Source organism: Schistocerca americana, chromosome X, assembly GCF_021461395.2.
Source record: "Schistocerca americana isolate TAMUIC-IGC-003095 chromosome X, iqSchAmer2.1, whole genome shotgun sequence".
Classification (NCBI taxonomy): Eukaryota; Metazoa; Arthropoda; class Insecta; order Orthoptera; family Acrididae; genus Schistocerca; species Schistocerca americana.
Window position 1 is genome coordinate 859,688,611 of NC_060130.1, and position 144,179 is coordinate 859,832,789.

Below are 144,179 nucleotides of genomic sequence, written 5' to 3' on the forward strand. Positions count from 1 at the left end.
CATTCACTTTCCTTTCATAATCGATGTTCTTCAACTTTATCCAGGTATATTTTTCGTCATATTTGTTAAACTTCCTTTAAATGCGTGGTCCCTGTATATTCCTTTTCACCATTACAACACGCCTTTTCCTGACCACTGCACTTCAGTATTCATCATCAAAATTTCCTTTATTAACTGCAATTGTCACCTCATGTTTCTTTCATTTCCCTAGATTTCATTCAGCCTTCAATTTAATTTTATATATTCCAACAGGATATTGCTTCCTATCTGCCATTATTTTTAACTGATACATTAATGCTTTGTACACTTCCACATACCATGGGATAACTTCTCATATTACTAAAGTCAATCGTTACTGTCAACTTTCAGTAGGGTAATGCACCCTCTTCCTACCTTCCCTTCGTCCTATAATTATTTTCCTACATCAATATACTCATGTCATCACTTCACCCCATTACAATTTGATCACCATTTCTCTCACCATAAAACTTATTACGTCATAAGACACCATAATGCCCTCCGAGGCTGTCTTACACTTTACCTTCACTGGTAGAGAAGAAAATTAATGATAATAGATTCAGATCAGAATGACAGAAAAAGAAGATTGACAATACGGAAAGAAACTGAAATAGCATTGTCAATAAATCAAGCACCTGCATAGGTTGCAACGCCCTCTGAGGCCTCCCTATTTTTCTGTACCACTTTCATTTCCTCAGGATCCACTTCTACATCATCCCCATTCTCACTGTAGCCCTCTAAATCTTCCATCAATACCTAATTGGTATACTGGATACTTCTTCTTTGGTCAAATCATTTTTTCGTAAAATGGTACAATCACATCTTTCTTATTTATTTTAAAAATTACTACATTTCATTAAAATTTAATTTCCCTTTGTATTGGTTAAAGAAATCTACGCCAATTAGCATTCTTATTAATAGCTCAGGGATTATAAGGAAAGTATGGAGTATTTGCACACCATTTATTTTTCCTAGCAGCAGAAGTTCGTGTTTAACAGGTTTTTTAACTTTTCCCGTAGCTACAATTATCTGCACCCACATTACTGGCATTATTACTAGTTCATTTCCATTTGGCAGCGATTCTAACCAACTTTTACTCACAACACATTAATCACTGCCACTGTCTGTTAAATATTGCCCTTCTTCATTATACAACTGCAGGCTGATTACTAGCTGACTCAACACCTTCCATTGATTGCTAGTGTCAGAACCCTCGAATTGCAGAATTATCATCATCGCTTTTCTTCCCCAGACCAATTATTCTGTTCGCTAATGACAGCTCAAAAATTTTCCGCCGTTTCACCATTCTATCATTCCTCTGTCTCTTCCATTTTTCCACAATTAATTGACTGACCCCATTTTCGTCACCATTTTCCTGCCTCTCCCTTATAGCCTCACGAATGTCGCCATTTATAGACGCTAGTATTTCTTCTACACTGACGTAACTAATGTACCGTAATTCTGCAGCTTCTGTACGTCCTCCTTCTCCTGAACATGACTCGACATCAACTTGGTTGCTAAAGACTTTAAGGAAATCAGGTTCTGTCACATTTTCCGCTAATGCATCACCCATTTCGTCTGCAATACAGTGCTTATTTTGTTTACGTCTGTCCAAAAAAATCCCCTAAACTTCCGTTAAATGTAAAGGTTTTTACGTAGCTCGTTTCGTCTTTTGTAACTATCTCCTTCTCGTCCTCACTCATAATCCCTGTCTGTTTAGTGCTAACATGTACAAAGGGTTTTGCCAGCGGGTTCAAATTACTACTTCCCTTTCACAGATGGCATTTAGTTTAACGGATTCTGCGATTCTGTACCATTTCTTACGTTTACCCCCAATTTCTGTCACCTTGCCACAGGATCATCCTCTCGCACCTGAGAATACGATCGATCATTGTGCACCTGCTCCCCATTATTTCGTCTGTGATTTGCTGGATAGCGCCACCTCCCAGCACCTGTGCTCCTGCTATTTCCACGGTGCACGCCAATTCTGTTAACGTTTGCATTCTGCCGCGGTTCTGCATTACGTGGTGGACTGACATTACGATTTGCGCGCTCCTTTTCATGCAACATCTTCTCACCTCTCTCCAAATAACTAATGAATTTATGAACAGCAATAGTTTGGTTTCGCCGGTTCATGGACAGTTTACCTTCCAGGCCCATAACAATTTTTACAGGCTCAACTTTGTTGATTAAATATGATAAATTTGCCTTCTACTTTAACGCAAAATTTCTTACGCGTTCTTTTCTGAGATTGAACTTTTCACCAGCCCACAAGCTATTTAGTAATTACGTTTGTATTTGCTTGCCACAATATTCTTTAAAAACCGCTTTTTAAATTTATCTAGAGTATCGTACCGTTCTGTAGCGATAACCTCGAAGTTCTAGCCTCTCCCAAGAATTTAGACGTAGTAAACCCTATTTTTTGTCTGTCTGACCACAAACTAGGTAGATCATCTTCAAAGTCGTTCCAAAATTCCTTTACATGTCCATTTCCTGTTAACTCACAACGTGAAACTTGTCTGTTAGCGAATTATGACATTTCAGACGATTCTGCTACAAAACTACACCCACTACTGCTAGTTCCATGTCTGAGGTTAGTTTCAACTTGGCACAATCTACTGCCACGCTCATCCAACTTATTTTCAACCTCTTCTACGTGGTTAGTTAGCAGAAAAACATTTTCTTCGGACCCCCCCCCCCCCCACTCGGTCAGAGACACTTTTTACGGCCGGCCGAGGTGGCCGAGCGTTTCTAGACGCTACAGTATGGAGCCACGCGACCGCTACGGTCGCCGCTTCGAATCCTGCCTCGGGCATGGATGTGAGTGATGTCCTTAGGTTAGTTAGATTTAAGCAGTTCTAACTTCTAGGGGACTGATGACCTTACAAGTTAAGTCCCTTAGTGCTCAGAGCCATTTGAACACTTTTTACTTCATTCATACATTTGGCACATTCAGAACTGATTTTACTGTCTCACAATCTGTGATCATTTGCATATATAGACTCCACCGCCACTATTTTGACCTCAACTTTCTGTTCACTTTGTTTTATCAAATCTACCCTTTGTTTGTTTCTAATAGCAACTAATTTAAGTGCATTTGTTAATTCACTTTTTACAGTTGTAATGAAGTGTTGGCAGTTATTATCAACTGCTCCGAGTGTCTGGAACAGCAGCTGAGTAGCGACAGGTTATTACACAGTTTGTCACTAAAAACGTACACGAGGAAGTGATTTTGATTGTGTGATACGAAGTCTCATTGGAACTGTGATGAACTCTAGAAGAACGGTAGAACTACGTACCACAATCAAGATTCAGTCTCATCGTCATGGGTATGTGATTTTTTGCATGATTTGGCGCTTCAAAGAATCACGCAAGATGGCTGTAGAGTCGAGTGCAGCTAAGCGAATCTAAATTAATTTTATAATGTGGTAATGTTCAGGCGAGCGAGTATTTGTTGTAGTTGCTTCATTAGGAGTCACGTGTCGCAGTACAAAATTAATTTTTAACTCTGAGTGAAATTGGTATCTAAATTCTGTGTACATAAAGAGAAGACAGATTATTCTAGAAGGGGATAACGTATATTACATTGTTCTGAAGCATAGAGCCAGATTCATTGTGAAGATAATTTATCAGCATAAATGAGAGATGTGTCATCATAAGGCGTGTAAGGAAAGACGTTACACTGAAACTCTGTCATTTGTGAGCTCTCGGATTAAGTACAGGTGCCAAATATTACTGTAAAAGCAATCCCCTGGAGTTGTAACATGCGCCTCTGAGTTATATTTCATTTACCACGTTATGTCCATGTTCTTATTTGCTGCAACGCCCTTTTCAATTACAGTTATTTACTTGATTGATTTGTTGCTTCTCAATATTGCTTACAGTGAGTTGTATTGAGAGCAGGACTATCTTTGAGAGCCAAATATTTTCGAGAAATATAAATATCGTGGTCTGTGGTGCTTACGAAACATAACAAACGTTAGGTGGACGTTGGCCCGCTGCGCACCCGATTTAATACAATCTATATGGCTCCAAGGCTCTCTAGTGACTAACCACTGACAGCGATAAATTACTAATAGTATGCAACTCATGTTATATCACATTCCAGTATTCGGTTTACTCATAATGGTTAGTCAGATGGAATAAATCTCACAGTGATTAACTGATCCACCTACCCTGCTCACTTCCATACTGCATCGTACTTAAGTGTACTTATACTCAATTTCATGTGCTGTAGTATTCTTCGATGCACATATCCAGACGTTGGAAAAGAAACAGAGTATATGTGAAGATCTTATAAATATCTAAGTCGTCAGAGGGTGTAGTAGCACCATTCAAGGAAAAAAAACTGCCACACGCCGAAAAAAATAGTGAAACGCGTAAAAAGAGACACAAAACACCTGCAAGAATATTAGAGCCCTCTTCAGAGTGCTGATTTAGTCTTTTAGCTCCAACATCACCTCTATCATTAGTACTGAAAGCTAATAAACTGAAAGCTAGTACTGAAAGCTAATAAACTACTTTTAGAACATATCTTGACATTAGTTACGGTGCGGCGAATCATATTAGGGAACAATGGTTCATTAATTGTTTTATAAGGCAAATTATAACAAGGAAGTCTCACACCAGCAACTTGTTTCAGGTACAATTGAGGGAAGTGTTGCGATTAAAAGTCCTCAGTATTGTAGACTCAAGATTTAACAAACATTCGCATGGTACACTGATCGGAATCCGAAGCTGTGACATGTATTGTGTAAACTGAAGGTGGAGACGGGAGGAAGGAAATGAAAGGGAAGATATTATTGATGTCAGGCGCATCGACGCTTTATGCGAATTGAGCACACATGTTCAATTGTCGTCGTTGATTCCGCATAAAGTGCCGGATGCAGTTGACATCAGTAATTCCTTCCCTTTCCTTTCCTTTCTCACACCTCAACCATCAATTTACATAGTATTCCATCCTTTTGTCGAATGGTAGTGTTCCCTTCTTTCTTTGAGGTAAACAGAGTAGCAGTTGCTTCCAAGGAATAGAACAAATAGAACAAGCTGAAGACCTGATATTTCTAAATGTCCAGATTTACTAGCTTTCTGTGCTCAGTTTACCGCGGATCAGTTATTCATCAGTGTCGAAGTGAGTACAGTGGGAACCTACGAGGTTGTCTGGCTGAATGACGTGTTCATGTGATGTGTGATACGCTCGTGTTGGTATCAGCGATTATGGAAATGGAAAATGGCAGGGAATAAAATTCAATGGCTCTGCTATTATACAGGTAAATAAGTCCATATTTGTATTTTACTCATTTTATGATCATTCATGTTCGTAATAAAAGTTTGCAGTCATCTTGTTAAAAAGTTAATTTCTTTCCTATAAATCGAATGTGATGTTTTGGTATCTTTCCTTAGTATGTGTCATTTATTTTACTTACCTTAACAGTCACCACCGCTTATTTCTGTGAGATAAATGCGATATCCGTACACAGATTTAGCAAATATCTGTTGCTGTGCCACCTTTAATTTGGGTGACGCTGTGTCTCACTTTCTATTAATAAAGTTAGTCTTTCATCTGTGCACATAAGTTTATTACTTTAAAGGTCGAGGGCAGCAAGCGAAATTTAAGACCGATTGACGTACAACGCCGAGCAACTATCGATAACAGATACGCGTCCTTAAAAACGTGAAGTTTTCTAAAGTAATTCACTTATAATTTCATTGCTGACCGTACTATAACTCCAATGCGTCACTTCACGGGAAGAAAAAGTTGCCGGAAACATTGGAGAACTAGAAAGTATCTTTAAAATTGTACTAACATTTTTAAGTATGTATTGGGGATTTGAAGCAGAAAAGTGTTACTCTCAGATAACACAAACTGCATAACATGCTTTCTCAGAACGTTTATTGAGAAAATGTGATTTGTGGAGGTAATGTTGGTGAGTCAGTACATATCGTAACTGAAAGAACGATGAATCAGAGAAGAAGCGACAGAAGAACTAATCCAGTGACGAAGGCAGTATAATGTAGGTTAACGCGAACTTCAAACGTGGGTTAAGTCACAACAAATGTTTAGAAATTAGTGCTGCTGGACTAAATAAAATTGTCATAGGGAGACTTAGAGTTGATCCTTAGTTAGCTTACTTCTCCTAATGTCAGAACCTTCACAACTCATCTCTTTGTTCTTTCAACGGATCACGTGAAAAGATAAGCAGCATTTGAAACAAATCACAGTATTTACTTTTTTATTTTCTTTTACATTTACCTGGAGGCACTCAATTTGCAGACGTGCTTACCTATGATTGTATTCTTCCCAATGAGCTTCTCGCCGATGTATGGAGTTATTTATTTCTTTCATCACCTATTGAATAAACGTACGTCGCAAAATGTTAGTCGCTATACGACCGTTATAGTGTAGCAGTTTTGCCGATTGCTCTTATAAAAAGGCACAAAACTTTCAATTTCCTGTTTCTTTGATTTGCTTTTCTGTTCTAATTCAAGGGGAAAATCTTGTCTCGATATTTTGAACGTTAAAAATAATTTCATTCTAAAGTACATGAGGTTATGTAAATACGATATTAGATTGCTTGTGTTATTCCGAATTACGATGAGAAGTTCCTGCGACTATCGCGACCGAGCACAACTCACGGTCAGGCCCAAACTTCCATATGTCGTCAACGATGTGTCTACATGCATGCATGTATGGCTGTCCGAAGAAACTTTACATTGTAACTCGGAAGAACAGAGGCAATGTAATAACATATTTATCCGCCGACACACGGCAAGCGTCTGTCAAGTAAACTGTCTCCTCCGTATGGGAATGTACGTGATGGATGTACGAGTACAGGTTGCAGACACATAGTTGGGTCTGCTCGTGAGTCGATAAGAGGGAAATCCGGTTTCCAGCCGTGGTCCGGAACAAATTTTCGTTGTCGTCACTGCATTATACAGGAGATGATAGTCCATATTCGCAACTGCGAGTATGTTTAATGGGTTAAGTAAATGTTTAATCCGGTATTTTATTTATTCTGCGTAAACAATAAAGCAGGACAGTAGAAACAATACGTGATTATATTTGTAGGTGTTTGTGGGAACACAGAGTCCGGTATTAGTACCCAAGGTTGCTACCTCTGGCAGGAGCGATGGTTCTACCTCACCATAGCATAACCTTAAATGACGAAAACTGGTACATCATTCCACGTTGCTTCAACTCTATGTCACAGATCATCGACAGTGGTGTCTGGCGAGTGGTAGCGGTCAATTACTCGGCAATCCATGACCAGATGTTTTCAGTGTGTGAAGAAACTGGAGAACGTGCTGGTTTGGGCAACAGTAGAACGTTCTTTTGATTGAAGTAAGTCACGAAAGCATGAGCAACATACAGTCTTGAGTTATTTCGTTGAAAGATAACGTGAACGAGACCTTGAAGATAGGGCACAGCCACCAGTCCACACCCGTCATAAATGTAGGGGCAAATGACCACATTACTGGCTATGCGAAACGGAAGTGATTAATGTTGTGTACACAATAGTATCCCATACCATCATTCAAGGTGCTGAATCCGTACGTTAATGATGAATGCCTTTTGACTACACTCTTTCTCCTCGGAGCCTCCGTATACGAATACTTAACACTCCTAAATCGAATATTCCTTGTTACACTGGATGCTACTGGGGTCTCTAATGAACCCACTAGAATCAATTTTTTTTTTACTAAGGATAATTTTAACAAGTGTTGAATATTCCTTACAGTCATTTCACATTCTAAAACTCGATGGTAGTGGAATGTACATAAATGAAAATGCAAAGTATTTTTAACCATTTACTTCAGTAAAAAGTAGAAACGACTGTGATGAAACCAAAAATAGTTTTGATCAAATTTCAAAGTGACAATTGTTTGTCAAAGCACTTCAGGAAAGATATTTCCGAGTGGTTTTTACACACAGAACATCTACATATTGAATGCTTATCAGTGCAATCTCTATCCACAAATCTTTGACAGAATGGACACGTTCCTCAATAGTTCGTCTGTGGTGCTGGTAAAAGTACTGAAGAAATAATATTACTTAGTATTCTGCCAATGAGTTTTCTTCCTAGTTCTATGAGGAACGCTCACCTCTTATAGTAGTTACTCCTTTTTGCCCATCCTGGTGTAAGACGCAGCCATATTATAAACGCATTTGGTGCATTAATATCAATCATGTTATAAAATAGTATCATTGGCCACTTTCTGCTCATCTTCTTCGTAGTGTACGTTGTGACCAGTTTGTCCATTGTATGTACTCCTGACTTTGTTTTATTATAATCCAGAATCATTATGGGCCTGGATGCTTAACGGTCCTTCACTTCCTTACTTGAATGCGTTGTACTGAGCGAAGTTACAACTTTGCACTTTTGTTGACAGTGCGAAACGATTGTTACATGTTCTTGGAGCCCAGAAATGGATGAATATCTCCTCGGATCTGAGTGAAAGCTTCTGGTACTTCTTCTTTACTTCTAATTGTTCCTAAAGGTGCGAGATCTATTTTCAAAAGTGCTCTCGCCAAAGTATGCCTTGTGAAAAAATTGTCAGCCGTTATTACATTTCTGCCGTTGTTTTCTGAGGCTTTCATCACATCTTAAACAATTCTCTTGCCTTGGCCAACTTCACATGATTCATGTTTTGTTGATTAGTGTAAAGCTGCAGATTTAGACTGTAAAATGTTGCTCTATCATATACAGCGCGTCACTCCAACTCAGATTTCCCTAGATTTGAAGGAATATGTAGCAGAAAAGAATATCTACCACGAAATGTCAGAAGTTGTTCGTCAATTGTTACATTGTTGTGAGGAACATAAGTGTCTTGAAATGTCTCTACCCATATTTCAAACATCTCTCTGATTATAACCAGCTTGTCAGGTGCAAGATTGCGACATCTCTCATCCGCATCCTCAAATTGGATGCATCTTGAAATTTGAGTATAACAGTTTCTGTCATTGCTTCACTAAAAATGGGTCTACCATCCTCCTCAGTCTACTTTAGTATTTCATCAGTTATGTTCTTCCTAGGAAACAACTGAAAAGCTGATTCTATGATGTCCATATTTACTACTGCGAATTTTTTTGGGTCTGGCTTTACTCGCATTATATTGCATATTTCCTCTCTTCCATAAGTTGTTCTCAGCTGATGTTTGTTCCACTCTCCTTCTTTGTTTTTTGTTCCAGGCCAAAGGGGAAAATGTTACATTCGTGGCACTAGATGCTATCGAAAGTGTGAAGTAAATTAAAATACAATAATTAACCTATAGAAGTGAGATGTATGTCTCAGTCCCTTTACAGGCTAGACATTTTCGCTGTCCAAATCTTCTTCTGAACTTCCGTCTGATTCAGGAATATTCTTTTGTAAGACGTCTATGTCTCCATCACTACATGAGACATCAGAATCTGTATCACTCGTATCACTATTTGATTCTCTAGGTAGAGTATTATTTCGAGTACTTCCTTTTATGAAAGCTGACGAGCCATTCTCAACTAAATGCGACACGGAACAAGTCTCCACAAGCAGGCAACAAATAACTGACGGCATATGAAGTCCTGTCAACAATCACACTTTCCAATAACTTTCAAAGAATGTAACAAAGCAAATACAGCAACAATTGTAGAATTTGTAGCGATAGTAATGTATGATAAAATGGGTGTTCTACCATGATTTTCTGCAGAGCTATGGGAAATACATTTTCGCATAATTTTGAAAAATTTAGAACAAATTTATTTTAGAGAAAATTACGATCCGCTCTCACTGCTGACCCCACGGTATTAGGAGGGTTAAACGGCAAGAGCTGTTTCCCAGGATATCTTCGTTCTTTGAGATTCAGTTTCTATGCTGACAACTCACGATGAATGAGAAGGTGTGGATACTGATGTCTGGAGGGACACAGAGGGAATGCAGTTTGACCATCGTATTTCGTCTTTGGCTTGCAGTCGCAGCCGAAATCTGTGGCTCTATTGTGTAACCTCATGCCATCCAATAAACGGAACAGACAGGGGCGTAAACAATCCGCTGCTAACCTAATTGTTACGTCTCAGAAGCCGCTTAGGCTTAGAGGATTAGTAGATATCCTTGTTTGCTGGTGCATTTGTGTTGGTTGTCCATTACGGATCTGCGAGTCAACACGGGGCTCTCCTCCGTGTCACCGTGGATCGATCTACCGCCATTCATCAGGCCCGCTGCTTTGTTCCCTCGCTGTCCTCGGGGTAGCTTCGCAATAATAGCGGCCTGAAACCTTGTTCATTGTCCCGCCCTTTTCCTTTGCTGGGGGCCGCCAAAAGAAGTTTCACAAAATTAATTTTCTTTTGCCAAGCACTACAACTCTGCAATGTCGCTTTAACACAGTGCATTATCCGTCACTAATAAAGTCTGAGTTTACAGAGTGTATGGCACACAAGCATAAAACTGTGATGTTTTGCCGATTCACTTCAGCGCTACTCATAAATGGAGGAAGATATTTCATTTATAAATTGTGATTACTGCGACCAAACGATCCGTTCCTGTGCACATAAAGTTATAATCCTAACCACAACATCTTTGAAAGTTCATTATATACTGTATACGCTTGTTTTCTGGATATTTTCCGCTTTTGCACTTAAGTTTATGATTAAAGCGAGTATTAAATAATCTTGAATTTAAGAGCTTTCTGGAAGTTTCTCAGCCACAACCACCGCCACTAAGTACCATTTTTCATGAGTCCGTGATTGCCAACTTATTAAACGGGCTCTAAGGAATAACTGCAACCTGGTCCCCTTGATCTTCTGCTACTCAAGCACTTGCAGAATCCACCGTAGAGTTCTACTCAAACATTTCCCTTAGCCAGACTGTATTTCAGACAGCCTAATATTTGAATATAACTTGTAAATAATAGATTTCAGTTGTCAGTCGTTCTTTTTTAACTTTTTTATTGGCAGATCTAGATTTCAGGTAGAAACTAGCCATTCTCAATGCATTATCAATTTTGATCAATGCATGTAATACCTGTTGGTCGGGCTTCTTCCACAGTTCATTGAATATTGGTAGTATTCAATGAACTGTGGATGAAGCCCTACCAACAGGCATTACATGCATTGATCAAAAATGATAGTGCATTGAGAATGGCTAGTTTGTACCTGAAATCTAGATCTGCCAATAAAAAAGTTAAAAAGGACGACTGACAGCCAAAATCTATTATTTACAAGTCAATATAGCAGTCGCTAAGTGGAACAGCCTTCTGAATGGAAGGTAACATCAACTGAATATAAGTTGCGTCAACGGAAATGTCAGTATTTCATTGAGAGGAAGAAACTCCTTTGGAAAATGTTAGTGTACTGTTTCAGACAAATGTACTTATATTTCTCTACTTGTTAAAACAGGAAATAATAAATCTATGACAATGTCAACGACATTTACAGTTTCCTTAAACGTAAGAGATTTTTAGATATGTGGAAGGACATACGTTGCCGTTTGCATTTCACTACACTCCAAGGGATTCCTAGGAGAAATAGCATAAAACTTCTACAATTCTGCTATATCAGTTACGTAAGATACTGTAGCTAGATGAAAATCGGAGAGTATGTTCTATGTTCGACGGCACATGTTCACTTTATCATCGCTTCTGGTACTTCCATCACCATTTTGTCTGGAGAAAGCCCGTCATCTTAAAGACAAGATTCATTGCTTTGTTAACCTTATTTCGGAATGACTGACAGAAGACGTACATAGTTCCATTAAGAGCATTTCAAATCCGTCTGAGCGGTTAGTAAAAACGGTGTTTCGTTTTACTACACTCGTTTCGCTCTATTAATTTCAAATGTCGTCAGTGATGTTGGGTGAAACCTACTTAGACGTATGGAGTGCTTCTGGATCCCAAAACAGTTCGTTAAGAAACATGGTGAACCGTGATATCAGCTTCTTGAATTTTTGTGTGATTTCTGATTACATTTGGAAGTTTAATCTGCATGCACATTCTTCATATATTCCTGAGTCACAGATATCACTGTCTTACTACCTTCTTGCAGCAAAAAATTAAATTGTATGCGGTTAGGACCTCAAGCACATACTAAAATAAAGTAAAAGCTATAGGTTATCTCTTATGTTCTTAAGTTCAAATTTTCACGAATTAATAAACTTAACTTCTCAAATCTACGGTTCTACGTCATCCGCAATCTCAAGGTTATATGAACAGTACAAAAAGTGACAGGGCAGCTGATCATACACAAGCAAGTAACCTCTATATATATACCAAAATGTAAGGCCATTAACGTATTTCACAGTTGTTATTATTCTCTTTTGTAATACGTTGGCGAAGCACAATATTATTACTTGAAACTAAACATTATTTGCAGACTAACGAAACTAATAGTGGTCGATCGTCTGGTTTACCCACACTGTGTCGAATTTGATATTACTTCAACTGGAGCGACGTTCGTCCCTCCAGCCTTTACCACGGTTTCCAAATGGCGTACCGGTTACCGGTTTCTCTCACTATTGTCCTTTTCTTCCAGTTTCTTATACTCCACTATTAAACTTAAAGTTTGACTAAGAAATTGTGAATTCAGAATGTGTAACAACACGTAAAGAAATGAGGACACAAGATCAGGTCTTTCACAGTTCCATTACAATCAAAAGCGGCGGTTGCAAGGAGTGGTAGTTTGGATACCTTTACAAATTTGGAAATCCATAACTGTGTATGAATCGGTGTAACAAAGTTATTAGTTATTCATACAGAGTGAAATACTGAATCAAATGGGCATACCAATCGACATATCGTGTAGACTAAGAAAATTTCAAATCAGTGTACCTATTGTAAATAATCTTGTACGCAACGTACCACTACGAAAAAAGTTTTAGTAGGGATAAGGAATGGTCAGGAAACAATAGCACTGAGAAGAAGTAATACTGAAATAAGTTTAATAAAAAGGAGTCATCATATTTAAAGCAGAAATGCGATTGGCAAGCTGAGAAATTATATGAGGCTAACATAAGCACTGGTTGTTGATCTGAAGTACTGAAAGTCCGTAATGGTTCCCCGTTCTGTCACGTTCAATGTTTATCCAATGTAACATTCCAAAACAACAGTTGAAACATTAGCTTCAATCATACAAGCATTAACCTAAAAGTAGCAGGCATGTACAGTTAAAGCATTACACTATGTGGCCAGTGGGCCAGTACTGCGCATAGAAATAGTATTATAAGCCAGTTTCTATACGTGTAAACACACCTTCTACCAACTGCGACAAGTAAATGTTATAAATCGTCGCAGATAATGTTTATCTCCGTAAATCCGACGTCACAGGCGAAGTGGAACTGAACGCGCACATAAACGTGGACGCAGACGTGGTGGCCAACATGGTTTTTGGGCGCTAGATAACGTCATCTACGACCGCATGCTGTCCAGTGGCAGTTGTCGGTTGTATCTGTCGCGCCTGACCACATTGATTTCTATTTCCATGCAAATGGCTACGTGTGAAAAAACTGTGTTGACTTCGATTTTATCCATATTTCGCAGCTTCAAACGTGACTGTATTCAATACACTGAAGGTATGAATTATAAAACGCCCTCAGTCACAACTTTTCGTGCTTTATTGAGTACACAATACGTTTCGGACCCTGTGGGTCCATCATCAGGTGTAATTTATCTTAATATATGATTCATTTTTTCTCTTGAATGAGGTGAAAGGCATATTCCTGTCACGCACAGGTTTGATATTAAGTTATGGATTTCGAAGTCAATCGCGGAAAATATGTGCGAAATAGAGGAAAAGATGAACAGTGTCAACTTACCACATAATCCAAGAAAAGCGTTCTTAACGTTTTAGCACCAGCAAACATTCTTTTCTCTATCGTTTTCGTACATGTCACTTCATTCAAGAGGCACATTTTCGTACAATACACTTCAAAGTTGTTTTTCATGCTCAACCACTGCGAAAAATTAGTAATTGCACAATATAAGTTGGAAACGAAACATGTCATCAACAGTCTAGGAAGCAATTTGGTAGTACTACATAATGAAGCCAATGGTAAGACTCTAAATCAGTTAGAACAACTGGTGACATACCTCCACAAATTCAAAAAACCAGCATCTATGAACAAACAAATTTCGCAAGCCAAAGTTATTTCAGTAATTTTGAAGACCTATTTATTTATTTATTTATTGTTCCGTGGGACCAAACTAAGGAGAAATCTCCATGGTCATAGAACGAGTCAATACATGAAACAATAACACGATAGTAGAAACTGTTAAAAAGAAATATAAAAAACGTATTCAGGCGACAAGTCGTAAGTTTAAATAAAGAAAACCAACAACTTAGCACTGGAATTTGCTTAATTTTTTAGCTCTTCCAGGAGCTCCTCGACAGAATAGAAGGAGTGAGCCATGAGGAAACTCTTCAGTTTAGATTTAAAAGAGTTTGGGCTACTGCTAAGATTTTTGAGTTCTTGTGGTAGCTAATTGAAAATGGATGCAGCAGAATACTGTACTCCTTTCTGCACAAGAGTCAAGGAAGTGCATTCCACATGCAGATTTGATTTCTGCCTAGTATTAACTGAGTGAAAGCTGCTAACTCTTGGGAATAAGCTAATATTGCTAACAACAAACGACATTAAAGAAAATATATACTGTGAGGGCAATGTCAGAATTCCCAGACTATTGAATAGGGGTCGACAAGAGGTTCTCGAACTTACACCACATGTAGCTCGAACAGCCCGTTTTTGAGCCAAAAATACCCTTCTTGAATCAGAAGAATTACCCACAAAAATAATACCATACGACATAAGCGTTTGAAAATAAGCGAAGTAGACTACTTTTCGTGTTGAAGTGTTACTTATTTCAGAGACTGTTCTAATGGTAAATAAAGCAGCATTTAGCTTCTGAACAAGATCCTGGACATGAGCTTTCCACAACAGCTTACTATCTATCCGAACGCCTAGGAGCTTGAACTGTTCCGTCTCACTTATAATATGCCCATTCTGTCTGATCAAAATATTGGTTGTGTTGAATTGTGAGTTAGAAACTGTAAAAACTGAGTCTTACTGTGATTTAGCATAAAATTATTTTCCACAAGCCACGAACTTATTTCATGAACTACATTACTTGATACTGTTTCAATATTACACACATGATCCTTCACTACCGAGCTGGTGTCATCAGAAAACAGAAATATTTTTGAATCACCTGTAATACTAGAAGGCATATCATTTATATAAAATAAGAAACAGCAGTGGCCCCAACACCGACCCTTGGGGTACGCCCCACTTAACAGTGCCCCATTGGGACTGAACATCATTACCACTCGCAATATTGCGGAGAATTACCTTCTGCTTTCTGTTCTTAAATTCTTAAAGTAAGAGGCGAACCAACTGTAAGCTACTCCCCTTACTACATAATGGTCCAACTTCTGCAGTAATATTTTGTGGTCAACACAGTCAAAAGCCTTCGTTAAATCAAAGAAAACACCTAGCGTTCGCAACCTTTTATTTAATCCGTCTAAAACCTCACAGAGAAAAGAGAATATAGCATTTTCAGTTGTTAAACCATTTCTAAAACCAAACTGAACATTTGACAGCAAATTATGTGAATTTAAATGTTCCAGTAAACTTGTATATACAACCTTCTCGATAACTTTAGCGAACACCGATGGCCTAGAAATAGGTCTAAAATTGTCAACATTATCCCTGTATCCCTTTTTGTAAAGTGGCTTCACTACCGAGTACTTTAATCAGTCAGGAAACCGACCACTCCTAAAGGAAAAGTTACAGATATGGCTAATTACTGGGCTAACATACATAGAACAATACTTCAGTATTCTGCTAGATACCCCGTCATATCCATGAGAGTTCTTGGTCTTTAGTGATTTAATTATTTACACAATCTCCCTTTTGTCAGTATCATGGAGGAGCATTTCAGGTAACAGTCCCGGAACACTTTTTTCTAAGAGCGCTATTTGATTCCATGTCGGAACTAGGTTTCTATTTACACTCCTGGAAATGGAAAAAAGAACACATTGACACCGGTGTGTCAGACCCACCATACTTCCTCCGAACACTGCGAGAGGGCTGTACAAGCAATGATCACACGCACGGCACAGCGGACACACCAGGAACCGCGGTGTTGGCCGTCGAATGGCGCTAGCTGCGCAGCATTTGTGCACCGCCGCCGTCAGTGTCAGCCAGTTTGCCGTGGCATACGGAGCTCCATCGCAGTCTTTAACACTGGTAGCATGCCGCGACAGCGTGGACGTGAACCGTACGTGCAGTTGACGGACTTTGAGCGAGGACGTATAGTGGGCATGCGGGAGGCCGGGCGGACGTTCCGCCGAATTACTCAACACGTGGGGCGTGAGGTCTCAACAGTACATCGATGTTGTTGCCAGTGGTCGGCGGAAGGTGCACGTGCCCGTCGACCTGGGACCGGACCGCAGCGACGCACGGATGCACGCCAAGACCGTAGGATCCTACGCAGTGCCGTAGGGGACCGCACCGCCACTTCCCAGCAAATTAGGGACACTGTTGCTCCTGGGGTATCGGCGAGGACCATTCGCAACCGTCTCCATGAAGCTGGGCTACGGTCCCGCACACCGTTAGGCCGTCTTCCGCTCACGCCCCAACATCGTGCAGCCCGCCTCCAGTGGTGTCGCGACAGGCGTCAATGGAGGGACGAATGGAGACGTGTCGTCTTCAGCGATGAGAGTCGCTTCTGCATTGGTGCCAATGATGGTCGTATGCGTGTTTGGCGCCGTGCAGGTGAGCGCCACAATCAGGACTGCATACGACCGAGGCACACAGGGCCAACACCCGGCATCATGGTGTGGGGAGCGATCTCCTACACTGGCCGTACACCACTGGTGATCGTCGAGGGGACACTGAATAGTGCACGGTACATCCAAACCGTCATCGAACCCATCGTTCTACCATTCCTAGACCGGCAAGGGAACTTGCTGTTCCAACAGGACAATGCACGTCCGCATGTATCCCGTGCCACCCAACGTGCTCTAGAAGGTGTAAGTCAACTACCCTGGCCAGCAAGATCTCCGGATCTGTCCCCCATTGAGCATGTTTGGGACTGGATGAAGCGTCGTCTCACGCGGTCTGCACGTCCAGCACGAACGCTGGTCCAACTGAGGCGCCAGGTGGAAATGGCATGGCAAGCCGTTCCACAGGACTACATCCAGCACCTCTACGATCGTCTCCATGGGAGAATAGCAGCCTGCATTGCTGCGAAAGGTGGATATACACTGTACTAGTGCCGACATTGTGCATGCTCTGTTGCCTGTGTCTATGTGCCTGTGGTTCTGTCAGTGTGATCATGTGATGTATCTGACCCCAGGAATGTGTCAATAAAGTTTCCCCTTCCTGGGACAATGAATTCAGGGGGGTTCTTATTTCAATTTCCAGGAGTGTAGTTCACCTGCTATATTCAGAAAGAGAGTATTAAATGCTGTACATATATGCGATTTATCAGTAACACGGACATTCCCACTACGCACTGATTCTATATCCTCGACCTGTCTCTGCAGACCAGTCACTTCCTTTACGACTAACCATATGGTTTTAGTCCTGAGACTTAGCTATTCTATATGCATACTACATACCTTTTGCCTTCCTAATAACATTTTTAAGCACCTTACAATACTGTTTGTAATGGGCTGCTGCATTTAGATTTTGACTGTCTCTAACGTTTTGATATAATTGTCACTTTGTTCTACAAGATATTCTTATCCCTCTAGTCAGCCACCCAGGCTGCCTGTTTGTGCTAGTACCCTGTTTTGAACGTTCTAACGGAAAGCAACTTTCAAAGAGCACAAGAAAAGTCTTGAGAAAGGCATTATATTTATCGTCTACTGTATCAGCGCTATAAACATCTTGCCACTCTTGTTCCTTGATAAGGTTTACAAAGGTCTCTACAGCAACTGGATCAGCTTTCCTAAACAGTTGATGACTATATTTAACACGTGTTCCAGCACAAAAATCTTTTAGAGTTAAAATTTGTGCATCATGATCTGAAAGGCCATTCACCTTTTTGCTAACAGAATGCCCTTCTAGTAATGAGGAATGAACAAAAATGTTGTCTATGGTTGTTCTACTGTTCCCTTGCACTCTCGTTGGAAAGAATACGGTTTGCATAAGATTATATGAATTAAGGAGGTCTACCAGCATCATTTTCCTTGCACAATCACTTATACAATTAATATTGAAGTCACCACATATAACTAACTTCTTGTATTTCCTATAAAGTGAACCAAGTACCTCCTCTAGATTTAGCAAAAATATTGTGAAATCTGAGTCTGGGGATCTGTAAATAACAGCAGTTAGAAGTTTAGCATCATTAATTTTAACCACACCTGCACAACATTCAAACACCTTTTCAGTGCAGAACTTTGAAACATCAACTGACTCAAATGGGATGCCGATTTTCACATACATGGCTACTCCCCCACACCGCAAAGAGCTCCTAGAAAAGCTGCCAGCCAACCTGTATCCTGGTAAAGAAAGCTTCTGAATTATCTCTTTAATTAAGAAGTGTTCAGAAATACCAATAATTTCAGAGTCAATGTCTATAAGCAGTTCATCTACATCTACATCTACATTGATACTCCGCAAGCCACCCAACGGTGTGTGGCGGAGGGCACTTTACGTGCCACTGTCATTACCTCCCTTTCCTGTTCCAGTCGCGTATGGTTCGCGGGAAGAACGACTGTCTGAAAGCCTCCGTGCGCGCTCTAATCTCTCTAATTTTACATTCGTGATCTCCTCGGGAAGTATAGGTAGGGGGAAGCAATATATTCGATACCTCCTCCAGAAACGCACCCTCTCGAAACCTGGCGAGCAAGCTACACCGCGATGCAGAGCGCCTCTCTTGCAGAGTCTGCCACTTGAGTTTATTAAACATCTCCGTAACGCTATCACGGTTACCAAATAACCCAGTGACGAAACGCGCCGCTCTTCTTTGGATCTTCTCTATCTCCTCCGTCAACCCGACCTGGTACGGATCCCACACTGATGAGCAATACTCAAGTATAGGTCGAACGAGTGTTTTGTAAGCCACCTCCTTTGTTGATGGACTACATTTTCTAAGCACTCTCCCAATGAATCTCAACCTGGTACCCGCCTTACCAACAATTAGTTTTATATGATCATTCCACTTCAAATCGTTCCGTACGCATACTCCCAGATATTTTACAGAAGTAACTGCTACCAGTGTTTGTTCCGCTATCATATAATCATACAATAAAGGATCCTTCTTTCTATGTATTCGCAATACATTACATTTGTCTATGTTAAGGGTTAGTTGCCACTCCCTGCACCAAGTGCCTATCCGCTGCAGATCTTCCTGTATTTCGCTACAATTTTCTAATGCAGCAACTTCTCTGTATACTACAGCATCATCCGCGAAAAGCCGCATGGAACTTCCGACACTATCTACTACGTCATTTATATATATTGTGAAAAGCAATGGTCCCATAACACTCCCCTGTGGCACGCCAGAGGTTACTTTAACGTCTGTAGACGTCTCTCCATTGATAACAACATGTTGTGTTCTGTTTGCCAAAAACTCCTCAATCCAGCCACACAGCTGGTCTGATATTCCGTAGGCTCTTACTTTGTTTATCAGGCGACAGTGTGGAACTGTATCGAACGCCTTCCGGAAGTCAAGAAAAATAGCATCTACCTGGGAGCCTGTATCTAATATTTTCTGGGTCTCATGAACAAATAAGGCGAGTTGGGTCTCACACGATCGCTGTTTCCGGAATCCATGTTGATTCCTACATAGTAGATTCTGGGTTTCCAGAAATGACATGATACGCGAGCAAAAAACATGTTCTAAAATTCTACAAGAGATCGACGTTAGAGATATAGGTCTATAGTTTTGCGCATCTGCTCGACGACCCTTCTTGAAGACTGGGACTATCTGTGCTCTTTTCCACTCATTTGGAACCCTCCGTTCCTCTAGAGACTTGCGGTACACGGCTGTTAGAAGGGGGGTAAGTTCTTTCGCGTACTCTGTGTAGAATCGAATTGGTATCCCGTCAGGTCCAGTGGACTTTCCTCTATTGAGTGATTCTAGTTGCTTTTCTATTCCTTGGACACTTATTTCGATGTCAGCCATTTTTTCGTTCACTAACTTTATCTCTAATACCTTGTACATTTTGATGAAATATACTAATTCCTTCATTACTCGGATGCCTAAGCCTTGTCGAAAGTAGTTCCTTTGTTAGAGAGACTCCCCTTAAGCAGGAATACCTATCAGCTGACTTCAGTCTGAAAAAGGTGCAGCTCTAACACCCACTAGTGCAGGAATTTTCCCATGAGTGATCACACCACCCCTACCTATGCCGTCACCTATAAGCTTTGCCAACCTCCTCTTCCCATACCTGTTGAGGTGCAGGCCATGTCTAGTGAAACCCGTCCTGCTGATAGACTCTACCGACACCACTGAAATGTGACCCATGCATTCTGTCATCAGCGCACCCCCAAGTCTCATGTTATTGCGCCTGACGGCTGTATTAAGATGAGGCCGATCGTGACGCTGAAACAGTTCCACGAAATGCACATTCGTGTTGCCAGTCTGAGTGGCTATCTTTTCCAGGTCACCATCTATGTTATACTCCCCATCCCTATCAATACTATTACCAGCCCCACCCACAATCACTACCTGATCCTCTTTAGTATAATCCCTACATAACCCCCCCTATGTTAACAGTCACCTGAGCCAATCCTGCATTAGGCTTCACAATGCTGGTGACCTGGTACTCACTCCCCAACACCTCCTGCAACTGCTGGCCTACACCTCTGCCATGAGAACTACCTAACAGCAGAACCTTCTTCTTCCTCTTCGACTTTGCAACTGTCCTAGCCACCGTAACTGCTGAGGTCTGCTGCATACTTCCTACATCTACAGCGACTAGAAATTCCTCTCCACTAGACTCTCGCAGTTGGTCATATCTATTGCAAACACCAATAGTAAAACTGTCTTAAAATCTTCTTCTCCTAGCAGATCTCTTGCCAACCGCCAGCTCCTATTCCCCAACCCACTTCTCCCTCCTCATCCTATCTAGCTCCTCCTTTGCGTTTTCAACTGCACCTGAAGGGCACAGATCTTACGCTCCTGCTCCTCTATCAACTTACTCTTGCTACATAACCTGCAGTTCAAGGAGAGGATCTCACCAGAATGCCCACTGGCTTCCCCACTGCATTCCCCCCAGCGAAAATACTTCGAACAAGTCTCACACCGCAATCCACTACTCACGAACCTACGGCAAAGCCCACACTTCTCACTCATGGTAAAATGTTACAGTTAATTAAACAAGAAAACTATTTTATCTAAGTTACGCTACTACAATAAGAAGATGTTCAAAAAATGGTTCAAATGGCTCTGAGCACTATGGGACTCAACTGCTGAGGTCATTAGTCCCCTAGAACTTAGAACTAGTTAAACCTAACTAACCTAAGGACATCACAAACATCCATGCCCGAGGCAGGATTCGAACCTGCGACCGTAGCGGTCTTGCGGTTCCAGACTGCAGCGCCTTTAACCGCACGGCCACTTCGGCCGGCGAAGATGTTAAAAACCTAACTACAATAATCACAAACTTACTCTACAAGTGAAGTAACTACTATTATTACCAGTATTAATCAACAAGAAATGAGAATATAACAAAAGACTAGCACAGAAAGGGAATCAAACGTCTAAGGACACAGTAACGAAACTGAAAACAGTTCCCAAATGGTTTTTCTGAAATTATTTCACCAGAAAACACCAAAACACCGTTGAAGACTACTAAAGTTCCTAAATAAACCACTATACACAAACAATTAATTAGTACTTAGCTTTCGATGCGCCGCTACAGCTGCAACTGGTCAGCGCGGAATGTAAACACAGGCAAGAGGTTAAGTTGCTCGATACGAAACACTCACAAATATCAGGTCACAACACAATAAAGGCAGAGGTGAATGAAGAAACCACTAATAAGACATTTATAGAGTAAATATTATCACAAAAACCGTTAAATGATGTATCTGAAACCTAAAAATATATAAAAACTTAGAGAGCTATCTCACACGCAGCCACTCGCTTATGACGTCACACCAAAGATCAAATTCTAAAGTTATTTCCTGCTTATTGCGGTTGTTTAATAATTATTTCTTTAGCTCTACGAATAAATTCATCTTTGACCACACCATGTGCAAAAACATCTGTGAAGTGTTTACGAACATGTGTATGAAAATGTGCCTCTTGGATGAAGTTACATGTACGAAAACGATGAAGAAACGAATTTTTGCTGGTGCTAAAAAGTTAAAAACGTTTACACTGTTCATCTTTTCCACTATTCCGCACTTATTTTCCACGTTTTACTTACGGAATTGTTAACCTAATATCAAACCTTTTCGTGACAGGAATATGCATTTCACCTCATTCAAGAGAAAAAAATAAAAAAAGTATTAAGACAAAGTACACCTGATGATGCACCCACATGGTCCGAAATGCATCTTGTACTTAATAAAACACGAAAAGTTGCGAGTGAAGGAGTTTTTTAATTCATACCTCCAGTGTGTTGAATTTATCATCGACTGTCGAAGGTGAGCATAAGAAATGGCGAAGAACGCTGTGTAGACCTCAGTGGACCATATGGAGCATGACGTATTGAAAAACAAGCTTTAAAATTATATACAGTTTCCTTCTAGGCAAAATGTAAACTTCAACAAATTTATAAAAAAAATTTCTAATGTTTAATCGAAGTTAAAATTATACTGGGTGCACCAGAAGCAATAACGGAAACAGACACAGCTGAAGACATATGATAATACAAGAGCAAAATCGCTCCGGTAAACATGGCCCGATGAACGAGACTTTTCCGAGGTAAGTGCGAATGCGTGGTTAAGAACAGCTACTGAATTCACAGTGATACATTGTTCTAGTCAGAAAAATGTATTGGAAATACAGTTTGGTCATAAACAGTCTGACTGAAAATCTTGTAAGCTTGTAACGGTGTTGCTGGATATGATGTGCTGAGAAATAATTATTAAGAAAAAAACTTGGTACGTTGCTCCATTTCCGATTGAACTGGTACTTAAGCTAGCCAATCACATCGTTGCAGCCAAAATTAAAGCAGCCTACCAGAGACGGTGTCACCAAACGTGTTCATTGTTTGGTTTCCTCAAAAGGAAAAAACGTATCTTTTCTTACCTATCTTGTATTTATCACTTCCGAAAAAGGCACATTTCAACGGGTAATGAGCATCTGAATAAGTGGTAACTCATGGAACCACAGACGTCTGGGCATTACCGCATTTTAACCCCTGTAAGTGCTTGAAAATCGCCCGCAATGACCCGACTGGCTGGCGTCAACGGTAATAAAATCGGAAACAATAAAACGTATCGAATTTTTCCGTGACAAATATTTCTCGGCACAGCCTCTTCTGCAGTTCCCTTACAAACTTTTCACACTGCTTCTTCCCGATCTTTATAAATACGGGTAAAGTGTTCACAATTCCCAATATGAAATACCATCGTAATTCCGATAGTTGAAATTTGATCCGTACCAGAACTCGAAACCGGATTTCCAGCATTACACGAGCGGTCGCGTTAACAGCTTCGGCTATCCGTGCCCGAATCACGACCAGACACAAGCTTCCGCATTTCATCGTCCATGTGTCACAACCTAATCTTGTACTTTCCACGAAGGATACATTTATTGAGAGTCGAGGACCTAGCATTGGCGAATAAAAACCAAGTAACTGTGCCTGTGTTATTACAAAGGGACATTGCATCCTAATAATACAGGAACTGTCATTTCGTGCCTTCATAAACTTTTCGTTTAAGTCCCCGGTTGATTGGGCTCTAATTTCATCGACATGTAATGTTATTACAAATGTAATAGGCCCTCTGCACGTTACATGTTACCATTTAGTGTTCTCTATTTACCTGTTATAAAAGGTTTCCCACGTATCGTTCTCGCATTTCGACGCAATAATGAGCTCGGATCATCACCTAAATCTTCATAAGACTGTGCACTTTGCTGCTCCAAGTCTTGAAACATACCAGCGGGAGTACTATACATTTCAAGTTGTGTTTACAGTAGACTGCAAAATATAGGGGATTGAGGCCAGCGCACAAGTCCTGCTCGACCCATCCATGACGGGCTATATTGACGCCGTCGTTATCGTCTTACATAAGCAGCAAAGTGTGCCAACGCCCAACCATAAAATCTATCACATTCCCTAGCCATGAGTCGTGGGTGATATCTGAGCCCAATCTAGTCTATGCGGATAACACTGAAAATTTCGTATTGGAAACGCATTAGTACTAGACTGAATTGTCATTCCGCAGTGGAGTGTGCGCTGATGGGAAACTTCCTGGCAGATTAAAACTATGTACGTGATCAGAACTCTATCATTTTTACTAAACTGGACATTTGTAAAAAAAAAAAAAAAAAAAAAAAAAAAAAGAAAAGAAGAAGAATTATCTCTTAAGCGGCTCGTTTTCGGACTCATGTTTTGTGGTATGTTTCAATTTCTACTTTTGTACGGCGTGTTGAAAAGCATTGCCTCTGAATATTTTATATGAAAACTCTTAAAGTTTTTAAGTAAAACGAACGTTTTTGACATTTTACATGCTTATTCTTCATATCTGAACATTTAATTCTTAACATAGTCATCGTGGCGACTATCACATTTTTCCAAACGAGAGCAGTTTGTTGACACCATCCCTATAGAACGTTTGACTTTGTTGACGGAGCCACAAATTCCACTCTGCTTGCAGAACTACATTAGTATAAAGCCGAAGCTGTCTTAGGTGTTCTTGAAGTTCTGGAAGCAGATGAAAATCGGATAGGGCCAAGTCGGAATTGTATACGGGGTGATTTTTTCCAGCGTGTGCGAAATCTGGGGTTTGATCGATGAGAGGATGCGGAACAAAAAAGGTCTAATGAACTTGTATCCGCAAATGCATGGCTTCCGATCTATTATTTATTCAATCATACTTTGTCAGAGAGACTGCGGTCTAGTATGCGCTCTACCATGCAGCTACAGTTACAGTATGCTAGGTTTCCTCCTGGAGGGTGGTACCATTGCTCATACATCATGCACTAACGCCCTCTCCTACCACAGTAATTCGTAATGTTGTTTCCGATTCACTTCTCTTCATGACTCACCTTGTTGTGGATATGATGCAGCGTTATACACAACGGTTCCGTATTCGAATCGAGAGCTTGCCGACATGTTTTTTACTTACGGAAAGTGTGGTGTCACCGACAGACACCACACTTGCTAGGTGGTAGTTTTAGATCGGTCGCGGTCCATTAGTACATGTCGGACCCGCGTGTCGCCACTGTGTGATCGCAGACCGAGCGCCACCACAAGGCAGGTCTCGAGATACGGACTAGCAGTCGCCCCAATTGTACGGACGACTTTGCTAGCGACTACATGGACGAAGCATTGCTCATTAGCCGAGCCAATAGTTAGAATAGCCTTCAGCTAAGTCAATGGCTACGACCTAGCAAGGCGCCATTAGTAACATTGCATGTATCTAAAGAGTCTCACTTGTATCGCCACAATCTCCAGATGTACCAAAAGGATGGATTAAAGTTAAGTATTCCAGAAGCTACGTACTTTTCTTTATAGCATTCATTACGTATCCTGTTTCAGACCTCACGCCCATCTGCGTGAGCGTAGCGCGTGCCTTTCGGCTTCCTCTCATTGTGTCTAGGCTGTCTTGTCTAGACACAACAGAAAGGCGAATGGAACGAGCATCGGGCAACAAGATCGTATCAGGGGACCTATCCCAGCCGACAAAATCCACAGCATTCAATGTTTGCAACAGTGTTTCACCTTTTGTCTGAAAGAGGGTCGTTTCAGGAAGCAGTAAATCATGAAGGACGTACCCGAAATGTTTGGACACCAGACTTGGAGGAAAATGTGATTAACATTGTGGAAGGCGACCGCCATGTCAGTACCAGGCAGCTGGCTCGCCAGTACAGGGTAAGCCTGACAACCGTGTGGAACATTCTCCATGACAATTGTTACTACCGTTATCACTTACTTACAACGTGTCCGGCCCCGGTAGCTCAGTGGACAAGCTCCACTTTGGGACGCGACAGCGACCGGACCTGTCGCTACTTCCGCGTAGTCGTAGCGTCGCAAGCCGTGTTTATAGAAATTCTTGGATTGTGACCTGTGATATTCTCAGTGCTTCTTCACTACTGTCGTACACAAGCTTCTTCATTCACTCACAGCGGTCTCGTCCGCTCACATACTGCAGTTATGGCTCCCAGTGTACCCCGTAAGAATACCCTGTGTTCCGCATTTGAGAAATCTTCCAATAATGTGCAACCGAATTCTCTAGAAATCCATGACTGGATAGTAGATATTATTGGCATCACGTCCGACCAGGTCCCCACAGAACATTATGACATGGCGGAATACTGTTTCTTTGTGAAGTTTGTAGGCCAGATACTACTGGAGAAAATTTTGGTGAATACTGGTGGGAAAGCATGTAAATAGGCTGTCTAGTTTTTTTTATTGGCAACGCCACGTAGCACTCTTTATGAAAATCACTGGCTGTGCTGTGTGCAGTCTGTGGCTGGTTTGCATTGTTGTAATATTCGCCATTGTAGTGTTGGGCAGTTTGCTGTGAACAGCGCGTAGCGTTGCGCAGATGGAGGTGAGCCGCCACCAATGGGTGATGTGGGGAGAGAAAAGGGAGAGTTTTGAAATTTGTAAGACTGGATGTCATGAACTGCTATGTATATTATGATCTTTCAACGCTATTAAGGTAAATACATTGTTTGTTCTCTATTACAATCTTTCATTTGCTAACTATGCCTATCAGTAGTTAGTGCCTTCAGTAGTTTGAATCTTTTATTTAGCTGGTAGTAGTGGCGCTCGCTGCATTGCAGTAGCTTGAGTAACGAAGATTTTTGTGAGGTAAGTGATTTGTGAAAGGTATAGGTTACTGTTAGTCAGGGCAATTCTTTTGTAGGGAGTTTTGAAAGTCAGATTGCGTTGCGCTAAAAATATTGTGTGTCATTTTAAGCACAGTCATGTATAATTGTTCAAAAGGGGGCGTTTCAAGCAGAGTTCCGACATCGTGATCAGTAGGTGAGCACAGTTTCAATAACTAACGCTGACATTGACTACAAACAAGTACGAGTGTTCAATTTGCCATCTGAAGCTGAGAATTGTTTTCTTAGAGATATCCTCGCCAAATACGCTGACATCCGACAGATTAGAAACGAAAAATGGTCGAGCCGTCACAAACTCCAATGTTATAGAGGGGTTCGCTCAGTTGACATGGCCGTTAAAGTCGATATCCCATCCTATATAATGGTCTGTGGTTATAAGGCTCATGTCATTTACGATGGACAAGTAGGAACTTGTTTTATCTGTAACACGAGTGGTCATTTACGAGATGATTGCCCACGGCGCGTTGTCGTACTTCGAAACAATCTGCGACAACGACAGAGTTTAACATTGGTTTATGTCCTAACTCAAAATCAGACGCCATCTGTGATTGACTCCCAACCAAGTGCATCTGTGTCAGAGGACAACGATCTCGATAACGGCACCTTCCCACCTTTACCCCAGAAACACGTAGCCAGTCACCCCTTAGCTGCCGGTGTTGCATTATCTGTCGGTAACAAACGACGCCGTACTAGTGACGGTAGTGGTTCCGGTGACCAGCATTCGGGAGGACGACGGTTCAATCCCGTCTCCGGCAATCCTGATTTAGGTTTTCCGTGATTTCCCTAAATCGCTTCAGGCAAATGCCGGGATGGTTCCTTTGAAAGGGCACGGCCGATTTCCTTCCCTCACCCGAGCTAGCGCTCCGTCTCTAATGACCTCGTTGTCGACGGGACGTTAAACACTAATTTCCTCCTCCTCCTCCGGTGACCAGGTCGTACAAATTCAAACCCATGACGCGGAGTCACGGGGCTCCACACAGGACACGCATATGTCGGATGGCTCAGTTACGACCCGCCAAATTCACATTGAAACTCCCGACGCAGAAACTGTCAATACGACAGCAGTCAAGTGTTTACAGCAATCCGTTCCGATGCCGCTTCTTGACTCGCCACAGGTGGTCAACACACAAGAGGCGGCAGTCAGTCAACCGCAAATCGTACACACAGCGGATGATGCACGCGGTGTAGAGCATAACATAAACACCCGCCACCTCGGAACTGCTTCCAAACAACGCGAGGAACCGGAAAGCTGTATGCTAACAGCCAGTGCGGCTCCAAACAAACACGGTGAGCCTACTGAAGCCGCGTCTTCGGATTTGCCGTCACCAGTTCCGAAGCAAGGACTTTCACATACTGCTTACAGCCATGACTCTCCGACTCCGCCGTCTTCTATGACACTTCGAACGTCTGTGAGACGGCAAAATAAAGTTAAATCAAATGACTCCGTGGCTGGAAGTAAGTCAAAAAGTAAAGTCAGCGCAAAACCTGGTACAAAACCTGCGGATGTAGGTTCGAAGTCCGACGGTGAGATGGAATGGGCTTCCTACGCTTCCCAACACCCACACTTCTCTGACGACCATGAGTCCCTGAACATTAAAAGAGTTAGGACAGTTTTAAAATTAGCAATGCTACGGCAGTTTATCTATGTGTCCGAAGCTGATATAGTTCTATTACAGGAAGTGTCTATCTTAAGTGTTCATGTATCAGGATTTTCAACAATCGTAAACACCGCGGCGTACGTGTGAAAAAAAAGAAAAACTTTTGAGTTTACCACTACTACTACTAGGCTAACTACTGTTTAGCTCTACAGGGCCTTTATACTGAAATGTTTCCCCACACCACCTAGTATTGTCTTTCTATGTGTGTGAGTAACTGTATGTTCACTGTTGAGGGTAAATACATACAGCGTACACAGGGCGATGTGTGAAACTGATAGCGATTACGCGCTTCCGCTGTTGTAGAAATCTGCTCCAGATGCTGCAGGTACCGTGTTGAGCTGAAAGTGGTAACCAAAGTACGGAGAAATACAGGGTGATTCAAAAAGAATACCACAACTTTAGGAATTTAAAACTCTTCAACGACAAAAGGCAGAGCTAAGCACTATCTGTCGGCGAATTAAGGGAGCTATAAAGTTTCATTTAGTTGTACATTTGTTCGCTTGAGGCGCTGTTGACTAGGCGTGAACGTCAGTTAATGCTAAGATTGCGACCGCTCAAGAGAAAACTTTTTGTGTTATTGAGTACGGCAGAAGTGAATCGACGACAGTTGTTCAGCGTGCATTTCGAACGACGTATGGTGTTAAACCTGCTGACAGGTGGTGTATTAAACGTTGGTATAAACAGTTTACAGAGAATGGGTGTTTGTGCAAAGGGAAAAGTTCTGGACGGCCGAGAACGAGTGATGAAAATGTAGCACGCATCCAGCAAGCATTTGTTCGCAGCCCAGGAAAATCGACTCGCAGAGCTAGCAGAGAGCTGCAAATTCTACAATCAACTGTATGGAGAGTCCTACGAAAAAGGTTAGTTATAAAACCTGAACGTCAACTACCCGAGGCGATGGATCGGCCGCCAGGCAGCCCGTGACAGAGCACTTCATCACTGGCCTCCAAGAAGCTCTGATCATACCCCCTGCGATTTTTTCTTATGGGGGTATGTTAAGGATATGGGGTTTCGGCCACCTCTCCCAGCCACAATTGATGATTTGAAACGAGAAATAATAGCAGCTATCCAAACTGTTACGCCTGATATGCTACAGAGAGTGTGGAACGAGTTGGAGTATCGGGTTGATATTGCTCGTGTGTCTGGAGGGGGCCATATTGAACATCTCTGAACTTGTTTTTGAATGAAAAAAAACCTTTTTAAATACTCTTTGTAATGATGTATAACACAAGGTTATATTATGTTTCTTTCATTAAATACACATTTTTAAAGTTGTGGTATTCTTTTTGAATCACCCTGTATGCTTCGGGGCTCTGTTGCATAGCAATCAGATTGCTTTCAGTTCTGAGAAATATCCAGGTACTATTGTGGATTTGAATGATCCATGAAGTGACTTCTTGCCCGAAGGAAACATCGAACTATTTCACTAGCACCGAAAGCTCCCGTCGGAACTGTTCTCAAGCTGGTGTTTATTAGTAAATCACAATAGAAGTATATCGCTGGGTGTATAATAACACGTACCTTCTTGAAATGAACGATATTTTATTGTTCTGTTAACTGATTTCCTTCCATATACACTTATATTTTACAATGTGAATCAAAAACTCGCAATTGCGTCGATTTTTACATCACAAGAATGGCTCGCCATTCTATCACGAGACGGAATCCCAGTGAGCAATATGGAAATGTTGGACTCCGGTAGAGGCATAGCTTGCCAAATTTTTGACGTCACCCTCGTCAATATCTATGCTCCATCTGGAACGACCCTAAAATCAGAAAGATCTAACTTCATCTACATCTACATCTACATCTATACTCCGCAAGCCACACAACGGTGTGTGGCGGAGGGCAAAAACCTCCCTTTCCTGTTCCAGTCGCGTATGGTTCGCGGGAAGAACGACTGTCTGAAAGCCTCCGTGCGCGCTCTAATCTCTCTAATTTTACATTCGTGATCTCCTCGGGAGGTATAAGTAAGGGGAAGCAATATATTCGGTACCTCATCCAGAAACGCACCCTCTCGAAACCTGGCGAGCAAGCTACACCGCGATGCAGAGCGCCTCTCTTGCAGAGTCTGCCACTTGAGTTTGTTAAACATCTCCGTAACGCTATCACGGTTACCAAATAACCCTGTGACGAAACGCGCCGCTCTTCTTTGGATCTTCTCTATCTCCTCCGTCAGACCGATCTGGTACGGATCCCACACTGATGAGCAATACTCAAGTATGGGTCGAACGAGTGTTTTGTAAGCCACCTCCTTTGTTGATTGACTACATTTTCTAAGGACTCTCCCATGAATCTCAACCTGGTACCCGCCTTACCAACAATTAATTTAATATGATCATTCCACTTCAAATCGTTCCGCACGCATACTCCCAGATATTTTACAGAAGTAACTACTACCAGTGTTTGTTCCGCTATCATATAATCATACAATAAAGGATCCTTCTTTCTATGTATTCGCAATACTTTACATTTGTCTGTGTTAAGGGTCAGTTGCCACTCCCTGCACCAAGTGCCTATCCGCTGCAGATCTTTCTGCATTTCGCTACAATTTTCTAATGCTGCAACTTCTCTGTATACTACAGCATCATCCGCGAAAAGCCGCATGGGACTTCCGACACCATCAACTACGTCATTTATATATTTTGTGAAAAGCAATGGTCCCATAACACTCCCCTATGGCACGCCAGAGGTTACTTTAACGTCTGTAGACGTCTCTCCATTGATAACAACATGCTGTCTTCTGTTTGCTAAAAGCTCTTCAATCCAGCCACACAGCTGGTCTGATATTCCGTAGGCTCTTACTTTGTTTATCAGGCGACAGTGCGGAACTGTATCGAACGCCTTCCGGAATTCAAGGTAAATAGCATCTACCTGGGAGCCTGTATCTACTATTTTCTGGCTCTCACGAACAAATAAAGCGAGCTGGGTCTCACACGATCGCTGTTTCCGGAATCCATGTTGATTCCTACAGAGTAGATTCTGGGTTTCCAAAACGACATGATACTCGAGCAAAAAACATGTTCTAAAATTCTACAACAGATCGACGTCAGAGATATAGGTCTATAGTTTTGCGCATCTGCTCGACGACCCTTCTTGAAGACTGGGACTACCTGTGCTCTTTTCCAATCATTTGGAACCTTCCGTTCCTCTAGAGACTTGCGGTACACGGCTGTTAGAAGGGGGGCAAGTTCTTTCGCGTACTCTGTGTAGAATCGAATTGGTATCCCGTAAGGTCCAGTGGACTTTCCTCAGTTGAGTGATACCAGTTGCTTTTCTATTCCGTGGACACTTATTTCGATGTCAGCCATTTTTTCGTTTGTGCGAGGATTTAGAGAAGGAACTGCAGTGCGGTCTTCCTCTGTGAAACAGCTTTGGAAAAAGGTGTTTAGTATTTCAGCTTTACGCGTGTCATCCTCTGTTTCAATGCCATCATCATCCCGGAGTGTCTAGATATGCTGTTTTGAGTCACTTACTGATTTAACGTAAGACCAGAACTTCCTAGGATTTTATGTCAAGTCGGTACGTAGAATTTTACTTTCGAATTCACTGAACGCTTCACGCACAGCCCTCCTTACGCTAACTTTGACATCGTTTAGCTTCTGTTTGTCTGAGAGGTTTTGGCTGCGTTGAAACTTAGAGTGAAGCTCTCTTTGCTTTCGCAGTAGTTTCCTAACTTTGTTGTTGTACCACGGTGGGTTTTTCCCGTCCCTCACAGTTTTACTCGGCACGTACCTGTCTAAAACGCATTTTACGATTGCCTTGAACTTTTTCCATAAACACTCAACATTGTTAGTGTCGGAAAAGAAATTTTCGTTTTGATCTGTTAGGTAGTCTGAAATCTGACTTCTATTACTCTTGCTAAACAGATAAACCTTCATCCCTTTTTTTATATTCCTACTAACTTCCATATTCAGGGATGCTGCAACGGCCTTATGATCACTGATTCCCTGTTCAGTACATACAGAGTCGAAAAGTTCGGGTCTGTTTGTTATCAGTAGGTCCAAGATGTTATCTCCACGAGTCGGTTCTCTGTTTAATTGCTCGAGGTAATTTTCGGATAGTGCACTCAGTATAGTGTCACTCGATGCTCTGTCCCTACCACCCGTCCTAAACATCTGAGTGTCCCAGTCTATATCTGGTAAATTGAAATCTCCACCTAAGACTATAACATGCTGAGAAAATTTATGTGAAATGTATTCCAAATTATCTCTCAGTTGTTCTGCCACTAATGCTGCTGAGTCAGGAGGTCGGTAAAAGGAGCCAATTATTAACCTAGCTCGGTTGTTGAGTGTAACCTCCACCCATAATAATTCACAGGAACTATCCACTTCTAATTCACTACAGGATAAACTACTACTAACAGCGACGAACACTCCTCCACCGGTTGCATGCAATCTATCCTTTCTAAACACCGTCCGTACCTTTGTAAAAATTTCGGCAGAATTTATCTCTGGCTTCAACCAGCTTTCTCTACCTATAACGATTTCGGCTTCGGTGCTTTCTATCAGCGCTTGAAGATCCGGTACTTTACCAACGCAGCTTCGACAGTTTACAATTACAATACCGATTGCTGCTTGGTCCCCGCATGTCCTGACTTTGCCCTGCACCCGTTGAGGCTGCTGCCCTCTCTGTACTTGCCCAAGGCCATCTAACCTATAAAACCGCCCAGCCCACGCCACACAACCCTTGCTACCCGTGCAGCCGCTTGTTGCGTGCAGTGGACTCCTGACCTATTCAGCGGAACCCGAAACTCCACCACCCTATGGCGCAAGTCGAGGAATCTGCAGCCCACACGGTCGCAGAACCGTCTCAGCCTCTGATTCAGACTCTCCTCGGCTCTGTACCAAAGGTCCGCAGTCAGTCCTGTCGACGATGCTGCAGATGATGAGCTCTGCTTTCATCCCGCTAGCGAGACTGGCAGTGTTCACCAAATCAGATAGCCGCCGGAAGCCAGAGAGGATTTCGTCGGATCCATAGCGACACACATCATTGGTGCCGACATGAGCGACCACCTGCAGATGGGTGCACCCTGTACCCTTCATGGCATCCGGAAGGACCCTTTCCACATCTGGAATGACTCCCCCCGGTATGCACACGGAGTGCACATTGGTTTTCTTCCCCTCTCTTGCTGCCATATCCCTAAGGGGCCCCATTACTTCTTTAAACAAGACATCATCTACTTGTTACCCCGCAACCCAACCCAGTTGATAATTAGTGGTGATTTTAACTGTGTGAGCCACAGGAAAGATCAATCACCAAACTTTGATCTGTTGTGTCACCTGCAGCTGAAGGATGCGTGAGAACTAAAATTTCCTACCCTGGTGAAGTACACGTACCTGACCGCCACCGCATATAGCCATCTTGGCCGTTTGTACGTCTCTGAAAATATTTGCCAACATATTCTGGACACCGTTGTCAATCCGGCTGGTTTCTCCGTCCACTGCGCCCTCTGTGTTACTATAAATACGGCCAAACAGCACAGTACATGGCATAGGATTCCATGGAGCCTAAATGATTCCATTCTCGCCGATTGCTGCGCTACAAGATGTTATCTCCACGGCATGGGCGGATTGTCTCAAGCAATGCTGCAGGTATCCGAGCAAGATAGCGTGGTGGAATGTTGCGGTCAAATAGAAAATGCGATTATCCTTAAGAAACTACAGTTGGCAACGGGCCCAAGATGTCAAACGCACGATTTATTTTTAATAGACAGTTCTGCGAGAGCCGTATGCGACTACGTCACCAACCAACACGCAGCTGACGACCCCATCACGTTACACGCTACAATTTGGAGCCCTCTAGCAGCAGGGAGGTGCAGATAGTAACAATATACACTCCTGGAAATGGAAAAAAGAACACATTGACACCGGTGTGTCAGACCTACCATACTTGCTCCGGACACTGCGAGAGGGCTGTACAAGCAATGATCACACGCACGGCACAGCGGACACACCAGGAACCGCGGTGTTGGCCGTCGAATGGCGCTAGCTGCGCAGCATTTGTGCACCGCCGCCGTCAGTGTCAGCCAGTTTGCCGTGGCATACGGAGCTCCATCGCAGTCTTTAACACTGGTAGCATGCCGCGACAGTGTGGACGTGAACCGTATGTGCAGCTGACGGACTTTGAGCGAGGGCGTATAGTGGGCATGCGGGAGGCCGGGTGGACGTACCGCCGAATTGCTCAACACGTGGGGCGTGAGGTCTCCACAGTACATCGATGTTGTCGCCAGTGGTCGGCGGAAGGTGCACGTGCCCGTCGACCTGGGACCGGACCGCAGCGACGCACGGATGCACGCCAAGACCGTAGGATCCTACGCAGTGTCGTAGGGGACCGCACCGCCACTTCCCAGCAAATTAGGGACACTGTTGCTCCTGGGGTATCGGCGAGGACCATTCGCAACCGTCTCCATGAAGCTGGGCTACGGTCCCGCACACCGTTAGGCCGTCTTCCGCTCACGCCCCAACATCGTGCAGCCCGCCTCCAGTGGTGTCGCGACAGGCGTGAATGGAGGGACGAATGGAGACGAGTCGTCTTCAGCGATGAGAGTGCTTCTGCCTTGGTGCCAACGATGGTCGTATGCGTGTTTGGCGCCGTGCAGGTGAGCGCCACAATCAGGACTGCATACGACCGAGGCACACAGGGCCAACACCCGGCATCATGGTGTGGGAAGCGATCTCCTACACTGGCCGTACACCACTGGTGATCGTCGAGGGGACACTGAATAGTGCACGGTACATCCAAACCGTCATCGAACCCATCGTTCTACAATTCCTAGACCGGCAAGGGAACTTGGTGTTCCAACAGGACAATGCACGTCCGCATGTATCCCGTGCCACCCAACGTGCTCTAGAAGGTGTAAGTCAACTACCCTGGCCAGCAAGATCTCCGGATCTGTCCCCCATTGAGCATGTTTGGGACTGGATGAAGCGCCGTCTCACGCGGTCTGCACGTCCAGCACGAACGCTGGTCCAACTGAGGCGCCAGGTGGAAATGGCATGGCAAGCCGTTCCACAGGACTACATCCAGCATCTCTACGATCGTCTCCATGGGAGAGTAGTAGCCTGCATTGCTGCGAAAGGTGGATATACACTGTACTAGTGCCGACATTGTGCATGCTCTGTTGCCTGTGTCTCTGTGCCTGTGGTTCTGTCAGTGTGATCATGTGATGTATCTGACCCCAGGAATGTGTCAATAAAGTTTCCCCTTCCTGGGACAATGAATTCACGGTGTTCTTATTTCAATTTCCAGGAGTGTAGGTGTAAACTGTTAATAAAGTCTGTTTTATTTTAAAAAACCTTAAGAACATTCACGTATTTTTTAGCATGCCCCCGTGTTTTTCGCTGTTAATTATGATACAACCTGCATGATAAAATCTATGCTGAAGAGGAATGAAACACTTCAATTCCTAAGTTTCAAAATAGAACGCTACAAAATACACTTTTGAAATTAATTTACTTCACGCCTCCTTCCTCCCCTAGTTGCCTTTCCATGCTGTCACCCATTTTGATCTTTTCGGTTCTGGCCTAATGGGCCGTCCGTATCACCAGAGTATGGATTAATCATAAGTGACAAGTTCTTAGCAATCCATTTTCATGTTCCATCGCAGTCTCATCCTATTTCATCTCGAGTGGATTTTTCTGGAAGGACTCAGTCCTTTCTTTCTACACTCATTCCGTATTTAAGTATGGCGAAACATCTAGTAGGTAACATAGTTTTATTTCAGCTGTGGATATCTCACCTTTGGTGACTGATGAAAGGGTCTGTTCTGGTTCTAGATTCTCAAATAGACACTTAGTTATCAGATTTAGCGAACTTCGAAACAAATAGAAATCTCTTTTATGAACATAGTCGTACATAGAATTTGAGACTGACTTCCTGTACATCTAGATCACGCGGACTTTCTATCTTACTGACAGTAATCGTAGTACTTGCTAATACTGCAGCAATGATCGTAATTCCACTAAGCACGTATATATACCAGGGAAACTCAGAAATTGAGTATTACATTAAGAATGAATTCTCATTGCGTAGCCGCGTGTGCGCTGATTTGAATCTTGCTGGCAGATTAGAACTGTTTGCAGGGCCGGCACTAGATATTGGGTGCTTTTAAAGTCACACAAGTCGTTCCACTCTACAACAATTGACTAATAACAGCGATGCATTGTCAGGAGAGCGTACATCTTCTGATTTTCTAGCAGACACAGTTTCGCTGCGGTGCGGTTAATACAATGAAGAGCCAAACAAACTGGTTCACCTGCGTAATGTAGTGTAGGGCCCCGCGAGCATGTAGAAGTGCCGCAACAAGACCAGGCATGGACTCGCCTTATGTCTGAAGTAGTGCTGGAGGGAAGTGGCACCACAACCCTGCAGGACTGTCCATATATACGTAAGAGTACCGGGGTGTGGAGATCTCTTCCGAACTGCAAGTTGAAAGCGATCCCAGATGTGCTCAATAATGTTCATGTCTGGGGAATTTGGTGGGCAGCTGAAGTTTTTTAACTCAGAATAGTGTTCCCGGAGCCACTCCGTAGTAGCAATTCTGGACATGAGGAGTGTCGCATTGTCTTGCCGGAATTGCTCAAGTCCGTCGAATGGACATGAATGGATGTAGGTGATCAGACAAGATGCTTACGTGCGTGTCGAGGCGTGGTGCCTTATATCGCTCCTATCTTGAGCCTGTGTATCGGGAGAATGACACATGCTTGCACGGTGACAGATGTGCTGAAGCGGGTTGAATCGAGTATGTAGTTCTAATTTTCATGGCTCAGAGCACTATGGGACTTAACTTCTGAGTTCATCAGTCCCCTATAATTTAGAACTACTTAAACCTAACTAACCTAAGAACAACACACACATCCATGTCCGAGGCAGGATTCGAACCCGTAACCGTAGTGGCCGCGTGGTTCCAGACTGTAGCGCCTATAACCGCTCGGCCACCCCGGCCTGCCTAATTTTCATCTGCTAGAGGACAGTAGTGGACAGGACTAAACAGAAAAAACTATGCTGCAGTTAAGAATATTGAGCACCAGAGTCCAGTACTGCACCGAGACATTCAAGAGACAGGTCAAGAGAATGTTTTTCTGAATTGTTCAGTTCATTTCATGAATGCTTTTTTGCTGATTTATATTTGTACAGTTTTGTATATGCTTGTAGTAATGTGAATGATGCCTAAATGTGGTCTAAAGTAAATATGGAGATAGTTCTTCTACTGATGAACGCCGTATGAATTACTGTGAGAAAGTTTTAAGACAGAGTGAATGCAGACGATGGGGAATTTTGTGTTATAATATGTTAAGTAAGTTTATGGTAAAAGGGAAGCTAATTCGAGTGCAAATGAAAATAGGTGATAACGTGAAGTATAAACAAAATATCAAAATGTTAAATATTTCTGGAGAAAGTACACTTTAAAGGGTGTTATTTGTTAACTGGATAGCAATGAAAAGCGCGGACTAAAGCGGGAGAATAATGTTTTCTATAGGGCTTAAAGAAAACTCACCACTCAGAGCTTGGGATTCTTTGCACATCTTTTCTCTTGGAGATTTAAAATGCTTCATTAGTCTAAGGACTCGGACCCCAGCCTTTCGATGGTACGGTTGAGTGTAGGATGAGCTCCGAGGGAAGTTATAATTTGCTGGTTTTAATTGTGCTGCCTGTTTCGACAGTGTTTTAAAGTCAAGGCATATTTGTTCTGGATCTGTTTTCTAGAAAGTACAGATTTTTTAAGTAATTTTGTTTATGAGAAAACACAGTAATTCCACTTGGCATATTGAGCAGATTGGCGACTAAAATCTTGATTGCATTAGACACCGATAAACTTAATGGTATGGCGAGCATTTTCATTTAAGAACAATCCGTACTTAGTAGCTGTTCAGATTTTGGGAAATACGTTACCATAAACTTGCTAACATGAATGAAAGGCTTTGTGCATGACTGTGTTAAGATTAGCACTGGCTTGGCAGTGAACGTATACATATCAAGGTTCAGATTATACCGAAATTTAGCCAACATTTCTACCTTTCATTGAAAATTAAGACCCTTTCCCGAATCCTTTAATAGTTACGTTGTATGCAGCCTGGTGCGAGTTGCAGTAGTGTAAGTTTCTGTCGGCTTTCCTGCCAGCGATCTGCTGCAACGAGTTCACTGGTAGGTGTAGGTAATGGACGAAAGTAGCCGCGCCGACTCAATGTCACCAATAAGAGTCCTGCCTAGACGTATCAGGGGTCTCATACCACTCCGACAACACACGCCCCACTCCATTACAGAGCCTTCACTAGTTTGAAAAGTTCCCTACTGACATGCAGGGTCCACGAATTCATGGGGGTTGTCTCCATACCCGTTCACGTCCATCCGCTCGATATAATTTGAAACGACTATCGTCCAACCGGGCAACATGTTTCCACTCATCAACAGTCAAATGTTGGTGTCGACGAATCCAGGCGAGGCTTGCAGTCATCAAGGGTACACGAGTGGGCCTTCGGCTCCGAAAGCCCATATCGATGATGTTTCGGTGAATGCTTTGCACGCTGACACTTGCTGATTGACATCTGCAGCAATTTGCGGAAGGGTTGCACTTCTGTCACGTTGAACGATTCCCTTCAGTCATCGTAGGTCCCGTTATTCTACATCTACATCTACATCTACATTTACACTCCGCAAGCCACCCAACGGTGTGTGGCGGAGGGCACTTTACGTGCCACTGTCATTACCTCCCTTCTCTGTTCCAGTCGCGTATGGTTCGCGGGAAGAACGACTGTCTGAAAGCCTCCGTGCGCGCTCGAATCTCTCTAATTTTACATTCGTGATCTCCTCGGGAGGTATAAGTAGGGGGAAGCAATACATTCGATACCTGATCCAGAAACGCACCCTCTCGAAACCTGGCGAGCAAGCTACACTGCGATGCAGAGCGCATCTCTTGCAGAGTCTGCCTCTTGAGTTTGCTAAACATCTCCGTAACACTATCACGGTTGCCAAATAACCCTGTGACGAAACGCGCCGCTCTTCTTTGGATCTTCTCTATCTCCTCCGTCAACCCGATCTGGTACGGATCCCACACTGATGAGCAATACTCAAGTATAGGTCGAACGAGTGTTTTGTTAGCCACCTCCTTTGTTGATGGACTACATCTTCTAAGGATTCTTTCAATGAATCTCAACCTGGTACCCGCCTTACCAACAATTAATTTAATATGATCATTCCACTTCAAATCGTTCCGCACGCATACTCCCAGATATTTTACAGAGGTAACTGCTACCAGTGTTTGTTCCGCTATCATATAATCATACAATAAAGGATCCTTCTTTCTATGTATTCGCAATACATTACATTTGTCTATGTTAAGGGTCAGTTGCCACTCCCTGCACAAAGTGCCTATCCGCTACAGATCTTCCTGCATTTCCCTGCAATTTTCTAATGCTGCAACTTCTCTGTATACTACAGCATCATCCGCGAAAAGCAGCATGAACTTCCAATACTATCTACGAGGTCATTTATATATACTGTGAAAAACAATGATCCCATAACACCCCTGTGGCACGCCAGAGGTTACTTTAACATCTGTAGACGTCTCTCCATTGGGAACAACATGCTGTGTTCTGTTTGCTAAAAAATCTTCAATCCAGCCACACGGCTGGTCTGATATTCCATAGGCTCTTACTTTGTTTATCAGGCGACAGTGCGGAACTGTATCGAACGCCTTCCGGAAGTCAAGGAAAATAGCATCTACCTGGGAGCCTGTATCTAATATTTTCTGGGTCTCATTAACAAATAAAGAGAGCTGGGTCTCACACGATCGCTGTTTCCGGAATCCATGTTGATTCCTACAGAGTAGATTCTGGGTTTCCAAAAACGACATGATACTCGAGCAAAAAACATGTTCTAAAATTCTACAACAGATCGACGTCAGAGATATAGGTCTATAGTTTTGCGCATCTGCTCGACGACCCTCCTTGAAGACTGGGACTACTTGTGCTCTTTTCCAATCATTTGGAACCTTCCGTTCCACTAGAGACTTGCGGTACACGGCTGTTAGAAGGAGGGCAAGTTCTTTCGCGTACTCTGTGTAGAATCGAATTGGTATCCCGTCAGGTCCAGTGGACTTTCCTCTGTTGAGTGATTTCAGTTGCTTTTCTATTCCATTGACACTTATTTAGATGTCAGACATTTTTTCGTTTGTGCGAGGATTTAGAGAAGGAAGTGTAGTGCGGTCATCCTCTGTAAAACAGCTTTGGATAAAGGTATTTAGTATTTCAGCTTTAAGCGTGTCATCCTCTGTTTCAATGCCATCATCATCCCGGAGTGTCTTGATATGCTGTTTCGAGCCACATACTGATTTAACGTAAGACCAGAACTTCCTAGGATATTCTGTCAAGTCGGTACATTTTACTTTCGAATTCACTGAACGCTTCACGCATAGCCCTCCTTACGCTAACTTTGACATCGTTTAGCTTCTGTTTGTCTGAGAGGTTTTGCTGCGTTTAACCTTAGAGTGAAGCTCTCTTTGCTTTCGCAGTAGTTTCCTAACTTTGTTGTTGAACCACGGTGGGTTTTTCCCGTCCCTCACAGTTTTACTCGGCACGTACCTGTCTAAAACGCATTTTACGATTGCCCTGAACGTTTTCCATAAACACTCAACATTGTCAGTGTCGGAAAAGAAATTTTCGTTTTGATCTGTCAAGTAGTCTGAAATCTGACTTCTATTACTCTTGCTAAACAGATAAACCTTCATCCCTTTTTTTATATTCCTATTAACTTCCATATTCAAGGATGCTGCAACGGCCTTATGATCACTGATTCCCTGTTCTGCACTTACAGAGTCGAAAAGTTCAGGTCTGTTTGTTATCAGTAGGTCCAAGATGTTATCTCCACGAGTCGGTTCTCTGTTTAATTGCTCGAGGTAATTTTCGGATAGTGCACTCAGTATAGTGTCACTCGATGCTCTGTCCCTACCACCCGTCCTAAACATCTGAGTGCCCCAGTCTATATCTGGTAAATTGAAATCTCCACCTAAGACTATAACATGCTGAGAAAATTTATGTGAAATGTATTCCAAATTTTCTCTCAGTTGTTCTGCCACTAATGCTGCTGAGTCTTGCAGGATCTTTTTCCTGACGCAGCGAAGTCGGAGATTTGACGTTTCACCGGATTCCTGATATTCACGGTACACACGTGAAATGGTCGTACGGGAAAATCCCCACTTCATAGCTACCTCGGAGATGCTGCATTCCATCACTTGACCGTCAACTATAGCATCACGTTCAAACTCACTTAAATCTTGATAACCTTCCATTGTAGCAACAATAACGGAACTAAGAACTGTGCCAGACACGTGTTGTCTTATATCGGCGTTGCCAACCGCATCGCCGTATTCTTCCCGTTTACATGTCTCTGTATTTGAATACGAATGCCTATATCAGTTTCTTTGGCGCTTCAGTGTAGGTGTACAACAGTTTACGAGTGAAATGGCGCGGCAACTCGACACGTACTGCGAAGTTAAAGTACGCAGGACAGTATGATTCTTGTATCCGAAACATGTGAACTGCAAACATATTCACGATGAAATTCTGATATCATATGGAGCAAATGCAACATTGGGTCCGGCGGTAGTAAAATAGCGCCAAAAATTTGACCAAGGTCAGACAGACCGGGTGATAGTGATCGGGAAGGACGGTCATCGACATCGACCACAGGCGAAAATGCCTAGGCAATCGATGAGTTGATTTGCAGCAATTGCAGATTTTCGAAGTATGAAGGTGTTGACACAGCAATCCTTCACTGGCTCCGCGACCAAGGAGCCGATTTCTATCGTCGAGGGACTGAATTATTTGTATTATTGGTAGAAGGTTGAGACCATTTGTTACCATTAAAATTGTAACCTGTGCTAATAAAATTGTTTAACTCTCGGATTTTCTGAAATATAAAAGCTCCATTACACTATTTGGAGCAATCTCTGTCAAAGGTTGTCTGAAGCATTTAAGGTTTGTAACTTCTTTTCTAATTTACGATTTCTGATAGCCTACTCTTGTGCGTGAGGCCTAGCAATTTTTTAGTGCTAACTTTCCCGGTCTGTTTAACTTCACCATGGTGTTAGCAACGAAGTTTTCTTTCTTCTGTTTCTTTTATTTTTTTCTTGTCTTCTTGAACTGATTATTACATAACACTTAGCTCAAAATCTTTATGGAGAATATATTGCTTACTCATTATAATGTTTTGTAGATATAGATAAAAAGAAATGCATTTTTCATTTGACATATTAAAGTTAATGACATATTTTCCCCGTAACGCAATAAATTGCTTGAAATTTTCCTGGCTCACGTGAAAGTATGGCTAGGTCCTATCACTGTGCTGAGAATTAGTTTGCCGGCCGCTGCGGCCGAGTGATTCTAGGCGCTTCAGTCTGGAACCGCGTGACCGCTACGTTCGCAGGTTCGAATCCTGCCTCAGGCATGGATGTGTGTGATGTCCTTAGGTTAATTCGGTTTAAGTAGTTCTAAGTTCTAGGGGACTGATGACCATAGATGTTAAGTCCCATAGTGCTCAGAGCCATTTTTAGAATTAGTTTCATTTCATCATTCAGAAGCCTTGTAAAGATTAAGGTAGCTGTTTTGTGATCCTACAAAACTTTCGTCTCTTGCACTTAAGATATGACACCATACCCTGGGGCGAGGGCTTCCACACACCCCTAGCTCTAAGGGAAAGGGAAAATTTAGTGCAGTCACGTGTTTTTCTTTCTAAAAAAATGATTTAAAGTTGGCATAACGCAGGTTTTTAACGGGAATTGGAACTTTTTATGGCTACTTACAAGTCGCCATTCGTCTTCCAAAATATTAAAAATACTCCATACTACAGGTTTAAACGACCACCTCCCACCTCCCCCCCCCCCCCCCCCCCCCCGTTCGCCCCAGCAAACACCCACCGTATGGGCGCCCTTTCTGCAGATCATAGACATGTGAATTAATATTCCATCGTACATTTCTTATCCTTAGTATAGTCAAATATCTTTCTCACTTTTAACGGTTAATTGTATTTTAGCCACACGCGTAATCGTGTCAAATATCTCATTTAATAACAAAGGCAAACTATCCAGTGTTTGCTTTAGCGTCCCCTGTACAAAGGCCAAATCTTTTCTGGCCAAATTTGTTTGGTGTACGTTTTCTGGGTGACAGTTTTGTCCAAATATGCCAAACACAATGGTGTGATAAACTCAAGGGATGTAATTCTGCATCTCTTTGTTCATCACATATTACCTGTTACGTAAAATATAGCCAGTTGATGGGTACTAGATCATTCGTGGAAGTACATTCTTTTATGTTGACGCGCACCTTTCGAAACAAAACTTTTATTAAAATTGGCAGCTTCACACAGTAATTAAAACCGGAGTCTTGATCCTCTTTTGTGAGCTAATAGTTAAAGTATTAAGTGTGGGTGCTCCCTCGCTGATATAATTAGGATTTCTTCTCAGAAAAAGTTTCTTCTACACAATCTGTTGACTGTTCCAAAAAGCTCATAGATGTTAATTAAAAGGGCTCCTGCGTCTGCAGCGCAATATTTATTCCGATTTCCAGCAACACCATTGCGTTATAAGTATTACATCTAGAATCGGGCTCTACCAGAACTACGGTTCAGTAATTTTGGCCATTACATAAATGAAGTAGTCAGTAGTAGGATTCCTGGCAAAAATGAATGCGTAAGACAGAAACTGGAAGCCGAAGACTGCTCTTTGTTGTTTTGTTTGTGTGTACGGAACATCATTCACTGTTAATCCATTGTGCATTTCATATCCCTATATAACATAAAATGCATTTTATAGGTGATAGTAGTTAGTTGATCTCGTTACTTCTGCTCTTTAATGTAACCAAAGCAATTACTTTTGATACAAGTACGGTTTACATGAATAACCATAAAATATTTGTGTAATTATTGTTGTTATTTTGAATTTAATGGCATGTTCTTCATCATGATCAAAGGTGAGAGCTTCCTGTTATTATGGATTACTACGAAAACTGTTTATGAAGACCGGAAACATCTTTTTTATAAGTTCGACCAAGTACTGAAGCCGATGTTTGATATATTTTTGTTTTTACTATTTTTTCTTATTTTACCTGTTTAAAGAGGACATCGCGTTTTCTATCGCTCTGTGATATGTGTCTATTGTTGCCTTTATTTTTACAGCGACAACCCTCTGCGTGAAATTACAAATCAGCAATTATCGAATAAAACGTGAATTAAACATTAACAGCTTCAGTTTTTCTAAAAATTTTGTTTATTCTTTGCTTAAAATGCTGTTTATTCTATTGTACCAGACAGGAGAACAACTATGTACTTCAAATATATTCCATAGGTTACCCAGCTCTTTACATATCGTCACTCACTTTCTAGACAATTCACCCCTTTTGGCTTTTAGGGGAATCTAGTAAGACACTGATCACATACATTTTGACTTTTAATTACGCATCTGAGATCTCATCGTCTTTCTTTCTATTGGCCTCCATTCGTAATACTTTGACACACCATTTCACACTACCTTAATACTTGTTTCTCGTACTCATTGTTTTATTTCCTCCGTTCTTTTGTGAGTCTTCATTGTATTGTTCACGTTTTCGATGGTCCTGTTCTCTGGCCTGTGTGAAAGGCCTTTCTATGTGAGGTATTGTTTTAACAAGAATACTTTCAACCTGCACTAACACTGTGATTCAAGGCTTATCTTTCCGATAGAGTTACATGTACTTCTGACTTCTAGTTTTCTCGTTGTGGATGTCACGCAATGGAATCGTATACTGTTACGTTTAACGGTCACATTGCCGGCTTGTACGCATTTACTGTTGTTCTCTGTATGTACTCTGTATCAGCCTATCTGCGGCTTTTTTAAACTATATCTTTCCTCAGAAAATTTAACAGACGTTTCCATTTGCCCTTTTAGCTCTTTCCAGTATAATCGTGTGGTTATATTTGCGTACGAAAAGCAGCATTTTATGTCCTAAATTGCTAAAATTGTTTGGAACGTGACATTTAACGGGTTATCCTACGGACTTTTGAAGTAGCTATTACGTTGTCGAAAGATTCACAGTAAGGGCGGGATCTTGTCTGAAGGTCGCCGATAACGAGACTTCCAAATCAGTGCACCCTAAAATCAGAGGGTAAATGGCATTTACATTCAGTTGTTTTTTTAAGTACCTTCATCCATGTTAGAAAGTATATTATTAGCCCACTACTAGCGTTCTACGATACAGTGATTATTTCATTTGTTACTTTTCGTCCTAGAATATCAATTTACGGACTGACAGTGTTATCTCACAACGTCTGATGTTGTGTACTGTGCAGCAGTATGACCATTCAAATCCCAAAGCGGCCAGCATTGTTTAGGATTTCCTTGGTATTGCTAAAGCACCTGAAGTACATTCAACTTTGAAAAGTTTGAAAAGTACAGGGCCAATGTCCATTCTCATTCTTCCACAGTTCTAGCCTACTCTCCGTTTGTCGTGTCGTACTCAACGGGACGTTAAATCCTTTTCTTCCTTCCTTCTCTGTATCGAAAAGAAGACTGATCGATGAAAAAAATACCTGGAACGAAAAATGCTGTAAGAAGGAGCGGATGGAAGACAGAATGCCGAAAAATCGTCTTGGACAGCAATAACATACGTAAGTAGTAGCTTAGATTTTAATTTTCATTCGTGGGATTGATCTTTCCCTATTGTGTCATAATGTTGTAGCTGCATACCGTTTGCAGTGCTCATAAAGGGACAAAGAGCGGAACAATTAATTCTTGTAACATTCACACAGTGCAATTTACCACGAAATTCCGCTCTGTGCACAAAGTTGCACGACGTAGAGTGCTGGATTGGCACTGAAAAGGGCATTACTCAAGCCAGTGCGGAGATTACTGTTAGCTTAGGCGTAGGAAGCTTTGGAGGACCCCATAAACTTCGGTAAGTTTTTGAGGATACGCCGGAATGGCCATAAGGTTCTTATTTAAGTAGGAATTTTTCTGTGTAAATGTTTTAGAGTGATTAATAACGATAAGAGTAACACGTATATCAGTAATTAAAGGTAAGTACCACTTTAGATTTAAAGTCATGGCTACAGAGTCTAAGTCAAGACTATGAGGATATGTAACCAGGGAAAATGCGACCCCCCCCAAAAAAAATTGTTTACAGGTACTACTTAGTTTGATTAGTTTAGCCTGTGGTACAGGGCCAATGAATCCGAACAAGAATAAGAAGTCCCGAAGACAATAGTTGATCAGATTTTACTGTCTTCACGTCATGCGACATTGTCTCAAATCGGCAAAAGTCCTTAGGTACGAAAAGAACACTAGATACGTTACAATCCGTGACGTCGTTAATTAAATCGCTCCAGATTCCTCGAGAAGCAATGACCATGACAGCGGTAGATCTACCAACAACAGCCGAATAAGCGAAGGATATGACGAAGCAGGAAAATCTACCAAATATCAGGAATTTTTTTGGAATCAAACTAATAAAAAATTTTATTGCACAGGGTGGTCAGAAACAGTCTGAAAAACTTGTAAGGGTGTTGTAGGGTAGGTTGTGACGCGAAATATTTACTAAGAAAAAAATTGATACGTTAAGCCTTTTCCGAGTTAATTAGAGTTGTAGTTAGTCAATCAGGCCATTGCAACGCAAATCCAAGCAGCCCGTCAGAGACGGCCTCGCCCAATGTGTTCTTCATTTGGTTGCCTAAAACAATAAAGTGATACAAAAATTGGAAACGGGGCAGTAGTAAGGATCTAACCCGAGGCAGAGGCTGAGTAGTCCGTTACGCTGCCATACACGCTATGAGAACAACTGTCACTAATTGTATATGGCGGGCCGCTTCATTTTGGGCGCGTAACGCCTAATTAGCTAACTTCAGTGCTAATGAACTCGGCAATGGTGCAACCCGTCGAATATTTTTCTTAACAGCTATTTATCGGCACAACCTACCCAGAAACACCTTTACAGGCTTTTCAGACTGTTTCTGACTACCCTGTATACAGCACATTAGGGCCTGGTATACCCCTGTAGCCGGGGAAGAATTAAGGACATTTATAGAATTATTGAGCACCACACGTAACGCTGGTATAGCACCTGCAGCTGGGAAAATTACAGCATTACCGTACAGCACAGGTGGAGCTTAAGAGTTCGTTTAGTCGAGCCCGTGTTGTTTGACAGCCCTTGGAGTGATACTTATAGATAAATCTCGTATGGTGAGAGCAATTAAAATAGAATTACTGAGTGTGAAGGGTAATACGTTATGTAACTTGTGACAGATTTCCCAGTCATCATGTCTTGCAATCGCGAATAAAGTGAGGTTATCATGGATTTATTATTATTGTAAATAAATTTTCTGAATTGAGAAGGTACAAAAATACGGTGCAAAAGGATAGTGCGCCAACCGCAAAGTTTATTTATTACAGTTTTAATTAAATTTTCTAAATTGCGAAGGTTCAAAAATAATGTGAAAATGATAGTGAACAAACAGCAAAGATTTCACAGGCAAGCATCACCAATAGGGCAGTGCACGTACCATTTAGTTCACGTGGCACAGTTTTGTTCCCCATAAGGTAAGGAGAGGCTTAGCCCACCCTACGTCGTTAACGATAAACAGTAAATTCGTAGTGTAAACTTCTGGAGGAAGATATCGGTTGAGGAGATAAGAGCAAATCAGATCGAGGTGATATAGAGCTACCCTGCTACCCACGGCCTTCCTTGTACTGGATCCAAATGTTGCTAAATAACAGTGAAGTTAATGACAATGGATTGCACCAATCATGAACCAAAAACTTAGTGTGTGTGCCAAACGCTAGTGAAACAGCGAAGGAAGTGTAAATGATCAAGTAAGAAGCGGAGGACACAAAGCGTAAATAATTGTTAATATATCAGTGATTATGTTGCAGCCAGTTCACAGACAGGAATCCGGAGGACCGGATTTTTTCTGAGGGGAAGGAAGTGTAATGTCACGGACCACAGCCACAGGGCCGGCCGGAGTGGCCGAGTGGTTCTAGGCGCCACAGTATGGAACCACGCGACCGCTACGGTCGCAGGTTCGTATCCTTCCTCGGGCATGGATGTGTGTGATGTCCTTAGGTTAGTTAGGTTTAAGTAGTTCTAATTTCTAGGGGACTGATGATCTCAGAAGTTAAGTCCCATAGTGCTCAGAGCCATTTGAACCATTTTGAACCGACTCAGTATTTGCCACTCTCGCCAGGGATCGACAGTAGCAGCATCTAAAACTGAAAGAATGTAAATGAACAGCAATATAGGGCTTCTCGTATCGAGGAGCTGCCTTCTTCAGTTGCTCTCACACCCATCTCCAGGAGAGAATAACCTCGCACAGCAACCTACCCTAGACACTCTGTTAAGTGATTTAATCTGTCGTGAGGTCTTACTGGACCCAGCTGCTGGGGTCATCTGCCTATAAGCTTACGCACTACTTAATCTAACTTAAACTAACTTACGCTAAGGACAATACACACTCATGCCCGAGGGAGGACTCGAATCTCTAATGGTGGTGGAGGGGGGGGGGGAGCCACTCTGTAATACGTACTAACTTGGTTCGCACGCCTGGATCTACATACTTAGTATCCACGCTCAAATACAGCAATTAGTCCGTGCTTACCGTCGTTTACTTTAAACAAAGTACATCTGAATCACTCAATTTCATGTTTTGGTATTGCCAGTAATATCTATTCAACACTCTTTGTCGTTTTGGACAATGGAAAAGCAAACTTTAAGAAACCGAACTTACGTACAGCTAACGAAACGTGTGTCTGACTCACACATCTGCACACTTCCAGGAATAAGGCTAGACTATGATTCGTATGCATGTTACTAACGATCCCTTAGATTGTGTTTTCAATTTGTTTGGCTCTAACCATTCCAAGTTCATTTAACGAATCCTTCACTTTTACATAATTGTAACAGATACAGTCAGACGCCTGAAGAGGTTTGAATTCTCATTCCTACATGCCAGTTAGAGGAATAGAAATATTTTCAGTCTTTGGTTTACCAATGCCGGCACTTTTCAACACAAAATCGTACCTTCGATGATGGATTTGTAATACATTGTAGACGCCTACTATCTAAATCGATGTCTACAACTGTATATCGCAAGCTATTTTATGGTGTGTAGTGGAGGTTACTTCTGGTATCATTTTAATTTCCCACCTTCCCTGTTAGATTCGTGAATGGTTTATGGTAAGAATGAATGAGGATGTAATAGCATTATTTTCTTTGGTTTTTTCGTTGTGCTATTTTCGCGAGACATATGTGAGACGAAGTAACATGTTGTCCGCCTCTTCTTCGAACGCACGCTTTCCAAAGCTCACTGTGCTACACAACGCCTATCTTGCATGGTCTGCAACTGTTGGGCATTTGCGTTCTGATGTAACAAATCATGCCGCTCTTACTTAGATCTTCTCTATCTCTTCTACCAATTCGAACTGATAAATGTCCCAGGCTGTGTACTGATATTATAGAACCGATCCCACAAATGTTTTGTAAGCCACTTTCATTCTGACTGGGTTACTTTTCTATAACATTAATCGAACGAATCTCAGTCGAACATCTGCTTTTCCTTCAGTTTATTTCCTTTCGTAGTTCTAATTTATGTTGTTTCGGACTGTTGATCCTTCGTGTTGTTAAAGTTCTTACTTTTTTCATTTATTCTTCGTCTGTAGCGTAATCAAACAGTAAATGGTCTCTTCACCAGTTTACCTGCAAATGCTACATTTGTTTACGTTCATAGTCAACTGCCAGTCTCTGCACCCATTATATATCCTTCGCAGGTTTTTCTACATGTCACCATCGTTCTCTGTGGTTGTGAAGGAAGAAGAAAGGAAGATTGTGTTTAACGTCCCGTCCACATCGAGATCATTAGAGACGGCACACAAGCTCGGATTGGGTCAAGTACGGGGAAGGAAATCGGCCGCGCCTCTTCAAAGGAACTATATCGGCATTTGCCTGGAGCTATTTAGGGAAATCACGGGAAACCTAAATCTAGATGGCCGGACGCTGGTTTGAACAATCTTCCTCCCAAATACGATTCCAGTGTGCCAACCACTGCGTCACCTCGCTCGGTCTCTGGTTGTGAGCTCACAATAGACAGTATCCTTCCCTGCGAACAATCTCACAGATTCTCCAACGCTATCCACTAGATTCGTGCCTTTAGGAGCATGTTGAACTCTATTTTCGTGGAAATTCTGAGACCAGTCAGAAATCTCCTCTTATTCCAGGAAATCTCGTATTTTCTTTGCTAAACGACAATGTGGAACTGTAGAGAATGCCTTCGGAAAGTCAAGTTATATTGCATGGCATCAACCAGGTTACATTTGGCTACGGCAATCTGCACTTCATGGGCGAACACAGCGAGGTGTATTATGCGACATCTCTGTTTGCCGAAAAGACGTTCATTTTTATTGAGGAGATGTTTTTCTCTTCATAAATGCCACAATGTGTAAAAGAAACGCGTTCCATAATTTTATAGCAGATTGACGGTATCCAGATAGGTTCGTATTACGTGCATCTGTCTGATAATCTTTGAAACCAGGAAATACCTACACATTTTTACCATCGCTTAGTTCCTTTCGTCGCTCCTGTGACCTAAGACAAACTGCTGCAATAATGGGAGCACTTTCTTTCACATAATCTCTGTCGAATGTCCAGCCCGGATCTACGGTATTTCCGAACCGGGGCAAAAACTTGAAAGTGGTTGATCTAGAAGCGCACATGTTTCTGAAGAATTTGATACATAAACTTTATATATGTTTTAGGAATAGTAAGACATGTTATTTGGTCTTAAATTTGCCAAAGTGCAGTGCCACGCCTCTTCTCACAGCATTCTTCTATTGCACGTCACTGTATTTCGCTCTGTGGAATTCAAACGTGCATATTTTGTAATGGAATACATCAAACCTGCATTCAGAGCAGTGGAAATAAATATGTCCTGTGATGCCTCTCCTGCCCTCAGTCGACCGGTAGGCATCCTACAGCCGTGAAAAATGACAGTTACTACTGGGTGGGATTGCTTGTGACAGAGAGAATATAACTATTCATAAATTTGCACTCTCTATTGTCTTATAGCTAATAACCTTCTCTTCTGTGTGACACAAAATTATTTATAGGGAACATAAAAGCAAGGCAGTGCACATGTTCAGTCTTTAGGTCCTAGCACTTTTTCCCTTTAATCTTGCTTTACACGGCATGCTTTCCTTTCTGCGAAAGACTCTATTACCCCATCAAAGTGCGTCAAACGTTTTGCTACATGAAAAATCAAAATATCGTTGTCTAATACCGAAAACGCTGTTAACACGAATAGTACCTATGACTGGTGCGGTTTCTCGATAAAATTACGTCTACTTTGTCACTGTCTGCTAGATAAAATGAAATAGGCCTTTCTAATATAACATCAATTGTAACACACGCCAAATAAGCGAAGCTGTTTTGGCACTAATGGTCATTTTTATGTACCTCATTTACATAAATTACACGTCAGAGATTAATTCACGAAGTACCAATATCAAATGCCTTTTAGGCCTACTGCAAGCAAAATGTTTTGTGTTAGGATATAGTTTCTCATTTCATTCGTATTATCCAGTTTCTCAAGCTTGAGATCGAAAAGTATTAGGAAGAAATTTTTATATAAATTTGGACTCGTCATATTCTATGTATATAATTTATATAATGTCCCTGTTTCTTCTCCTTCCTCGTTCCAACAAACCATCTTATCTTCACTTATTCTGTAACTACTCCTGCCAATATTAAAACTTATTCTCCTGTTAACTTCGCTAACCCTGCCAGAATCACCGGTTCAGTTATCCCGCGTTTATTCTCCGTCCAGGCGTCATTATGTGTTCGTACAACGCGTTTTCCGCGCTATTCCGGGGATGGGATTAAGCGGCTGCTAACCGGAGACTGTACAACTGGCCCTTAGTAGTGTAGCGATCTGGCAAAAATTTTCTGGCAAAATTTAAATTTCTTGGGTACACCGAGAATATAATATGAAAGCTTTCGTACTTTATATTCCTGTTAGTCGTTTATTTCCACTCTGATACCCTGAATCTATGGGTATCGCCAATAATTGTAACATTGACCCACTCGGGTTTATTCAGCTCGGCTCAAATAGCCCCAGCCCCTTTTGTCTGCGGGAGAGTTATTTATTTCCAGATGCGGCAGGAATTCCCCTGGCAGACACATCACGTGCACTATGCACACATTCAATAACCAACTTATAATTCGTTCAGATGTCAACTTAGAATGTGTTCAAAAATGTTCAAAAAGCAACATGGATGCGTTTCAAAAGTATGCGTACAATCGAAACACTAACGTGGACTGCATGCCAGGCGCTTTGTGAAACAAGGTTTTTTTTCTTCCAGAATATGAATTTGGCGCTCCTTGGGGAAGACACCCTGAATTGCCCCCTGCTAGATCCGGACCTGCAAATTTCACCCGTATCTCATCTCATACAGATGTCCTTCCACTGTTGGGCACTTTTAGTTGATATTCAATTTCGCGATCACTTATCTCAATGTTCGCCATTTATACTTCCGTACTTTGACTGGAAGGAGGAAACGTATTACAATGTTCGACGGTGAAATAATTTCAGAAGACCGATTACAGTATTCGACATTATTTCTGTCTTCTTCCACATGGGTATCAGTATCGATCGCTGAAAGGCTGAACAAGTGATTTCGATCGGCTTACTGATTTTAAGAACGAGCAAATGTCTTACGATATTTAATGTTCGGTTTGCAAAACATTACTTGCAAATGTATTGAGCACTACTCTCTTCGTGCTCATTCTGGCTTTGTTCAGCTTTTGTTCATCAACTAGACTTCATTTCGCTTAAGTTAGGACAGATTAATATTACTGCTTCCTTGTTTCCATGACTGATTTACATTTGATTCAATTGTTTCCTTTAAATATATAACTGAATGTTCTTGATGCTTGTGTAGGCTATAGTTTTACTTCATGGATCCGCAAAATCTTCACGAACGTACCGGAATAAGATTTTCAAAATAAGCTACGACGATACCTGAATAACTGATGAAATACTGCAGGAATATAATTAAAAATGTTAGAGTGAAGATAAGTAATTAGCTTAAATAACTTCCCATTTTACTTATTGCTGAGTACTGTATCATCACTTCACATTTTCGTCCTGCCAGAATGAATAATGTTTTATTACTATTATTATTATTATTATCATCATGATGTTCTGCGATTTTCTGACCGCGTTCACGAACATACTGTTGTATGCTAACCATAAGATTGCTACATTTCTCGACACTGATGTGTCTTCCTTCCACTGTACCTCTCCTTACAGGACAACAACGATAAAACCAAGGATCTGTGCTGTCTCAGCTGCGCGCAGTGGATTACTTCGATTTTAGGGAACTGAGCTCAGAATTTATCACTTGTCTTTCTGTTACATGGATTACGACGACACTGGTAAGATATCGAAACTATTTACCATGAATCGTTCGCGTAGACATATATCACCTTAGCAGGGTGTCTCAGTCTGCTCCCGTGTTAATATCCGCTTTAGAGCCAACAGGAAGTTGGTAATACCGAGAAGTTGCTACGATGGCGGTGTTGAGCAGTGACAATAGTGACTCCGCCAGCCGGCCGTCTCACCAGCAGGGCTTCATCCCACATCCAAAGCTGATTTACCTCAAAGGGCTCCTTCAGTAATGCGCTTCATCATGAGCCATGATCGTCTTCGCTTCGCTCAGCTGCATTTACGAATACTGTCCCCCCTTAGCATGAAAGGTGCCCATCTGGAGTTGAAATAAGGGCGCCTTAGGCAACAAGGGAGTACGTGAGGTAGATAGAGACTCTTACAAAAGATTTTGGCGAGACGCAGGCAAACTCATTTCGATGCGCGCTTTTATTATAACTGAGGTTAATGAAAGACGCCTTGGAGATATGTCACTGTTAAGCTGATGAATTCTTAGATTCAAGTTGAAATGTGTATTTATGTATCGTGATTCGACAGTGAAGTAAATGATTTTCTCCACCCAGATAAGTAATTTTCTCTGTTGTGTCACAGGAAGTTCACTACCAGATAATATTCCGTTTTATGCTGTGGAGTGACATCAGTCGCTACTAATATGAAAGTTGTTAGTATTTAACATAGACGAGGTAACTTGTTCCCAATGTCAACATTAATTTCAACCACAGAGGAGTTGGCATTTTCCATGACAACAAATTTTCATGCCGTAAGATTAAGAAGTATTTATTTATTCCACTGTAGCCTGTTAACTATAATTTAAACACTGGTTATATTACTCACACAGAGTTCTACACAGATTATGCAGTATAAATTACACTGAAGTGCCAAAGAAACTGGTATAGGCATGCGTGTACATGTACGAAGATATGTAAACAGGCGGAACACGGCGCTGCGGTCGGCAACGCCTGTATAAGACGACAAGTGTATAGCGCAGCTGTTAGATCGGTTACTGCTGCTACAATGGTAGGTTATCAAGATTTAAGTGAGTTTGCAAGTGGTATCATAGTCAGCGCACGAGCCATGGGACACAGAATCTCCCAGGTAGCGATAAAGTGGGAATTTTCCCTTACGACAATTTCACGAGTGTACCGCGAATATCAGGAATCCGGTAAAACATCAAATCTCCGACACCGCTGCGGCCGAAAAAGACCCTACAAGAACAGGACCAACGGCGACTGAAGAGAATCGTTCAACGTGACAGAAGTGCAACCCTTCCATAAATTGCTGCAGATTTCAATGCTGGGCCATCAGAAAGTGTTAGCGTGCGAACCATTCAACGGAACATCATCGACAAGGGCTCTCGGCGCTGAAGGCCCACTCGTGTACCCTTGATGACAGCACGACACAAAGTTTTACGCCTCGCTTGGGCCCGCCAGCACCGACATTGGACGGTCGATGACTGGAAACATGTTGCCTCGTCAGACGAGTCTCGTATCAAATTGTATCGAGCAGATGGATGTGTACGAGTTTAGAGACAACCTCATTAATCCACTGACCCTGCATACCAGCAGAACTGTTCAAGCTGGTGGAGGCTCTGTAATAGTGCGGTGTGTGTGCAGTTAGAGTGATACAGGACCCCTGATACGTCCAGACACGACAATGACAGACGAAACGTACGTAAGTATCCTGCCCGATCATCTCCATCCATTTATGTCCATTGTTAATTACTACTTACTTGGGCAATTCCAGCAGGACAATGCGACACCTCACACGTCCGAAATTGTTACAGAGTGGCTCCAGAAGCTCTCCTCAGTGTTTAAACACTTTCGCTGCCCACGAAACTTCCCAGACATGAACATTATAAAGTACGTCTGGGATGCCTTGCAACGTGCTGTTCAGAAGAGATCTCCACCCTCTAGCATTCTTCAGGATTTATGGACACTACTGCAGGATTCATGGTGTCTATTCCCTCCAGCACTACTTCAGACATCAGTCGAGTCAATTCCACGTTGTGTTGCGGCACTTCTGCGTGCTCGCGGGGGCCCTACACGATATTTGGGAAGTGTACCAGTTTCTTTGGTTCTACAGTGTAGAATAGGGAGAGGTTCAAGTGTGGTATTAAAATTATGGGTGAAAAGATACGAATGAAAATATTTGCTGATGACTTCGCCTTCCTCAGTGAAACCAGTAAGAGGTACAGGACCTTTTGAAAGAAATGAATGGTCTAATGGCCACAGAATACCGACTGGGAGTATACCAAAGGTACAAGTAAGTAATGCGTAGTAGAAATGAAATTAGCAATGAACTTAACATGAAACCTGCGAGCTACGTTGTGGCATGGAAGCAACATTATGCCTGACGGACCAAGCAAAGAGGATGTACGATGAAGACTAGCAGGCTAGCAGACTAGCAAGGGAAAGGTTGCAAACAGGCTAAAAGAGACCACCTACCATCACATAAAGGGCTTAATATCAGAAAGAACATCTGAGAATATACATCTGGAGTACAACATGGTAGGTAAGTGAATCGTGAAGTGAGAGAAAAATGGAAAAGATGTGAATCGAAGCGTCTGTTATGCGGCGTTACAGAAGGACGACGATAACTTATTTGACTGATATATGAAATGAGGACGTCCTCCCCAACCCGGTGAAAAAAGGAAATTAGGGAAATAGTGACTAGAGGAAGGGACAGGAAGATACACCATGTGTTAAGACATCAGGGAATAACGTCCATGGTACGAGAAAGCCAAAGAGAACGAAGACTGTACAAGATGCCGGTGACTGGAACACAGACACCAAATAATCGAGGACGTTGGATGCAAGTGCTGCTTTGACATCATTAGTTTCGCGGCGAAGGGTAAGCCGTGACTGTCTGCACTAAACCAGTCTGAAGACTTATTTACCCACATTTCCAAGAAATTGCACCGTACCAGACCACAATGAAAGATGATTGCCAGTTGGTTAAACTTACAACCATCTGCCTCCCTATGACAGTATCAGCTGCACAACGAAAGTTTCACTTATCATTTTATCCAATCTGGTATCAATGAATAAAGACAGTGTAAAACATAATACAAATTAACTGTTGTACATGGAAGGGAATAATAAATTCGCATTGGCTCACTACGACAGTCGTTGCGAAACTGGTATAGTGTCACTGAAATGAAAATGACCCAGTATATGATTGTAAGTCTCACAGGAGAAGAGATACATCTGTTAATGAGCAGGAGAATTAGGTCACAACAAGTATTTTAAATGAGGACTTTTATCGTCGGTAGAGCACTGTACGTGACTTATAAATACGTTGTTACAATTGCTGAAAATACTTCTCGGGATACTCGTATTTTCGCCTCCCTGTGCATCATGTGGTTGATGGCAAAGCTGATGGAGGAAATATAGATCGCGCTAATGTGAAAGATGAAAAAGTAACTCATTTTTCATGCGGGTGTTTCTTTCCGTGAAGTTGTGAAGTTCGCCAATCATAGCCAAAGGTTGTTGGTTTAAGAAGACTGGAAATAAAGTTATGAAAAATTTAATCTCGCGTTTCCATCCAGCCCTGAAGTTTACCAAGGAAGCCAAAGGAAGTTACACGAACTTTGGAGACGGCGAAGTGTTGCTAAAATTAATTTAATTCTGCCACTTTGTGACCGAACGCAGTCCAGCTCAGGTCGATTAAAATCACGTAACTTAAACTTTTCCTCATTTGTGAAAGATTACATTTCATGATATTAACACGGAATCAATTTCGCAAATATCTGAATTTACGTGAACCAGCGATTTGTTTCTAATTAATGTCTGAAACATATAATGGTGCAATGGTGAGCGTTTTAGAAACAGGCTTAAACGTTAGAAGACACATGAAGCCTTCTAATTCATATAACATGAAGGCGTTTTAATTTATAATGCGTCTGTTATATATGCAACAAGGAACTCAGCAATGTGGGTTTTGTTCGATAAAGTATGAATTATTATCTCAGCTAAGTCAGTGTCAGTTCCTGACTCAACACTGCATTTACGGTTGATTTGTATTTCTCATTTGGCAGTAAGTGAATCACTCATCCATCTACCGTCGATGAATTACCTCTTTCCTCAATTATTATTTCGAACTGCTCGCAACTCCGTGTTTTCCAGTATACATTTCGAGGCAGAAGACGCTTGGACTATTCTGTTATGCTATGCACTACCTACAATAAAATAACTTTTTGAACATAGTCGCCGGCCGGTGTGCCCGTGCGGTTCTAGGCGCTTCAGTCCGGAACCGCGCTGCTGCTACGGTCGCAGGTTCGAATCCTGCCTCGGGCATGGCTGTGTGTGATGTCCTTAGGTTAGTTAGGTTTAAGTAGTTCTATGTCTAGGGGACTGATGACCTCAGATGTTAAGTCCCATAGTGCTCAGAGCCATTTGAACCATTTTGAACATAGTCATAATATATTACCTGCACGTACAGTACTGTAAATTCAATATTTAATGAATTTAATGAGAGAATTTCCAACATTATCGCCGTTTATCAAATCTGTTTTTCTTTCTCTATGCGTAGTCCATTTCTTCTATTCATTTCTGAAATAAATTACCCACCGAGCACTGAAGCTTCGGCACTCTTCATAATTCCAACTGTTCCTGTAATAAGTAAAATGTGATTTTTCGTGACATGAGCATACAGCACCTCAAGAAAGTTTTTCGCCAGATGTATTTCGTCGTTTTATGTCTTTAGTGAGTATTGTCAACATCGCGATTGCAGCGTTTATACAAAAGGCTTACAAATTAAACGTATAAACGCTGTACTCGTATTTTCGATGTGGTACATAGCCACTGAATTCTCGAAAAACAAAAGACACATAGTAATACAGGTCGAGTACAAAACAAATACAGCCACTACAAAATGGCTCTTAGCACTAAGGGACTTAACTTCTGAGGTCACCTGTCCCCTAGAACTGAGAACTATTTGAACCTAACTAACCTAAGGACAACACACACATCCATGGCTGAGGCAGGATTCGAACCTGCGACCGTAGCTGTCACGCTGTTCCAGACTGTTGCGCCTAGAACCGTTCGGTCAGCACGGCCAGCACAGCCACTACAGAATTTGTGTGAAGTTACCCGTGACCTTAAGTTTCACAAAATTAAAGCGAAGGACATATGGTAATCAAATGCAATTAAAGGAGTAGCAGACTGCCAAAAGCCAAAAATAACAAGTCGTTAAAGTGGTATCGAGTTCCTTTCGACAATACCCTCTACCGACAAAGAGGGAAGGAACCATCTGTCATCAAATATATTAAATGAGCCCTAAACGCTCTAATTAACGTATATAAATCATCACAACTATAAACAAACCCGTTGTCACTCTATGGCAATCTAATTGCCAAACACTATTACCTGTTCAAATTATTTTCAGGGTTAGCACTGATGACGTTTTCCCAGTTAAGCGAAACAGGTGGAAAAGTTTCTTAATTTTCAGTACGCCTAAGAGAGTAAAAGTAAAATAACAATTGTTGTAACAGTAGTTGCAGAAAACTATTGTATTACCGAAAAGAACTATTATTTTACTTGATGATTGAAGACAAGACATCTTAAGAATAACTTGATCACGGTAAGTATGAAAGGGTGCAGAAAAGTCATGCTTCCGAATTTGCCGTGTATAAGGAAACTATGTCTGTGCGAGAAACTGTGTGCTGCAATCGAGTTTCGAAGAGTCTACACACGGAACACCCTCTCCTTCAGCTAACAACACACACGAACGCTGTGACATCTGCAACAGTCCTACGCCTTGGGTTCACTGTCATCGATCATTCTCCATCCAGGCCCCGCTTGGCCCCATCCGATTTTCATTTCTTTCCAGTATTTAAAGAACATCTTTAAGGACTTCAGGCGGTGCAAGCAGAGGTGAGGTTGTGGCTCCGTCAACAAAGTCAAAAATACTGTAGTGACGGTATCAGCAACCTGGTGTCTCGATGGGAGAAATGTGATAGTCGTCTGGGTGACTATGTTCACAGTTACGTATGTCGATATTAAGGATAACCTATGCAGATGGATGAAATCACGAGGGAGGAGGTAGGCACTGCATTTATTCCATATACAGGCGCACTCTCAGGGAAAATCGCCCGCATTTTGAAGAAACACCGGGTCGGAACTGTGTTTTGTCCTCCGAATAAAACTCGTGCACTGGTGGGGAGCGCCAAAGATCACCTCGGTCTGAGGAAGGCCGGCGTGTACCAGACTCCGTGTCAATGTGGCAAGTCGTATATTGGTCAGACGATGCGTACTGTCAAGGATCGATGCCGTGAACACCAGAGGCACACTCGATTGATGTATCCGAGCAAGTCGGCGGTCGCTGAACATTGTTTGTCGGAAAATCACGCTATGGAGTATGAACGCACGAGGATTCTGGTACAGACGTCGAGATACTGGGACAGCGTTGTTAGAGAGGCCACGGAAATTCGCACCAATGACGACTTCATAAACCGTGACTGTGGCTGTAATCTTAGCAATGCTTGGGAACCAGCGATTGGGTTAATCAAGAGTAAATCGAGCAAACGTATAGTTGTGACGACCACGGCGGACAGAGCCACCACACCGACGTCATCTCAGACGCCGTCGCAATCTGTTCCACCGCGGGACGCGGACGGCGGAGGGAGTGCGCCGCTGGCGAAGGGTATTTAAATCGTCCGTCGCCGCGACCGAAGCCAGTTCCCCCTGAGCAGCCATAGCGTACGGATCTCCGTACCGGCACGTTCACAGGAGCTCAGTCCGTCAGTTCACCTGATGATGGCGACATGTATGATCGCTGAAATATTGTGCCCGTTGGACAATGTAGCCCGGCAGTACACCCGTGGATATTTTGATTATCAAATACGCCGGGAGAAACTTAAGAATCACATAATGAATATTGTCATAGCTAGTGTGCCAAACGAAATTTTTCCAGCAGAGTGAATACGTAGCTGTAAATTAGGGAACATTTGCAGGTGATGCTATACGGAGAGTTGTGTCGTCAGACACGTTGTAACATCTGCGTATGTCAGCGCACTCACATAAGGAAAAAAGACATTCCTGATGTGCGAAATTCTTTTAACTGAATTATAACTAAAAGAATATCGACTTAATGTATGACATTTACACATATGAAATATTATGAAGCTTTCTTATTATGTTATAATGGATATGTGCCAATATTAATACATTTAATAATTAATTTGTCTTCTGTGGTGTCACCGCCAAACATCACACTTGCTGGGTGGTAGCCTTTAAATCGGCCGCGGTCCGTTAATATACGTTGGACCCGCGTGTCGCCACTACCAGTGATTGCAGACGACAGTATAGCATAGCCTTCAGCTACGTCATTTGCTACGACCTAGCAAGGCGCCATATTCAGTAATTAGAATGAATTCTGAACAGATAATATTGTGAATCATGTACCGTCAAGAGCGACGTTCATCGTTAATAGATTAAAGTTAAGTATCAAACTAATTACGTCCGCTTTCTGAATTCTAATTCCTTGTCATGTTCCACACCTCACGTCAGTATAGTTCTTCCTTCCTCTAAACGCGTGCATTTCGGCCTCCTCTAGTAACACGTTGTTGGCTCTTCAGCCAACACAACATCTTTCTTCTTTTTTCGCAGTTTTATATGCGAAGATGAACTGTGCACCAGATCGAAACTAGTCGTCTAAATAAAATATAAGTGTTAATGTTTTTTCATTGTATTCTTTTTACAGGGTGACGGTAAGTGAACTATAAGAAACAAAATCGTTATAATTTCTGAAAGGTATGCGTTAGGATGTTCGGATTGCATGATTGTCAGCGGTGCATGATGGGAATTAGTGAGCGCATGAGCACGCGCCTTGTTGCTGTTGGCCATTTCCACGTGAAAATATCACGGTAAAGCATGCCCGAGCGTATAGTGCTTGTGAAGGCCTACAATGCGAGCAATAACAGCCCAACTGCGCCTCAAATGACGTTTGCGACCGAGTTCAAGCTGAAGACAACCAGTCCAAGTGTACTAACAATCAAGAATTTGATTTGCAAGTTTGAGAGAGCGGGCAGTGTTCGTGATGACAGTGTTGACAATGTCGGTGGTCCAGAAAGGGTGAAAACGACTGAAAACGCCGAGAAGAGACGCTCAGTGCTTCAAACCTGCCCCAGGAAATCGATAATCGATCAGACGAGCGGCACAACGTTTGGGAATCAACTGGGAGACATTGTGACAAATTTTTGTTGAAGACCAGTCTCTCTTCTCATAGAAAATTCGTACCTATCAGACATTAAGCCCCAGGGCCACAGAACAGCGGTTATGTTTAGACAATACTATTGTCCACAGAACTGACGAACAGGACTTTGACGTGAATACGGTTTGGTTTAGCGACGAAACCCTATTTTATTTGGATGGATTCGTCAATAAATTGGCGCATTTGGGGGACTGAGAATTCGCATTTCGCGACGCGAAGTCTCTTCACCCTGAACGGGTGATTGTGTGGTGTGCAATGTCCAGTCACGAAATAATCGCAGCGATATTCCTTGATAGCGCAGTGAGTGATACGCGAAGGTTTTGGAAGATGATTTCATCCCCATTATCCAAAGTGATCCTGATTTCGACAAGATGTGGTTCATGCAAGACGTAGCTTGACCCCATCGAAGCAGGAGAGCATTTGATGTTCTCGAGGAGCACTATGGGGACAGCATTCTGGCTCTGGGGTACCAGAGACCACTGGCATGGGGTTCGATTGGCCGCTGTATTCTCTGGATCTAAACATATACGACTCCTTTTTGCGGGGCTATATTAAAGACAAGAGGTACAGCAATAACCCTAAAACCATTGCTGAGCTGAAAACAGCCATTCAGGAAGTCATCAACGGCATAGATGTTCCGACACTTCAGCGGGTCATGCAGAATTTTGCTATTCGTCTCCGCCGTATCATCGCCGATGATCGCAGTCGTATCGAACATGTCATAACCGAAATCCGAATATCTTTAGTGACGTTTATATGTTGAATGAAGCGTGTGCTTGCCGTAGTTTGTATCTAATTTACAGTTTTTTTCGAATAGTTCAATAATTGTCACCCTCTAATTATTCACGTCTGTTATTTCAGTAGAGGAAATTTAGAATGGATACACAGTTGACCCTGTTATCTCTGCTGTTTCAGAACAAAGAGTGTGTTGTTTTTGGGGCTCCATCAATCATATCTAAAAAATCATACTGTGTTAACAGGCCATTGCCCAACAGGTATGCCACTCAGTCCTGGCGTTTCGGATGAAGCTGCAGTGGGCTTAATCAGACTTCAGGCATTCCTCTGACACTAGTCGTATTACTCTGTTACCCGTACATGTGTTACGTCTTCGTTTTCACCCCTCTCTGGCTATAAATATTGGAAGCTGTTACGTTTTCATTATGAGATTTTGACGGTAGGTCAACTGGAAAAGGTGAATTTTGTACAAGATGCTCATATTGAGCATCTGACCAACAAGTGATCAATACTTGTGAGACAGTGTTATTTAAAAATAATGGTGTTATTTAAAAATAACATATCCAGATATGTTACCTTACGCATGAAACCTAAACAGTTTATCAGATTCACTAGATAGTTCCTCAGTTCTACAACCCCATCAATGTAGAACGTTCTATTCAGTATAGTAATTCTGGTTTCCCCGAAAACTTTATTTTTCACACTTTCATTTTAAGCTTCTTTACTCCTCTTGACAGTATCACTTTTATAATCATCAGAAATAACTAATTCTTCCCTCCTTACGTATCAAATGGGAAATGATTTACATGGAATCAGCCACATGACAGAACACTGTGGAATTCCCATTCTGATATCTCTCCAAGCAGTATCAGTGACATTCCACTGGAGCGTCATCAGCAGACAGATATTCTCCAAATAATTTGGCTTTGAAAATTCTATTATTATTATTATTCATTTTTTACAATGATGAAATTACAGCGGGAGTTTGGAAGAAAGCACGATTAGTGTAGAATGCCCCATCACAAGAGTTATTCATAAAAACCTTAGACTATTTTTAGATGCTGTCTACGAGTAACTGCAGTAACTCTCAATTACATCTCGTCAAAATACCAACCTGGTGTAACGACTGGAAATTACCTGTCAGTGTAAAGAAGATGTAATGTGGTATTTGTAAACTCCAGGAGCATCCCTCTTAACATTAGTATTGCTTATCAAATATAGTAATACGTACTTAGTATTTGGAATAGAAATCTGACTGGAACCGGAAGTGAATAACAGCGAAATTCTAAATGTGGATTAGAACACATATCGCAAAGATATGAAAGAGACAAATGATGGCCGTAAAGAGCTCTGTAGTGTCTACTACGGTTATTTTATATTGCGAATGTGAAATAATTTCGGTCAGATTAAGCATAAAATGTGTGCGTTGCACAGGGTAACCAGATGTTTTTATAGACTACGTCGAGAGCAGTCCTGTCCAAGTGTTTCAGAAAGAAGGTGGATAACATAGAGAGCGAGTTCATTGACAATGCTAGTATAGCTGGGAGAGAATTCAACTTAATGGCTAAAGAATTCGTGAGTCGTGCGATTAAGCCGGCTTCCAGAGACTAGGATTTGTGTAAGACTGTTCAGAACGTACTGTATGAAAATTACTTCGAGCAGATGGTTGCAGAACCGAATCGGGAGGACGAAGTCGTAGACTTCCTAAAAACTGACTGACTAACTTTCTAGTTATTTACTGTATCTCCCAAGAAATGAAGAGAAATGTAGGACAATATTTTTGCTGGGGAAGAGCGTCATTTCACGAGTCTGGCACAATACTCGGTAAGATCGTATTGTCTTCAATATGGGATATTGCGGGAATGCACAGAATACCTTCTGAAAATAAAAGAACGTTGCCAAAGCATCGTTGCCTACAGCGCTCTGAATCTGAAGGAGCAACAAGGCGAGTTGAGTTCCGCCAAATCTCTCTTCGCGCATTTTATTTCGATTTTGGTAGAGGGAATCTTCGTTCTCCATAAAAGTCATAACACGTGAGTGTAAAACATGTTATGTAAATCTCACTGAAGGCAATGATTTTGGCTTATAATTATGAGCATTTGTCGGATAACCATTCTGGGAAACGACTATGACATGTGTTTTTTTCTTACCCCTACTTAAATTTCGTTGCCCCAGTGTCCTCACCGAGCGAGGTGGCGCAGTGGTTAGCACACTGGACTCGCATTCGGGAGGACGACGGTTCAATCCCGTCTCCGGCCATCCTGATTCAGGTTTTCCGTGATTTCCCTAAATCGCTTCAGGCAAGTGCCGGGATGGTTCCTTTGAAAGGGCACGGCCGACTTCCTTCCCCATCCTTCCCTCATCCGAGCTTGCGCTCCGTCTCTAATGACCTCGTTGTCGACGGGACGTTAAACACTAATCTCCTCCTCCTCCTCCAGTGTCTTCCGATAAATTACGGTTAGAAGTGGAGCAAGTTTTTTCGCATAGTCTCTGTGCAATCTTAGACTATGTATGCGGTGGTGCTCAGGCTGTTGCAGTGTTCTTTTATTTCCAGAAGATATTGTGTACATTCCTGCAGTGCCATTCAGTGAAGAGAATGCGATCTTTTTGAGTATTGGACCAGATTCTTGGTTGTATTCGAGGCTTTAATACAGACAGAACACAACAAAATCCAAATAGATTTAATGATAGTTTCGAGAGTACCCCAAGGCAGTGTAGCAGCGTAGTTACTGTTTATAATGGAAATTGCTGATTTAGTGCAGTGGTTCTATATCTTCTTCATGTAAGCAACCCCTTGTGGCCTTGAAATGGCGGTCATTGCACCATTCCTCTCCCATATCCCTCCCTTCCTCCGGAAAATCTACGATATTTGTCTATCTTTTTTACATGCAGCTGAAGCTTATTTTGAATAGGAACCATCCTACGCGCTAACTACTGCCATAATGACAGATGAAAAAATGAGAATGATTTTATTCATAATATCTTTATGTTAAGACAAATTAAGTTTACAAGGGTTCAGTTGAAGTGTACGTCTTATAAATCCTTGCTTTTTATTCATTTTATTAAAACCCGTATAATGTTTCTACTAGTCTGCTGCAGATAATATGGGTGATGTCACCGATTGCGAAAATCCAGCCGCTAACACACTTCGTAATTTCCCCCTGTCTCTGTAGTTAGTTGGAAGTTCAAAAATGGTTCAAATGGCTCTGAGCACTAAGGGACTTAACTTCTAAGGTCATCAGTCCCCTAGAACTTAGAACTACTTAAACTTAACTAACCAAGGACATCACACACACCCATACCCGAGGCAGGACTCGAACCTGCGACCGTAGCGGTCGCCCGGTTCAAGACTGTAGCGCCTAGAACCGCTCGGCCACCCCGACCGGCTAGTTGGAAGTCCTGCACTTCTTGTGCTGTACGAGTCTTGGGTGGGACCTCCATGAAGGAGGTAACAGGGGTCACTGCCGGAAAGTCCCAGAAGCCTCTGAAGAGTATAGGCCGCTTCATATAACCGGGACACTGGCAGCGTGAACAGTCACCTAAATAATGGATGTCACGTAAGCAGCTGTCGTACCCTGTATTTTCTGGACTTGCGTTAGCGTGGTTCGTGCTGTCTAGATTGTACCGGACACAGCCACGTGCTGGAGGGTCGCGCAGACCCTCTAAAAGGAGCCAATATAACTATCATGTTGCGCGTCTGGCCAGTGCGGCATAAATGATTTTCACGAGTCTGTCTACGTGCGCGAAGAACACACGGTTGGAATGTTGTTTTTCGCTGCAAACCCCTTTCGTAGAAAAACAGAGGTTGCCAGGCTGGTCGGGAGATTTTCATCCCTGCTTTCTCGTGGGAGGCTCGGTGGCTGTTTATTTTTAACATTATTTTCTTCTCCCTTTTATGGTGAATGCAGTGAAGACTTCTCTGTCTCGCAAGACCAGAAGGAAGCCCACTGAATATTCTAAAATAATGACTGAGAAGTGGGAGTTTGGAGCTCGGCTTTCACAGAACCGTATGCGCTGGAAGGAATCCCATTAGATAACTTATAAAACATTTGCTTAATGGAGCATGGGTCGCGGTTTTAAAAAATATCTCATTGTCCAATGTTTAAAGAGCCTTTCTGATTGGTGATGTATTATTTTGTGTAGGTGTTGTCAGAGTAGAGAGGAAAGGTAGAGAATGTAGAAGTGGACACTGACCGTGAAGACACAGAAGCAGAAGGTCGCACGTTGGAGACGTGAAGAAGAGAACATTCTGATTTTCAGGTGTGGCGGCGGTCGCACTTCGCCGTACGTAGGATTCGATGCTCCAACTCATCAACTATGATGCCATTGTAGACTGACCGGGAAGGAAAGTAGTTGGAGGCTTTTTCGGTCCGTTGCATTTAAATTTGATTGGGTTCCGTCACTCAACAACTAGTCAGGAATCCCAGGGATTGTATATGACGTTCAGGAGCGTTCGGGCATATCACTGAACACCCACCCATTGTTATGAATGTTCTAGAATGATCTAACACGATGGTCACTTCATACCCACTTGTTCCCTTCAGACATTGCCAAACCAATTTACTTCTGATGTGAGTGCGTTGAAATGATCAAAGTAGGTAATTACTCTCGCTTTGTAATTTATTGCTCACACTGTTGTATAGTTATTGCTTCCTCGATTATTTACGTGCTTGCAAACTATGATTGCAATAAATAGGGGTGTAATAGGCTAAGACTTTGAATGCAGTAGTTAGACGAAACACTTTCAGTTCTTAGAACTTTAATGCTTTATGTAAGAATCAACACCCAGGACTCATTTTCCATGGTAATATTCTTCAAATTGTTCAAATAGTTTTGTGACAGAACCAGTTACATACCTGAGTTCATGGGGAGCGATCTGTCTCTGGGTGGATCAGCCAGTGCTGATCACTTTTGCAGTCAAAAGGCTTCTAGCTTGGTTGGTGTCTCACATTAACTGGCAACCCTGTACAGGATTTAATCTATTGCAATATTCTGGTGAGTAGTAAGAAGTTCCAGCATTAAAGTGGGGGATCATTTGCAGATCCACGTTTAGTTATTTTTATTTGATTGTTTACATCTGGCACAAAAGATTAGTGATACTAATCAGAATTCGCTTGGATGGAGACTTTGGTAACACCTAGATCAGGAAAGATTAATTTACAAGTCTGCGGCATTCAGTTTTATCACATTTCCTCTCAGCATTTTTATTATATTGTTCTTGTGTGATTTGTTACACTTTGATTTCTTTACAGTCGTTTTTCAGCGTTGTAAAAGTTTGGTTTCTTTAGTCCGGGGAAGTTCGTCCGCCAAGTGCAAGTCTTATTTCAGTCGACGCCACATTGGGCGACTTGCGCTCTGGTAATGAGGATGAAACGATGATGAGGTCAGCACAACACCCAGATCACGAGCGGAGAAAATCTCCAACCCAGCCGGGAATCGAACCCGGGCCCACTTGCAACATTGTTTATTCATTAAATATTTTCGCCATTGAGAATATGGCCGTCCATCAGCTGTGGAATGGAATGACAGCATCGAAAATTTGTGTCGGACCGGGAATCCGTGTTTCCCACTTATCACGAGCGGTCGCCTTACCATTTGGCTACCTGTGCACGACTTACGGCGAGACCCAAACTTCCGTATGTCTTCAATCACGCGTTTAAAACATATTACATCACGTCCGCTGCGTATATTCCTGTACAGGTGAGACATCTTACTTGGACGTCGCTTGTACGGCGTCGGCGGATAAATACACTGGTATCCTAAATTAAAGCAACAAACTGCTATTTCCCCGTCCTGTGTCTGATTCACGATATACAAAATGACAACAAATGTCGTTACAATCATGTTCTGCACGGAAGACGGCATTCCGATCAACGGCCAGCCACGCCAACAATGACGGCAGGGCTACTTTCAAGCGTAGTAGTGATTGCAGGGTAGTCCCACATCAACAATCGCTCTGTACACAGCCACAGATGGTGTATTTTAACACAGGGAAGACACCCACAGTTTCTCGGCTGAGGAGGGACGTAGGAAGAAAGGGAGCAGGAAGTCGCAAACTGATGTGGCCCGACGGCTTAATGTGCATCGTTCTGTTGTTTCTCCAATGAGGTGACAGTTTATAGAAACCGAAACTGTATCCTGGAGGCCAGGACAGGGCCGACCACGCGTGACATCAGAAAGGGAGAACCGTTATTTCGCTGTAAGGGTACGAGGGTTCCGCCTTAGTACTTCACGGCAACTGGCATCTGAACTCGCAAGATCCTCTGGACTTTATTGTCAGAGACCTGCCGTGTGTGCACCTCCGACGCGTCTTCACATAAGGGAACGTCTGAAGTGGGGCCGTCAACATGCCACCTGGACGGTCGCACGGTGGGCCAATGTTCTTTTCACAGAGGAAACCCGATTCCATCTGGAGAGTGATTATCGTCGGATTCGTATCTGGAGGGCACGTGGGAAACGATTTCGGGACACAAACATTGTGGAAAGTGGCAAATATCGAGGAGGATCCCTAATGGTGTGGGCAGGGATTATGTTGACCGCTTTAACACCTCTTCATGAAATTGTACGGATGAATCAGGAAGATTTCATAATTGTCAGGGACAGTGACTAGATCTTGAGATCTCATGCGCGGTTGTTGCGAGGCGTTGTGGGTCCAGACTTCGCAATAACGGACGATAATGCTGGACCTCATACAGCACAGACGGTTAATTTTTTTTTTTTTTGGAAATCCCATAGAGCACATCTGGAATAAACTAGGGGGACGGGTTGCCTCATGTTAATATACACCAACCTCTCTCCGAGACTTGTGAGCAGCTATGCAGGAAGAATGAGCGTTATTGCCCCAACATGAGATTGATGACATCATCATGTCAGCATGTCCCGTCGATACCAGGCCTGTATCGGTGCCAAAAGTGGCCACGCCCCATACTGACAACATTAAAAATTTGTCAGAATATTGTGCAAATCCGTTAACTTGAAAAAAAAACCAAAAACATTTTTCTTATAGTTATGCACGTTGTAGTTGATACGTTCTGTATTTTTTGCTTTGTTTATACTTCACTATCACCTGTTTATACTGTTTTGTAGCAAAATAGACGCAACCTTGCAACCGTTCGTTGCTTCAATTTTGGACGCCAGTCTACGATACTGCAGTGCCTGTCGCTGCACTGCTAGTCAACGCACCACCTAAAAGCACTGTATGATATTGCAGTGAATGTGTTATTCTGAATTACGATGCAAAATTTCTTTGGACGTACATGGATGTCCAAAGCAACTTTGCATCGTAATTCAGAAGAACACATTCACTGCATTATCATACAGTGCTTTTAGGTGGTGCGTTGACTAGCAGTGCAGCGACAGGATTTTGATTTTACACTCAAATATAAACGAATGTGCACAAGGAGACTGTGTAGGGTAAACGGAATATTAGAAAGTGATGTAAATCAGGTAACACGGACGCAGCACATAGTGGAGAGAAAACGGCAGTAGCTGTAGAGCAGGTGTCGTTCCCAGTAGGAAGCATAGATGTGAGTGAGCAATGGGGTGCTCCTGACGCATATGACAGAGTGAGAATCGCGTAACGACATGACGGTGTAGGCAAGAAATAATCGTCGTAGCGTCAGAAAATGAAGACGATACAGAAACACACAAAATTTTCCGATGCAGAATGTGTGGTATCACCGCCAGACACCACACTTGCTAGGTGGTAGCCTTTAAATCGGCCGCGGTCCGTTAGTATACGTCGGATCCGCGTGTCGCCACTATCAGTGATTGCAGACCGAGCGCCGCCACACGGCAGGTCTAGAGACACTTCCTAGCACTCGCCCCAGTTGTACAACCGACTTTGCTAGCGATGGTTCACTGACAAAGTACGCTTTCATTTGCCGAGACGATAGTTAGCATAGCCTTCAGCTATGTCATTTGCTACGACCTAGCAAAGCGCCATGTTCAGTTACTATTGATATTGTGAATAATGTACAGTCAAGAGCGACGCTCATCATTAATGGATTAAAGTTAAGTATTCCACCAGCTACGTCCGTTTTTCTAAATTCTAATTTCCTTGTCCTGTTCCAGACCTCACGCCAGCCTGCGTGAGCTAAAACGCGTGCCTTTCGGCTTCCTCTAATAACACGGTGTTGGCTCTCCTGCCAACCCACAACAGAAAGCAGCGCTAGAACAAATTTTCATGCAACTGGAAATGTTCAATTGAATCAGCATAGAAAATCATCGGCAAAACTCTTTGGGAAAAGGGGAAGTTCTAAATATTAATCAAATTTGTGTATGAAATGCATTAGAACAAAAAGAAGATGTTGACTAAGCATAATGAAGATACAAAAGAACTACCGACAGACAGAGTAAAGAAACAAAGTAGAGATTGGTAAGCAGTGTGAAGGAGCAAATAAGACTCAGAAAGAGACGAGACATATGTTGAATAGGCAGGAGGTATGTTTGCTTGAAGCTTGGGCCTAATTTGGAGCAGCCCAGTAACAGATTATCTGAGTAGAACAGTGATTAGAGGAGAAAGGAGGAGTAGAAGGCTTGATAAATTAAGAGGAAGAAGAAATAGGTTAGAAACAAGTGGAGATCAAAATTTATTGTATGAAACAATAGAATAGCTCAAGATCAGCAGCCAAGAGACGTGACTGCTGATGATAATTGCGCATAGCTCTCAGATAGCCATGTGTGTGACCCAGTACATGCTAGTCCAGGAACATGCTATGGATTGGAATGTTCTCCTTCCTCAGGTGAGTATGACGGAGAACATGATCTGGAAACAATCTGTCAGACAAGGTCACAAGAGAATGAACACTTTGACTACAAGTAGTTCTGATGGGTATGGATATTCCAAGTCTTAATGGACAATGGTAATGCTTTCCATCCGAAGACTTGGACTGAACAGTTTGATCAAGCTTTGTCTCGTTCATGGCTACTACGGTACTGCCTGGAATTTCTGTGTAGATATTTCAAGGGTGAAACACCGACGACAACACGACAAATGGTGCTGTAGAGCACTTCATACAGGGAGTTTAGGATGCTTCTTAGGCAGTTACAGGTCCAGGGTAGTGCAGGAGAGAGTCAACCAGCAGATAACATCAAGTCGGAACCTAGGGGGAAGTGGTTTCTGAATACCAGTGAAATTCTTGGAAGCCATTCTAATGGAGATTCAGTTCCTTGATACACCATTCAGCTCTTCCAAACTTATGTGGTTTTGTTACTTGCAGCAACCAGCTAGTTACAAACAGGTTCTTGCCAGGAGTTGTGGAGAGGATAATGAAACCTTCAGAAGTCTCTTCAGATGTTAGAGTATCCCCAGGGAGGGGATAATGCTGCAATTCTTTCTCACCATGAAATCAACTCATTGGTGACTTGCTCGGTGGATATAGTATCTTCAAGAACTGAGACTTATGATCATCAGTGTGAGAGGAACTACCAGTATCATAGCAGATACAGTGTCACGCTTGCCGATAGGTCCAGTCGAGGGAACGGACTGAGATACAGTAGAAAACGATTTTAGCATGTACCACAACAAGAAAATAGTATTTGAAAATAACGTGTCCTCCTCTTTGGCAGACAGTACAAAGGAACAGGGCAATTACCCTGCCAACCTGGATTCAGGAATGAATGTAGGGACAAAGAGTAGACTTCAGTTATGCAACATTATTTACTGGGAAAAGAGGTTCTGTTTCATCACCAGGTTTCGATAAATCAGTCTGTTGATGAGTTAGTGAAGTATTGTATACAGACAAAAGCAGTACTCACTTTGGACCAAAGAAAAGTTTCCTGAAGCTGTGAACGTCATATCACTTTAATAATATGGATCATAGCAGCCAAAATGTTTTATTCACTAGTAAAGCTGGCCAAAAGGCAAAGCCCTCCTCCACGTCAAATCCGGTGCCTCTTTTCCCATTGTACTATAAAAATTACGACAGTTGGCTGCAACCAATCTTCTGGCCCACCGTCCAAGGACGAGACGTGGATTCTGCTATATTTTGGTAGAGACTGAGTTAACATCAAAATCTGACTGACTTTACTATGGAATGCTACAGCTAAGAAAGTGTCAAATGCCTGTCAGGCACGTAGATAAGGTGATTTCAGATGTTGTTGTTGTTGTTGTTGTCTTCAGTCCTGAGACTGGTTTGATGCAGCTCTCCATGCTACTCTATCCTGTGCAAGCTTTTTCATCTCCCAGTACCTACTGCAACCTACATCCTTCTGAATATGCTTAGTGTATTCATCTTTTGGTCTCCCTCTACGATTTTTACCCTCCACGCTGCCCTCCAGTACTAAATTGGTGATCCCTTGATGCCTCAGAACATGTCCTACCAACCGATCCCTTCTTCTGGTCAAGTTGTGCCACAAACTTCTCTTCTCCCCAATCCTATTCAATACTTCCTCATTAGTTATGTGATCTACCCATCTAATCTTCAGCATTCTTCTGTAGCACCACATTTCGAAAGCTTCTATTCTCTTCTTGTCCAAACCATTTATCGTCCATGTTTACTGACCACAATTTTGGTCCTGCTGGTGAATGACAATGCTAAGGTGGCACCAAATGAGGCTTGTATACATCTCAACTTATCATCCTTCTTCAAACCCCACAGCGCTGAGCCACGTAATTTGTGCAGGTTGTACTGGTCTCAAGACCATGTGTCCAGGGATTTCCAAGATCTCATGAAGGAACTTGCTCACAGCGCTATGGAATTTCTGCTGAATACTGTGTTGAGGAAGCGACCTACCAAAGACCTGATCATCGAGCTGGTGGATTTTCCACCTCATAAGTCTTTAAGAAACGAAGAAGTGACATCTCTGTCCATCAAGCATATAAAATTGGGCGCAAGAGAGAGGAAGGAACACACCAATGGGAAGGCTACAGTATGGCAGTGCAGAGTGGGTCAGAAAGTGTTAGTGAAATCCCAAAGGCAATCTAATAAGCAAAATGCGCTGTGCCAGAAGTTCATCTCTCTAGGTCAATGGCCCAGGGCGAAATGAGAGGATCGTGCGTGTGATCACGTCTGAGATGGAAAATATTGAGCCAAGAAAGCTGTGGAGCATACATCATATTAGTAACATCAAACCGTTTATGAAGTGAAACATTCAGAGAAAGTTGGACTACAATAGCGGGATTCATGATATAAGTAGTGACTGCCTTCATTGATTAGAATTATTCTATTTCTGGAAAGATCTTCTGTAACCAGGTTATGTGCACAGAGATCTCCATGACTGAAAAAAATTGAGATTTTGTTATATGTTTTGACTGTATTAAGTAGGTGTTTCAAAAATGACCGGTATATTTGAAAAGGCAATAAAAACTAAACGAGCAGCGATAGAAATACACCGTTTGTTGCAATATGCTTGGGACAACAGTACATTTTCAGGCAGACAAACTTTCGAAATTACAGTAGTTACAATTTTCAACAACAGATGGCGCTGCGGTCTGGGAAACTCTATAGTACGATATTTTACACATATCCACCATGCATAGCGATAATATGGCGTAGTCTCTGAATGAAATTACCCGAAACCTTTGACAACGTGTCTGGCGGAATGGCTTCACATGCAGATGCGATGTACTGCTTCAGAAGTTCAATTGTTTCTGGATTCTGGCGGTACACCTGGTCTTTCAAGTGTCCCCAAAGAAAGAAGTCACAGGGGTTCATGTCTGGCGAATAGGGAGGCGAATCCACGCCGCCTCCTCTATGTTTCGGATTGCCCAAAGCAATCACACGATCATCGAAATATTCATACAGGAAATTAAAGGCGTCGGCCGTGCGATGTGGCCGGGCACCATCTTGCATAAACCACGAGGTGTTCGCAGTGTCGTCTAAGGCAGTTTGTACCGCCACAAATTCACGAAGAATGGTCAGATAGCGTGATGCAGTAATCGTTTCGGATCAGAAAAATGGGCCAATGATTCCTTTGGAAGAAATGGCGGCCCAGACCAGTACTTTTTGAGGATGCAGGGATGATGGGACTGCAACATGGGACTTTTCGGTTCCCCATAGGCGCCAGTTCTGTTTATTGACGAAGCCGTCCGGGTAAAAATAAGCTTCGTCAGTAAACCAAATTCTGCCCACATGCATATCGCCGTCATCAATCCTGTGCACTATATCGTTAGCAAATGTCTCTCGTGCAGCAATGGTAGCGGCACTGAGGGGTTGCCACGTTTGAATTTTGTATGGATAGAGGTGTAAACTCTGGCGCATGAGACGATACGTGGACGTTGGCGTCATTTGGACCGCAGCTGCAACACGGCGAACGGAAACCCGAGGCCGCTGTTGGATCACCTGCTGCACTAGCTGCGCGTTGCCCTCTATGGTTGCCGTACGCGGTCGCCCTACCTTTCCAGCACGTTCATCCGTCACGTTCCCAGTCCGTTGAAATTTTTCAAACAGATCCTTTATTGTATCGCTTTTCGGTCCTTTGGTTACATTAAACCTCCGTTGAAAACTTCGTCTTGTTGCAACAACACTGTGTTCTAGGCGGTGGAATTCCAACACCAGAAAAATCCTCTGTTCTAAGGAATAAACCATGTTGTCTACAGCACACTTGCACGTTGTGAACAGCACACGCTTACAGCAGGAAGACGACATACAGAATGGCGCACCCACAGACAGCGTTGTCTCTGTATCTTTCACATCACTTGCAGCGCCATCTGTTGTTGAAAACTGTAACTACTGTAATTTCGAAAGTTTGTCCGGCTGAAAATGTACTGTTGTCCCAAGCGTATTGCAACAAACGATGTATTTCTATCGCTGCTCGTTTAGTTTTTATTGCCGTTTCAAATATACCTGTCATTTTTGAAACACCCTGTACTTATTTAAAAATATATAATCATAAATTTTGTTTTTATTTCAAATGAACTAATTTGCGAAATGAATAAGCTTTTGCAAGAGAAATCAAACAACAAATAACATGACAATAATTACAAGACGACCGGACTTGCAGCCCGCCCGTTATTAGGTGAAAGAGTGGTATTTACTACCGCGCTGGACACAGTTTCTCGTATTAAATGCCCTTCTGCAACACATGAAAACTATATAATCACCATTGAGGACAAGAGTGTTTCAATTACTCAAACAGATGACGTAACTTTTAATGTGAAAGCTGTATGTCGAAAGGTTTGGGGTTTAAGATACACAGCTGTGCTTAAAGTTTAAACAAATTAGGAAATAATTATGACAATGATACAGCTTACTTCAAAACAGGCAGCCTCGTTTTAAAACATTACTTGTGAACACTTATTACAGGAGAAATCACCCGGCGGAACCACAAGATCCAGCTACAAATACAGCAATAATCACCCGGTTGTTCAAATACAGCAACGCACAGCTTAGTACAACAGTTTGTTAAGGTTATAGCTAATGCAATTACGATCAAAGATTTGAACCGGCTAACATCTATATTTAACCAGAAGGCCGCTGTTTTGTTAATGGCAACCTATGCCTTAGTACAATTCTTCCCCGCTGTATTTACTACCAGCAGCTGATTCATTAGAACATTATGATGGAGTATAAACCAGAAAGGAAAGGCAATATAATAGCGGAACACATTTTCAAACGACAACTAGTGCCTTAGTATAATACTATATTTACGACCAAAGAGCTGACCAAGTAAAACTCTGAGCGTCAGGTACAAAGTAGAAAATAATCAGGAGGGCAGGTAGGCAATGACACAAATCACCACGAGGATTACAGAATGTAAATCCCCTATCAGCAAGCAGCTGTATGGTTCCACGGTGCGTCGCGGTGGTTAGTGAGTGGTGCCGATGAAAGGCAGGTAGAAGAGGACAGCCAGGACACGAGCGGTCGTCCGACACAAATGTTGCCAACCGACCGACGGAATGTTGGCCTACTGTTGCTATCCGACGCTGACTCCGGCGAAGTACTCCATTATCTTCGCTGTGTGCAAGCCCTCCTTGCGTAGCTCATGGCTTCGACTGCTCGGACCTCGTGACCACCACTTGTCGCGACGCTACCGCCAATTCCCAAACTTCGTGCCTCCCACTCCGAGCCAGCGACCGCTTATATATATCGCCAAGCAAAGACCTTCTAAGGCAGTACTTCACAACATACATGCTTGCGGAGCAAGCTGTGAGCAGCCAGGCGCGAGCACGGAGCAGCGCGAGCACGCTACCCCCACTACCGGACCAGAGCGGTCAGTGGGGAGAGTCATGTGGGGCACACAACGGCTGCCGCCAGTTAATGTAAATCCGCGGCCACCTGCAGGGATATCACTCACGAATTATTACTGCAACAAATGAAATAAATAAAGGAGAATGTACACGTGTCACATAATTTTATTAGCTTAGTGTTGTATGCCTCTACATTCGCATTAATTTGTGAACTGTTACACAATAAAAGGTGTCACTGAAGTGTGGGATTCTCGGTTATCTTGTACATGTTGCCCTTTACAATTGCGTCTATGTTCGGAGTAATTGTTCTTGTGCAATGTAGGCGCAGAGTGCAGATTAAATTTCGATCAGACAATGCGTTTCTCAGATGCGTCTTGTTACATTTCATTGCAGAGAACAGTTGTTCACAAACATACGTGGAACCGAACATTGATATTATTGTAGCCACCAGTTTGTGCAAACAAGGAAATCTATCCTGAGGGACGTGTCTGTAGAATTCCAAAATGTTTTTCTTGTTCTGAAATATGTCTCTGTATTCTCTGTCACACTGCAGGGCAATAATTTCTTGCTGCAGCTCAGAACGAATCTTTTAAATGTTCGCTGAATATGGAGAGAACAGATCAAAATCACTGTCTAGTACTGTCAGATCTTGAAAGCGCTGATCAACTAAACTATGTGAATAACGTTCACAGTCTTTGTGAACATCTTGCATGGATGATAATTTAGGAAAATGAGCTAGGTTTCCTGTTTCCAGCTGACTCACCCAAAGTGTCAATTTCATTTTAAAAGCTCGTATTCGATCTGTGAAATGAGTAATTATCAGATCTTTACCTTGTAGTAAAATGTTCAAAGCATTCAGATGGCTAGTTAAATCTGCTAAGAACGCGAGATCACATTCAAACGTGCGCGCGCATTTCCCCTCCCTCCCCTCCCTCCATACTCTGCTACCTTGCAACTGCTCGCGAGGCGCGAGCACGTGCCTGAGCAGACGCGAGTACTTGCGCTCAAAACCGGCCAGTTGTTAAGCCCTGTTCTAAGGACACTACCCACAGATACCAACTCTTCCCCAGGGGCCGCCAGAGGGTAGTCGATACTACTGGCTTATACGGGATGTGTTTATTTGTGGCTGACTTGGTACCAAGTTATGTCTGCTTTTTGATGCATTTCATCAGAGAAGTGAAGATCCAGTATAGTTTTTTTGTGTTGAGTGGAAGGGCGCTTAAACCAAGACGTTGTCGGTGTGTCTCTATGGAGAATTTTATTGGGTTCTGAATATACTTTGTGTGAGGTGTCATTAGACGGAAGGAAGAGTTGAGTCAGGTTGTCATTGTTTGGGAAATGAAGTGAGATTATGTTGTGTTAATGTTGTTGCCAGATGAGGCTCTGGACCTTATCAATAGAGGAAGTGTGAGAGAATTTTTGAATTTTATTGATGTCCAGTAACAGACATGTGTATGCATCCTTTAATATGGAAGGATAGTATCTGCTTAGGAGCTCGGAATAAGTGGGGATTCGTGTATTTATTATCAAGTTTTCTTGCTTTAGACAGGTACAAAGGGCTGCTCAAAAAAGTAGTATGGTGTGCTGTGCAGTATTAAGGGTAAGGTGACCAACAGCATGTAACCAAACCTTAAAGGATGTAGAATGATGATTGCGGATAAACTAACCGTAATGCTTCTTTTTTTCTCTAAGTAACTTCATGTAGTCAGCCACCATGTGGATGAAATTTGAGCCACAGAGGATAAATCATAAAAAAGAAGTTACGCTGTGAAGTAAATGAGCAAAAGTACCAACTATCTATGTAAATGGATGCCGTAAATTAAATGAAGCTAAGCATCGAAGCCAAGTAAAGGCAGGAGCAGAGGAACCCGAAGTTATGAATGTTGAAGATGCCACTCCGCGTAAAGGTAGCCTTATCTGCGAATACGATGGAAGACACAAACCTTGGAGTCTTGGTTGCCTGGTGAAGAAACCAGTAGCAAAGCTGCTCCCGGTGTGGGAAGTCTGTCGCTAGCAAGCACTGCACACGCTGTAAGTGATAAGGGTGGCAATAATTGTCGTGGAAAGCGTTCACATGCTCGTCTGGCTTACCCTGTACTGTCGGGCCAACGCCTGGTATTGACATGGTGGTCGCCTCCCACAATTTCGGGTACGTCCTTCATGGTTTTCTGCTTTCTGAAACGACTCTGCCTCAGACTAACAGCGAAGCACTGTTGAGAAACACTGAATGCTGTGGTTGTATTCATTGGGGATAGGTCTCCTGATACAACTTCGCCTTACCGTAAGTAAACACTATGTCGGCAAACTCTCGATTCGCATACGGAAGCATTGTGTACAACGCTGTATCACGTTCACTACAAGGTGAGTCTGCAAGAGAAGTGAATCGGACACAATTACTATGACAGAAGAGGGTGCTAGGGCATGATGTATGAGGAACAGTACTACCCTCTATAAGGCATCCATGCATACTGTAACTGTGGCAGCATGGTACAGCTCGTGTTAGACTGCAGTCTCTGTAACAAAGTATGATTGAGTAAATGGTCTCTAGCATGGAAACCATGCATATCCGGACATAAGTTCAATAAACTTTTTTGTTCCGTATCCTCTCACGGATCAATCCTTAGAGTTTGTACACAGTGGAAAAAAAGCACCCTGGAAGAGGAAATGCTGCTAACACATTATCAGCTCGACGGACTTTGTACAGCGCCTGGAAGACATACACATTTTGAACACTTTCATAATGATCAGTTCTGGTGCAATTTCTTTCCTCGCCAGAGTGTCACTAAAAGATTCGACAAAACTGGTAAGTGAAAATTTCGAAAGTCAGACGAAAGACTAGTTCAGGCGTGAGCTAATATCCAACTAATTCTTGTACAAGGGATAGTATTATGAACTATACTCAGGAGAGCCAGGGGCAATCCACTATTCTCAATGTTGGCGGATTTGTTTATGGAACACTGAGATGAAACATCTTTAAACTCATTCAGTACAAACCAAATTCATTCATTAGGTATGAAGATGACACTTCTGTGATATGGCTCTATGTTTTGTACAAGCTCAGTGAGATCCATCTTCATGTAACAATCCGCCACCCTAACATCAGATGTACCATGGAAATGGAAAAAGGTGTACATATACTGACGTCCAGTTAAGACAGAGAGTAGATATGTGGCCTGCTCAGCAGACAGGCGTCTGCTCCTTATCAAATGAAGAAAGCTTTGTCTCTAAACTTCAACTTCTACGAGAAATCTACTACGAAAAGTGCTACCTCATTGCGCAAATCGAGCATTCACAGGGTCAGCGCATTTTCAAAGAAAATGAAGAAACGGAAATAGATAAACCAAAGGTGATAGTGTACACACCTTATACATCTGACCAGATCGGCAGAATTGTACAGAAATTTGGAGTTTAATGTGTGGCATGTCTTGCCACTAAGAGAAGCAGCCTACTTGGCAATGCAACGCATAACTCACGCTTAAGAAAGCCATGCATCTACAACGTTACTTGTAATTGTGGCATGTCGCACATTGGCCAGAAAAAGAGAACTGTGGAACTTCAGTATGTGGATCACCAGCCTCACACTAGGCTGAACCAACCTATTCAGTGAGCAGTAGCTGAGCACTTTCTGAAATACAGTTGTATAAAGTAGAACGAAAATCCCGACACAGACTCTCAGATTATGGGGGGAGGGGGGAGGGGGAGCAGTGTCATCAAGGAGGTAACTGACATGTAGCTTGGAGAAAACTTGATCATCAGGGATTCCGGTTACCAGCACAGCAAGCTGTGGTATTCTATTCTGAAATAGCTGAAGCAGCAATGGCATTTGCACGAGTTGATCAGAGTCTACGACAGTGAAAATGAAGGTCCGCATCCTCCATTGGCGAAGAAGACATACGACACCGTGAATCCGGCCGAGAGAGGTCGAGGAGGGAGGCACGAACGCAGGCGCAGACCTGGGTGCAGACGGCGTGATGGAGCACTGGCGGAGGTAGGAGAACTCGTATGTCATTCCAAACATGAATGGCTACCACACCTAAAGGACTTGAAGGTAAGGGCCCTAAAGCAATGTACATCGTAAAGTGCCTTACCAGTAGGTCCTGGAGAGCCGACAGTGAGCGTCTGCTGTAGTTTTATAAGGCTTTCATGAGATTCAGGGTAGATTATGGGGGCACAGTGTATTGACCACGAACACGAACTTATATCACGATCATTGACGGTATCCTCTATGAGGACCATCCCCATACCCATTTTCGTGTTGAAGATTCTATCCTGACCGTTCGTCGCTACTTTCACTAAAATCCAATGCGAACGCGTATCTGAACGGTTAGAAATTTAAGTTGATGGAAGTACGAGCCACTGTTTGTTTCATTAGCACTGCAATGTCAGTTTAATTACGATAAACGATACCTGATGCACCTCTGCGCTTGTTGCCATATTCATTGGTAAGACTGTACTAACAAGGGGAGGCCATTAAAACAACATAAAGTGCAAGTATTTAGGTGCACTACTCTGCCAATTCCAACAAAATTGAAAGAGATTTTACGTATTTCATATGTAACTAATGCATCTGTGCGGAGCTGCTTGACGTAAGATGTCAATTTGATCAAGTAGTTAACTTTCGCGCTTTGCAAGAGCATCGCGTACTATGCGATAATTCGAATCCCGTGAACACTTATTTCCTGATCCGTAGTGTTTTCATCACTTGTCACATTATTTAATTTATATGACATCTGAGAAGTAACATCAGTGAAGAAAAACCACGTGAATTTTCATGAAGTTGTAGTGACTTTCATATGATATTTGACTATTTACTGTTTGTAATAATTGTCAAGGACGAGGAACAGGGCCGGCCGTCGTGGCCGACCGGTTCTAGGCGCTACAGTCTGGAACCGCGCGACCGCTGCGGTCGCAGGTTTGAATCCTGCCTCGGGCATGGATGTGTGTGATGTCCTTAGGTTAGTTAGGTTTAAGTAGTTCTAAGTTCTAAGGGACTGAAGACCTCAGCAGTTAAGTCCCATAGTGCTCAGAGCCATTTGAACCATCTGAACGAGGAACAGGCTCGGAAAGTCCAAGTCAAACATCGATAAATATTGATGCGAAAGACGTTATCACAATCAGTAATGTAGTAAGTAACAATGTGCCATACCGCAAGAGCAATGTACAATTATTCGCCGCATATGCTCCCCAACATCACACGTTGCGGGATGGTATTTGTCATACAGCCATGTGAAACATAAATTAAAACTTCGTGCAACTGCACGTGTTCTTTTTTTTTCATTTCATTACTTCACAAATGTCATATAAATTAAATGATATGACTAATGATGGAAAAAATAGATTAACAATTAATTTTGAGCGTGAGGTGAACCGTCCCATCATACACGTTCGTCTTAACAAACCCGCATGCTAATCACCTGACCATTCCAACGTGCGGCACAGATACGTAAGCCACATGACAGTCGCATAAAAGGTCTTGCGATTTTCTCGGAATTACCAGAGTAGTGCACCTTACTACTTGCACATTGTGTTGTTGAATGGCCTATCATAGGTGTACAAAGTCTGAAGTAAATCTGTGATCCCAACGTCGTGGCCTCCCCTGGTAAATAAAGAATTTTTTCTGCCCTGGAAGAAGTTAACAGAATCCGCATCTTTGCACTGCAGGCCTTGCCGACGCCTCTACCTGTTTTTTCTGTGGATGCCAGACATGCGACCCATGTTGTTGTTGTTGTGGTCTTCAGTCCTGAGACTGGTTTGATGCAGCTCTCCATGCTACTCTATCCTGTGCAAGCTTCTTCATCTCCCAGTAGTTACTGCAACCTACATCCTTCTGAATTTTTAAATTTTCTGACCTACCTGCCCGATTAAGGGATCTGACATTCCACGCTCCGATCCGTAGAACGCCAGTTTTCTTTCTTCTGATAATGACGTCCTCCTGAGCAGTCCCCGCCCGGAGATCCGAATGGGGGACTATTTTACCTCCGGAATATAGTCACAAAAATAGCCACCAGCCCTGCCCACGAGCGTGTCATTACCCACGCACATTCACCTGCATTCACCCAGTTTGGCCTCTACGTATTTTTACACTTGGCGAAACTAAATCTTTTTCGCCTTTTACGTTATCAAATATTTATGAAACTTATGACCGGTATTCCTAATGCATTTTCGTAATCAGATAACGCTCTTTATGGGTTCGAACTTTACCACCAAAGTGCAGAACTGGCTGGATGGTTCGATCTGTGGTAGAGCAATGCCCCAGTCATCACACAAAATGTATCACTGACTACCTTATGTACAACTTTCGTGCTTTGGTGGCCGCAGTCAGCTTCTTCAACAGCAATCGAACTCAGACATGAGGAGAGCTGTTGTTACTTATCACATGCACTTGTTGTAATACTATACCTGAAAAATCTGTTTAAGACAATGAGGAATGGTCACGGCTCTCAGCAAGCATATTTTATTCAACGTTTGTGAATTAATTTTTGAAACTTCAATTTTGTCTGAAATCGTTGTTTAAGAAATTGACTTTACTTTGAAACTGAAGTATTTATGTATTCTTCGTTAAACCTTGGTGCAAACTCAGACACCTGATGGATAAACTGACTTTCATTTAATTGTAGCACACTCAGCACCAACATAAAAAAACTCTCTTGCGCAGTTTGATTAGAAAAGTTATAATGTAAATAATCACTTTGGAAAATTTGGTCAAGAAAATTTACTTTAAGTGAAAAATATTCCCAGCAAATATAAATAAGAAAACTCGTCTTATAATTTATTAAAAATCCATTAGCTCTGAGGAAGCGTTCAATCTCTTATTCTTACGATGTCAATGACATGTTTCTGACGTAATCGTAAACTCCTGAAAAGCATTTATACACACAACTTGTCACTTAAATTTACTTGAATAGGGGATACAGAAAAACTGTTGTGGTAAATAAGAATTTGAAGGCAGTCAACTCGATTTACTCTACTTTCTAAGACTACATCACATGTGCTGAAATACTAACTGCGCTCTCTGACAATTCTGAAAACGGTTAATAAACGTAAAACTACCTCTTCTTGAGTGTGCAGATGTTGGAATGAGGTGGCTGAAGATTGATGTCTTCACATCTCAGTATATGGGGCCTGTATTACAAGCCCTTATGCTTGTTGGAGCCATTATGTTCTTGGTATCCGCACCCGTGGTTGCAATCAATTTTAGTTCGGTAGATCTTGCAGTCCGTAACTTAAATAACAGAGACGACTTTTTCCCATCATCTGCTGCTACCATTTACGAAAACAGAATTGGGCGCTTTAATTCCGAATTCTCACCGTTATCAATATCAAGGAAGAACCTGAAGTTCGTACCCTCTGCCTACCTTGTCCACTGAAAGGAAACTCTGAAGTAGGTCCCCTTCATAAGTGCACTACATAATTATTCTGATCAAAAATTATTAAATTACCAGTCAGTTCCTTTTACAAAATGACAATTAATGATCAACTTAAAATTCTTAATATTTATTGCATTACGTATCATGATTCGGATATGCTGTGTGACATCACTTTTTAGGTGTCCGGGCTTTACTCGATACGAGCTTACCGTTGGTACGAGAAATTTCTCGGACAACTCTTCTTTATAGCTTGTGGAAAATTCTTAACATAAATGTAGGTTACAATACATATGTCCCACTTCTTGATGAAATCTCTTTATGGGATAGTTCAACAGAATTATTCTACGTGTCATAACCTCTTTGCATCATAAACTCTACAATTATAAGTTGGTGTATTTTAATAGAACAATACAACCCAAAAATTTTCCTTACCTATAAACCAAAACTACTCATATCTCACTTGATACATTTGCGTAAATGTACATAAATTCTTGTCTAGTACTTTGTAAACATATGTTTTTTCATCATTCTGTAGAGTTCTTGTACGAACTTCAAACGCTCAGACTCAGTAACTAAATCACATATTTTGATATATATACACAGTAAAATACTTTATATTCTAATGTCTTCAACTCAAATTTGAACTTTTTCAAGCGGGTGCTGCACTCCAAGACTGTCTTTTACCTTTGTACCTGTCCTTCTCCTATCACATAATTTTCACTACATTTAGTGAGTCCTCAGCTTGATCTTTCCACTTGACTATGTATTTTACATTATGTATACATAAGGCTTGTTGTGGAGAACCGTGTCACATTGCCATACACGTTTTTGGTTTCGATTTTTTCTGTAACTTAGCGAACTCTCTTTGTATATGATGCACATATGAAACGTACATTCGAACGAACACAGTCTAAATACGTGTACCCGTCAAAAACTCTGTTTTCTTTATATCTTAAGAAAATTAATTATCTACGGAATTCTTTCCTCAGAGTTTCACAGTGTCTGAGTCGGTTTCTTTTTTTTTTTTTAATTCTAGGTTTACTGTTCTTCAAGTCACTCATATATCTGATCGCAGTCGTTTGCCTGTGGTTGAGTGTTCTAAATAATTAGCGTTTATATTCAGACTGCCTGGTGTTTTAAATGGGTCATTGTAAGTAAATCTAAATTTGGTGATCTCATTGTTTATTTTACTTTCATTATCATGGCTTTCCATAACTACGTGACCGCCTGTTTTAAATTTTCTTAGATATTTTGTCATATCGACATACTTTGCTTGCCAAACACTTCGTGTTGTCTTTGAGCACAAATTTTTTGCACGTTGACGTTTAACCCATTTCGTGGCCGAAACTGCAGTAGGTCCTCTACTAAACTCTTGGTTCATTTCTCTTTAGGATCTCTCCCAGAGTGAAACCAGTGCTCTCATTTGTCAATGAATTCATAATTTGTTCGAAATAATTTACATAAATGCCCCCAATTCTTATGGTTTCTGCGATACCGCATATTTCATGCATATACCGTTCCACTGCATTACTTGGAGAATGTTAAGCTGAAATGTGGACCACTTCCAGCTATTGCTCAACCATTCCATTTCGCCATCTTTTCGAGCAAAATTGGACAACATTGTCTGGCAGTACTGTCTGACAGTATTGTCTTTAGCTTCCACATCTTCACCAAATAGTCTTCAACTTTCTTTTCAAACACTGTCTTTGTTGTTGCCTCCTTTATTGGGTGTTGTTTAATATGCTTGGAGAACAAATGGACTACAACTAAAATATATACAAAACCACCTACCGTCTTTGGTAATGGGCCGAAAATGTCTACAGCCACGATATCCAGCACTTATTCGGGCTTTATGGTCTGTATTCAGCCTCGACTGGTTGCATTATCCATTCTTAATATCTGCCGAAGATCACACAACTTTATCGCTTGAATAGCCATATTTACCAAGCTATTAAATGGCATACTCAAACATCTTCTCGGTACATTTTCTTGGCCCACAACGTCTGCCGGCTAAATGAATATAGTCTATACTTACTTCAATGTGCTGCAAAGTCAATCACACTCTCCATACACCTGGATTACATATTTTCTTCAAATGTAACACACCTTTGTGTAATATGCACAGAGTTCTTATATTTCCAGCATATACATAATTAAATCTGATCATGAGAGACCTGAGCACATCGTTTGCATTTTGATGCCCTCTAATTTTGGACGTACCCCTCGTATTGTATCTTTTCCCTCTATGGTCTCGAAATAATTTATTTCAAATGTACCATCATTACATTTTTCTCTGTATAAAGCTTCACTGCTGTCTGGCAGTACTGATAAGGCATCTGGTACTACATGCTCCGTATGCTTGATGTACCTGGTCCCCTATCAAATTACTGCAGGAACACGGGCGATCAATCCAACCTTTTATTCAGCAACCGATAGTTTCTTAGAAAATCGAGGCCCTATGATCAGTGTGAATGATCGTCTAGTTTCCTGACAGGAAATTTTTAAAGTAAAGAAAGTCCCAGACTATGGTTAGAGCCTCTTTTTCTGATTCTGTACAGCTTTTCACAATTAGAGTGCAGCTTGAAAAAGCTATTTGTCTCTTGGTGTCATTAGCTGCTGCCTCTATTTCCTGAAATACCGATACACCTCACCTATGGTCTGAGTTGTCCATAACCTTACAGAACAGTTCAACTGATTTAGGATGCCACAACTTACTACTCTTAGCTAAACCTTCAAGTCAATTAAACGCCGCATTACATCAGTCAGCATGAATGTACCGGGTTAGATGTGGACTATTAAAGCCTGAATATCCACATATTTACGATAAAACGGACATAAGAAAATATACGACTTCAATTGCTAATGTGTTCTTAGTACCGAAGAACCTTGAATTGCTGTCATCTTCCCACGATTCTTTTTCTATTTCTCGTGTTGTAAATAGAAGTCCTAAGGATTTGATTCTTTCCTGACAAACTCGCACTTTTTTTTAACCTCCTCTTATTAAAAGTCTGAACACTGTATCAAGTAATGTCGAACGTTCTTCCCAAGTTTTGGTTTTGATCGTTAGGTAGTATTCATATACTACTATTCGCAAACTGATTTCATTACCCAGGATACCACCTAATGTAATCATGAAAACAGACAAAAGTATTCAGTCTTAAAACGACCACATTTCAGCAAACCGAAATGCTGTATCTTTTCGACAGTCTGTATCTAGGGGTACTTGCCACTATCGTTCCGTAAGACGTAGGTTCGACGTATACTTTACGTAAGCAGATATCTGTAATAGCTCATCCATATTCTCTGGATAGTCCGTCTCTGTTTTGACATTCTTATTTAGTGTGTGTGCATCGATAACTACATGTACACTTCCATCCTTCTTTCCAAAAATTACCAAAATAATTATTGTAATGGGTAATGCTCCTTTCTATAACCCCCTTTACGAACATGTGATCTATCTTTCAATGGCATTCATCGTATCATATCACCTTCCGTGGCCTATCTGTAAAAAACTTCCTTTTTATCCTGTAATACTTACAACTATTCTTCCTTTGCGTATCCGGCAAACTGATGTACCACTTGTCGTAAATCTGGTTCCTTTTCTTCCTCTTCTAGAACACTCCGCAACGGACACCATTTGCACCTAGATTCTAAACATGAATTCACTTTTTCTTTGTACGCTAAACGTTTCAGCTGGTGCTCTTCTATAACACAAGCTGCTTTGAAAGTAATATCTAAGAGCTCCTGTTCTACATGACATATAATAGCTTGCCTATCACAACCTATTATTACTCTGTCTTATAATCGAATCAGTCCCTACGATATCTTCTGCACTTAATTCTGGTACAGTCAAAAAATGGTTCAAATGGCTCCGAGCACTATGGGACGTCATCAGTCCCTTAGAACTTAGAACTACTTAAATCTGACTAACCTAAGGGCATCACAAACATCCATGCCCGAAGTAGGATTCGAACCTGCGATCGTAGCGGCCGCGCGGTTCCAGACTGTAGCGCCTAGAACGGCTCGGCCACCCCGGCCGGCGCTGGTACAGTCAAAATTGTGTAACTCAACATCTCTCTTTGTATTCTAAAGTTCAACAACACGTGCTACTTCATGGACTTCCTACTTCGTTCCATAGGCTCTACTACATTAACACCCATTTCTGGTATTACACAAGCCTAGGATTATGCATAACCACGTGAAAGAAAGCATTCGAAATAGCACTTATTTGCACTGCTCGGTCGAAAAGAACAAACATATTATGTCCATATACTCTGATGGAAATGGTTGTTTGGATCATGGTATCCTCCTTTTCAAACATATTATGTCCATATACTCTGATGGAAATGGTTGTTTGGATCATGGTATCCTCCTTTTGGTCTTCTTTATGTTCCCATAACAGATTCTTTTTATTTATACGTCATTCCATGTCGTCTGCCCTGTCTTTGCACTGAATTCTTACCTAGAGGCTTTTCATTCCTCTTCATCTTAACACTTCATTCTCTGCTCTATGTATCTGGTCATACCTCTCTGCTGTGGTATCAGAAACTTCATCCTCTCCTATATTTTCATTGACGCTCTGACGATAATGATACCTGGTCACCTACTAATTCTTCTTGCCTCAACTTTTTTTAAACATTTAATGCAGGTTAAAATCGATTTCATCTATTTCCGTGTTCATAAAAAGAACTCACCATCACTGTTGCTTCTGCCTTCGTTGTCTTCCTGCAGATGCTCTAATTCACACAAGATGTCCATGAGAGTACTATCAGGCTAGTAAGTTTCTTCAGTGTCAGATACGTCTCCTCCCTGTCTAATACACAAATCGCTTCCGTGGATATGTACTACTTCTGTCACCAGGTATGTATTCAAATCAATATGGCTCTAAATGATTTTCATGTATGTGTCAGAACTAGTTTCTTCGTTGTAAGGCCGGCCGAAGTGGCCGTGCGGTTAAAGGCGCTGCAGTCTGGAACCGTAAGACCGCTACGGTCGCAGGTTCTAATCCTGCCTCGGGCATGGATGTTTGTGATGTCCTTAGGTTAGTTAGGTTTAACTAGTTCTAAGTTCTAGGGGACTAACGACCTCAGCAGTTGAGTCCCATAGTGCTCAGAGCCATTTGAACCATCTTCGTTGTAAGTCACCTGTTTCTCAACAGGTTGATTCTTGAGATAAATATTTTCTTGTATGACTGGGATAATCTCTGAATATGGATGCGTCTTTTTGCAGAGCTCGTGTCCATTACAACTATTTTCTCCAGTGATACCTCCCTATCGCAGTTGTTCGATTTCTCGATCGAGTTCTTTACTCCCACATCATTCGCTTCCTGCCTCTACTGGATTCTGTGTTGATGGCTTTTAGAGCATGATCCATAATCGGCACATCCTTCTATAATTCCGCTTGCTGACCTCGAACCCTCTTGCCTTGTGCACTTCTAGCATGTGCTTCCAAGCCATTCACTTCTATCTCCTCTTCTATACTAAAGACTGTTTCTTCTTCCCTTTCCACTGTCTGTTACCGAAGTTTATAATATTATAATTTCGGTGTCGAAACTGCTCTTCCCTCTACTTCTATTCTGTCTTTCCCAATACCTCACAAAATGCCTGTTGTTTTTGAACCATTTCTTCTTTCCCGCTTACATTATGCTCTCCATCTGGACGGCACTTTATTTTCGCTTCTTCTCGCATCCTATTACCAATAAAATCTCTTCTTCCTTGTCAGAATACCTCTTCGACATATTCCAGTCATCATATTAATCTGTCTTCCATTTCTTTCACCTCGTTCAGGTTTGTCTCGGTTCCTGAATCCTCTTTGGTCGCGGGTTCCGCACCATCGATCTTAATTCTCTACTTTTTAGAAAAACTGTTCAAAATTATGATGATTAATTCCCGTGTATCTCTTAGAATCATCGGACGCCTTTTTACTATGCTCCCATAGGATCTCTGATTCAGACTTTCGCTTCAAATATTCAAACCTCTTTAACCACGATTCGCAATACTTTTTCTTGTAGCCACGCCCATGTTCTGGCATTTTCGCTACTAACTGTTCTGCAACTTGACTGATCAAAACTCTTCCTGAAATCTATTCTTAAAATCTGAAATTTTCTAATTCCCTACTTCCATTTTCTGTCCACAGCGCGTATCATCTGTTTCTCCAAGAGATAAACCACTAGATTGCATATTTTCCTTGTCTGGCATTTCTGCCGGTAAAAAACACTCGCAATTTTGAAAGAAGTCGTATGGATGCCAACCTCCCTGATTCTTATGAGGTTCAAATTTACCCTCATTACTCAAGATGTTGGATTTTTGCACCATCAATTCCATACACCTATTGTGTGTCTCACTTTGTACTTTTAATCGTAAAATATCCATCTCGTTACGAAGTGTCGTGACTTCGTGCTTTTCTATCCAAGAACGTTCGCTTTGTTGCACACTTGTCACAGTGTTATGGAATTCTTCAAATTCGACCGTAGTCTCTTCTAAAAGTTCTATCTTAATTTGCAGGTACTAATACCTACACTGTCCCATCAATTAGCGGTCCCGCTGTTCCCACTGTCCTCTGAATTTCAGAGTCGAACCTTTCCTCTGTTTCAGTGACCTCTGTCTGAATGCTAGTTACTTCAGCTTTTACGTTATCTACCGATTTACTTATTCCTGTGGTTCACTGACTTTGCGCTGTCAAAATAGCTGAATTTCCATCAATATTCCCTGAGAGGTTTATACCCAAATCGGATATGATGCCTGCTAATTTAACATACACAGTCTTAATCTGAGACTTGATTTCAGTTTTCCATTTTGAATTTCCTACTACAATTGTGGTTTCCAACTGAATCATGCTGGTTCCCTTCTGTTTGTTAATACCTACGTTGTTCATATTAGTGTTCATCTGAGTGAGCTTATTGTTTACGAAAGTCACTAAACCAACCACAGTATCCACCTGTTCCGCCACCATTGTTAGATTCAGTACATATTTATTTTGTACCAAAAACGTTTCTTCCTACACATTTCGAATCGGGGTGGATTCGTTCAGTGAATGACCAGAGCCGCTGACATTTTTCTGCTAACACCTTCTCTGCTTGTGACGCTGGTTGAAGCATAGGAACTGTCTGCTAATCTATCGTTCTTTCGTACTTTATCGACAGCTATCTTGTGATTTATGCACCAAGTCTCATCTAGTACATTACGACCCGACGTCAATTTCTACTGCTCCCGTTCGTGCATAATTGAAATTTTCATACAGTCGAGTATTAACTCCTTAACTGTTCTAAGCGATCATTCGTTTACTATTTTCCAAATTGTCCCCATCGAACAACCAATTCTGGTATCTGGTCTACAACGCAAAAATTTACGAAACCATAGTTATGTCTACCAAAATTTTATTTTGACAAAACACGAAATTAAATAAATCCTGTCACGCAGTGCTATATCTGAAGAAACGCCTTGTAGCAATTTTCACTACATCCTACGCAAACACGTACCTGAAGAATTAGATATTTAAGTTCACGAAAATGCGACCCACTAATTCATTTCACAGAGCTGCAATTTAAGTTTAATTACGATAAACCGTAGCTTATGCTCCTATGCCCTTATTGACATATTCATTGATCCAATTGTACTAAGTAAGTAAATTTTCACTGTCTAGGAGAAGGTTAACGGAATTTGCAGCCACGTACTGTAAGCAATACCGTCGCGTCTGACTGTTTTTCAGCGGATACCAGCCACATGAGCCTTAGTCACAAAAAATAGCCACCTACCCTGCCTTTTGTGTGTCATTACGCAACGCGCAATCACCTGCGTTTCCTTAGATGGCTTCTCCGAATTTCTGTACTTGACAAATTTTAATCTTTCTCGATTTTACGTAACTAAATATTTATTCAAATTTTTATAGGTATTCGTAATGCATTTTCATAATGAGATAATGTTCTGTGGTGTCACCGCCAGACACCACACTTGCTAGGTGGTAGCCTTTAAATCGGCCGCGGTCCGTTAGTATACGTCGGACCCGCGTGTCGCCACTATCAGTGATTGCAGACCGAGCGCCGCCACACGGCAGGTCTAGAGACACTTCCTAGCGCTCGCCCCAGTTGTACAACCGACTTTGCTAGCGATGGTTCACTGACAAAATACATTCTCATTTGCCGAGACGATAGTTAGCATAGCCTTCAGCTACGTCATTTGCTACGACCTAACCAGGCGCCATTACCAGTTACTATTGATACTGTGAATCATGTACCGTCACGAGCGACGTTCACCATTAATGGATTAAAGTTAAGTATTCCACCAGCAACGTCCGTTTTTTCTAAATTCTAATTTCCTTGTCCTGTTCCAGACCTCACGCCAGCCTGCGTGAGCTAAAACGCGTGCCTTTCGGCTTCCTCTAGTAACACGGTGTTGGCTCTCCTGCCAACCTAAACATGTTCTTCATGGTCTTCAGCTTTACCACCAAAGCGCAGAACTGACTAGATGATTCGATTTGTTTTAGAGAAGTGCCCTAATCATGCCACAAAATAAATTGCGTTACTCACGCACAACTTCTGTGGTTCATGGTCCCAAACAGCTGCTACAACACCATTTGGACTCAGGGAAAATTGTTGAGAGCTGTGGTTACTCACCGACGTAATCCCTAGCCATAAGACTTCAACTGAAAAATCAAACTTAATGTACGAAGAATGGTTGCCAGCTCTGAGCGAGCAGAGTTCATTCAACGTTTCTGAAGGAAACGCGAATTTTGAAACTTTAATTTACCTGAAATCTTTCTTGGAAAAACAGATTACTTTGAGATTGAAATATTTATGTACCCTACATTAAACCTTTCTATAAGCAAAGTAAAAGAAACTATGTAGCATAATGTGACTAAAGAAGTTATCACGTTCAAAATTACTTTAGAAAATTCGGTCAAGAAGACATATATACTTTGAAACATATATCAGAAAATTTAAGTGAGAAATGAGACCACAGAATTTATTAACGACTTTTTAGCTCTGAGGGAGCGTTCAACATCGTATACATATGACACTTACGACGGCAAATTTTTGTTACGACTCAGAACATTCGAAAAACATTTGCACACTCAACTCATAACTTAAATTCACTTCAATACATGAAACTTGGACCTTATTAAGGTAAATAACAATTTGCAGGCAATCAACTCGATTTATTCGAGTTTCCAAGACTGCATCACATATTTTGAAATACTGACTGACATCGTTAACAATTCTGGAAATAGTTAATGAACGTAACGACTGACTTGTCCTGATTATGCAGATGTTGAGATGCTGCTGTTGAGACGAAGTGGCTGACGACTGATGTCTTCACGTCTCACTGTGGGTGACCATTACAACAACAAGCCCTTGCGCTCGTTGACGCCATTACGCTCTTGGTAGCTACATCCTAAGTTGCCACAAATTTTATTTTGGAAAATGTTGCATTCCGCAACTTTAACAATGGAAATTACATTTTTCCATCATCTGCTGCTGCCGCTACCGATATTACATCTGATTGCACTAATCCTTAATTCTCAACGTTACTAATGTGAGGATAGGATTTGACTCAACCCCGCACCCTCCACCTACCTAACCGCATCTGTCCTCTTCACTACTTGCACACGGTTCAGCGTGGCAAAGTTACCCTGCTCGACTAAAAGAAAATCCAAAGTTGATCGCAGTCGTACCTGGTTCTACGTTTTTTACTGCGTAAAAACTGTTAAACCTGAGATTGTGTAAGTCAGTTTTTTTTTTACAAAGCGATAATGATCAACGTAAAACAATTAACATGTATTGCATTACATTTCTTCATTCAGGTATGTTGCATGATGTCGGCTGTATGTGTCGTGACTTCCCCCGATAAGAGCGTATGATTTGTATGAGAAATTTCTCAAACTATTTCTTTTGTAAATCAGGCACAATATTGATCTAAATTTAGATTACTTTCCAAGCTGGGGAACAGTTCCATACCATCCGGCGGCAGTTCCTCATGACAAGTCAGGTTTGTAAGAACCGCTCTGTTCACAATTCACCAGCATACCACACCGTTGTCCGCCCAATAATGCAACAAATTTTCTCAAATGTATGACAGCAATGGTTGCACTGGGGATCCATGCTAAGCATGAGCCAGAGTCCCATGGTATGAGTAAACGGCAAAGCGAAGCACTGCTATCGTGGTTACTGAAGAGGCCGAGTGTAGTTGAACACACATCAAAAAACTCTTCCATCACCTCGGTTCCGAGAGTTCCGTAAACTGTACAGAAAATTGGAACAGTTATCAACATAAACATAATTTCCATTCTTTTTACTGCTCATAAAAACCACACATTGCATGTCGTACCACCATACGGTGAGACCTTCAGAGGTGGTGGTCCAGATTGCTGCACACACCAGTACCTCTAATATCCAGCAGTACATCCTCTGTCACTGATTCATGCCTGTATTTGTCGTGGCGTACTTCATCAAGGCACTGTTGGTCCAGATTGTCCCACTCCTCAACGGCGATCAGGCGTAGATCCCTCAGAGCGGCTGGTGGGACGTCCATAAACAGCCCTTTTCGATCTGTCCCAGGCATGTTCGGTAGGGTTCATGTATGGAGAATACCCGGGCCACTCTCGTCGAGAGACGTCGTTATGTGAAGGAAGTTGTTCACAATATGTGCACGATGGGAGGACGAATTGTCGTCCATTAAGACGAATGCTTCGCCAATATGCTGCCGATATGGTTGCAATATCGGTTAGAGGATGTGATTCACGTATCGTAAAGCTGTTACGGTGCCTACCATGACCAACTACGGCGTACGTCGGCTCCATATAATTACACCCGAAAGCATCAGGGAACCTACACCTTGCTGCACTCGCTGGACAGTGTGTCTAAGGCCTTCAGCCCGACCGGGTTGCTTCCAGACACGTGTCTGGTTGAAGGCATATGCGACATTCATCGGTGAAGCGAACGTGATGTCAATCCTGAGCGGTCCATTCGGCATGTTGTTGGACCCATCTGTACCGCGCTGCATGGTGCCGTGCTTGCAAAGGTGGACCTCGCCACGGATGTCGGGAGTGAAGTAGCGCATCATGCAGCTTATTGTGCACAGTTTGAGTCGTAACACGACGTCATGTTGCTGCACGAAAAGCATTATTCAAAATGGTGGCGTTGCTGACAGGGTCCCTCCGAGCCGTAATCCGTGGGTAGCGGTCATCCACTGCAGTAGAAGCCCGTGGGCGGCCTGAGCAAGGAATGTTATCGGCAGTTCATATCTCTCTGTATCTCCTCCATGTCCGAACAACATTGCTTTGGTTCACTCCGAGACGCACTTCCCTTGTTGAGGGCCCTTCCTGGCACAAAGTGACAATGCGGACGCGATCGAACCGCGGGATCGACCGTCTAGGCATGGTTGCTCTGCAGACAACACGAACAGTGTACCTTCTTCCTGGTGGAATGACTGGAACTGATCGGCTGTCGGACCCCCTCAGACGGCCGCTGTGCCCGAGCTGTTCTTGGCGCTTCAGTCCGGAACCGCGCTGCTGCTACGGTCGCAAGTTCGAATCCTGCCTCGGGCACGGATGTGTGTGATGTCCTTAGGTTGGTTAGGTTTAAATAGTTCAACGTCTAGGGGACTGATGACCTCAGATGTCAAGTCCCATAGTGTTTAGAGCCATTTGAACCATTTGGACCCCCTCCGTCTAATAGGTACAGCTCATGCATGGTTGTTTACATCTTTTGGCGGGTTTAGTGTCATCTCTGAACTCTCAAAAGGACTGCGTCCACCGAGGTGAGGAAAACCTTTTTTTGATGTGTCTAGATTTAGTTAAGTACAGGAGGGACTGCACTTTGACACGCATTTTAGTATCATGACAAAGGAATTTTAACACAGCACCACATATATATTGCTGTATTCGCAGATGGGTCTAAGCCGGCGGAATCCCTTGGCTGTTCTTTGGTTTCCACTGAGCGTGTCCTTAATTTCTGAATACCTAAAAAATTAATTGTATGTGATGTGGAATCCCACTCATTTCTGACGGCACTGCAACAGATGAGACTTGTTGAGACTGCCGAATTCCTCATCTGCTAGGACTCACTAAGTGCCTTACAATATCTTCAAGGCATATACCCAGCAGACAGAGTACTAAAGAATATCAAGGACGCGTTCCTCTGCCTACCAGATCTGGAGAAGGTGGTCTTTCTGTTAGGTGCCTGGGCATATGGGAGCTAATGGAAAGGAATTCGCAAATGTAGGAGACAAGTGGAAGTGTAGTGAACGTCTAACTGTTCAGTTTGCCCTCGCCCTACATCCTATCACCTCACTGTTGAGGTACTGAGGCGTGTATAAATGGGAAGTGTAGTCGATGGAAGCGACGGACGATAAGCTGTAGCTATTATAGTCAACAACGCGGTTGTGGTGTACCTCCTTCCAGCAGCACGCACACGAGGTGAGTGTCATTACACTCTTCTTCGCATGCGACGCAACACTATAGCGAATGGCTTCTTGCAACGGCAAAAAGAACTTCCAGTGTTTGCTCTTGTAGCGTGCAGATTACAGTGCGCCACCATATTTTTGGTAGCCGGCCGCGGTGGTCTCGCGGTTCTAGACGCTCAGTCCGGAACCGCGCGACTGCTACAGTCGCAGGTTCGAATCCTGCCTCGGGCATGGATGTGTGTGATGTCCTTAGATTAGTTAGGTTTAAGTAGTTCTAAGTTCTAGGGGACTGATGACCACAGATGTTAAGTCCCATAGTGCTCAGAGCCATTTGAACCATATTGTTGACTGTGCTTTAAGCTCAGACAAGACTGTAGTGGCTAAATTACCTACAGATTGGCCCCTATTTTAGCAGACAATGAAATGGAAGTGATACAACTTCAATGATTTTGTGAAATGCACGACTTCCTCCTTAAAATATATTTAAGGTATTATTAACAGGACGGCTTGCTCATCCGTGTTTTTGCAAGTGATCATGCAGCCACATATTGCTGTGAAGCTACTTTTGCCTATTCCATGTATTACCTGCGATTTATTAGAAGGCTTTGGGACGATTGATCAAATATGTAGTATGTTGAAAGATTCATAACAGTTTATATATACAGATACATGTGAGTGAGATTAAGAAAGAATGAGTATACATCGTTTTTTACCAATTTTTCATATTTTAGACGTTTTAACCACGTTATATTTAATTTCTTTTCGTTAGGACCCTAACAACACACACGTACATATATGGTGGTACGATAATTCATAAGCTTTCAACACCGTGGTTAAATTTCATCAAAGTGTATGTAAAGTTAATTTTTCTTATTTGTTTCAAACTTGTCTTCTATCTATTTTTAATATTTTAGACTAATTGACTACATTCCTTTCTACTTATTTCGGATGAAGGCGCTCACAACACACTCATGGACAGATATCATGGTATTTAAGTAATTTAAATAATTCCAATACAAAAGTGAAATTACGTGAAAGTTTATGTAAAGTTAATTTCATTGTTCTATTTCAAGCTTTGGTGAGATATCTGCAGCAAAATTCCAAGTATCTTATCATCAATTCAGTTAGTCATATATTAGGAGCGCAAAGATAAATGACTGTTTGTAATTCGTCTCAAACCATTAGCCATCGACATTTGAACTCTATGTACACCCCTACGCCATATAGTCTTTTGCAGTCTCACTCCATTTCGGTTCGAGTTGTGGTTGCCAAAAGCCAAATTTGATGTCTTCATTAACAATGCTTTTCCGAAAAAATCTAATTCGCCAGTAACAGTTTCTGATATAAGAGCGAACGGCGCCTGGGATAACGAACCTCTGTTGCCACTGACAGGAGTGCTAATATACCACTTTAAGAAAGTTGGAGTAGGTTTCTGTGTCGAGGATCAGCTGCTAATTAGACTTGCCTCAAGTTAGATTGGGTCCCCGCTTTCGCCCGGCGTCAGCAGCTGCAGCGCAAAGCTGCCTTTTGGTGTCTTCCACCGAAAAGTAATCCGTTTTCCGCCAGTTCGTTCAAAGCGCTGTCGACTTGTTCTTTTGGAAAATTCATTTCCGGCAATTGAGGATCATCGGTTTTGTTTTATGCCGCATTTTGACATTGCTTTAAACTACATGTTTTTAGATCATGTAGACTGATTGTAACGAAGTATAAGTATTTTGTATATTTCCATCTTTATCTGCTTAAGAGAACGTATTGTCATTTCGATTCAATCCAGTGTACTGTACTTTGCCGTTTTTTTTTTATAAAATTGTACTGAACCAAATTCTTGAATCATGTTTACACTTCTGTAGCTAGGTGAGTGTGGAGTATCGCTAGAATTTCATGACATCCCTCACAAAACCAATTCAGACTGTAATATCGATTGAGCAATTAGTAAGTAATTTTATAGTTTGGTAGTATGTATGTAAGTGGTCATCAGAACTGTAAATAATGATTATATGACGACACGCAGTGACTGAGACTAATATCTTACTACATGGAAAATGATAAATATCCTTCTGGAGAAATCGAAATATGGCGTGGCACTAAATTACTGATACTATCTGGTATGAAGCAATGCCTGATAAGAGTAAAATGAAGATGAAAATTGTAGCTGCATGTACTTAGGCTCATACTTTCTCACTGGTGACTAGTCTACGACATTCTAAACAGTATCGTCTTTCAAAATCGCGAAAGAGCATTAATAGGTTGTGGAACAGCTTCTTATTTACATTTTGCCATTAGGTCCATACTGGAGCAACGTCTTATGTTTACAGTTGCTCATTGTTCAAGCAGCTTCGACCACCAATTTAGCACCATAAGTTGCCTAAGTGAAATTTTGTTGTTTTTAAATGCGGATAAAATGGACTGACCTTATTCCTACCATAGTCTATCACAGTGACAGCCACGGCATGCAAAATTTCACGTGTACTTCACGCGTGCAGTTAGATTCTCAGTCTGCCTCGAAACTACTCGGTACGTTTCAGCTTCGCTCGGTCTTTCTGAAAACTACTTGGCACAGCGTGACATTTCCTTCAGCATTGCGATATGACGCTTTATCTTCGGGAATCTGGTGCGTCATTTTTCGGTTTGCACGATATTCTCCAGTTTGGTAGAATCGTGGTGTCAGTGTTGTTTATTATTTGCTATTTGTTCGTGTTTTTAAAGGAAGTTCATAGGTCCAGTGGCTCTCTGCACCAAAAATGCATTTTGGTGATCTATCGTCACACCTATAATTGGTATCACAGAAATGAATGGTGTAATCTCGAAGTATCAATTACACTGGGCTTTCGCATAAGGACGGGTACTGCTAATTTGTTATGGGAAGAAATTACTCTACCACAAAGAAAGATATTAAAGATTAAGTTGATGAAGAAAGAGTAAAATATTACGACGATGGACGTGATGAAATTGAGAATATTAAATTATCTGAAGTCACACACAGTATTATACCCTCAGTTGAAAACGAAATGAAAAGTATGGAGACGTACTGCAGAAAACTTTGGTTAAACAAACATCTGCATGACACGATTTTTCGGATTAAGACACACAAGTGATGAATTCCTGAAGGGGGAAAAAGCGAGAACGAAAATTAGAATGTCTGGTATGCACTGAGGACCTCACATTTTAAATGGACTTTACTGCACTATGCTCACAATATAACGTGAAAACGTGACAAACAACTTATTTCTTATTTGTTGTGGATGCATTTAAAAGGAAAGGAAAACTTCTGACATAAAAGAGTCCCTACGCTCATTGGGAATAAATGAAATCCCCATTTCGAAAAATTCATTGCAGTGTTGAAACAATAACAAGTATATGTTGCTTGAGGCTTTCCCAACGGACATGTATATATGGTTCTCAGGCGAAACGTCGGATGTCATAGAGAAAACTCCACAATATTTCATCAACACAACTGGTCGACATCTTCAGGTGCGACGAACACACTGCTAAGGCAGGTTTTTTTTTCTTTATTGTGATTTCATTCCCCTGCCCCATATTGGCATGGGAGGGCTGTCAGCGGCACAATCCGCCGCTCTTCAGCCGAGTGACATGACAACTTAAAATAAGAATAAAATATTACATACATAAGGCGATAAATGGGATCTTAAAACAGAATAATGGGAGAAAATAGAGGTTGGTTGGTTGGTTGTTTCGGGGAAGGAGACCAGACAGCGAGGTCATCGGTCTCATCGGATTAGGGAAGGACGGGGAAGGAAGTCGGCCGTGCCCTTTGAAAGGAACCATCCCGGCATTTGCCTGGAGCGATTTAGGGAAATCACGGAAAACCTAAATCAGGATGGCCGGACGCGGGATTGAACCGTCGTCCTCCCGAATGCAGGTCCAATGAAAATAGAGGTAAAAAATAGACTAACATGGAGATGTTCATGGAGGACAGTTAAAAAAAAGTCACCAGGAAGTTGAAAAACACAGTTGGCGATTCTTGAAAACTCAGAGAAGACACTGAATGAACATGCACAGGTTAAAAGTCGGCCACCGTAATAAAAATACTCCAGAACAACACACTTAAAACGCACTTGGAGTACACACGACGAAGAATAAAACTGCCAGGTGGGACCTGCCGAGGGAAAGGACAGAGAGGATGGAAAAGGAGGGGAGAGCAAGGGCAGCAGGGGAAGCGACAGGATGAAGAGTGGAGGGGCATCAGTGGGTACACGAAGAGGCAGGAGACACGTGGGGCGGTAGATGAAGAGGGAAGACAGGGCAGAAGGGAGTGCAGAGACACTGAAAGGAGGCACAAGAGATAGAGGGTGAGTAGGAAGGGGTAGCCGCTCAGGAGGAGGGAGGGGAAGGAGAGGGAGCCCTGAGGAGGAGGCAGGAAGATGGGGTTAGAGTTGGTAGGAAGGGTAGATGTCAGGGTGAAGCGCATCATCCGGGAGGGGTAGATGGTGGAAGTTGTGTTAGGAAAGGAGATGGAGGGTGTGGAGATGGAGAGAGGGTGGGATACAACGGTAAAGATGCAGCAGCTGGTTGGGGGTGTAGAGGAAGGAAGACACCAGGGGGTGAGGGGGATCAAGGGGGCAGACAACATATAGTGTGCGGATGTGTTCAAGGAAAAGGAGAAGGTGGGGAAAGGCGATGAGGTCGTAGAGGATGCGCATGGGGAATGGAAGGCGGATGCAGAAGGGGAGGCAGAGTGCATGGCGTTCGAGGATTTGGAGGGCTTTATAGAACTGGAGAGGGGCGGAAATCCAAGCTACGCCCACATAACTGAGGATGGGGCGGATCAAGGATTTGTAGGTGTGAAGGATGGTGGAAGTATGCAGACCCCACGTCTGGCTCGACAGGAGCTTCAGGAGGCAGAGGCGGTTGTGAGCTTTGTTTTGTATGGTAAGGAGATGGGGTATCCAGGTGAGGTGGCGGTTGAGTGTGAGGCCAAGGTATTTGAGGGAGGTGGATAGGATGGCCGTAAATGGTGAGGTAGAAATCATGGAGGCAGAAGGAGTGGGTGGTGTAGTCTATGATGATCGCCTGGATCTTGGAGGGATTGACACGGAGGAACCACTGGTTGCACCAAGCAGTGAATTGGCCAAGGTGGGTTTGGAGGGTACGTTGTGACTGTTGAAGGGTAGGATAAAGGGCTAGGAAGGCGGTGTCCTAAGGCAGGACCAGAGCCCCCTATTTATGCCAGCCTTAGGCAGGAAGTGCGCATGCATGGAGGCGCCAAATTCGATGGCCAATAGCGACGATATCAACCGATAGCTGGAAGTACAGCAACGCCACCTACAGGATGAAGAACTAGACTTCGGCGCACGCGCAGAGGCTGCCGCCGCTGCTCAGCGCTGCCATCGGCCGCCCCAGCGACCTCTGTCGGAAGCCGCAAGCAAAAATGCGCGTACGCGTAGGCACCTTGATTATCCTCCCGTTGTCAACAGAATATTTGTGTTGCTGGTGAATCGTCATCCGTCTTAATGACCAATAGTACTCCTCTCTGCTCGTAGCGACTTCAATATGGCCAGTGCTGGATCACAAGCTGTACTAAGCTGAAAGCCCATGTCTCTGTTTACAAGATTCGTCGAGCTACGTATTTCCACTGATTCCTTAATAACACTGTCCCAGTACGAACTGTTGATAATTCATAGAATGGTCTGTACTGGGGCTATGCTCGGCCACTGCAGACTTTTCTGGTTGCTCCAGGCGAGTGTAGCGTCGGTGTTCAGTACATCTCTCTTCTACAGTGCGACAGGTTTGTCCGATGTACGACATGCCGCAGCTACAAGGAATCTCGTAAACACCGGGTCTTCTTAAGCCAAGGCTGTCCTTAGATGAGCCCAAGAGAGCTCTGAGTTTTGCCGGCGGATGAAAGACACATTTAACTTCATGCCTCTTCAATAATCTTCCTATTTTTGAAGAGACACCGCCAATGTATGGCAAGATGACCATTCCCCTTTGTTCTACGCCTTCTTCCACAGTGAGCTACTCCATCTGCGTACCACTTCCAACAAAATGGATACTCCGAACGAGAGATTCCCCGTGCCTTACAACCGAAGCAGGTTACCCAACGTGAGGAAGTGGAAGAAGGCGAAGAACAAAGAGGAATGGTCATCTTGCCATACATCGACGATGTCTCTTCAAAAATAGGAAGGTTATTGAAGAGGCATAAAGTTAAATGTGTCTTTCGTCCGCTGGCAAAACTCAGAGCTCTCTTGGGCTCATCTAAGGTCAGCCTTGGCCTAAGTAGACCCAGAGTTTACGAGATTCCTTGTAACTGCGGCATGTTGTACATCGGACAAACTTGTCGCACTGTAGAAGAGAGATGTACTGAACATCGACGCTACACTCGTCTGGAGCAATTAGAAAAGTCTGCAGTGGCCGAGCATTGTCTCAGTACAGACCATTCTATGAATTATCAACATACCAGAATTCTCGCATCGATGAGTTCGTGCTGGGACAGTGTTATTAAGGAAGCAGTGGAAATACATAGCCCGTCGAATCTTGTGAACAGGGACGCAGGCTTTCAGCTTAATACAGCTTGGGATCCAGCAATGGCCATATTGAAGTCGCTTCGAGCAGAGAGGAGTACTATTGGTCATAAGACGGATGACGATTCGCCAGCAACCTAAAGATTCTGTTGACAACGGGAGGATAATCAAGGTGCCTACGCGGACACGCATTTTTGCTTGCAGCTTCCGACAGAGGTCGCTGGGGCGGCCGATGGCAGCGCAGAGCAGCGGCGGCAGCCTCCGCCTGTGCGCCGAAGTCTTTGGTTCTTCATCCTGTAAGTGGCGTTGCTGTCCTTCCAGCTATCGGTTGATATCGTCGCTATTGGCCATCGAATTTGGTGCCTCCACGCATGTGCACGTCCTGCCTAAGACTGGCATAAATATGGGGCTCTGGTCCTGCATTAGCGCATCTTCGGCGGTACCTCGTAATGAGTACCGCAATCCGATAGTGGCATTCGCCTGTGATCGAAGCGTTAGGGCTTTTGCAGGGTCAGCTGTCCAGCCAGCCAGCAGCCGTCCAGCCAGCCGGCAGCCGTCCAGCCAGCCGGCAGCCGTCCAGCCTGCCAGCAGCTGTCCAGCCAGCCGGCAGCCATCCAGCCAGCCGGCAGCCGTCCAGCCAGCCGGCAGCCGTCCAGCCAGCCGGCAGCAGCGGTGGCACGACGGTGGTGGTCCAGCCTGTGCAGCAGCAGCTGCAGCTTTCCTGCCAGCCAGCCAGCAGCAGCGGCGGCGGTCCAGCCCGTGCAGCAGCAGCTGCAGCATTCCTGCCAGCTAGCCAGCCAGCGCTCCAGCCAGCCAGCCAGCCATCACGCCAGCCAGCGTTCCTGCCTGCAGTCGCCTCCCGCCTGCGCCAGTGGCGTGGGGCTTTGGGCCCAGTCGGCGTTCCACCGGTCCTCCTTCGTCCATCTTCATCTGTCTTTGTCTGTCCCCTGTTTTCTTCTGTATACTTCGTCCTTTCCTGTCTCTTTTCCTCCTTGTCATCATGTCAACCCCCAGCACCATTACCACTACCACCACCACTGCAATAGTATATAACTCTCCCTCCGCCACCTCCACTACCATTACATGGTGTGCCCAATCCCCCCCCCTCATTCCGTCACCTTGAAACGCCCTAGTGACATCCCTACCTCCTCTGCTACCTAAATGGCCCTGCCCCATCCTCCTTCCCCCCCCCCCATGATGCCATTGATGTCTCTCCGCCTGTCCATACTACCTCCTCCTTCTCCTCCTCCTCCTCCTCCCCCTCCTCCTACAAATACCTCCTCTCGCGTTCTGATCCTTCCCTCCTCGAGGCCCGGAACCTCTCGCTCCACCTCCACCAACACTTTCCCAGAGCCCCCATCTCCCTCCTCACTCCCCGAAGGGACTCCATTCTCATCTCCTCCACCAGCCAAACCCTTCACACAGACATCCTCTCCCGCATCCCCAGTACCCGATTTGGCCCCAATGCCTCCCTCACCCCTGCTCCTTCCCCATCCCCCTCCCACCAACCCCTACCCCTGCATCACCCACCAACCCTCACTGCCGTGATCTCTCGGCTTAGTCTGCTGATCACGGAGGTGGTGTTGGCGGAGCTCAGGGTGCACCCCTCATTGGAAATACGGGCAGTCCGCCGCATCTTTAACCCAGCCAGCCCCACCCGCCATATGCGGGTGTTCTCGGAGCATGCCCCGTCCATTGACCGTCTCCTGAGGGAGGGTGCCCTCCTTTTCCACCAACATTACAAGATCGACCCCTCCCCCTCCTCAATCCCTCTGCTGCCAGAGGTGTCTGTGCTGTAATGCACATACTACATCTGAGTGAAGCGAGGCTCCTGTCTGCACACACTGTAAACTGGCGCATTTACTCTGGCAGTGCCCCAACCTACAGTCCCGTCCCTCCTGCAACACCCGTAATCTCCCATATCCCTTCTACTCCCAGGAATGTAGGGCCCGAACCCCTCTCACCACTCCTTAACTCACTGTCCCTGTCCGCCCACTAGACGCCCCCACCCCTCCTGGCAATTCCCTTCATCCCCCCCCCCCCCGCCGCTGAGGACATCATCGTCCTTCGAAACGGCCACCCTTTCCAGATCCCCTACACCATCCAGCAGATATCCCTCGCTGCCCAATCCATCTTCCTCCTCAACATGTATCCCACCTACTCCCGTAATCTGGCCCATTTCACCTTCTCCCGTCTCGACACCTGCGTTTAATTCCCTGTCATGGCGCGACAGGATCATATCTTGTTCAATAACATCCGTTCCCTTCCCGCCAACAAGGACCTCTTCCTGCACACCCTCGCAACCCACTGCGCGGATGCCTTCCTCCTCAATGAAACCTTTCTTCAGCCCCAACACACTGTACACACCTCGCCCTACCTCCTTCACAGCTCTGATAATCCCCTCCCATTAGCGTGCAGCAGAGTAGCCATTGGTCATCACCACCAGATCCCTGTTCGGCTACAACCTCTCCTTCCCGACCCCACAGACCACATTATCCATAGTCTCTTCTTCCCTGGCCTTACCATCACCTTTGCCACCATCTATATCTGCCCCTACGCCCCTATTCCTTTTGACTTCCTTTCCCACATTGACTGTACCTTCTCCTATGTGATCGCCGCCGACCTTAACATCCATAGTCGTTCTGCCGCCCAGTTACGGCGGTGGCATCAGTTCCTCCGCATCTCGTGGTCGTGCGGTAGCGTTCTCGCTTCCCACACCTGGGTTCCCGGGTTCGATTCCCGGCGGTGTCAGGGATTTTCTCTGCCTCGTGATGGCTGGGTGTTGTGTGCTGTCCTTAGGTTAGTTAGGTTTAATTAGTTCTAAGTTCTAGGGGACTGATGACCATAGATGTTAAGTCCCATAGTGCTCAGAGCCATCAGTTCCTTTCCTTCCTCCAAGGCGACCTCGTCCCCATTCCCTAGCACACCTGCCCTGAATCCAATTCCACTCCCAATGCCATCCTCTCTTCTCCTAACCTTCTTGGCCGCATAGTCGTGGATGTCCTGGTCCCCATTGGTAGTGACCATCTCCCTGTTCAACTCACTGTTTCAGATGGTCATCTCCCCTGTCCCGACCCTCGTACTGGCCCTCCCCCAACATACATCTATGATTATTCCCGTGCCGACTGGAATGCCTACCGGGATACCCTCTGTACCCAGGTCGATAGCCACCCCCTCACCTACCACTACCCTGATGATATTACCCGTGCCGCCTTCTTTCTCCAGCAGACCTTGTCTGAGGCCGTGGAAGCCCACGTCCCTTCCGTCGCCATCCACCCCAACCGTCCTACTTAACCCCCACAGGCCGTCGTCCTTCTCCGTGAATCCCGCCGACTCTACCTTGCCTTCCTTCACATGCAAGATCTGGACACACTATGGGGCCACCGGCAACTACAACGACACATCAGAAACTTGCTCGCGGCTAAGAAATGCCAGGACTGGCCACAGACATGCATCCGTCTTAATGCTATACTTCCTATCAACTCGTCCAAATACTGGTCAGCCTTCCACCTCCTTACCACATCTATGCCCCCTCCCTACTACCCTCTCCTTCATGATGATCACCCCTTCCCTGATAACCTTAGTAAGGCCAATCACTTTGCCTCCTACATTTCCGATGTGTTTACCATCGCCGATGATCCCCAGTTCGATTACTCCCTCTTCCCGGATGTCTGTGATCGAACTGACACCTCTGTCCCTCCCCTCGCCCCTGGTTTCCAGCACTTGGACAACATTGCACACATCGAACTCAATGCCCCTATCACTACTCGGGATCTCATCACTACACTCTGCACGAAACGCAACACCACTCCTGGTCACGATCATGTCGCCTACGGCCACCTTCGTGAAGCTCCTGCCTCCTTCCTCTCCAGTCTGGCCAGGCTCCATAATGTGGTCCTGTACACAGGCTGCTACCCCGACCTGTGGGAAACCTCCCGTATCCTGATTTTCCTTAAACCTGACAAATCGCCATCCGCTGTCTCCTCCTATCATCCCGTCAGCCTTACTTTGGTCTTCAGCAAGGTCCTGGAATCCATCCTTACCTGACGCATCCACCAGCTTCTCCACCAGCACCGCTTCCTTCCCATTACCAAATGTAGCTTTCGGCCATCCTTCTCTACCGATGACTTCCTTCACCTCACTCATCTCCTCTCCGAACAGCTTAATTCCCATCGCTCCGCTATCTTCCTCTCCCTCGACCTCGAACGCGCCTGTGACCGTGTGTGGCATTCCGGTCTCCTCTTCATGCTCCAAAATTTCGCCCTTCCTATTAACTACGTCCGTCTGATTGGGTCCTTTCTCTCCCAACGTCCTTCCTGCGTCACCATCCATAACACGGATTCCTACACCTTCTTCCCCTCCGCTGGTGTGCCCCAAGGTTCCGTCCTCTCTACGCGGCTGTACCTTTTGTATACAGCAGACATGCCGCCGCCTTCAGCCCCCATCCACCTTCTCCGGTATGCCAATGACACAGCCTTCCTTGCCCTCGCCTCCACCCTGCAGCACTCCCAACACCTTCTCCAGTCCCATCTTGACCGATTCACCATTTGGTGCAAGTAGTGGTTGCTTAAGGTCAATCCTTCCAAAACCCAGTTGATCATTGTAGGCAAAACTACCCCTTCCTTTCGCTTCCTCGACCTTTATGTCATCATCTATGGCTGTCCTATCGCCCTCACCCCCACCCTTAAGTACCTTGGCGTCACCCTAGACCGTCGCCTCTCCTGGAACCCCCACCACTGGACAATCCAAGCCAAGGCATGTTCCCAACTCCGTCTCCTCAAGCTCCTTTCTGGCTGTTCATGGGGTCTGGATCCCTCCACCATCCTCCACACCAATAAATCCCTCATGCACCCTATCCTCTGCTACATCCACCCTGCCTGGATCTCTTCGCCTCCTACCTTTTACAAATCCCTTCATATCCTTGAACGCCATGCTCTTCGCCTTGCCTATCGCATCCGTCTCCCCTCCCCCACATGGATCTTGTACGACCTTATTCCATTTCCTCACCTTTTCCTCGAACGGATACAGATCCTCTACACCAGCTGTAAACTCAATCCTCCTCACCCGCTTGTCTCTCCCATCCTCTCCCACTCCTGCCCTCTGCCGCACCTGTATCTCCACGTCCCACCTGCTCTCCATCTCTCCACTCTCCTTACCCTCTCCCAAGGTGGCTTCCGCCAGCTCCCCCTCTCTGATGATGCCCTCCTCCCCTCCATCTTCCCCTCCTACCAACTTTGATACTCCCTCCCACTTCCTGTGTTTGTTCCTATGGGTACCCTCTCTCCCTTCTCTCCCCTTTCCCTCCCTCCTCCCTTTTTCCCCCCTCCTCTCCTGGGCTTCCCCTACCCCCATACCTTCATTCCTCCCACCATCTCTTCTGCCATTGGCATCTTTGCTCTCCCTCCCCCACCAACTTTTTCCCCTCTTGGCAGGTCCCCGGACTCGCACACGTTACGTGGACATTCGCACACCGGAGATCATCGCCATCAGTTTCTCGTGTGTGTACCATCGTGTTTGTGATTTAGTGTTTTTCGCCGCCACGCTCCTTCGTTCACTTGTACCGTCTAAGTCGTGTGTTTGTGCTCAGTGCCGACAGTTTTTCGTGTTTTTTTTCGTCGAGTGTGAACGGCTTCGTGTTTTTAATTTTTGTGTCTACTGTTTTCTAACCACCAATCTGTTACTTTTCTGTCTTCCTTGTCTCTTTTATTGTAATGCTTGTGACTGAAGGGCGGAGTAGATTTATCCGCTGCCAGCCCACCTTTGTATGTGGTGAAAAATAACAATAAAGGAAAAAAAACCTGCCTTAGCAGTGTGTTCGTCGCACCTGAAGATGTCAGCCAGTTGCGCTGATAGAATATTGTGGAGTTTTCAATATGACATCCGACGTCTCGCCCGAGAACCACATATACAATAACAAGTATATTTTGCTAAACGTTTATAAGACACTGTTTTTGAGCTGTTTTATAAACCGCTTTCCATTCTAGTTGAGAGCGCCCCAGTGTATGTACAGATAGAAGTGATCGATCTACAGTGCTGTACCCGTAGAAAAGAAAAATTCTTTTGCGTCAAAACTGTCCAGGAGTTCTAACTTTTTTTTTCCTTTGGCAGGGTTTTCACATCTCCATAATGAGTTTGCAAACGTAATAGCATGTTTCGATTAACGTAAGTGCCTTCAGGCTTTTTCAGATTATGAAATTACGTAAATCACGACTATGTGGCAAACTGACTGTCAGAAAAATGTGAAATTATCATCAACTCTGTGTATAACTACAGGTACCAGATATAAACTTTTATTGTGTATTCAGCGTGCCGAAAATAATAAAATAATACCGAAGCTTGGGCGCTTTTAGTTTCGCCCTTTCTTTCTTCTCTTCCCACTCAGACAGCGCGGAGTTGTAGAGGGGAAAATGTGCACGCTGGCAGTAGTGCTCCACATGTGTGGACGAATCGGCATGCATGTCAGTATCCGTAGCTGTCCCTGGTCTAGCGACTGCTACGGTATACTGCTAAATCCTCATTTCATCCCCATCCTGCGCGCATGTAGTCCAATGTGGCGTCGAATGTAATAAGACCTGCACCTTAGAATATATATTGTGTTCGAACATTAGGAATTACCTCGAAGGAAACGGTCTATTGACACACAGTCAACATGGATTTAGAAAACATCGTTCCTGTGAAACGCAATTACCTCTTTATTTACATGAAGTGGTGAGTGCTATTGACAAGGGATTTCAGATCGATTCCTTATTCCTTGATTTGCGGAAGGCTTTTGACACTGTACCAAACAAGCGGCTCGTAGTGAAATTGCGTGCTTCTGGAATATCGTCTCAGTTATGTGACTGGATTAGCGATTTCCTGTCAGAGAGGTCGCAGTTCTTAGAAATTGACGGAAAGTCATCGAGTAAAACAGAAGTGATTTCAGGCGTTCCCCAAGGTAGTGTTATAGGCCCTCTGCTGTTTCTTATCTATATAAACGATTTGGGAGACAATACGAGCAGCCGTCTTCGGTTGTTTGCAGATGACGCTGTCGTTCATCGACTAATAAAGTCATCAGAAGATCAATACAAACCGCAAAACGATTTAGAAAAAATATCTGAATCGTGCGAAAAGTGGCAGTTGACCCTAAATAACGAAAAGTGTGAGGTCATCCACATGAGTGCTGAAAGGAACTCGTTAAACGTCGATTACATGATAAATCAGTCTAATCTAAAAGCCATAAATTCAGCTAAATACCTAGGTATTACAATTATGAACAACTTAAATAGCAAAGAATACACAGAAAATGTTGTGTAGAAGGCTAACCAAAGACTGAGTTTTACTGGCAGGACACTTAGAAAATGTAACAGACCTATTAAGGAGACTGCCTACACTACGCTTGTCCGTCCTCTTTTAGAATACTGCTGAGTGGTGTGGGATCTGTACCAGATAGGACTGACGGAGTACATCGAAAAAGTTCGAAGAAAGGCAGCACATTTTGTATTATCGTGAAATATGGGGGAGAGTGTGACAGAAAAGATACAGGACTTGGGCTGGAAATCACTAAAAGAAACGCGTTTTTCGTTGCAACGGAATCTTCTCACGAAATTCGAATCACCAACTTTCTCCTCCGAATGTGAAAATATTTTGTTGGCACCGACCTACATAGGGAGGAACGATCACCACGATAAAATAAGGGAAATCAGAGCACGTACGGAAAGTTATATGTGTTCATTCTTTCCGCGCGCTATACGATATTGGAATAATAGAGAATTTTGAAGGTGGTCCTACGAACCCTCTGCCAGGAACTTAAATGTGATTTGCAAATTATCCTTGTAGATCTAGAAGGCGGCCGGACCTGCCCCGCAAGGGGCCTCTTGGCGAATGACGCCAAACGCCAAATGATAAGGTAAACTTCAGTTGAAATTGTACACAGTGAAAGGGTACAATACCGCCCGACATTGAAAATGGGTACAACATTCTTCGTTATTCTTGTCAGAACAACATATTTTTTGTAATAATAACTCAATTTCACTTAATACACCGAAGCCGGATACCACTGTAGGAAAGAATGACAATTTATTTATTTAATTAATCACATGTGCACTCCCACAAAATAAATCGCAGGAGAGCTTCTGCAAAGTTTGGAAGGTAGGAGACGAGGTACTGGCAGAAGTAAAGCTGTGAGGACGGGGCGTGAGTCATGCTTGGGTAGCTCAGTTGGTAGAGCACTTGCCCGCGAAAGGCAAAGGTGCCAAGTTCGAGTCTCGGTCCGGCACACAGTTTTGATCTGCCAGGGACTTCCCTACATCCAGTTTGGTGAGATCTGCGAAATGAATGAATGTATGGTCGTCTGCTAACCACAGATAGTGAATGTGCAATATATGATCATCTTTGAGACGGTCCTTTGGTCATCTTTGGTTGAACCATAGAGATGAAATTTACCTGAGCTTTGAGCGACTGAAATGTGGCTGACCAATACGGTAACATGGTGGGCACCCACCTCGACGGTGGTGCGAGCTGACCTGAAGAACGGCCATGTTCTCGGCACTCTGCCGCTGGATCTTGTGTTGGTAAGACCAGTCTTAGGTGTGCTCCGTAAAGACAAAATAGTGGAGAGAATGGTACGCATGTGCAATACTTAAGAGTAGTTTAGAATAATAATTTCTCTATTTCAGGAACTTTTGTGGGGAGAATTAACTGTCAGGCAGGTAATATTAAGGGGATCGTAGTAATCTTTGGAAGTGACAAACGCTCACAATGAAACCACGTGTAGCAATAAGTTGAAATACTTCCGAGTGCTAAAGTTAAGCTGAATTACTGGCGTGTGTACTGTAAGTTGGAAATATTTAAGAAATGGCGTGTGCAGGACTTGAAATTAGAGACGAGTACCTCCACGTGGTGAGTACTGTGTGAGTCTCAATCGGTGTACTCGTTCATGGTGTCAGTTGAGGACTCGCGTGTGTGACGAATATGTTCTTAACATTACTTTGCGTGTTATGTTTCCGTGTGATGCTTGATTCAAACTATAATACTCTGAGAGTGAGGCAAGGTGAGTCAGCCGTCTATCCAGGAACGCCACTTGGCTTGCATTGCACAGGAAGACGTGCATATATCCTCCAGAGTTCATAGTAGGAATGAAAAGTTACGAAGTGGGGCAGTGTCGTGTGAAACGGGGATGAATACTAATTGAAGTGGGAAAGCTGAAAGTGATGTGATTGTAGCGTTGTGACTATTCCTTGTGTTGTATTCCGTGTTGCCAGCGTGGTTTACTTCATGCAATTTAAGTATGCGTGGTTTGCATGGGAGAGTAGCAAGATAGTTTCAGAGGCAGTGGGTTATGCATGTTCCTTTTTGTACCGCTCGGTCTGGAGGAAATTTTCGTGATGACGGGTGTGAGAGTCGAAGTGTGAGATATAGAAAAAGATCCACCATCCTATCCAGAAAGTGCACTGTAGTGTTAGATAATTAAGAGACCATAAGATAGAGAATCACCAATGTAAGGCCATGCCCACTGGGCGGAGTTTCTCATGTGCAATTGTTGTAGAAAATGTAATGGTATGTTTAGGTCATAGAATTTATCGGAATAAAAAAGATAGTGAAAAGAAAAAGATTGGTGGCCTTTTCCTTCGAATTGTATGTTGTCATGATATTCAGAATTTATAATGTGTGCGCCATTCATATTCAGTGCGATGGCCATGTGTTGGTCAAAGCCGTTGGGTAAGAAAGAAAATGTGGTATTGCCAGTGCGTAGTGAACAGTCAGAGTTGGGTAAATTACTAATAGTCAGACGTGCGTTGTCCATTTCTGTTGCGTCATATTCATGCAGGAGAATAATTTGAAAATTAATTGTGAGTACTAGAGCTCATGTCACTCGATAAATAAGAATGAATCCACTCACTTGGCAGACCACTCATCTTGCAGGCCTGACTGCTTGATGCCACAGTATGAGCAAGACATGTGGGTGCCTCTCAACAGGAAAGAACTAACGACCGTATGAAAACCAAGAAGGATTCTGACATAAATGCCAGGTGCTTTACAGTAGTAAAACTCGATTATGGTTTTGATGTATTTAAAATAAAACAGAGGACGAGAAGATAAAGTCCTGTTGCTTCCTTAAGCAGCAGTGCTCATCATATAGCTGTGAGGAACGGCTGAGTAACAACAGCAATAGGAGGAGGAATGAATTAAAGACTCCAGAATAGTTACTGGAAAAATTACGAAATTCATACCGCATCGTCTAAGAATTTTTCCTGCAATACTTTTGTCCGATATGTTTTTCCATATCGCTCTAACTGTTAGGAATTCTACGAAACAAGATACATTACACATAAGATGAAAAAGTTATGGGGCAGACGTAAGAACAGGAGGGTAAGAATAACCTCGTACGAATTGTGGTTCTGGCTGACCGCAATTATGGTCAGTCATGGAATGTCATAGGGTTGTAGTTCCAGGGACGCTACGCGGCCTCGACAGATGATATCACAAGACGTGTCGTGGAAAAGAAGGCGAAAAGATTAGGGTTCAACATCCAGTTAACATCAAGGTCATTACAGGTGGAGCTCAAGCTCGGAATTGAAAACTATGGGAAAGTATGGGAAAGGAATCATCCTGACGTTTAGCTTAAGCGACTTAGAAATGCGAACGAAAACCTAAATTTAGATGGTTGGACGGTGATTTGAAATGCTAACTGCACTGGAGCGATACATCCGCAAGAGAACATCACATGAACCATATATTTGCTGTGATTAACAATATTAGCCCATCTGAGAATGACTGTTTGTCTTCAGGATCCCACTGTCTGTGTACTCAAGATAAGCAACAGGGATGAGCACAAGTATGAAAAGGGGAGAGGGAGAAGGCCAGAAAAGCCCTGACTATAAGAAAAGACAACGCTACGGCTTTACAACATAGTTCTTAAAAGTACAACTTGATCTGCAACTGAAATAATACGAGGTGGCTCTCAAATAAAAAACATTGATAAATAGTGAGGAAAATTCTGGAACTTAACTGTGGAAATGAAATTTAAGTGAAAAATCAGTCAAAAGAAGTCAAAAAAGACTCAGAAAAGTGATTGATACAACCAAAAAACTGTATTAATACGGAATGAACAAAAACAGGTTCTCGGGAAGATTCTTAACTCAGCATTTGCGATGTAGAAATGAAAATAATCGCCGACAGAGATTTATGAATACCTAAAGTCGGTTGGCAAAGAAAAGATATCTTTCAAGATAGAACCGAATTTCGAAGCAAAAGTAACAATCACGAATTTCCTGAGTAGCCACCTGGACCAACTGCAGGATGCCCCGACGAATGGAAGAAGACATTCAGCGAACGGTTGAAGAAATTTTAGGTGGAAACGAAAAAAAAAAAAAAAATTGATATGCCAGTTGAAACGCGTTCAGCACTTGGTTCCAACGAATAGAAGGAACGTTGGAAGTGTACTGGTCGTTTTCTAGTAGTATCACCATTTTTAGTGTGTTATATTCTTCAGTTATTTAATTATTTTAATTTCTTCTCCTTATGTTTCCGAAGTTTATACTTTCTACGCTATAAGTACCATAAATACTTCATAAGTGGAGTCAATCATATTGGAACTCTGTAAATCCTGGGAACCTGAAGCAAAGTGTTCTTGCTGTGTAAAATATGTAATCGTAATAGAAACATACACTGAAGAAAGAATGAACGTGGTACACCTGTAATATCGTGTAGGGCCCCCGCGAGCACACGGAACTACCGCAACATGACATGCCATGGACCCGACTAATGACTCAAGTATTGCTGGAGGGAACTGACACCATGAATCCTGCAGGGCTGTCCATAAATCCTTAAGGGAACAAGGGGATGGACATCTCTTCTGAATAAGCAAGTTTCAGGGCTTCCCATTGTGAGATGGCAAGAACTATGCCCCTTACATGAAGTCATTAAAGATCACCTAACTCACATTGAGTGAACAGTAGGGTTGAACAAAAATGACTGACAAGGCTCAATGCATCTTTTAGAGGGTATAGTATGGACGTATTGGAATAATTAATGTCGGGTGATGGTTTTAAAGTAATTCACACGACATGAAAACTTTGTGGAAACGCGTTGATTTACTGGAGGCTAGTTCATCCCAGGGAAGTATTCGAGTTGACCGTGGCTGGCTGGGGAGCAGCGAAGGAGGGAAGCGACAATAGGCAGCATAGGGCGGCTCAAGCTCTGATAAAGCGGTAACGGGGTGCGGCCTCCAGCTGCCTTAAGATGAGTGACAGTGAGTGGGTGGTTGAACCCATGCTAGTGTGCCGGGAAGCAGATGGAGAACTTGTACGCCTATTGATAAATGTCCGTAATCCTGTTTTCAGTGAAACATGCGAGAAAGCCACGCAAAGCTATGGTAGAGCAGTCAACAGAGGCCAAAATATGTGTGTTCATGACTATAGCAACTTCACGCTGAATTCACGGTCCGTAGAGTCTGAAGTAAATCAGGTGAAGAGCGACAGAATGAAATACGCCGGCCTCTGATGGGAACGTAGGACCGAGGAATTTGAAGTACTCTCCTGGGAGTCAGAACTTCGAAAAAATTGTTGTTTCGCGCAGACGCTAACCTTGATGGGTGGCCTGGGAGGAGCTAAATAGCAGAAGTTGAGAGGAAGGGAAATTTTATGGGAGTTTGTTCACTTCCCAGAGCAGGCATTGGTCAGCACTGGGAAGCGATGCATAATTGCGCGACTTGCGCTGCAATTGGCATAAGTGATTTTGCTGGAGGTGAAACTGAGGCAAAGAGCGGACTGGGAGAAGTCTCCGTAGCGGTCTTCCGTTCCCAGCTTGCCTAGAGTGCGGACGTGGCGTTTTTTACTCAGCTTGCCTGAGAAAGAGTGAGCATCTCTGCAGTTTAGGACTTAGCAAATGGAACGATTGAGCTTGGAGATAGGAAGTTTTGGCTCAGCTATGTACTGAGCAAGATAGCTAGGAGTGAATAGACGAGCGCAGCCTTGTAGCAGCACAAGGTCGGCCGACGTCCGCACACGGGCGCTGCTCCGCCACGCTGAATTCGGTGACATTGCGCCCGCTCCGGCCACTGATTAATTTGTTGGATCACGTCGGCAAAGTTTCCACGAGGGTTTTATGGGCCGTGTATTGTAGAATTCTTCTCGCTCTTCGATTTACGCCTGGGTCAGTCGATAGGAATTACTTTTGAGTTATCGCGCTTTACTCCATGAAAACGCAATTTATTAGCGTGATAGGAGAGTCTTGTAATGTGATGATTGAAGGTCGTAAGTTAAAATAAATGTGTGCTAATCGACTGCATCTGTCTTCAATCAAGTAGTTGAAATCCCAAGTCACTTTCTTAAATAATTTTATGTTCAACATTTGCATCTGGTGTTCAATAGCTGAATATAACAGCAATGAGCACCCCTTTTTAATTAAAAGTGATCAATTATGAATCAATTAATGTCAACACTGCCACCGCAGTTCAATCAGGAGTCACAGGGCCTTATCACTGTTTCTTGCGTTATCTGATATTGCGGCAGTCTTGCACTCTCTGTTGATCTGTTAGTCAATTAGCTGGGGCGAACATACGCTAAAACCAGATAAGCGACGGGTGGGGTGTTACACCATATATGCTCAATAATGTTTATGTCTTGGGAGTTTGGTGGGCAGCGGAAGTGTTTAAACGCAGAAGAGTGTCCCTGGAGCCACTCTTTAGCAATTCTGGACGTGTGGGGTATCGCATTGTCCTGCTGGAATTGCCCAAGTCCGTCGGTATGCACAATAGACAGGCCTGGATGCCGGTGGTCAGACATGATGCTTACGTACGTGTCACCTGTCAGAGTCATATCTGACATATCACGGATTCCGTATCACTCAAGCTGCACTCACCCCACACCATTACAGAGCCTTCGCCAGCCTGAACACTACCCTATTGACATGCAGGGTCCATGGATTCATTAGGTTGTCTCCAGACCTGTACACGTCCGTCCGCTCGATATAATCTGAAACGGGACACAGCCGACCAGGCAACATGTTTCCAGTGATCAACAGTCCAAAGTCGGTGATGGCGGGCCCAGGCGAGGCGTAAATCTTTGTGTCGTGCTATCATCAAGAGTACACGAGTGGGCCTTCGGCTACGAAAGTCCATATCGATGATATTTCATTGAATGGTTCGCACGCTGACACTTGTTGATGGCCCAGCATTGAAATCTGCAGCAATTTGCGGATGGATTGTACTTCTGTTACGCTGAACAATTCTCTTCAGTCGTTTGGTCCCTTTCTTACAGGATCTTTTTCCGGCCGCAGAGATGTCGGATATCTGACGTTTTACCGGGTTCCTGATATTCACGGTACGCTCGTGAGAGGGTCGTACGGGAAAATCCCCTCTTCATCGCTACCTCGGAGATGCTGTGTGTGTCCCATCGTTTGTGCGCCGACTATAAACACCTCGTTCAAACTCACTTCAATCTTGATAACCTGCCATTGTAGCAGCAGTAACCGATCTATGAACTGCGCCAGACATTTGTCGTCTTATATAGGCGTTGCCGACCGCATGGCCGCATTCGGCCGCTTTTCATATCTCTGTATTTGAATATGTATGCCTACACCAGTTTCTCTGGTGCGTCAGTGTATGAAGTTCCCCTGTTAGCCAAGCTCATTCTGTGTGTTAACGACAACAATTCTTCCTGCTATCGTACTATGTGGGTATGACATAATGAACTTACAGAGATATTACTGCAGTCTCGTTAATTGTATTACCTCCTCTATGTAGCTGAACCACACCTACTGACCCCTAAAGGAAATACTAAATTTAATCTTCGACAATGCTGGATCCTATATGGCTAAGAAAAGAACATAAAGAATCCAGATACATTGTCGAAAATGATCGTTTTGATGTTACTGATGTTATGATGTGGGAAGGTATTACGTTTCATGGGCATACTGATATCCAAAGCTTTGAACACGGTACCCTCATTGGTCAATAGTGTTGTGACTCCTCCTGTAAGCGCATCTTTTCAGGGGTTCATTGGGCCCTGACCACATTTCTCTGGATGACAATGCGCGACCGCATCGAACAGAGCAGATGGAACGATAGGGTACACGGCGGGTGGATTAGGACGTGTGGAATGTGTCGGGGAGACCTACTGGAGCACGTCCAGCAGTTGTCAGCTGCGATGGTGGAAGAATGGAAGCCATACCACAACAACTCTTTACCAGCCTTGCGGCCGGCATGCTTAGGCGTCCTATTAAGAACCATGGCCTGTCGTTTTTAATGTCCAGATCACCATGATAAGTTACGTTGACTTCAGTGTAAATAAGCTCTTTCATTCAGTATTCCTCTAAAACTTCCAACTTACATTCCTCACGTCATAGCAAAATGCTTACGATGTAAGAAGGAAAGTCTCATTGTGAGTAAGAACTGTGGTTGGTGCCAGTAATATCGCTGACAGTGGTTAATCCTCAAGCATATCACAGCTGTTGGTAATTTACGCATTTCTGTTAATACGAATATTTCTTGCGAGTCAGTTTAAAAAGACGATTTCTTAGTAAACCATGGAATTAAGCGAGCCACAACTTGTTGAATAGTCATCAGATCTGTTGTAGCCGGTTTACAGTAGTCGACACTTCGCGTACATTATATTAAAAGAAAACCTATGTTTATGTTTCCTACTCCAAGGACTGAAACGATTTGAACACTCTTAAGCTGGTGCTGCCAGTCTCAGACGCAACTGATTTCACAAGAATTCTTGGGAAAGTAGTGGTGCGGGGAGGAGTTCACGGGTGATGCTTGAAAATACATTTGCATATATTACGAGGTGTCCTCAGTAAGTAATGCAACACATTTTTATAGGCCATTTTCGGTTCAAAAAATGCGAAATCTATTGTGGAACATCGAGCAATACTGTCGCTTCAGCGCCTATAATTTCTTGAGTTTCCGATATATGGTGCTCAACTGCTGCTCAACTGGACGTCTCTGTTGGTAATGAGGACACACTCGTCCACCTGTTGGCGCACTAAACGATATATGCCCGCTGGTTTACTCGCCGACTCACTGAAGACAATACAGAGTAACGAAGAACCATTTGCGCGGAATTGCTTGCGTGTTACGAAGCTGACGGTGAAAATTTTCGACATTTTTCTGTCGAACATCGTCACAGTCTATGAAACATGGGTTTATCGCGTCGAATCGGAAACTAAACGGCAATCCATGGTGTGGCGCCACATCACCTCTCCCCCGAAGGAAAAGTTCAAAGCCGCCCCTTAACTGATAATGTCATAACCATGATCTTCTGGGGCTCTGAAGGGTTTATTCTGTTTGAGGTCCTCCCTCATTCTGTAACGATCAACTCTGAAGCGTATCGTGCTACCCTCAGGAAACTGAGGAAACGACTTCTGCGTGTTCGTCGTCACAAAAATGGGAACGAACTTCTCCTTCGTCATGACAAAGAATGGCTTCACACAAGTCTACGCACCCGAGAGGAGATCACAAAGATTCACTGGACTGTTCCTCCTGGTCTACCCTACAGCCCAGATCTTTCAACTTCTGTCTTCCATCTGTTCTGCCCAATGAAGTATGCACTCTGCGGGAAGCAGTATGTGGCTGATGGGGAGGTTATTACGCAGGAAGGCGTTGCCTCCAACATCGACCAATAGAGTGGTACCATGCGGGCATACAGGCCCTCCCAGGAAGGTGGTGTAAGGCCGTAGCACTGAACAATGATTGTATTAAAAATAGAATTTTGTAGCCAAAAGTCTGAGGAATAATATGATGTATTGGAATCCAGAATAAACGCAACCTGCTTTCAGAAAGAAAGTGTTGCGTTACTTATTGAACGCACCTCGCATATAATTGTTGTACTAAGCAAGTCACTACAGCATTTACTGAGAGGGTCCTTCCGAAACACGATTAAACAGACAGTGGGATTTTCTGAGGGATAAAAGTATGGTAGCCCTTTCGGAGTAGTAAGAAAGTAAGCCTCTCATGGTGAGATTGTTCATGACGGAGTATCAGTTTCTAACACCCATTGCTACTGATTCATGTTAGGCGTGCTGTGCGGGTGGGGATGCAACGAAACTGATGCCATTGCTGTAACGAGGGTGTATATAAAGAATCACAGAGGTGTAGAATAATAATAATCGATCAACGTTCTCTGCACAAAAATTAACGTTGAAGAGTTATAGAAATACATGTGAGAAATGACGCTGTTTTGCTTTTTTCTAGCACTGGTGGCTAATATGTTCTATGATCTCGTTAATCAAAGCAATGACAAGTGGTGTATGACATTTGTTTCGTCTCCTATTGCCGATGATGGGCAATTCTATTCTAACGACTAAGGGAAGACTTTGGTCCTCTGCAACTAGCAATAAGCTGGATAATATTGAAATTGAGAATACTCTCGTATACTTTATCGCAGCTGAACTGATTTGAGAAACGAACAGTCCAATTAATTTTATGGAGTAAGTAAAACCCAAAACGGTGAAAGTTTGTTCACTCCATGCCGTCACCGGTTGGCCGCCGACAGTTGATTGGTTGCCAAATTGTGCACCCAACAAGTATTACTGCAACGCTGTAGCAATTTTGATAAAAAGTCCTCTATTGGTCAGAAAAATGTTACTTGCTTACGTCATGATCTACCACAAACCAATGTTTGTTTTTGTTCCTTAAAGTCATTGTGTTCTACTAAAAGCTGCAGTCTTGTCCACTTTATTGGTGGAAATGATTTCGATTTCATCATTACTTTCACTTTAGCAGCGAAGTTTACAAAGCGAAATCAAATGGTTCAAATGGCTCTGGGCACTATGGGACTCAACTGCTGAGGTCATCAGTCCCCTAGAACTTAGAACTAGTTAAACCTAACTAACCTAAGGACATCACAAACATCCATGCCCGGGGCAGGATTCGAACCTGCGACCGTAGCGGTCTTGCGGTTCCAGACTGCAGCGCCTTTAACCGCACGGCCACTTCGGCCGGCAAAGCGAAATCCAGCGGAGTATAACAAACTCATTATCCTCCCACTCGTAACGAATTGAAAATATTCAGCACCACAAGTGAACACAAAAAAATTACAGAAGGAAAGAATATTAATCCCAGGTATTTGCGAAATATAATAAGAGCAAAACTGGTCAGCTACGCTCATATTTTATTTTAGTTAGAATTCGTTGTATATAGGGATAAGCGACTCTAGTGACTAAATTTTGAGTTTTTAAGTGAACTATTGGTGCTACATAGCACACATCTACAGTCGTGTATATACGAAACCACTTTGCGCTTGTCACAAGAGTAAGTCACATCTCAATGACTGTTTCCATTCACCCCGCAAATTCTCTCACAGTGACGTAGAAATCAAACAATCATGTAGCTGTTTCAGGCAATTTCCAGCGCACTACCTGACGAAAAGGTGATGGAAATAGTCCCCAAGAGTAGATGCATACCTGCGTGAATCCATTGTGCCTTCCAGAACGACGAGATCTTCCAGGAAAAGTCACGGGAACATTCGCTAGACCATTACGCTCCCTACTACGGCCTGGATCCTTCCGACGATTGTTGCAGGGTTTTGCTTTCAGACTTTTCATGCTGATGGAGCGTAAAACGTGATTCGTCTGACAGGATCAACTGTAGCCACTCAGTGGACGTCAGTTTGTGGTACTGGCGTGCAAATTCCAACCTTAGTTTCCGATGAACAGCAGTCAACATCGCTGCATGACCCAGACGCCTGCTACAGAGATCTTTCCGCAGCATCGCTCGCTGAACCGTCGTGGAGGGGAGAGAGACAGTGGCCCCTTCGTCCATCTGGACGTTCAGTTACGCAACAGTTTCACGTCTATCGGCCCGTAACCTCACCGCAGCCGTCATTCAGCCGTGTCTTCAGTGTCCCGAGATGCACCACTACTGCCTCGGCGTCCGTTTTCGATAGCGCCATTTTTCCATGCATATTGTACGTGAACCATGGGGGCACACGGACAGTTAAGGAACTTAGCGGTTTCGGAAGTACCCTCACTCACGGCCCGAAAACCAACGAACATGCTCTTTTGCGCACCAGATAAATCGCTGCGTCCGCGAATTACAACGATTGCACTGTTACCCGCGTCGCCCGGACATGATTCATATACCCTCCACTGCTGGTGCTACCACGTGCCGTCGGTGAGTGGTAGTTGCAGGTTGACGTCGAACATAGGTGGTGGTCACTTTAATGTGAGTGGAATGTGTATACACCCATCGATGGCATTACTTTCATCAACAATTTCAGTCTTCATCATTTCACATCATAACACAACTATCCATTTCAATAAAGAATGTTTCGTAAGAAGCATTTTATTTGTTATTTTGTACATTGCTAAAGTAATGGCTTTATAAACTGATCATTTCTCTTGAATAAGATCTGAAACTTTTTCATGGCGTTTATTTCAATTTTTTATGGTGCCTATGTGATAACGACAATACAATAAAAACGAGCAAGAATATACGAAAATTTTCTTATTCTTACGACTATGTTTATTGGACAATATTTTATGTGACAGCGACTGACATTTTAATTTCATTCGTGTGGTTCTGTCGTAAACAGAAGTATTGGATGTACTTAATTTTATGTATTTCATCTCATTCAAGGAAAAAAATAAAACATGTATTAAGCCATGGACCCACAGGGTCCGAAATGCATAGTGTACTTAATAAAACATGAAAAGTTGTGACTGAAGGCGTTTGTTAATTCTTGCTTACAATTTAGTAGATCTATTGTTATCCGATTACTGGATACTGCTATCTATGTTGGTTCCAGGCAATTCTTTAGCACTTAATGTTTGCAAATATGCATATAAACCGGAAAATGTTTTTTATTTCTCCTCACGTAATGTAACCTTATACTTTGCGCCGTTCCCACTGTGTATTCTATATAATGTGGAGAAGTATATTTATATATATGAGCCTGAGACTGCAGCGACCGTAATGACCACCGATTCTACTACTTTCACTGGGCTGAAACCATTTCTTATTGCCAGACAATAAATGCTAGATAACGTAACGCGTAGTGGAATGGCTGGAACTTTAGCGACACATAAACCATGGGTAATGGCGCAGAAGTAAGGAACACGAACGCTGTACTGCCGAAGTGCAATTCATTGCCTCGCCCTCTTAGTTTCCCTAAGTATCTACCCGAGAGATTCAAGTCTGCAATAAGATCGGTAAGCTTTCATGATGCTTTTCTAAATGTTTTCCTTTGGTAAGTAGTCAACTTTTATACCTGGACACACAGCCGTTGCTGAAATTTCTTCTTATTGATTAACAACGTTTTGTTCCTAGAGCAATATATAAGTGTCGACATCATCATTGGTTTCAATCGGCTACATCACTAAGTGCTTTCAAACGTTCAGTCTTAAGTGAACCTAACTCATGAAATGAAGTCTGAAAGCCATATTTCGATGTTTCTACATTTCATTTGAATCTGTTGATAATGCCCCTATGTGTTTAGCCTTGTTGATCTTACATGTAATTAATATCCCCTTGATTCAGAAAAATTTCAAGTACAATTTTCATGGTCTGTACACTCAGTAGTTAATTAAGGTTCTCTTAGCTTTAGGTAACTTGGACATTTTAGAAAATTATAAATTTTCTGCAGAAACTGGCAAATAACAAACCATTACAACTAGAATTCGTTGAGGAAGAGAAGGAATGTCAAACGTAACCCGTAAACTAGATTTATGTCATTCGATTCAAGACTATTTATTGATTGGTAAGTTGTTTCCTAGGATTTTTTCATTAGTAAAGGAATATCTGCGGTAAATTACCACTCCCATTTTCTTTTAGTTTACTAAAATATTTTTGATGCCAGTAGGGATATTGATCATGGGTATGTTTGCAAAAACAATGCAACTAATACTGTGTCCACAATTTTATTGCAAGTCTGAACTGTAAAACACATCTGTCTTTTAGATTTCATAAAAATAGGTATTAGGGTAGAATCACGTCATAACTATATGCCAGTCATTAGAGTCTTCTTTTGTTTTTCTATTTTTTTTTATTTGTCACAGCATGTAGAGAGCGCACAAAGTGACTTGGCCCGTACGTTCACAGGGGGTGTGGCAAGGGATGGGACAATGGTAGCGGTGCATGTTCCTTTGCGTGTGATCACGGTACGGTGGTGGAGACACAGTTCAGTAGCTGAAGTCCGCTTACAATCAGAACTTCTAAAAGTAGTTACCGAGTCTGCAAACGATGGTATTAACAGATTATGCCACTTCGGCCAATAAACTGGCATGTAAATGGCCTCTGACTAGAGTAGTTAAGAAAATAATCAAGACAGAAACTACTAAGACGGACGCTTGTAACAGAGGAACAAACAGCTCAGCAAGCGACAGCGAACTTACGCGGCTGCATCTTTGGAATATGGAAGTAGACACCCCCAGCGCTGAAACGCGAATGTTTTTTTGCGTATGGGCAAAGTTATTTTGCGTTACCATTTCATAGGTATCGTTAGGGAAATCGGTCAGATTTCGCTTCAGGCCCCTCAGAACACGAAGTAATATTCGTGTACTAGTCCTCAGCCTCGAAAAGCCCTAATCGCGTCACATACTATCTGAACAAAAGTATCCGGACAGTCCTGTGCAGTGCGGTATTAAACATTCAGTTTCACGAGAAGCGGACTCGTCAGTGGAAAAGGAGGCGGGAAGTATTGTGTTGTCAGTAGATATGCTGTAACAGCAGGATCGGTCTCTCAGGAGAGATCGAACTTCGACTAGTCACCGGGGTAACAAATCCAACAGCTGCACAAGTTGACTGATGATGATGTAACTGCGAAGCAGAAACGCGTAGGAACAAGCACATGTAAACTAAGAAGAGACAGACCTCATCTACCGAGGCACAGGGGCGGTCGACCATTGGTGTTGATGGTTGAAAAACAGCATGAAACCATCCGAAAGAACCACACGTCAGTTCTATATAACTACAGAAATCCACCTAACAAAATGACTGTGCGTATAGAGTTAAAAACAATGAAATAGAATGATCGACCTGCTCCTCGCAAGCTACACATTTCTGTACTTAAAGGGTCACGTTTATGAAATTGGCCAAAAATGTAAATTTTCGATTTATTTTTTAACTACAACTCATGGACAATATGTTCCCAAAGTTTCAATGTTGAAATCGCATCCTAAGTGCCTGACAATTAATTAAAAGTATGACGCGGCCTCCCAGCCACGCCCACGTTATGAAGCAGCACCTCAATACCACCTCAGTTAACAACGATTCTGTGTATTACTTTCAACCAAACGTGTGTGGGATTCATCTAGAAGACCGTGATACATACTCTTTGGTTTTATAGATCATCTTTGACTGTTCCGTATCTTATAAACAATAACAAACTGGCTGCATCGTTTATGACGCAGCAATTCTTTTTTTTTTTTTTTCCATGTGATACTGACGGAGATTTATACAAGTGTTCGATTCTTTCTTCATTTAGTTACGCCACGATCACAAAGAGTGTATAAAAAACTGGATAAACTGCGTTTGAATAAGTTAGTGAATGGAAGACGTGAGAAACAACGACAAACCAGCAGTGAGGCTACGTCCGAAGTAAGAACATCTGCCGAAAATGTGAACTCGTCTCCTAGCAGCTCCACGCGAAAAATTGGCGAGGTGAATGGTACATACTACAGTAATGAATCTCAGTACACTGGATTTAGATTAACTGACCTTGAATTATTGACTGCAGCAGTGAAATGTTCTTTTGTTTGTAAGACGTGTGGTAGTGATAACATTCAGATTATAGATGATGTTAAGGGAGTAGGCTTGGCAGCCAACCTGCATATTGTGTGCAAAAATTGCGATGCTTGCGAGGTGCCGGGGTTAGCAGTATATTTAACACTAAATTCTTCTAGAATCTTCATATGTAAATGATGCTCTAAGCCCCCCTATTCTAACTCCGACTTTTGCTGTTGCACATGGATTAAGAAGAAACGCGAACTGACTGTAATCGACCCTGCAAGTGGAGTAGAAAAGAGTTTCGTACCAGCAATAATTTAATTTGATAGAAATAAATTAAATAAAGGGAAGTTTCATTTACACAGTGAGAAATGAAAGGGTTGCTCTGCCGATTAACAGAATGAAAGTTCTGTCCAAAATAACAATATGATTTATTATGACTAAACTCAAAATAATAAACAAAACACATGAAACATTTACAATACATCAAATTGGCTCAAATTGGATACTCAAATAAATGCTGTGAAGGTGAAGTTATCCCTAAACTAGATTGTGACATTTATGACGAAGTGGTATGTGGAACCAATTCCTTGGAACTCAAATCTTAAGAGAAACACACAGCCAACCGAAGATTAAGTGTTGCTACAGTAGTGAGAACTCAGACAATGAACACCCAAGACAGAAAAAAGTTAGAAAAGACGATCAGGCGCGCTCTGCTGAGCTCTGATTGTCGCCTAGCAAAATCCCTAATCTACTGGTGGTGCTGACATACATTACCAAGCTGTCTTCTTAACTGCAAGAACACGGTCTGGCGTACTGGAGGCGATGGCTGGTTGCTTCGGCGTCCCGTCGTGGTGATGATAATGTCGCGAGTATAGCCCGAAACAAATTATCCTGGTCTGGTTGTTCCAGACTAAAGACTTTCTAGCAATACAAATGCGCCTCTGATGGAGACGAAGAAGGCCCGCCACACAATCACTGACGGTACTGTGATTGATTGTAACAAGCGAAGTCACACAGTAACTCCGATACAGTCAACTTTAGCCAAAACTGCTCAAGACACGCAACATAGGCCGCTTGTACGCAGAACGCTCAATTGCCAACTGTACTCGGAAAATTAGGTTGAAGTCGAAACTTCAGCAACTTCGTCAAACAGTTACAATTAAATAAAAGTATATTAGATAGCCCACGGGAGGCAGGCTGTCCAAAGCAGCGAGAGCTCAGTCTTGTAACCTACTCCGACCGAAAGGCGAGAGCTGACTCTCTTAAGAGCACCTGTACAAACCGAACGCCGGCGGCGGTGGTCTAGCGGTTCTGGCGCTGCAGTCCGGAACCGCGGGACTGCTACGGTCGCAGGTTCGAATCCTGCCTCGGGCATGGGTGTGTGTGATGTCCTTAGGTTAGTTAGGTTTAAGTAGTTCTAAGTTCTAGGGGACTTATGACCTAAGATGTTGAGTCCCATAGTGCTCAGAGCCATTTTTGAACAAACCGAACACTGAACATTCCCGCCCCCACGACAGTGGTCGTGGTTAAACGTACCGATCAGAAACTCGAAAACCGGCGGAAAATTCCACTCTATTGCCGAAGCACTACCATTCCACTAATGGAGATTGTTGGCGCCAAATTCTGCGCCGATTTGGCTACGTCATGGAGCTATTCCCTGAGCAAGCCAATCACAGTTACGATTTTGCAGAAAACGCGGGAATTTGCCCGCCATAACTGCCTGGGAACACAAGTCATTCTATGCCTCGCTGGTAGCCCGCCAGAAAGTGTTTTCACTAAGTTTCTGCGAAGTAACGGAATCTCTAGCCTAGCCGCTCCTTCAGGCCCTTGTGGACGTGTCGCTCCCGCTCTTATGACAATGTTGGCGTCTGGAAAGCATCCACTCGACTCCCTCACACCAGTCGGCGTTAACCCTTTCAAGCTCAGCAGTGCAGTACCCTCCTGTCACCGGACCACCTGGGTGACGAGAGACGCTGCGTGGGAAGTCCGCGTGTGAAGGAATAGCAACTTTTCACCGCGTGCAGTTAGAGAGGAAAATCAAATTACTCAGAGTAAGATAGAAATATGAGAGGGGGCTCATGCCACCTCTCATGCTGATATCTCATTCAAAACTTCTAAATGTAAAAACGGATACTGTGAATCTAATATGAGGTTTACCTATGGATTGAGGAGCATTGAGTTGGGAGAGAAGGGGGAAATACATTGTGTGGAATAATGAATATGCCAGCGCCATGTCAGATTTACACAAACTGTGTACTGGAAAACAATTTCTGACGTGTGTGAAGACAGTATGACAGCAGCTACAGTAGAAGCTATTGCAGACAATGACCCGTCAGATAAGTACGATTCTGGTCATGTCAGAAGAGATCTTGTTGTGTCATGTGATGGTACAATCACGAAAGGAGGGCATATAAGTATTGAACCGGGGGAGGTACTAAATACTCAAGTTATGAGCAAATTCTGCCGTAACTGTGCACTTAGTGGAGAATGTGGAGAAGATGTAAAAGGACATAACTGCAGCAAAACATTTTCTGGTTCTAGTGGTGCCATGGAAGGAGCTGGTATCTAAATTATTTTTAAGAGATCTGTGAAGCAACGTGGTGACACATATTTGAAATATCTTGGGCATGGTGACTCCAGTGCATTCAAGTCTGTGAATGAGAGCAAACCTTATGGAGAACTTTCAATTGGGAAACTTGAATGCATAGGTCACATCCAGAAGAGAATAGGCTCAAGGTTGAGGAAACTTGTCAGTGACATAAAGGGCAAAAAGTTGGAAGAAGGGGTACAAAGAAGGAGCCTCCTAGAAGATTGTGAGACTAAAGACTGAAGACAGGCACAATCGGGCGTACCCTGGAAACGGTGAAAAATTTCACCGGCTAATCCTTCTAACACCAGATCAAGTTAAAGTCCAAAACCAAATTAACATCAAGATGCAACGGCCTTTATCAAGACCACCCCTTGTGACGATCTCGATAAATATTGAGGGATTCTCTAGTCATAAGAGTGTTTTATTAGCAGACATGTGCCATAACCATAAATGCGACGTATTGTTGGTACAGGAAACACACCGGGGAGCCACCAGCCACAGACCTAACATAACAGGAATGGATCTGGCCATTGAAAGACCTCACGACAAGTATGGGAGTGCGATTTTCATCAGACCCGGGCTCAACGTAACATCAGCCGCAATGACAGAAGTAAATAACATTGAAGTACTTACCATTCGCGCCCAGAAGTTCTCTGTGACGTCTGTGTACAAACCACCAGATGTGGACTTTGTTTTCCATGAACCAAACAATTTTACATATGACCATAATAATTTTGTCATGGGCGATTTCAACTGCCATGGTGAAGCATGGGGATATAATGAGACTGATGAGAATGGTGTACAGCTTGAATCCTGTGCTGACACTAATGATCTACAACTCATTCATGACCCAAAACAGCCAGCATCGTTCAACAGCAGAGGATGGAGATGGGGATATAATCCTGACAACATCTTTCTGAGTAGGAAGTTGGCAGCACAGTGCATGAAGCTTGTTGAAGAACCTGTCCCAAGTATACAACACAGACCCGTCATATGTGTTGTGAATGCCATGGTTAAACCAGAGCAGGTGCCTTTCCGAAGACGGTTTAATTTCAAAAAGGCAGACTGGCAGAAATTTAAAGAGCAATTGGATGAAGAGATTGAGAAAATCCCTCCTCGACCAGATGAGTATGGTAGATTTATCGATCTTGTGAAAAGGATCTCAAGGAAAAACATCCCAAGGGGTTGCCGTACCCAGTACTTCCAGGGTCTGACCGGTAGCAGCAAGGTCTTACTTGACAGGTACAAAAAGCTTTTCACTGAGGACTCCTTCAGCGAAGATACGATGGAGGCTGGGGAGGAACTAATGCAGGCTATTGCTGAGGATAGGAGATCACGGTGGTGCAAACTAGTCGAGAATCATGACATGAAACAAAACAGCAGACGTGCATGGAAATTACTGAAAAACTTAAGTGGAGATCTAACTGACCACCAGCAGAAGAACAAGGGGGTAACAGCAAATCAGATTGCTAGCCAACTTCTGAAGAATGGGAAAACCAAAGGGAAAAGAGAAAGGGAAAGAGTTATACCCCAAGAACAAAAAGATTACAGACTCCTGAATGCTTCATTCACAGCAACCGAACTGGAAGACGCCATTCAGAGTATGAAACTGAAGAAGGCCGCTGGAACTATGACCTTAGAACGGAGCAGATAAAACAGTTTGGGCCCAAAGTTCGAAACTAGTTACTACAAATGATGAACACCTGTATTAAAGAGCTGAATATTCCAAAACTATGGCGACAGGCGAGAGTGGTGGCTTTACTAAAACCTGGCAAGGAGATAAAGGACGCCAAAAGTTACAGACCAGTGTCACTTCTATGCCATCTCTATAAGATACTGGAGCGGATGATTCTCAACCGGGTGGCAGAAACTATAGATGGAAAGCTCATAAAGGAACAAGCCGGTTTCAGACCGGGAAGATCTTGTTCTGGGCAAATACTTAATCTGACGCAACATATAGAAGATGGGTTTGAAAAAAAATTAATAACTTGAGCAGCTTTCATAGATCTTACTGCTGCATACGACACGGTAAACCACAGAAAGCTAATGCGCAAAATATATCACCTCACAGGGGACTGTAGGTTGACGATGGTTATTGGTAGTCTTCTGCAGAATCGAAGATTTTATGTCTCCCTAAATGGTAAGAACAGTAGATGGCGACTGCAGAAGAATGGCTTACCACAAGGAAGTGTACTTTCTCCCATCCTTTATAATGTGTACACTAATGACCAACCTATACCTCAAGATGCAAGACTGTTCGTATATGCTGATGACACAGCTGTGGTGGTCCAGGGGTCCAATTTTGATGCAACATCTGGAAATCTCTCTAGAGCGCTTGAAGAACTGGCTCAATACTACGACGCCAATCACCTCAAGCCAAACGCCGGCAAAACCCAAGTATGTGCTTTCCATCTGAGCAATAGAGATGCTGGAGTTGAGCTCGACGTTACATGGCAAGGTAAGAAGCTAAAGCACTGTCCAACACCTAAATACCTTTGGGTTGTACTTGACAGAACGCTTTCCTTCAAGCAGCATTGCCAAAACACCAAGGCTAAAGTCTGCTCCAGGAATAACATCATCCGCAGGCTTACAAACTATGAATGGGGAGCTCAACCATCAGTACTGAGAACATCAGCATTTGCTTTGTGTGTTTCTGCAGCAGACTATGCAGCGCCAGTATGGGAAGCATCTGCACATGCTAAAGAGGTTGATGTAAGTGTAAAAGAGACAATGCGAATTGTTACAGGCTGCCTCAGACCCACACCAACGGGTAATTTGTACCTACTTGCTGGAATTGCCCCACCCAAGTTCAGAAGGCAGGTGGCTTCATGAGAGAAACTTACAACATATAAAGAGATGAAGCAGAGAATTTTTTGTAAAAATCTCTTTAATACTTTCTCAGAAAAAGGAACATACATTATTTTTTGAATATAAAACTTCAAATTTCATTCAAAAAAAGTAGGAGATATATATCAAAGGATTTTATATGTAAATTTGTTACTTTCATGTAAAGCGTGGTACAATATTTCATTGCCATATCTCCAAAATTTTTGAAATAGTGTGTGTTTTTCATCAATGTCCCCACTTAATGATAAGTACCCGTTGACGTGGAGTAAGGGAGACGCCACTGGACAGTATTGAGTGGAAAAGAGTTATTTGGAGTGATGAATCACGCTATACCCTGTGGTGGTCTGAAGGACGGGTCAGGGTTTATCGAATGCCTGGAGAACTTTACCGGCCATCATGTGTAGTGGCAACAGTGCAGAGCAGAGGAGGTGGTGTTGCCGTAGGAGTGTGCTTTGCGTGGTTAGGATATGGTCCCTTCATTGTGCTTAATAAAACATTAAATCCGGAAGGATGTGAACACATTTTACAGATTTGTGCAATGTGTACAATAGAGGAACAGTTCGGAGATTATTGCTGCATGTATCAGCATGAGAATGCACCCTGTCATGAAGCAGCATCCCACACGCAGTGGTTCGTGAACCATAACGATCTTGAAATGGACTGGCCTGCCAAAAGCCCTGACCTGAAGCCAATGGAACACCTCGGGAACGAGTTAAAACATAAACTTCTCTCCTGACCACAGCGTAAAATATCACTACCTTCTCCGGTTTCAGCTTTTGAGGAAGAACGATATATCATTCCTCCACAAGAAATCAGACATCTCATTGAAAATGTCCCTAGCAGAGTTCAAGCCGCCATAAACTCGAATGGTGGACACACTCTGTATCAATACCTACCAATAGGTATTCGGATACTGTTGATCAGATAGTATCGCTCTGACAGCAGGCTGTCCAGAGACTCAATGACTCAAAATAATCAGAAAACCCACAATAATTGGCGGCCATTATAAATTTAATTTACAATCTCGGTGGCAAGCTCATTATACTCTACTACAAGCACGCTCCTATACATAAAGTTCTTGCTTCTCACCGATACCTATCGTCAAAAGATGAGCAGCAGGGATACTGCTCACAGACGCATCAAGTGTAATCTGAAGCCTAAACAGTATAAAGCATACAGAACGTTGTAACAAAAATCGTAAAGCCATGCCCGTGATCATCAAAATTAGTCACACGCTTTTCGTTTTGTGCAGCAATACGAGCACTACGATTGCGTTGAAAGAGCTCATGTGGATACGGTGTCAGAAATACAAAATCAGCAATGTTCTACCATGATTCAAGAAGTTAATAATTTTTTTCTGCAGCAGTCAGCTCCCATGCTGCAAGAAACAGTCGCTCGAAAGAAACGCTAGAGTACTTTTCATTTAAAATAAACATAACATTGAAGGAAATGACGAGAACCTCCTGTAGGCGATAGGAAGTGGTGGTATTTCAAAGTGGGACGGGGCAGTAAATAATGAAGTGCGGTTGAAGAGTTCACAGGAATGTGCATATATAAATGTTGGTTAAAAAATGTTATTGCAAATTTTGGCTCTCACATAAGTCTCAGGGGATGATTTCCACACTTGGTGCATTATTACACTGTTCCACACCCGCCCATTAGTTATAGTTTTTGAATTAATTATTCACTCAGACATGAGTACAGTTTATGATGGGGAACAAAAATTAGGCGATTATTATAGCAAAATTAGTTTTTCACGACACAGTTCAATCACTATTTATTGGCGTTGTCCATTTCTTTTACACAATGAAATTAGCACTGGTAAGACGGATTATAGTTTTACTTTAACAATAATTTGACTCCGAGCCCCCAATAGCAGTAATGTAGGCTGCTATAAACGAAAATTACTTATTCAGTTCGAACAGAACCACAAGTCCCACTGTCCTCTTTGTTCTAAAAGTTTTGGCGCGAAATCACAGTTCGCCACATGTTCACTTACGACGATATATACCTCGTAAATCGCACTCACACAGACAATCGTAGCACTTCCAGTTCACCAGCTATATGCTTGCACACTTATACTATTAAACAATACTCTTTGTCGAAATAAATCGGCGCGAAAAAGAATTCTCAAACGACCACATGGGCCACCCTCAAGTGGGGCTCGCTCGCCATCCACCCTCCAAAACGACTGACCAACGACTGACCCCTGGCCAAGATGGCCCCTCGCTTACATTGGCTCGGGTGTCCATCCCCCTGGTTATTTAAGTACCAATCTCACCAGTTAACGTTACAAATTTTGATACATACATGCCTCAACAGAAATAAGTACACCATCGGAACCGCGCTGCAGATACATCTTATTTACTATAATTTCTAGGATTATTATATCTCCCGTAAATCAAGTTTTAGTTTTTGAGAACTTTCACCACTTAGCGCAAATTTATTTGTTTACATTTGTGCTTCAAAGTTTTTGACTTAGAACTGCATATAGCACCGTTTTTTAGACGGAATCTATAATGATCTTTATATTGCGTTGCTCAAAATCTTCATATATTTAATAATTTATTAATTATGGGCGATAAATGTTAATAATAATTTGCAAACAATGAAAACTATTGCAAGTTAAATGTATAGTATAACTTAACTAGTGTGATGCCACCCAAAATATTATATAGTGCTGTTCTTTACGTCATGAATTTTCTATGGAATTTTGTGAACAATTTTCCCTCAAACTTTGTTTATTGCTCTTTACGGGCTTAAATATTTATGAATCTTAAAATATGACGAAACGTTTTTAATGAGTACTCGCTCATGCCTGTAAGTTGTTGTTTACTATTTTTATTAATCTTTCAGTATTCGTGATATTAACCGATTTTGATGTTACTATAACTTTTGCGTCTCGTGACTTGAAATAAAGATCCATCTTTCAGAAGGTGCATATTGCTGACCACAATCCACTGCCACATCGCTCTTCACTGTAAGTTACATAGTTTTTGCGTAATTTGAGAAAAACCAAACAATGCCCCAAGCTGCGGGCCACGTGGTCGCTCGGCGGCGGAGACCATCCCACCGACCGTTGCTAACATCGCGCGGGAGCGCCACGCGCTTCCACGAATCGCGCACCATATAGCGCGCTCGCTCTCCACAAAGCAATCCTTGCGTACTAGAAATATTCATCTAGTAACGGGGGTTTGTACCGTCACAAAGGGAAGCATACACCCTACATTCCACCACTTTTCGCATGTTTTAGTACATACTATATATACCAAAGCTGCAGTAGTACAATGCATTCCTCAAGCATTTTCAAGAGATAGAGAATCAATGTCTTGCGTGCGAAGCCATCATGTCGAAAGTTGACATAGTGAGAACCATGCCTGTAGTAAAATTATAAACCTTAAGAGTCTTACGGGTATGCTGAATACAATGCACTAGCCGCCGAGCAGCTTAAGCGAAACGTGTTAAAGCAGCCGTCTATACGGCTCCCTACACTGCGCTCGAATACTATAACGAATAATGTTCTTCGTAAAGGAACAATAGTAACAACAATGTTAATTAACGTGTCAAACAACAATGTTAATAGCAGTGTTAGACTGGCGGGTATATATAATCAAGGTGTAACAAGGCACCGTAATGAAAAGAAAATTTCTTCAGCGATATGCTCATGCACACATTAAAAAGATGACATACTGAATCCATTGCACTACATATTCTTTGTTGTCACTGGTAAACCGGCAGCATTCGCAGCAGCGTCCATCACAAAGCATGAAATACATGGTACTTTTTGAACGTCGCTTTATGAAAGGCACAGTTTGTTTTGTAATGTTAGCAGAACATACTCTACCTTTGCATTTAAAAAGAAGGACAATTTAGAAATAATTTTTGTAGTAATTCCTGAGTATTTCAATATAGCTACGAACACCGGAGCTGACAACTGATGTAGTAATAGGCAGTGTAGATTAGCACAATCTCCACGAGACGATACTTCTCTCCGGCCTTTTGACATTGTATAGGTATTATCCAGTGTCTTCAGGAAAAGTTTTGGCCAGTTTGGACAGCACCGCTGCTCGACAGCTGGCATTCTCGTATGACACTGAACGGGCTGCTAAAACTTTGAACTTGGACGTCTAAAGAATGTTCAAGAAGGTCATAATATAGACCATCATCTTTATGTTTGTGGCAATAGCTTTTTCAAACTCCTATATGGATATTTTCCAGAAATTTTAGAAGCAAACGTTCTTGTAAACTACGAGAATTTGTATGTCTTGTGCGATACTGCAGTTCAGTGCATAACTATCCAATACCAATGAAAATTCTTAAGTTTCTTCATCTAATCCTTTTGACTGACTCTTAGTGACAATGAATCACAGAATAGTGGATGATTGTCAAGACTGTATGTTAAAAGCGACCTGCTCTTCAGCACACTTTCACTTAGAATTCTTCGATTACATCTCCATTTCTTGTTTGGCCTTTTTATGGAGGATTGGCTCTGATCACTATGGGACTTAGCTGCTGAGGTCATCAGTCCCTTAGAACTTAGAACTACTTAAACCTAACTAACCTAAGGACATCACACACATCCATGCCCGAGGCAGGATTCGAACCTGCGACCGTATCGGTCGCACGGTTCTAGAGTGTAGCGCCTAGAACCGCTCGGCCACTCCGGCCGGCTATGGAGGATTGTTTGATCGTTCCATCTCATACTCTTCTGCAGGACACTTCCCCAAATTTGACCATTTTTATTGTGTCTACGGTATTTCAGAACTTAGTACGTTGGTGTTCAGATAGCTCGAATGTTAATCAATCACTGATGTACCAGGGTTGGAACTTAAATAGTGGCAACTATATATTGACAACCGATACAAAAGAATTACATGTTTTCACCTGTTGAAGTAATCTGGTAATCCTAGGGCTGTAGTATGTGCGACAATGAATGTATGATTTGAAGTTATTATTCCTTTTGACGTATTCATTTTTCTCCAAGACAGGTCAGACCGATATTTTGTGGGCTATGACATCAGAGTTTGTTCAACAAAATCGACGTCTGTCGTGCTGAAGTTAGTTTTGGATACTAATTTATATTTGTTATTCGTCCATAACACCTTGATTTGTGCTGCCTTTACTTTTAGAGATCTGAAACGGCTCTCATTCGTGATCTTTTAAGCTTCAGATGCTTCTTACCTCTGTCAATGTTTAAGTCCTCTAAGCGGCTTGGATATATTGTGTGCATAGATTACTGTCTGCAGGAATGTTTTAGTTTATTCTGATTCTCAGTGTTGATGTCATGCTGCAGCAACGAGTTAGTATCAGTGCCTTGTACATTCCGTAAAAGCTTTCAAAACCATTTTTCTCTTTTAGCAGTATAACATCTAGCGCCAGCGCGTCAGCCCGAAACTTAACAGCAGAGAAGGCTGCGAGACGACGTCAGCCAAGAGAACGCTAACTAGGACGACGCCACGACAGGAGCGGCACCTATAGGAACATAATATAAGCGCTGCTCCAGCTAGCCTCGGCCGTACTAGAAGAGTCACGCTAGAAGACGAGCCGTCATCCACATTCTTTGGTGGTATCTTACATTTTGGTTGCACGGAAATTGCACACTATGTGATCGAAAGAATCCGAATACCCCCAAAAACATACGTTTTTGATATTAGGTGCATTGTACTGCCACCTAATGCCAGGTACTCCAACCCAGCGACTTCAGAAGTCAATAGACATCGTTTGAGAACACAATGGGGCGCTCCGCGGATCTCACCGACTTCGAACGTGGTCAAATGATTGGGTGTTACTTGTGCCATACATACGCGTGGTTTTCACATTCCTAAATATCACTTGGTCCACTGTTTCCGATGAGATAGTGAGGTGGAAACGTGAAGGGACAGGTATAGCGCCGACCGGGTTGGCCGAGTGGTTCTAGGCGCTACAGTCCGGAACCGCGCGACCGTTACGGTCGCAGGTTCGAATCCTGCCCCGGGCATGGATGTGTGTGATGTCCTTGGGTTAGTTAGGTTCAAGTAGTTCAAAGTTCTAGGGGACTGATGACCTTAGAAGTTAAGTCCCATAGTGCTCAGAGCCATTTGAACCATTTGACACGTATAGCACAAAAGAGTACAGGCCGACCTCGTCTGTTGACTGACAGAGTGCCGATAGTTGAACAGGGTCGTAATGTGTAATAGGCAAACATCTATCCAGACCACCACACAGGAATTCCTAACTGCATCATTATCTACTGAAGGTACTATGACAGTTAGGCGGGAGGTGAGAAAACTTCGATTTCATGGTCGAGCAGCTGCCAAACGACGCCTCGCTTGGTGTAAGGAGGGTAAACGCTGGACGATTGAACAGGTAAAAAACGTTGTGTGGAGTGACGAATCACATTACACAATGTGGTGATCCGATGGCAGTGTGTGGGTATGGTGAATGCTCGGTGAACGTCGTCTGCCAGCGTGTGTAGTGCCAACAGTAAAATTCGGAGGCAGTGGTGTTATGGTGTGGTCCTGTTTTTCAAGGAGGGGGCTTACACCCCTTCTTGTTTAGCGTGGCACTATCGCAGCACAGGCCTACGTTGATGTTTTAAGCACCTTCTTGCTTCCCAGTATTGAAGAGCAATTCAGGGATGGTGATTGCATCTTTCAACACGATCGAGCACCTGTTCGTAATACACGACCTGTGGCGGAGTGCTTACACGACATCTGGAATGTACTGGCCTGCACAGAGTCCTCACCTGAATCCTATAGAGCACCTTTGGGAAGTTTTGGAACGCCGACTTCTTGCCAGGCCTCCCCGCCCGACTTCGATACCACTCCTCAGTCCAGCACTCCATGAAGAATGGGCTACCATTCCTCAAGAAATCTTCCAGCATCTGACTGAAAGTATGCCTTGGAGAATGGAAGATGTCATCAACCCTAATGGTTGGCGAACACCGTATTGAATTCCAGTATTACTGATGGAGGGCGTCACGAACTGTCATTTTGTAACCTCTCCCTCACTTATCGACCTTAATGACAGTGAAAAATTAATCCGCGTGCACCTAATGGAAATTTGGGAAAAGCGATCGTCACTGACGTTAATTTGTCGGTAAAGAGGGAGGAATCGGTTACATATAAATGAAAGGAAAAATGCAAATGAAATTGGTGGAAATTAATTTTGAAAAGGGGTAAAGTTAATAAAGAAAGTAAATGTGCGGTTGTTACGTTAACAATTAATTGGCGTTAATTAGATATTTGAGATTTGGGGAAAATTACGGTCGCCAGTCCCATGGACCACTACTATAATAACTGAAAATGAAAGATTAATGCACATATATTTAGCCCTAAAAGCGTGGCAACTGAAGGTTGGCACGTGTTGTGTGAAAACTGAATGTTTGTCAGAAGTAATAAATTTCTCTACACTCTGATTTAATTTAGCAAAAGAATTAATGAAACCGAAAATTGAGAGTTAATTTAGTGACTGAAATTAATAGTGAACTTTGTTGCTGAAGCACTACGAAATTCAATAAAATAAGGTTAGTCTTGGGCTACCTCGACAATCATTACAAAAGCTACTTGAATTTACGCAATTTAGAAATAAGAGATTTAACTTTGAACTTTAATAAAATGATACTGATTAACAATAGTAAAATTTAGTACGTACCAAGCTGAGCTGCAGTCACAGGTAATCTAAAATATGGTAAAACAACTCGCATTCTTAATTTGTGCTTGTGTAATCTAAATATTGTAGCCAGCTATGAATACTTTAACTGAACTTTGAAATTAAAGCAGCGAAATGGATTGATATTACTTTAATGCTGGCGTTTGAATTTCAACGACGCTCGGGTTCATTCCGGAAAAGGAAGGGACCCTGCTTGGTAATGCAATTGGGACAATGAGCAACAAAGGTTCATGCTACGTTGCTGTAATTTAGAAACAGTTTGAAAAGCTGAGGTCTGCCATACAGTTCTAAAACTTTACGTGCTTCCAGTCTTCCTTGTTGATTGATTGAAGGTTTGAAGTCGTCGATCGAGGAGGTGGCGACAGTCACTCATTGTCGGCCGTCGCTGTTGCAGAAGCTGGATGCTGGCGCGCCTTCTTCTCGACACGGTCACCAGGCGAAACGGGCTCTTGGTGTGCGCCAGCTAATGCTTCCCGTCCGCGACACCGTGCCAGAAACCATCATAGCAAGTCGAGCGCAATTACATGCTGCCAAACCCCGAAAGCGCGGCAACTCGCGGGAGCGTCACACAACACATTTATTCCACCGCCCTGCCCCAGCCAGACTCTGCTCTGCCCGCGCTCCACGCGGCAGAGTTAACACTACCAAAGATCCTGAACACTTTGGTTCTCCACACGACCTATCGAAGTCATCGTTCGATAGCATAGTTTTCCCTAGGCCAGACCCAGCGAAAAATACAAATAATATTTACAAAACAAACCAGTTATACATCGACATAAATGCACATATATATATATATATATATATATATATATATATATAGTAAAATAATTACAATATGTAAAGACACAGAAATGTCATATCTTCAGGTAACAAATTAAGGAAAAAAATTTATAGTACAATAGATGGAAATAGCAGGATATGCATTTCTGGCGTTACAATTTTCAGCTAGGTGTCCGGATACTTTTGATCACATATTGTATATATCGAAGGACATTGATTATTTGCATGTCACCAATTGCTTGCGACACCTGTTTATGGAAAGGCAAGTATTGTCAATTCAATTTACTGTAATAAAATCCCTTCGTAATATTTTCTTGAATGTTGTCTAGCTATCCGAGAAAACAGCTTCCTAGGCTCCGTATATTAGATGAGTGGGCAGGATTCCACACCTTTTGTTTCCATCTTGCATATCACACCGTTTTATTTGGAATGTCACCGGATCATTCACCTACAGGGTGACAAAACTCCTAAATCCAACTTTGAAATGATGCTGTGCTGCCTCTTTGTTTCTCTGGCTTCGACTTCCTTTGTTGAATCCAATCTCGATATCTTTATGACAAGTAATTGCAGGAACTGCTAGTTATTCTGTTTCCATAGTTTTGTTACTGTTTCACTTTTTCATCTGTAAAATCCGTGACTGTAAACATTGATGACCATTATTTATGAGCAGTCTGGTATTCCATATTTCCTTACTATCGTTGCAAAACTGTAAAATTTTGGCTACACTTTATAGAGTTCATGGCATTTCTGTACGCTGCTATGTGCTATAATATCATATACCTTTCTGTAACCTACCCATAATACACATAATCTCACCAGATTTTTTATTTTTATTTATTTAATTATTTTTTTAGAGGTTGTCTGGAGTGAATACTCTGCTACAAAACAAAGGGGCGATGCTCTATCATTATTCATGTGAGTACCACGATCACGTCGAGTTGACGTTGAGGGACAATCACACGTTCGTTACACAGCTCGCGAAAGGAGGTAACGGAATTGTCTTGGAGCTCGTACAACGTTATGTGTCTATTCAGTGAAGAAATTTACGTTTTCATTTTTTCATCGAAAATCACGTTACAAACTTTCATATCAGTACATCTCACACCACCATAGTGACATACCTACGTCTATCTAAAGTATGTTATAATAACGACAGCGTTAAAAACATTTAATCCAGATTATTGTGCCCAAAAATTTGTGATCGTAAAAGCGACTTATCACTTTGTGACACCTTCAGCTAGTCAGCGACAGGATGGAATATACTAGACACCATAGTTTACCGATAACTTTTTTGGAGTTATCAATAACCAGTGCCAGTCACTGGTTCGAAAACTTATTTACCACGCCACTGAGACATTATATTCTAAAAAAAAAAAAAAAAAAAAAAGTAGACCAACGCCGGCATCCGTAACTAAGTTTAACACCCCCTGAAACCTTACCTTGTGTAAGAAGAGTCAGTTCCTGTTTTCTCCCCGCAGGAGGCGTTAGAGTAGTGCGCAGTTACTCAATTGCTTATAATACTGCTCAATAATCAGCTCTAGCTGCCCAATTTCCGCTATGTTTCTGCGTGGGTCTCCTCTACAGTTTTCAATGTCAGTATATCCGTTCTTTTATCTTCAAAAGAGAAATATCCTGAGGAACGAAAGTTTAATACAACTTGCGCTTACATAATCTAAACAATGGAGTTCAAACAAACCCTAAAACGGTGTCACACACTCAGTCTACTCAGTCGGGGTTAATCCGCGTCGCGTCCGTCGCATTCTATAAGCTACACTTGTGCCTCCGGGCACCTCATAGAGCTCAGCATTCTTTTGCTGGGTACGTGCGTAGTGAACCCAGGTTTCCTGAGCTAAGGATGGTTAGCGCTTCCAGCGCTTGTAACCGGAGGCATGCTTCAGCGACCACTGATGGTGCGGCGGTAGAACGTTGTGTCATGGGACTGGGGAACTTGGCTTTACCGTCGGAGTCGCGGGAACGGTACAAACTTTTAAAAAGAAGTCCTCATTCTTTATGTGTGCTGGGTGTCGATGAGATGCATGTCTGTTGAAGTGGAACAGTCTTTAGCGAGAGACCTCTGGGGAAACTGCCATACCTCAGGCAAGGGGGGCTCTGCTGGGTGGACATCTGTTACCTCAGCTGCACGTGGCACGCCAATGGAGCCTGTTACTAAATCAAAAACCTCTTGCTGTGGGTCGGGTGGGCTGCTGGTGAGCACTCATACTCAACCCAACAAGACAATCCACGAGATTAGCTCTCCCGAGAAAGCTGTTCCTAAATTTAGGTACAGTTACAGGGTGTATGGTACGTGGCGGATGGTATTCTGTATCACTGCAAGTCATTTCCCTTCCTGATCCACTCTCAAAGAGATCGAGGAGAAAACGACTGCATATATGCTTCTGTACAAGCCCTAAGCTCTCTAATCTTGTATTCGTGGTCCTTACACTAAATGTAAATTGGCGGCTGCCTAAATTTTGTCAGAAGTTCTCGAAAAGAACGTCGCATCCACATTTGTCAAGATATCCCCGTTCTACACTCAAAAAACTCTAGGTGGTATTACGAGTGGCCTCAAGTCAGTGAAGATGCTTCGAAGTGGTAAGTTATTGATGGAAACTGCCACTTGGGGACGATTACAAAAACTTCTTAAATCTACGTTACTGGGTGAATATCTCATAGTACCTGAACTACACGAAACCCTAGATTCCAGCTGTGCGGAGGTGTCATGCGACGACCAAATGGACAAAGACATCCTTGTCTTACAGAAGAATGGTAGACGAAGGCGTTACGAAAGTGCAGAACTTGCTGAAGGAAGAGAATAGAAACCTTCAATGTACACTTGCATTCACTGTCAATTCACGTGTCTTACGCACTCAAGATAAGGCGGGTTTATTACGCTTAAATGTTCGCCAAAATTTTCCAAATCCACTGCGGTTTATCAAGTGCCAAAGATTTGGTCATACAACGGTTGCGGTTAATAATGATGTTACTTGTGGGGACTGTGGCCAAGAATCTCTTGAGTCAGGTATAGAAAGAAGATCTTCACCAGTATGTATTAAATACTCGCACTGACATCCAGTTTGGGACCAGAAAGTGCCCCGCCTACAGAGATGAAAAAAAAATCAAGAAATTAGGGTTAGGCGTCGTGTAACTCACGCGGGAGCGAAGACTTTGTTTAAAGTCTGCTCCTGTTGCTGCGTGTGCCAGATGACAAGCTCCAGTAGACCTGCATCTGCTAGAGAATCAGTTTCGCAAACTTCTATGACTGGTATAGTGCTGCCATTGCCTGAAAGTTACCACGTAAAATCAAAGTGCAGTGGAATGGGAAGTAAAGCAACAGTCACGAGATAAGCAGCCGCTCCTGCTGCTGACGATGCATGAATTCTTGAAGCGACCCCGACTCAGATGATACAGTTCCTGAGCAGTTCAAAGAAAACTTAAGTCTTACTTTAAATAGGCACCCCACTAATACAAATATAGCTGGTGGTGACTACAGTCTACCCTCAATATGTTGGCTAAAATATATGTATAAAGTCGACTGTAGGCATAAAAAGTTGTGCGAAATTGTACTGAATTCCTCCTCAGAAAATGAATTTGAACAATTATTTCAGGAGGCCCTCGATATGTAAATTCCTATAAAAACGTACCTAAACTCTTAGCAACAAATAATACTGAGAAGGTAGGGAGCATCATGACGGATATAGGGATTAGTGACCACAAAGCTGTTATAGTGAGATTGAATACCGGGAATTCCAACCCCATCAAAAATAAAAATATGTTTAAAAAAAGCAACAGATAAAAATTCGCTTAGCGCTCTTCTTAGAGTCAGTCTCCAGTCCTTTCCAATATGACTGTGTATGTTCGAATTCAAAGAAAAAGTAATCACGACCGTTGAGAGATACGTACCAAATAAACTAATAAGAGATGGTAACGATACCACACAATACAGAAAACAGGTCAGAACACTACAGCAGAAGCAACGTAAAACGCATGCTAAGTTTAAAACAACGTAAAATCCCAAAGACTGGCCAAGTTTTACAAGTGCTCGAAATTTTGGGCGAACTTCAATGCGAGATGCTTTTAACAATTTCCACAAAGAATCTCTGGGTCGAAAACTGGCAGACCACCTAAAGAGAGTCTGGTCGTACGTAAAAACACCACCAGCAGCAAGACGCAATCAGTAATTCCACTGCGCGATAACAGTGGTGATATCACTGACAACAGTGCCACTGAAGTAGACTTACTGAATACGGTTTTCCG